This window comes from Octopus sinensis, linkage group LG8 (genome assembly GCF_006345805.1).
Source record: "Octopus sinensis linkage group LG8, ASM634580v1, whole genome shotgun sequence".
NCBI classification, from domain to species: domain Eukaryota; kingdom Metazoa; phylum Mollusca; class Cephalopoda; order Octopoda; family Octopodidae; genus Octopus; species Octopus sinensis.
The window spans coordinates 32,163,239-32,307,417 of NC_043004.1; the positions used below are offsets into that span (position 1 = coordinate 32,163,239).

At 37.1% G+C, this 144,179-nt stretch overlaps 3 protein-coding genes across 7 annotated transcripts in view; 1 reads left to right on the forward strand and 2 right to left on the reverse strand.

Moving 5' to 3' along the window:
* Positions 1–9,670: 9,670 nt before the first annotated feature.
* On the reverse strand, positions 9,671–47,394 carry LOC115215206 (oxidoreductase NAD-binding domain-containing protein 1). 4 transcript variants are annotated; one of them, XM_036505335.1, is made up of 9 exons: positions 47,183–47,201; positions 39,112–39,193; positions 38,438–38,610; positions 29,813–29,894; positions 18,296–18,405; positions 16,825–16,966; positions 13,807–14,055; positions 12,199–12,289; positions 9,671–9,961 (listed from the first exon to the last, which is right to left on the reverse strand). In XM_036505335.1, exons 4-9 carry the CDS (start codon positions 29,873–29,875, stop codon positions 9,795–9,797), a joined length of 822 nt encoding a protein of 273 aa, XP_036361228.1. In that variant the 5' UTR covers positions 29,876–29,894; positions 38,438–38,610; positions 39,112–39,193; positions 47,183–47,201; the 3' UTR covers positions 9,671–9,794. The 4 variants fall into 4 exon arrangements, with proteins under 4 accessions (XP_036361228.1, XP_029640273.1, XP_029640271.1 ...); XM_029784413.2 differs by lacking the exon at positions 47,183–47,201 and adding an exon at positions 46,438–46,774; XM_029784411.2 differs by lacking the exon at positions 38,438–38,610 and having other exon boundaries at positions 47,183–47,394.
* Positions 47,395–51,724: 4,330 nt separating this feature from the next.
* LOC115214940 (nuclear transcription factor Y subunit gamma) lies at positions 51,725–83,539 on the reverse strand. The gene is made up of 10 exons (XM_029784023.2): positions 83,386–83,539; positions 72,189–72,321; positions 69,690–69,761; positions 68,434–68,547; positions 66,207–66,302; positions 64,037–64,478; positions 62,184–62,245; positions 60,247–60,528; positions 57,378–57,521; positions 51,725–55,208 (listed from the first exon to the last, which is right to left on the reverse strand). The coding sequence occupies exons 2-10, from the start codon at positions 72,312–72,314 to the stop codon at positions 55,101–55,103; spliced, it is 1,446 nt and encodes a 481-aa protein (XP_029639883.1). The 5' UTR covers positions 72,315–72,321; positions 83,386–83,539; the 3' UTR covers positions 51,725–55,100.
* A 6,939-nt stretch (positions 83,540–90,478) lies between these two features.
* LOC115214939 (coiled-coil and C2 domain-containing protein 1-like) overlaps positions 90,479–144,179 on the forward strand; it is a 54,259-nt gene continuing 558 nt past the window's right edge. The window contains exons 1-28 of one of the 2 annotated variants that reach the window (XM_029784022.2): positions 90,541–91,023; positions 96,855–97,002; positions 98,896–98,996; positions 102,430–102,660; positions 103,537–103,693; positions 104,554–104,835; positions 106,061–106,176; positions 108,901–108,985; positions 110,291–110,422; positions 111,103–111,251; positions 111,769–111,841; positions 114,418–114,597; positions 115,273–115,415; positions 117,141–117,197; positions 117,688–117,822; positions 119,008–119,066; positions 120,038–120,154; positions 123,179–123,252; positions 123,941–123,996; positions 125,156–125,207; positions 126,245–126,344; positions 127,200–127,290; positions 128,696–128,824; positions 130,874–130,900; positions 133,739–133,761; positions 135,813–135,870; positions 138,763–138,892; positions 142,533–142,657. In XM_029784022.2, the coding sequence (XP_029639882.1) occupies positions 90,964–91,023; positions 96,855–97,002; positions 98,896–98,996; positions 102,430–102,660; positions 103,537–103,693; positions 104,554–104,835; positions 106,061–106,176; positions 108,901–108,985; positions 110,291–110,422; positions 111,103–111,251; positions 111,769–111,841; positions 114,418–114,597; positions 115,273–115,415; positions 117,141–117,197; positions 117,688–117,822; positions 119,008–119,066; positions 120,038–120,154; positions 123,179–123,252; positions 123,941–123,996; positions 125,156–125,207; positions 126,245–126,344; positions 127,200–127,290; positions 128,696–128,824; positions 130,874–130,900; positions 133,739–133,761; positions 135,813–135,870; positions 138,763–138,892; positions 142,533–142,657 (3,090 nt within the window). In that variant the 5' untranslated portion in view covers positions 90,541–90,963. Of the gene's footprint in view, positions 91,024–96,854; positions 97,003–98,895; positions 98,997–102,429; positions 102,661–103,536; positions 103,694–104,553; positions 104,836–106,060; positions 106,177–108,900; positions 108,986–110,290; positions 110,423–111,102; positions 111,252–111,768; positions 111,842–114,417; positions 114,598–115,272; positions 115,416–117,140; positions 117,198–117,687; positions 117,823–119,007; positions 119,067–120,037; positions 120,155–123,178; positions 123,253–123,940; positions 123,997–125,155; positions 125,208–126,244; positions 126,345–127,199; positions 127,291–128,695; positions 128,829–130,873; positions 130,901–133,738; positions 133,762–135,812; positions 135,871–138,762; positions 138,893–142,532; positions 142,658–144,179 lie in introns of those variants that run through there. The other variant, XM_036505333.1, reaches the window with a different exon arrangement.

A 144,179-nucleotide genomic window follows, 5' to 3' on the forward strand; every position in this document is an offset into this window, starting at 1 on the left:
AAAGCACCTTCTTCTCTGTGTTATTAACATAATAATAATAATAATCGTTTCTACTATAGGCACAAGGCCTGAAATTTGTGGGGAGGGAGTAAGTCTATAACCCTGAAAGGATGAAAGACATAGTCAACCTTGGTGGAATTTGAACTCAAAATATAAAGACAGGCAAAATACCGCTTAGCATTTTACCTGGTGTGCTAACAATTCTGCCTGCTCACCACCTTAATAATAATAATAATATACAATAATAATGATAATGATAATAATAATCCTTTCTACAATATGCATAAGGTCTGGATCTTCTAAGGAGAGGGACAGTTGATCACATCAACCCCAGTACTCAACTCCAAGAGGATGAAAGGCAAAGTTGAACTCAGAACATTGCAGCAGACAAAATACTGCTAAGCATTTCACCTGGCATGCTAATGATTCTGCCAGCTCACTGCCTTAATTAAAATGATAATAACAACGATGACGACGAGGGAAGAGGAGGAGGCCAGCAGTTTTGAGGTAGGAGGTTTGTTGATGTAATCAACTCAGGTACTTGATAGGTCTTTTATTTTGTTGATTTTGTAGGTAAAGTTGACTTTGGTATGATTTGAGCAAGGTATTTTGTCCAATGCTCTAATGATTCTGCCAGTAATAGTTTTTAACACGGCCCCATGGTTAAACATGTGTAGGCACATAAAAAAAAACACCATCCGAACGTGGCCGTTCGCCAGCCTCGTCTGGCACCTGTGTCGGTGGCACATAAAAAAAACACCATCCGAACGTGGCCGTTCGCCAGCCTCGTCTGGCACCTGTGTCGGTGGCACATAAAAAAAACACCATCCGAGCGTGGCCGTTCGCCAGCCTCGTCTGGCACCTGTGTCGGTGGCACATAAAAAAAACACCATCCGAACGTGGCCGTTCGCCAGCCTCGTCTGGCACCTGTGTCGGTGGCACATAAAAAAAACACCATCCGAGCATGGCCGTTCGCCAGCCTCGTCTGGCACCTGTGTCGGTGGCACATAAAAAAAACACCATCCGAACGTGGCCGTTCGCCACCTCGTCTGGCACCTGTGTCGGTGGCACATAAAAAGCACCCACTACACTCATGGAGTGGTTGGCGTTAGGAAGGGCATCCAGCTGTAGAAACACTCCCAGATCTGACTGGCCTGGTGCAGCCTTCAGGCTTCCCAGACCCCAGTTGAACCGTCCAACCCATGCTAGCATGGAAAGCGGACGTTAAACGATAATGATGATGATGATGATGATGATGATGATAGGGGGTTCAGTCAATGAATCAATTTCAACATATTACAGGTACTTTATCCAGAAACATGTAAGCCAAGTCAGCCATAGTGAGGTTTGAACACAGAACAGAAAGGAAAGTAACAAAATCCTGGATAGAATTAAGCCTGGCATGTCATAGGCACATGGTCTCAGATTTATAGTTGAGGCAGAGAATGTGAATATATAACAATTATGCCATTCCTAAAGATTATAGTAATGGAATCAAAGTAAAACAGCAACAACTAGGAATTGGATTTCAGTGTTTGAGAACTTTTTGACAATACTATAGCATTGGTTGCCAATTACAATAATGATGATGACGACGACAACAACGATGATGGAACTTCTAAAGTAGTTCATACTTAAAGAATAAGATGGAATGTGCAATATTGTTGCTACTGGATATTGTGATGATAGTGATGATGATGGTGGTGATGATGGTGAAGGTGATGAAGATGATGGTGGTGATGGTAACACTAGAGATGGTGGAGGTGATGATACGAATGATGGTGGTGATGATGAGGATGATGACAGGCAAAGCAGCTGAAACAAGACAGTCACATGAGCAATGAGAATAATTCTATTATAATAGAACAAAATTAGAAACATCCAATGAATTCAGTGTATGTGATTATGTATGTGTGAATAGATATGTATGTGGATGAGTGTGTGTGTGTATATATGAGGAGGTGTGTCTATGTGTGTGAAGAGGTATGCATGTGTATGTGTGGCCAGGTGTTGTATATGTATGTGTGCATGTGTGAGAGGAGGTTATGTATGTTTCAGTGAGAGATAGTCAAGAGAAAACTGGGTCTGTAAGTAGAAAATGTGTGTGTATGTATGTATGTATGTATGTATGTATGCACCCTTGTGTATGTGTGTGTAGGTATGTGCACGCGTGCGTTGTGTTGTGTGTGTGTGTATGTGGTGTATGTATATATGTGCCTATTTTTGAGTGTATATTCTTTATGTGCTATGTATATATGTGGGTTTTTTCTCCTCTATTGTGAATTAATTAATAATAATTTTCACAAAGTGTACATATACCGCTATATATATATATATATATATTATATATATATATAAAATAAAATACAAAATGGGACAAGAATACAAAACATCCAGACAACTAGGTGATACAAAAAGGGACAACAGAACATCTAGATAGACAATACAAAAAAAAAGAACGGGTCATTCAGCTGAAATTGCGAGGATGATCCAGTTCTTGACTGAAGATAAAAGGCTTCGAATGACCCATCCTTGTTTTTTTGCATCGTCTATCTGGATGTTTTGTTGTCCCTTTTTGTATCACCTAATTGTCCGGATGTTTTGCGTTCTTGTCCCATTTTGTATTTTATTTTATATATATATATAGCGGCATACATACACTTTGTCCTCTTATATATATATATATATATATATACACACGTTTTTTTTTTCGTTTTTCAATATTATTATGTATATGTGTAACTCTCTATGGCTTTTTTCTGCTAATGAAATCATTATGTTGTTCTTTACTAGGCACAGGTAGCCTTGTTTACATTGTATTTCGTCTCTACCTGTTACTATTTTTTAAACATATCTGTTAGATTCTTATGTTATAGATTTACTGAACAAATAGACTTACATACACATTGATATGTCTTTCTTTTTCTTTTTCATCTCTCTCACTATTATTATTATTGTGTTCTCTTATATCTTATTTAATTTTTATTTTATTTTATTCTATTTCATCTTATTAAACTTTCTCGATGTTCTTCAAGATATTCCTCACACTGATGAGAATGACAATGCATAAATTTAATAATAATTATTATGATTAAATTTTTTCTTACACATTTGCATTGTTTTTCGAAACGAGTGGCTGTGTGGTAAGTAGCTTGCTTACCAATCACATGGTTCCGGGTTCAGTCCTACTGTGTGGTACCTTGGGCAAGTGTCTTCTACTACAGCCTCGGGCCGACCAAAGCCTTGTGAGTGGATTTGGTAGACGGAAAATGAAAGAAGCCCGTCGTATATATGTATATATATGTGTGCGTGTGTGTTTGTGTGTCTGTGTTTGTCCCCCTAGCATTGCTTGACAACCGATGCTGGTGTGTTTATGTCCCCGTTACTTAGCGGTTCGGCAAAAGAGACCGATAGAATAAGTACTGGGCTTACAAAAAGAATAAGTCCCGGGGTCGACTTGCTCGATTAAAGGCGGTGCTCCAGCATGGCCGCAGTCAAATGACTGAAACAAGTAAAAGAGTAAAAGAGAGTAAGAGTACATATACATTGAATCCAGTTTTGTAATAAATCTCTTTCTGATTCTACCTTTTTCCTCCAATTTTTTAATACTTGTTTATGGTATATTTTTATACCTATAACGAAACTCCTCAAATATTATTTTCATATTCTTATTACTTGCTCTGGTTGATTTTTATGAATATGATGAATCTTTATTAGAAATCATTTTTTTCTCTCGTTTTGAATCCCCCCAAAATTTTGAATTGTTCTTTTTGAACTCATTTTTTCTCATATATATAAATATGTGTGTGTATATTTGTATGTTGGTGTGTGTACGTTCCCATAACTTAGCGGTTCAGCAAAAGGAACTGATAGAATAAATGCTAGGCTTACAAAGAATAAGTTCTGGGATTGATTTGTTCAGCTAAAGGTGGTACTCCAGTATGGCTGCAGTCAAATGACTGAAACAAGTAAAAGAATAAAAGAATATGAGTGCAATTTTTCATTACCTTTAAATGGGAAAATAACATCACAGATTATTGATGTAATAATAGTGTTGTAGCAGCACAAGTGGAGGCGCAATGGCCCAGTGGTTAGGGCAGCGGACTTGTGGTCATAGGATCGCGATTTCGATTCCCAGACCGGGCGTTGTGAGTGTTTATTGAGCGAAAACACCTAAAGCTCTACGAGGCTCCGGCAGGGATGGTGGTGATCCTTGCTGTACTCTTTCACCACAACTTTCTCTCACTCTTACTTCCTGTTTCTGTTGTACCTGTATTTCAAAGGGCCAGCCTTGTCACTCTCTGTGTCACGCTGAATATCCCCCAAGAACTACGTTAAGAGTACACGTGTCTGTGGAGTGCTCAGCCACTTACACGTTAATTTCACGAGCAGGCTGTTCCGTTGATCGGATCAACCGGAACCCTCGTCGTCGTAACTGACGGAGTGCTTAAGCAGCACAAGCAGTCAGCACCATATTGGATGAGATCTTGCAGCAGCCATTGCCATCTCTGAGACTGGAGTGAGACCTCACCTGCATCCATGCGCGAGATCACAAGGAGGCTTGCAATGGCAAACTGGATATAAGGGCCCAACAAAAACAGATTCATTCTCTTTTCACCACAAGCGCTTACTAAGCACACTTCACTGGCTGGGTCTCCAAGCTAGTCCTGTCTGCATGTTGTATCTCCAGAGGCAATGGGCCCACGTTAATGGAGAACGCAACCAACAAGATATGGTACAGAGTTGACAAAATGAACATGAGTCAAAATCAGTTCTTCATAATATATTTATTAATTTAGAAAAACATACAAGACACATTGGTCTGGTAGAGTAAAAAATGTAGGAAAATAGGGATTCTTTCACAATATCATATAAGTGTGTTTTTTTTTATTGAGATGAATTTCCCATGTGGTGATAAATGCGGATATATTAGTGTTAACATACATATTTTTCTGATAGTCAGATAGTCAAAACAGAATCAGCCAATATTATTTGCATGAAAGAAATTCTGTTAGTCTTTGGTGATTGTATTAGCTGGAGAAAAAATTTCATTTGTGGTCATGCTTCATTGCTCATGACTCTACCAGCTACTACTGTCTTCACTTGTCAACAGCATCTTGTCTTCCAGACTTCTTACTGATTACAGGAATCAGCTCAGGGCTCACTGACTGCGAATTAAATCCAATCTGTCTACCTTTACTTGAGTTTAGCCTGCTGTATATGACTAATTATTGGTTGCAAATTACAAATTTGATTGGACAGATTTGTGCTGATATCATCACATCTATGAGTTGTTTTGACCAGATTCCAAAAATTCCCACTTGTTTACAAAGAAAGCTATTGGTTAGATTTTTGGTGATTTTCTTTTTTATCTTTAGAAACCATAAGGTTCCAAGTTCAAATCACAATATAGATCTGCTACATTGGCAACTGAAAAGACATAGTCATGGTCAAAATACAAAACAATGCCAAGAATTTTCTAAAGATTTGTTTACTACTCATCTACAAGAATTTCATAGCAACAAATTCACATCTACCATTTCTGTAATCTAATTTTCTGGGCATATCACTATAACATTGTGTATATTGTAATTTCTGTTGTTAAAATGATTTTAAAAATACTAAAACTTAAGATCTCAATTTCTACAAATCATATAAATATCAGCTCCCCCACCCATCTTTTTTTTTGCTCCTATTCTTGATAAATTCAGCTCCTTTTGAAAGTTTTTATTTGAGAAACACTACTAACAACATGTCTGTAACAGGCTAAAACTTATACACACTTGATTCACAGCAGTAGGCAGTGGTTTGTAGCAGCTGCAAATGAAGCACAGTACTGAATGACCTTAATTTATTATTATTTAATTATGAAGAACCCTCACACACATACACCTCCAGCAACATGCACATGTTTGTGTGTAATACGACTAACAAAGCAGAAACTTCAAAGAGTAAAACATGCAACCACTTCCAACACCATATGCATTGTTCTTTCATTTTGCCCTGCTGTCGTGGTTTGGCAAATACACATTGAGTCATTGTGATACAGATGGATGCTCTTTCTGTCATTAACCCATGCCTGTTTTTTCAAGTAAGAGTTCTCTTATTTCACACATCTTTAAAGCCACAAAACCAGTTCTTTACTTTGTGTTGTTCCCATCCATTCAACAGAAATTGAGTACCAGCGGCACCCAGAGACTAAAACTACAATAGACTGGAATCCAGTTAGAGATCTTGTAATTTTAGCCTAAATGCCTTGGAAATCTGGCTTAGCTTTGATCTCAGAGCCCCATAGGCTGAACTACTAAGTTACAGGCTGCAAGCACAGCAAGATCGGTTGTCAAGCGATGGTGGAGGTACAAACACAGACTTGAAACCTTGATGTATAACTACATGCATGTATGTATGCAGAATAGCTGAAATGGTATGGTATTACTAAAACTGGATAGGCAGATGGATTTCCATCAGTTTCAACAACAAGGATTCAGTTGTTTGATCAGCTTGCTCATTGAATTCTTACTTCACAGTTCAGTGGTTAGTAGCAATAAAAATTATTGTTCCAACCTAAAACCTCTCAACCAAGTCCTCTTCCTCCTCTCTAATCTATTAATTAGCATGCAGTTAATTAACTGTTCAGTCTGTAGACCAGAACCACTAAATCTCTTGAATGCATTCAGTAGAAAACAAGTTTTCAAATAGAAACATATTTCACTAATGAACTCCTTTTCATTTAGTAATTCTGATTTCTCCAAGGACAAAAGATGTTTATTGAAGTGTTTAGCTTTGTGAGATGGGCGAGGATAAGTATCATTTATTATTTATATATTATATGAAGCTGGCCAACTGGTAAAATTGTTAACATGCTGGGTAAAATGTTTAGAGGTATTTCATCCCATCTTTACATTGAGTTCAAATTTCAGCAAGGTTGACTTCGCCTTTAATCCTTTTGGGGTTAATGAGATAAGTACAAGTTAAGCACCAGGATTGATGTAATCGACTAACCCCAGCCCCTAAAATTTCAGGCTTTGTGTCTATAGTAGAAATTTTTGTTGTGTCTTGCAACCTTTTCAATATTATTTATATATTATTGTTATTATTGCCTTTCATCTTTCCATGGTCAATAAAATAAGTATTAGGATCAACATAGTGCCCTCCTAAATACAGCAGTTATTTTGAATAGGTTGAAAGAGAGGACATACAGAGACTTGCTGAAGATAGGTGATAATGCCAACCTCCTCAAAATGTTACAAGAATAGCAGACTGGTAAGAATGAATATTATGACATGATGTGAGATATGAGAGACAGACAGACAGACAGAAATGGTAATGAAGGTACATGTGTTTCATGAATGAGAGTGAAAAAGAGAAAGATACCCTACTCTTCTGTGGCACACACATGCAGTGGTGGACTGGCCAGGTTGCCAGCTTGCCCAATGGCAAGTGGGCCCCTGCACCATTAGAATCCATATATGGGGGGGGGGTTAGTATCTAAGGGGCCCATCCCCTCAAGTTTGAGCGTTCTTTATTCACTCCTGGAAGAATGAATTAATTATTTCAGCCTGGTTGTGTTTGTAAACAGTTGAAAAGAATACTTTTAACAAAAAAAAAAAATTAAATGATAGCATTGTAGTTGTGGGTGGGTCTCCTTAGTCTCCTGGCAACCAATATTTTTAGATCAAGTCTGCCACTGCACACACACACACACACATTGCATTTCTATCTCCCGTTCAGAATCTTTGATATATCTTAATTAATTGCTATTTTGTTTTATTACTAACTACAGAGTATACTCTTTTACTTGTTTCAGTCATTTGACTGCGGCCATGCTGGAGCACCACCTTTAATCGAGCAACTCGACCCCGGGACTTATTCTTTTGTAAGCCCAGTACTTATTCAATCGGTCTCTTTTGCCGAACCGCTAAGTAACGGGGACATAAACACACCAGCATCGGTTGTCAAGCAATGCTAGGGGGACAAACACAGACACACAAACACACACATATATATATATATACATATATACGACAGGCTTCTTTCAGTTTCCGTCTACCAAATCCACTCACAAGGCTTTGGTCGGCCCAGGGCTATAGCAGAAGACACTTGCCCAAGGTACCACGTAGTGGGACTGAACCCGGAACCATGAGGTTGGTAAACAAGCTACTTACCACACAAGCCAACTCTGTATTTATTGGCAGACAATAAACACTTTATCTGTATATAAAATATTTTTGCAGATAGAAAAAGGTCAGCGACTAGCTGGGCAGTTTCAATCCATGTACTGGGATGTCAAAAATAACTGTGTACCCTTCTTAACCATTTACCAACACACTGGCTAGTTGGAGAGACTAATTTGCATTCTTGGCAGCTAGTTTCATTAACAAATTTTTGTTGATTTAGCAGTGTTTTGTTTCATTGCTAAATACCACCACCACCACCACAACTACCACATACAAATTTTCATACCATATCCTCCATCTTTTATTCAACCTCTTCTTTATCTCCTCTCACCACTCCTTTTCTTCCTGTCTTCTGTTTCTTTCTGTTTGTCCTCTCTCCTTTCTGATTTTATCTCCCCTTGTCTCCTCTTCACCCACCACCCCCCGCTGCCTATGTGTCCAGCCACAGGCCACTGTTCACACGTTAGTCTTCACTAGAACATCAATCTAAACGTTACCTCAATAGTCCACATGTTTGTCTATCATAAATTGAAGCCCAATATCCAGAGTTAAGAATATCTTTTTATGTCATCACATTGGATCATGGAGCTGCAAAAATGTGTGTGTATGTCATCGGCCTGTCTGTTTCACTCCCTCTGTTAAGACAGAGGGTGAAAAGAGAGCGTGAGACAGACGGATAGACTCTGTGTGTGTATGTGTGAGTGTGTGTGTGTGTGTGTGTGTGTGCATACATGAGAGAGAGAGTGTGGTAGGAGACAGTGTATGAATATGTATGTGAGTATGTAATCATAAATGAACATGCAAACATTGATCATATATGCACAAGCATGACTGTATAGTTAATAAGTTTGCTTCCAAATCACATGGTTCCCGGTTTTGTCCCACTGCATGATACCTTGGGCAAGTGCTTTCTGTTATAGCTCAAGGCCTACCAAAGCTTTTACCATGTAAGCATGGAAAAGTGGAAGTTAAAACAATTATGATGATGAAAGTGTAGTTGCTAGGATAAGAACAGGCTGGGCAAAATTTTGAGAGCTTCAACATTAGTTGGTAACTAAGGGTCTCTCCCTTGAAGTGAAAGGCAGACTGTATGATGCCTGTGTACATACAGCTATGTTTCATGGCAGTGAAACATAGGCTTTGACTACTGAGGACTTGCAAAAACTTGAAAGAAAGGAAGCTAGCATGCTCCACAGGATGGGTAATGTCAGTGTGCATGCACAACAAAGCATAAATGATTTAAGATGATGATACATTTATAATTGGTTTCCATACAGTTTCCACATACCAACTCCATACACGAGGCATTGGTTAGTCGAAGACTACAGTAGAAGATATTTTCTCAAGGTGAAATAGTGAGATAGAACTCAAGGCCATGTGGCAATAAAATGAACTTCTATCATTACACATCTACGGTTCTATAAAATGGAAGATTTTGCTAGGAAGAAAGGAACAATCTCAAATTGCATAAATCAAAAGCAAAATAAATCAAGGCAGGTATAAAAAATATCATTTTTGTCTATGATCACACAATATCTTTATATGAGCTACAAAAATATACAGTTTCAGGATTCATAGTAGGGGTATAAGAATCAATAAACTATGACAGCCACAGTTCTACCACCACCTTTCAATTTGAATATGATCTGAGTCAACCTCCAAATTAATCAGAATTTTCTCCATGTCATCAATAAAGCCGACAGGACCACAAATATATACTTGGCAGTTTTTCTTATCAATCAATTTGAATGCTTCTTCAATATCAGCAGTGGTCATTCGATGAGCTGTGAAAAACAATAAAGAAAAGAAGGAAATAACTCTGGAAATCTCTCTTTGTAAAATGTAAGCCAAGAAGAGGATATAAATTTTTGTTAAATATATGTAGATCTAAGAAAAACCAATGAAAAGATGAACAGAAGTAATAAGAAAAATTGGAAAAAATATTAGGAAGAAAATAGAAGAATCTAGAATATCTTCACACACATCACTCAGATGCCATTATTCTTCACACAATGCAGAGGGTTGCCTATCTTTCTTTTGTAGGTGGTAAACACATGCCATATAGTTTAACCCAATCACTTGACCCACAGATGTTTTTAGAAGACTTCACGGTGTAGCAAGCATTCAGAACAGTAAGGATTTACCATTCTATCAACATACTGTCACTGTTTACACTTCTATTTCTACAAGATACCAAAAAATCAAAACTAAACCAACTTGACAATTTTTCTTCCTCCAACAACCATGGACTTTTTCCAACAAAGATTCATGCAAACCTACATCATATTCTCTAAAGAGTTGGATTGTTGATAGGGATTAATAATTGTATGCCTTAGAGAGGGATATGATGTATATTTGCATAAATGTTGGTTGGACCAAAGTCCATGGATGTTAGAGGAAAGAAAACCATCCAGTCAATTTAGTTCTGATTTTTGACATCACCACCTCTGAAGAAAAAACACAAGCATTACTCACGTCAAGAAAAAATCCTCACACTGCATTCCCTTAATTGATGAACAGCATGCAACTTGAGCTCTCATGGTTGCTTCAAATATTAGGCCTCACTGCCACCAAAGATTTCTCTTGGTCAAAGCACATCCTAAAAAGAGGCCCATCTATTCAGAACTGGAAAATATTTCAGTCTCCAACAATTACTGACTTTCTCCAAAGTCAAGTGAAAGCCAGAATGGAATATTTCTCCATCTGAAACAGTTCTGCTATTGAACACAGATATCCCAAAGTTGCATTCAGAGAATCTTCTCTTGACTGATAGACATAAAATCACTCACAGACACATTTCCTCCTGAGGCCCAAAGACATGTTGTCTCATCTTTCTGTAATACTACAATGATCTCTCTAGCAATACTACAATGGCCTCTCCTTGTCAGAGCTGGCTGGGCTCATGTCACAACCACCCAGATATTTCTGATTCAATCTTTTCTCCTCCTCTCATCACCCTTGTTGTATCTAACAGTCCTTTATCAGTTCCACACTAACCACTACATCCAGTCCTTCCCCACAAGAACATGATTCCTCTGAAGCTCCATGTCTTCTGCCTTTCCTATAGATGTTGATTTGCAACAATTTGAGCAAACATTAACAGAATCCGTATCACCAGTCTTTGAAGGTTTATGAAGATCTTGAGTACTGCTCCTTCCACCAGACCCAGCAAATGAAAAATAAAAGAGAATTGTGAATTGATGGAATGTAAACCAGTGGCTTCAGTGTCTAGTGATAAAAAGACTAAAGTTATGATTATTGGTGAGGACAGCAGTAAGTCTGGTCAAAGGGACAAACTCTGGAGATCGTTGATTCATTCAAGCAGCAGGGCAGAAACATTGTTAAAGAAGGAAACTCAGAAAGTGATGTGAAGAAGCGATATGGTAAAGCTGCATCTATCTTCCAGTACCTGAAGGCTGTATGGTCCAACTACTCCATCAACCCAGGCACCAAACCCCACCTGTACACATTCATTGTTATGCCAGCAGTAATTTGTGCTTGTGAAACTTTGAAAAAGACCACCAAAATCAATAACATTACAGATGTCTTTCACAGACATTGTCTTAGGACCATACTAAGAATTTCTTGGTGTGATCACATCATGAATGAAGGAGTTATAAAGATGGACAGGTTGAGCAATTTACAGGTTAACATCACCATGAGATGGTGTGGAGGCTCAGCCAGATGTTATGCATACCTACAAAGAGACTGTGAGGCTCTCATGAGTAGAAACTAAAGAATTAATATAGGAAGGTGAGGTAGAACTGTGTAAACCTGGTTGAGGACAGCTGAGGAGGACCTGGCAGGTATGGGCCTGGTCAGGAAGCAGATTCATGCTAGGACTTGTGACCATACTAGGTGGAAATCTTTTGTTGCCCAAAGCTCCAATGGAGAGTGGGGGTGCGGACTAAGACTAAGGCTTCCGAGTCAATCCCTGAACTTGTAGCACCATTGTAATCATACAAAAAGAAATGTAGTAAAGCCATTAAAACAAAAAGAAAATATAAAAAAGCTGACTGACCAGCAATGTCATCAGTTTTAGATTCCTCTTGGGTCACAAAATAACGGCAGTGAATGTTGTCATGTTTCTTCTGTAGCAAATCTAAATCATCCTGGTAGAAAGTAAAGAACAGAACTGAAGAAAATGTAGGTGCAATATTCAATAGCAGAAGCTGCTACACTGATGTTTGTATGTTATTGGTAGTAAATTATGGATTAGACGGGGGACACAACATTTTCCAGTGATTATTTGCTATTGACCTTCAGAATGAAGGAACATCTATGAGCTCTAGTTTTCTCTATCCTATCTAACTTCAATAAATTATACTTGCCACATTACATAAGATCTTCCTTCACCAATCTCTACTTTAACAATTGGTAACCCAACATCATCTTTTGTTACTTTTAGATCCTTTGTTAACATATTTATATTGAAGTACACTACCTTTGTTTTAATTAATTTTGAAGATAATAAAGAATTTAGGAAGATAACCTTAGTAAAATGTCATAATTAATCTGGTGTTTAGAACTTTATTTAACGCAAAATTTTGAAGCAATGTTATAATTTAGATCAATTAAAAACAGGAAGCTTGTAACATAGAACAAATTATGGTCTAAGGCTGGGTGGTACCAAAACAGTTTAATTTCTCACATTATACATAAGTGAAAACAATGATTATTACCAAAGAAGATTTGGCTATGGGACATGTGTCTGCCAAGTTTGTGCCAAAACTGCTTTCAGTTGACCAAAAGGACACTCGGGTTTCAGTTGCACAAGATCTCCTTGATTGTGTCGAGACTGATGAAAACTTTTTGAAAACTTTGCAAAGGCCTATGAGCAGGTACTGCCAAGCTTTTGGCAAAATTTGATGCAGAATCTCTGCTCAACTTCCTCTGCGATGGTCAATGCAATGATCACATGCTACACACCTTCCTTCCAAGCACTGCTGTAAACAATGGAAGTGAGCTAGAACATTAAAACTTAGTGCACAAGCACAGCAGAGTTCAAGGTCAATCTGTGCTAAGCAGCTTTAACAGGCAAAATGCTTAGCAGCATTTAGTCTGCACTTATGTTCATATTCTGTCAAGATCAACTTTGTCCTTCATCCCTTCAGGGTCAGTAAAATAAGTATCAGTTGAGCACTGGGTTTGATGTAATTGATTTAACACTCTCCCCAAAACTGCTGGTTTTGGGCAAAAATTTGAAAGCAATATATAAGAATACACTATTATACAAAGACAAGCATTGCAAACTGTAACACTTTTTTGAAGATGCATAAATAGCAAAATGCTCTTTCTCCTTGAATAGTTCCAACAGTGTAAGGTTGTTGATGCTATGTGTGAAAATATTTTATATATCTAAAAGGGATTAGCAGAAGTTACAAAGAGATTGAGACATTAGCATTTAGCAAATATATCAAACTTCTGCTGATTATTAATAAAGAATATATATACTCATGTTTTGAGTTCTATTTTTCTCTTAGTATCACTAAATGTGAGTATGTGAGGATGTGTGCGTGTGCTTGTGTGTGTGTGTGTGTGAGAGAGAGAGAGAGAGAGAGAGAGAGAGAGAGATGCAAATAAAACCAAATTAATAAAAGCAAAAGCAAAGAAAATGTGTAAATGTTACCTTAAATAAAAGCTCTGATGCAGTACTTGAGGAATACAAAAGAAGAGTGTTTCCTGGTTGATAACCTGAAGAATTTTCAGTAGATTGCTTTGCTAAGTTGAAGTCTGCAACTCGATTCATGATACTACAAAGTGGATTGACTCCAATTCCTCCACCAATTAGAAGCAAATCTTGGCTTGAGTCTTCTGGTTTGGGGTCATAGAAAACCTCACCACCAAAGGAGATGGAAACTGTATTGCCAACAGCACACTGAAACATCCAAAGTGAGAGATGAATGTCTGGTGAAGCTATTACTGAAAATAATTGCTGAAAATACTGTTGGTGATAGAATAATACCTGGGATCAAATTATGACAATGATGACAACACTCTTCTTTTAGAGGCACCAGCACAAGTGAAATCAGATGACTATGCAGCTTGCAAGACTAAGAGTCCTTTTGACAGAGTGGGGCTACAGTAGAGGGGAAAGCAGGTTTATGCTATGTGATGAAAGGTTAAAGTATGAAGAAAGGGACCAAAGCATGTTTCTTGCTGTAGAGGAGATAAATAGCTATCTTGCATTATACAAAACCAGATGAAGTGAATTGCCCCATAGGTGGACAAGAATGACAAATATCAATGTTTCACTGTTATTTTAGCTCATCAGTACAGCATAGTTGAGTCACCCTTAAAACAAATTCAAGTCACTGGTTTGAGGTATACGCAAATAGTGTAGAATCTATCTGCTGATGTGTAATAACATTACTCAAGTAAAACAAGGTATACAGTGTATACAGCACTGATGAACTGAAATAACGGCAAAATATTAATATGTGCCATTCACATTCACCTACAGGTCAATTTATCTTACCTAGTTTTGAGGTATTCAGTGTTTTTAACATTCTACATCTTAACAGGACTTTCTGTGGACAAAAAATACTACTGTCTCAAAGTGATCAAACTAAACACATCCATTAAGTATGTGACATCAACGATGTTTTTACACACACACACACACATACATATACACACACTCACAGATATATATATATATATATATATGCATACACAATAAAAGCAATTAAGATTCAAGTCAATTCCAATGAATTTACTTGAATGCGGTACTTAACTTAGATGCACCAGAAAACTATATGGTGTTAACCATACAGTAATGTGGGGTGATTATAAACAAGAAAGAAGCAACAAGAATGGATTAGTTTTTAGTACAATTGTTTCATACAATTAATAAAATAAAATAAAATAAGTTACTAAGACTTCATAATTCTATTACAAAATTAAATAAGTAATGCTACTCCCTTGAAAGTAGTATGAGAAATTTCAATATAATAGGCAACTCCCTCACACCTTGTAAACTAACTTCTAAGTTTTGACCTGTAGTCTGTCAATGTATAGATAGTAACAAAAATTTAAGACAGTAACAGTAATAAATAAATAAATAAATTTAAATGACCTCTTGTTAGGATTGCACTTATTTTTTTCTCTTAATGTATTTCCTTTTGATGATAACCTTTGACCCCTCTATCCCTGACCTTGTTATCTCTTTAGATTCTCATATCTGCTTTCAGCTACGTCAGGTTGGCAATAAATAGCTGTTTACTGGTCAAAAATAATATTCTCCTTATAGTTCTTAGATTCCTGCAAATTCGAAGCCAGCCAGGCAGTCTACAAATTCTTCTGTGTAGTGGGTCACCTGCGACCCCTTTCCCTCTCAGTTGTCACAGTATACTCTATGTGGGCGTTTTTTCTTTTCTCCCTTCTTTCCCTTTTTCTTTTTTTCTTTTTCTTTTTTCTTTTCCTTTTTCTTTTTTCTTTTTCTCCTTTTCCTTGTCTCTTTTCTTCTCTTTCCTTTCTTTTCTTTTCTTTGCTCCACAAAAATTCCTTCAGCCTTTAGAAGTCATAACATAGCAGTCTTGTGAAGAGAACAGTAATGTGACAAATACCTTATCATATAGCATGAAATTATACCCACCTCATTGTGGATTAACCATGGATAAATTCATCGTCTGTGAGTATGAAATTCCTCCTCATATCTCTGGAAATTTACATCTACACTACGGATTAATTCACCTTCTCTGTGAAGCTAATAAGTTTTTTTAAAAACCTGTGATAAGACTGTGCATCATCATTAAAGAACTTCGGAAGTCTGTTTACAACCTAAATCTGCTTTTAATGAAATTATCTCCAATACTTCATGAGTATAGCCTCACCCACTAAGATGTTTGGAGAACTCATATGTGTTTTAGCTGATGAGTACGGGACACTTTTATCTGCTGCAATATTTGCAACTTTTAATAAAGCCTGTCTTTGTATGAAACAATTGTACTAAAAACTAATCCATTCTTGTTGCTTCTTTCTCATTTATATGCATACACATATATACTCTTTACTCTCTTTTACTCTTTTATTTGTTTCAGTCATTTGACTGCGGCCATGCTGGAGCACCGCCTTTAGTCGAGCAAATCGACCCCGGGACTTATTCTTAGTAAGCCTAGTACTTATTCTATCAGTCTCTTTTGCCGAACACTCAAACACAGACATACATATATATATATATATATATACATACATATACGACAGGCTTCTTTCAGTTTCCGTCTACCAAATCCACTCACAAGGCTTTGGTCAGCCCGAGGCTATAGTAGAAGGCACTTGCCCAAGGTGCCACGCAGTGGGACTGAACCTGGAACCATGTGGTTGGTAAGCAAGCTACTTACCACACAGCCATTCCTGCGCTGTATAATATATGTATACACACACATATATTCTCTCAGTTTCTGTCTACCAGTTCCACTCACAAAGCTTTGGTTGGGCCAGGCCTAAGTAGAAGACATTTGCCAACGATGCTACACAATAGAACTAAACCTGAAAGCATGTAGCTGGGAAGCAAATTTCTTCACCACACAGCTATACATACATACACACACACACACACACACACACACACATACATAGTGTCAACTATTTCAATGTATCATTAACATACAAATATTTAGTAGAGAAAAATGACCATAAAACATACTTGCTTGTGGACCCAATACGTGGGAGCATGGTCACTAAATTTAACAGCCAGCTGCAGAATTCCATCCTTCTCAAAACTGACTGGACTGCTGACCATAGAGTAGCCACCTATTCTACTGATGTTTGGGATCATCAGGTCAAGCCTATAAATCAAATGAGTAACTATCCATCAATGGGTTACGGTATGATGAGAACAGTGAAAAAGATGGCAATAATAGTTATAAATGGATACAGTGATAGAAATTGCCATGGAAGTGATAAATATAATCATCATCATCATCATCATCATAGTCATTTTAATGTTTATTTTTTTCCATTCTTGCATGGGTTAAACAGGATTTGTTGAGGTAGATTTTCTGTGTCACCAGCCCTCACATGTTCTCAAGGTAGGTCATATTTCCTCATGGCCAGGCATGTTTTTGTGGAAGATTGCAAATGAAGGACATCACTATATGATGGCTATGCTTATTTACAGCTATCACACAATGTCAAGACAAGGAAATACACGCACACACACTCACACACACACACACACACATACTGTTCCTCATAGCAGAAGTGTTAAGGCCACTACTCCTAGTAAAGAGGATTGACCTACAAAAGTCATGTGCCAGTGTCACGTAAAAAGCACTCATGCCAGCGCCACAGTTAAAGCTCTCCTGTGATGCCACGTTAAAGGTACCCAATGCATACTGTAAAGTAGTTGATATTAGGAAGGGCATCCAGCTGAAGAAACCAAGCCAAATCAGACTGGAACCTGGTGCTGCTCCACAGCTTGCCAGCTTTGGTCAAACCCTCCAACCCATGCCAGCATGGAAAATGATACACATCGCTAGTCACAATGCGTTCGCATTGTTTTAGCCTTCGAATGACACCACCCCGCTGGCTAAGCGAGCAGGCCAACAGAAGAAATAGTGAGAGAAAGATTGGTGAAAGAGTACAGCAGGGATCACCACCCCCTGCCGGAGCCTCGTGGAGCTTTTAGGTGTTTTCGCTCAGTAAACACTCACAACGCCTGGTCTGAGAATCGAAACCGCAATCCTAAGACCGCGAGTTCGCTGCCCTAACCACTGGGCCATTGCACCTCCACTATATATATATAGGCACACATACACATAAGAGAAAGAGTTTTTCCAAGTGCACAGCAGAAAATATTAATAATGATAGAGAAAATAGTCAGAAGACAGAAGTATCTTTCTTTTAATTCATATACACAGATACACCTGTATTTCCCTAAGGAAATGGTAGACACCAATAATCTTGCCTTTGTGTAAAACTCAAGAGTACTGAAGAATCTGAGAGTTCAGATTTATGCATTCACTCACTCAATTAATCAATCACTCAATGATCTATCCACTCAATCAGTTACTCAGCCACTTGGTTGCTCAATATTGTTCATTTGTTCACTACCTTCTCACTCATTCACTCAATCACAGTATCTATGAAACCTTATAGAAATTATATTAACTTACCACTGGCCAGCTTTGAAAGACATATTCTTATAATGGTTGACATACAGCTTAAGGGATTTTACAGTCGGGGACAGAGACCAAACTTTATCAACTGATGCCGGACTGATAACCTGTAGAAAGCATAGAGCAAAGAATTAATAAACTCAATAAATGTAAGAGGGATAATATTTCTGGAAAGATACATTTGATTAAATTTAAAAAAAACAAAAAAAACAGGAGAGTAGTGTCAATAAAACATACTAAACTGGCACTCTATCAGTTCTGACAACAAGGATTCTGGTTGAGCTGAGCAATGGAACAGCCTGCTCATGAAATTAACATGCAAGTGGCTTAGCACTCTACAGACATGCGTATCCCTAACGTAGTTCTCAGGGAGATTCAGTGTGACACAGAATCTGACAAGGTTAGTTCTTTGAAATACAAGTACTACTCATTTTTGCCAGCTAAGTGGACTGGAGCAATGTAAAGTAAAGTGTCTTGCCCAAGAACACAATGCACCACCAGGAATTGAACTCACAACCTTACAACTCTGAGCTGAATACCCTAACCACTAAGCCATACACCTTCACCAATAAAACATAAATTATAACGTGAATTACTTTTGTCTCACTTAAGAGGTTGTCAGAATATCAATAAAATTGTCAGTTAACAATCAGAATTTCCCCCCTCCCCTCAATTATTTTGAATTTCAATTAAGTGTGGAGGACATGTGTGTTAGTTCATCTCACAAAAGAATGTTTTCTTCTTTCAGACTCTGATAGGCACAGGTATGGCTATGTGGTAAGAAGTTTGTTTCCCAGCCACATGGTTCTGGGTTCAGCCCCACTGTGTGGTACCTTGGGCAAGTGCCTTTTTCCATAGCACTGGATTGATTAAAGCCTTGTGAATGGATTTGGTAGACAGAAACTGAAAGAAGCCCATCATATATATATTTATGTATGCCTTTGTGTTTGTCCCCTTCACTGCTTGACAACTGTTGTTGGTTTGTTTATGTCCCCAAACTTAGTGGTTCGACATAAGAAACCGATAGAATAAGTAACAGGCTTAAAAAGAAAGTACTGGGTTTGATTCATTCAACTAAAACCCCTCAAATTAGTGCCCCAGCATGACTACAGTCCAATGACTGAAAAAATAAAAGATGTGTGTATCAGGTTGGTGCAAATGTAATGGCCAATTTTAAGGTCTCTATTAAAAATGAAACAGCCTATGATTAAGACAATATTTATTCATTAACATAATTTCCATTGCTTTTTAGAACTTCATTCCATCTGTCAACAAGCTTATCAATGCCACACTTGTAAAATTGTTGAGATTTTGATGCAAAATATGAATCCAACTCATTTTCAACTTTTCTTGATGTCAACCTAAGACCATTCAAATGGTTCTATAGCCCCCAAAACAATAAAGCAATTAAAAGTATGAAGACAAGGAAAGCCCCTAGCCCATCAAGAATTACTGCAGAGATGCTCAAAATATCTGGCAGTGTCAGCTAAAGCCTAGTCACACATATAGTTAACCAGGTGATACACAAAGAAGTCATACCCAATGACTGGTGTAGCAGCATAATAGTCAACTGCTACAAAGGAAAAGGTGACGCTTTAGATATAAATAATTACAGAGGTATCAAGCTGTTGGATCAGGTAATGAAGATCATGGAGAGGGCCATAGCCCAACTAATTAGGGAGAGAGTCAGTATAGATGAGATGCAGTTTGGTTTCGTGCCAGAGAAAAGCATCACTGATGCTATATTTCTTGTAAGACAGCTGGAGGAAAAATACCTAGCCAAAGATAAGCCCCTGTACCTGGCTTTCGTTGACATGGAGAAAGCCTTCGACAGGGTCCCCCGATCCCTTATCTGGTGGTCAATGAGGAAACTAGGGAAAGATGAATGGTTAGTGAGAGCCGTGCAAGCTATGTACAGGGATGCTGTCAGTAAGTTGAGGGTTGGCAACGAGTACAGTGAAGAATTCAGAGTAGAAGTAGGGGTCCACCAAGGTTCAGTCCTCAGCCCCCTCCTATTTATCATAAATCTCCAGGCAATAACGGAGGAATTCAAGACAGGATGCCCCTGGGCGCTCCTCTATGCTGATGACCTTGTTTTAATTGCTGAGTCACTATCAGAACTAGAGGAGAAGTTTCAAGAATGGAAACAAGGATTAGAATCGAAGGGCCATAGAGTCAACCTAGCTAAAACCAAAGTCCTAATAAGTAGGAAGGCAGGCAAACCACAAACCCTTCAAGTAGATGGCCCTGCTCAATCTGTAGAAAACGCGTTGGTAGAAACTCTATAAGATGTACCCAGTTTAAGCTATGGACACATAAGAGGTCCAGCAATATCAAAGGAAGGCTAACTGAGAGGTTAGATTTTGTATGTGGCAGATGCTTGGGAGCAATAAATAACACTGAAAATGTGCAGAGAACAACTTCCACCACATTCCAGGTAGAAAAACTAGAAGTTGATAGCTTCCGTTACCTAGGTGACCAAGTCAGTAGTGGGGGAGGTTGCACTGAAAGTGTAGCGGCTAGAATAAGAATAGCATGGGCTAAGTTCAGAGAGCTCTTACCTCTGCTGGTGGCAAAGGGCCTCTCGCTCAGAGTAAAAGGTAGACAGTACGACGCATGTGTGCAAACAGCCATGCTATATGGCAGTGAAACATGGGCTGTAACTGCTGAGGACATGTGTAAGCTCGCAAGGAATGAAGCCAGCATGCTCCGATGGATGTGCAATGTCAGTTTGCATACTCGACAGAGTGTAAGTGCCCTGAGAGAAAAGCTGGACTTAAGAAGCATCAGATGTGGTGTGCAAGAGAGATGACTGTGCTGGTATGGTCATGTGGTGAGAATGGAAGTGGACAGCTGTGTGAAAAAGTGCCACACACAAGCAGTTGAGGGAACCTGTGGAAAAGGTAGACCTAGGAAGACTTGAGATGAGGTGGTGAAGCATGACCTTCAAACATTGGGCCTCACCGAGGCAATGACTAGTGACCAGGACCTCTGGAAATATGCTGTGCTTGAGAAGACTCAGAAAGTGCAAGTGAGACCATAACCTCGTGGCTTATGCCAGGGGTGTAACCAGTCCACTTATGCATACCTTTCCTTCATTGGACACTAAACTCTACTTGTGAAGACTTGTTGAGGCAAGTGAATCGAAATCAAAATCAAATTCAATGACTGGCACCCGTGCTAGTGGAGTGCTAAGAGTACCATATGAGTGAGATCGTTGCAACAAACTGGCCTCCGTGCCAATGGCACGTTAAAAAACACCATTTGAGCATGATCGTTACCTGCATTGCCTTACTAGCACCTGTGCTGGTGGCACATGAAAAAACCATTCAAGCAAGGTCGTTACCAGTGCTGCTGGACTGGCTCCTGTTCAGGTGGCACATAAAAAGCACCATCTGAACGTGGCTGTTGTCAGTACTGCCTGAGTGGCCCTCGTGCCAGTGGCATGTAAAAGCACCCACTACAATTGGTGTCGTGGGTGTGTGTTAGGAAGGGCATCCAGCTGTAGAAACTCTGCAGATCAGATTGGAGTCTGGTGCAACCATCTGGTTCGCCAGACTTCAGTCAAATCGTCCAACCCATGCTAGCATGGAAAGTGGATGTTAAACAATGATGATGATGATACATACATATATACATACATACATACATACATACATATATATATATATATATATACATATAACAACGAAAACTGGTATATTAATTAATTAATTATTTATTCTTATATGTATAAAATCCATAAAATATAGACATTGATAACTAATCAGCACATGTTTCAGCTGATTTACCAAGACTGTATCCATTTATAATTATATAATTAAATAATTAATCAATACAATCTATTTAACAAAATAGCTTCATCAGGTAGTTTAAGAGAAAGTTCTTATTTACATCATGACTTATTCATTAATGTCTATATGTTTTGATTTCATAGATGTAAGAATAAATAATCAATTAATATACCGGTTTCCATTGTTAACTTTGTTTTATATTCTCTAGACTTGCATACATCATGTATTAAGACAAAAGTGATTATTCGAAATACTATATGTTCTTCAGACCTCCTCTGAGACTTACTTTGTATCTACCTGGACTTATCTTCCAACTTTGATTAATTATATATATATATATATATATATATATATATATATATATATATATATACACACGTATACATATACATATATATATACACACACGTATACATATACATACATATATATATATACAATACATATACATACATATATATATATATATACAATACATATACATACATATATATATAATATATATATATATATATACATACATATATATATACATACAAATATATATATGTACACAAATATATATATACACACACAAACACATTATATATACACATATATATATATATATATATATAATATATATATATATATACACATATATATATATACATATATACCATCATCATCATCGTCACCGTCATTTAGTGTCTGCTTTCCATGCTGGCATGGGTTGGACAGTTTGACTGAGGGCTGGCGAGCCAGAAGGTTGCACCAGGCTCCAATCCGATCAGGCAATGTTTCTACAGCTGGATGGCCTTTCTAATGCCAACCACTCTGAGAGTATAGTGGGTGCTTTTTACATGCCACCAGCATAAGGGCCAGTCAGGTGGTACTGACATTGGCCACGCTTGGATGATACTTTTTACTTGCCACCGGACAGGAGCCAGTCAGGTGGCACTGGCAATGACCATGCTCAAATGGTGTTTTTTACTTGCCACCAGCATGAGACCAATCAGCCGGCATTGGCACTGACCACACTTAAATGGTACTTTCTACATGCCGCTGGCACAGGTGCTAATCAGGCAGTACTGTCATTGGCCACAACAACTTAACTTGCCTCAACAGGTCTTCGCAAGCACAGTTTATTGCCCAAATGATTGAAGGGTACTCTTAAATGGGCCAGTTATGCTGCACTGGCATAGGCCACGGTTATGGTCTCACTTGGCTTGCCAGGTCTTCTCAAGCGCAGCATATCTCCAAAGGTCTCAGTCACTTGTCATCACCTCGGTGAGGCCCCATCATTCAAAGGCCATGCTTCAACACTTCATTCCAGGTCTTCCTGGGTCTGCCTCTTCCACAGGTTCCCTCTACTTCTAGGGTGTGACTCTTTTTCACACAGCTGTCCTCATCCATATGCAACACATGACCATACCAGCACAGTCATCTCTCTTGCACACTACATCTGATGCTTCCTGTGTCCAACTTTTCTCTCAGGGCACTTACACTCTGTCATGTATGCACACTGAGATTACATATCCAGCGGAGTATACTAGCTTAATTCCTTGCAAGCTTATGCATATCCTCAGCAGTCATGGCCCATGTTTCACTGCCATGTAGCATGGCTGTTTGCACACAGACAACATACAATCTGCTTTTCACTCTGAGCGAGAGGCCCTTTGTCACCAGCAGAGGTAGGAGCTCTCTGAACTTTGCCTAGGCTATTCTTATTCTAGCAGCTACACTTTCAGAGCAACCAACCCCACTACTGACTTGAACACCTAGGTAATGGAAGCTATTAACTACTAGTAGTTTTCCCCGCTGGATGTAACGGAAGCTGTTTTCTGCCCATTTTCAGTGTTTATTGCTCCTGAGCATTTGCCACACACAAAAACCATTCTTTCAGTCAGTCTTCCTTTGATATTGCTGCACCTCTTATGTGTCCATAACTTACACAGGTACATCATATGGAGTTTCTACCTACGCCTTTTCTTCAAATCATGTAGGGCCATCTACCCGAAGGGATTTGTAGTTTATCTGCTTTCCTACTTATTAAGACTTTGGTTTTTGTTAGATTGACTCTAAGGCCCTTCAATTCTAGACCTTGCTTCCACACCTGAAACTTCTCCTCTAGTTCTGATAGTGGCTCAGCTATTAGATCAAGGTCATCAGCATTCTGACTTATAATTAATATACAGATAGCTGATTCTTGGCTTATAATTAATATATAGATAGCATGTTTATCTTTCCAGTATGCCATAAGTAAATGGTCTGAGCAGTCTTTACAGAAACCATCTAATAAGTAAATAATTAAGGAGATGAACGAATATTAAACTGATTCTATGTAATCTTTCCTTTTTAATGGTGAAAATTGATATATACACACATTTTACCTATTTTGATTATGATATCATTTTTGATAATCTTAAATTTTATTTTATTTTTATACAACATAACAATATTGTTTATAAACAATCAACCTATAGTACTCCATGATAAAATTTCTTCTGTATTAACATCATAGGTTTTGTTAGCATCTTGCCCCTTCAACTGGTAATTAACATCATGATTTAGGGTCTTCTCCTACTCTGCCTCCTTTTATAGACAGTTACTCTATACCCAATTTACTACTAATGTCTTGGCAATATTTATGATAATATCTAGTCGTGAGCTGTCAACTCACTCTTCCCTTCATTCCAAACAGACACAGTTCTCTAGTTTTAGATAGTCGTGATTCATATCGAGCCCTTCTGGGTATTAGCGCGCGTCTACGATGAGTCTATGATTTTACAAATAATTTACCATCATTTTTTCCATTTTAATGCATATTTTTAAATAAAGGAAGTAGTAACTCTCAAACTTCACACCAATATGCGTGCTCATATGCGACGTAATATCACATCAGCAGCATTTCCTCACACCCTCCTTGCACTTGGCGAAGGCAAAATACCAGGGGATGAAAATGGTAATATTGCCATCGATTCCATTTGTACCATTGTTAAGACGCCTTCTGATCTCAGAGATGCAGTGTTCCCAGATCTACAAGCTAATTATCAGAATATGGATTGGATTGGCAAAAAGGCTATACTGGCCCCGAGGAATAAAACTGTTCACACCATTTAATGATGAAATGCTAAAACTCATTCTTGGGGAAGTCTATGTATATCAGTCTATCGATACAACTCCTGACCCAGAGGACGTCATCAACTATCCAATAGAGGTACTCAATTCCTTTGAGCACCCCCGAACCACCACACTTTCTCAAACTTAAAGTTGGTGCCCCTATAATGCTCATCAGAAATTTGGTTTCCCCAAAACAATGCAATGGCACACGTTTTATCGTTAAGTCCTTATCTCCCACCGTAAACTTATATCAATATTTGCCTGAATAATCATCATAATTCAGTGCAATCATTAACAGTACTTTCAAGCAATTCAGCCCCGAGCAACGCCGGGCAATTCTGCTAGTATATATATAAATGTATGTATATATGTATATATTTATATATATTGGGTTGTCCAGAAAGTTCGTGCCGATTTATAGTAGCTTACCTTTTGACTTATTTTAGAACATGGTTGAGTCCATAAAATAGGATTTGACTACACCTCCATTTAGAGCATGGTTTAAGCTATCTTTTCGTGGAAGAAGGTTTATGTTCCTATAACCTGTGTTAATTCCATAACCCTTTAAACTGGAATATAAGAAAGTTCATTTTCAGCACTTGATGCTTTTATTTTTCCATAAAAAAAGGGAAAAATGCCTCACCAGCAACCAAAGAAATATGCGTGGTTTACGGTGATGTTTCTTCATCCGAAAGAACTGTATGGAAGTGGTTCACAAGGTTCCAAGCTGAAGATTGTAGCCTTATTGATAAATAGCGATCAGGCAGACCATCCACTACAGATGATGACCAAACCAAGTCATTAACTGAGAATAACCCACATTGCACAACCTGAGAATTGGCAGAAAGCCTCAACCTATCAAAATCTGTCATTCATGAGCACCTGGTAAAGCTTGGGTACACAAATCCCTATGATATTTGGGTACCACATGAGTTGAGTGAGAAGAACCTTTTGGATTGCATTTCCATCTGTAATTCACTTTATAAACAGAATGAAAATGTGCCTTTTTTATGTATATATATATATATATATATATATATGAATGTATGTATATATGTACGTATATATGCCAATATATATATACACATATAAAGGTTGGTTAGTGAGAGCTGTGCGAGCCATGTACAGAGACGCTGCTAGTAAGGTTGGCAACGAGTACAGTGAAGAATTCCGGGTAGAGGTTGGGGTCCACCAAGGTTCAGTCCTCAGTCCCCTCCTATTTATCATAGTCCTCCAGGCAATAACAAAGGAATTCAAGGCAGGATGCCCCTGGGAGCTCCTCTATGCTGATGAACTTGCTTTAATTGCTGAGTCACTATCAGAACTGGAGGAGAAGTTTCAGGTGTGGAAGCAAGGATTAGAATCGAAGGACCTTAGAATCAACCTAGCCAAAACCAAAGTCCTAATAAGTAGGAAGGTAGACCAATCACAAACGCCTTCAGGTAGATGGCCCTGCTCGATCTGTAGAAAAGGTGTAGGTAGAAACTCTATAAGATGCACCAAGTGTAAGCTATGGACACATAAGAGGTGCAGCAATGTCAAAGGAAGGCTAACTAGGAAAATAGTTTTTGTTTGTGGCAGATGCTCAGGAGCAATAAACACTGAAAATGTGCAGAGACCAACTTCTACCACATTCCAGGGAAAAAAACTAGAAGTAGTTGAAAGCTTCTGTTACCTAGGTGACCAAGTCAGTAGCGGGGGTGGGTGTGCTGAAAGTGTAACTGCTAGAGTAAGAATAGCCTGGGCAAAGTTCAGAGAGCTCTTACCCCTGCTGGTGACAAAAGGCCTCTCGCTCAGAGTAAAAGGCAGACTGTATGATGCCTGCGTACGAACAGCCATGCTACATGGTAGTGAAACATGGTCCGTGACTGCTGAGGATATGCATAAGCTCACAAGAAATGAAGCCAGTATGCTCTGATGGATGTGTAATGTCAGTGTTCATACTCGACAGACTGTAAGTACCTTGAGAGAAAATTTGGACCTAAGAAGCATCAGTTGTGGTGTGCAAGAGAGACGTTTGCGCTGGTATGGTCATGTGACGAGAATAGCAAAAGATAGTTGTGTGAAAAAGTGCCACACCCTAGCGGTTGAGGGCACCTGTGGAAGAGATAGACCCAGGAAAACCTGGGACGAGGTGGTGAAGCACGACCTTTGAACTTTAGGTCTCACCAAGGAAATGACTAGAGACCGAGACCTATGGAAGTATGCTGTGCGTGAGAAGACCTGACAGGACTAGTGAGACCATAACCCGTGGCCTCTACCTGGGATGTAGCTAGTCGACTTATGCATACCTTTCCTTCCTAGGACACAAAACTCCACTTGTGAAGACCCATTGAGGCAAGTGGAAATCAGAAATCAGAACCAAAATCGAAGTCGATCAACATCAATGGAAATTGCAGCTGTGATACCAGTGCCGGTGGCACGTAAGCGAACTATCTGATCGTGGCCGTTGCCAGTGCCGCCCCGACTGGCCTCCGTGCCGGTGGCACGTAAAAAGCACCATCCAATCATGGCCGTTGCCAGCCTCGCCTGGCCCCCGTGCCGGTGGCACGTAAAAAGCACCATCCGTTTGTGGCCGTTGCCAGCCTCACCTGGCCCCCATGCCGGTGGCACGTAAAAAGCACCATCCATCTGTGGCCGTTTGCCAGCCCCGTTTGGCACCTGTGTCGGTGGCACGTAAAAAGCACCCACTACACTCACAGAGTGGTTGGCGTTAGGAAGGGCATCCAGCCGTAGAAACATTGCCAGATCAGACTGGGACTAGTGCAGCCTTCTGGCTTCCCAGACCCCAGTTGAACCGTCCAACCCATGCTAGCATGGAAAGCGGACGCTAAATGATGATGATATATATATATACACACACACATATAAAGGTTATATATATATATATATATATATATATATATATATAAAGTATGCATGTGCAACTGTGTGTGTGTTTGTGAATCTTTGTCTTGGCATTGTGTGATAGCTGTAAATGAGTGGCGCTGTCGTATAAGCAGGGTCATTCTTCATTTCTAATATTCTATGAAAACATGTCAGGCTATGGGAAACTATTAACTTGCTTGGAAATAGGTGAGGGTTGGCGACAGGAAGGGCATCCAACCATAGAAAATCTGCCTCACGAAATTCTGCCCGAGCTATGCAAGCATGAAAGAATAGAAATTTTTAAAAAAGAAGAGTTATTCCCCTTGCTTTTGTTTAACTCAGTAAAACATTACTTAACGATGTTTACCTCACCCATACTTTCAATGAGATTAAGTCATCGTGTTTGCCAAAGAAAAGGTAGGCTGCCAGAATACATTTTTTACCAACTTCTGTATCAGAGTTCAAACCACACTGGAGATAAATTTGCTTTCATCCACTCCCATGGTCAATAAAAATAACTGCCAGTAAAAGAGACATTAATTTGTGATGCATTAAAGTTAACAAATTAATAACATTGAAGAAAACTGAACACTTTGACCGATTAACATTAACAATAACAAGTGTTTATCTGTGCTGCTTATGCATTATATCTCAGGATGACAGACTATACTGAGGTTCCAAGAAGGAGCAAAGGATAATGTTTTCTGCATAAGATTTATAGCAAGGTAATCAAACCTTTGAGAGGGATATGTTTTTGTCAGAAAGCAAAGTTAGTTTTGTTTAATAAATGAGCTGTAACTTTCCAGCTAATTGTAACCCTCTAGCTACTTGTAGTATTCCAGTTAGCAATGACTCTACTTACTTACTTGTACTTGTGGCGACATCCACCCTGGGCAGGTTGAGTTGGCTTCTTCTACTCATGGAAGAAGTTTCGTGGGAATATGTGGATTTCACAAGTGGTCCCCAACAATCCCGCATGTGGAGACATCCTGTTTGCCGCAGATTGTCCGCAGACACAGGGACAGAACGACCGAGGAGCCACCGGTTGCCGAAGCAGACACTCCGAAGATTTTCACCAGAGCCCCATCTGCCGGGTTGTGGCCCTAATACCACTTGGTGTCAGACCAATCCACCTTGGGTGGCCCTACCAGGAACCGAACTTCTCGACGGCATAGCTCTGACACTACCCGTTGCCAGCGTCCCCACCACAGTGAGGAGGGGATGGACTTTGGGAACGCAATGACTCTACAATTAGATATGATCTACCTACTAGTAGTGACCTACTAACTATGATCCACAAACTAGCAGTAATTCACTATGACTAACCAACTAACAGTGATATACCAAGTAGCTGGGACTTACACCTGGAAATAAGTCACTAACTATAACCTACAAACTAGCAGTAAGCTACAAGTTAATTAGTTATAATCGATCATCTAATAGTGACCCACAATTTACCTATAACCCAACAACTTGTAGTAACCTATGACCTACCAACTACCAGTAACTCACGAATTAACTTTGACTCACAGGCTAAAAGCAATCCATTATCTATGATCTACCAACGACTACCAACTATCTAACTATGGCCCATCAACTAGAAATAACCTACAACCTAACTATGACTCACCAACTGGCAGTCACTCACCAGCTACAATTACCAGTGACTCTCTACCACATAGCTATGACACTTCAGTTGCATCTCTGCTTGCTTTAGAAATGTGTGTGTATAGTTAATCCATGGACTCACCGGTGTTTTGTCTTTGTCTTTGGCTGTCAGATCCAGATGGCTCGAATTGTTTTCAACTGACATTCTTTTAAGTAGACAAGAGCTGAAAACCAACATTAGAAGATAATAATAAAGTGAAAAAAAAAATCTTTGAAACAATAAAACTTTCAAAATTACAAAAACAAAAGAGTTGGAATAGCTTCTCTGAGCAGACATGGCTGTGTCGTTATGAAGAGGGATACAAAACAGCCAACGGAAAGTTACATTGCAGAACAGTCATTTTAATGAGTTGTATTTATTTATCACCCGACGAGATACATCTGCACCACTGGATGCTCCTGAACCAGTTGTTGAGTGTCCCACCCAAGAGGAATCGATGCTAGATGTGTTGAAACAGTTGTCGTGATTAATAATAAATTCTCGTATATTCCATCTTCTGTCCTTCATTTGTTATATATATATGTGTGTGTGTGTGTGTGTGTGTGTGTGTGTGTGTATAAATGGAGTTAAACGCAGGTGTTATTCAAATTCTTTTACTTGACACATGTTTCAAAGATATCACTGGTAATATTCCAAAGGAATAAAATGGTGTAAAACAATGTAATCTTCTCTTCAGGGAAGTGAAGAAATGAAATTTGTCAATAAGACATTTTAACAGAAAATGATGGATATGTATAGTGATTAACTGAATGCTATTAAGTTTGTTTTAAAAAACGTTAGAGGATATAATGTCAAAGATAGCATATAGAAGGAGGAGGGGTAAAGGAAAGAAAAAAAAACAAATAAATGAGAAGCATATAACAATATGTAAATTAAATAAAACCCTATGGTCTTGGAAAAAGATATATCTAGTGAATGTGAAATGCAAGAAGAAAATTGATGTTTACAATAACCGTGTTTACAAGGGGATCTTTAGAAAAAAGAATAAAAAATAGTTCAGAATTACAGAGAAGACAATTCCTTGCCATTGTCATAAGGTATCGAGATTGAGAGAATCAACAAATTTAATGAAATTGTTTATTGTGGTCTTTACTAAACCCTGTACAGTTACATTTATTCCTATCCCTAAATGTAGAGTAATGATTAGAAATTCTTTTAGACAACTGAGAAGATGTGCTTCCTATATAAAAATATACTTCATTACCAGTAGTAATTTTACACTGGTATATAAAATTTTTAATTTTAGAGTTACTTGACATAAACTTGATTCTGTTGTAATTGACTTCAGATAAAATAACCTTGTTATTAACATTTCTAGTGGGGATGGATGGTATTAGCTAAATTAATGTTAGTATTAGTAAATGTATCAATATTTAACAGGTTAATATGATGTGAAGAGATAATTTGTAAGAGATTTTTTGTGTTGGAAAAACCAATCCTAACCGTGTGTGAGTTGATAATAGAGTAATACCTAGAATTCTTTGGAAAATTCCCGAAACTGCAAAGGAAGATTAGATTTAATTTGCTTCCCATATGGAATAATTAACCAAATGGTTTTACTATTAGTTATCTTATTTTTAGTGTAATTATTTTTGAAAGACACATTTACCTTTAGAATGAAAATAGGGGATTAAATAAGGGTTATCTCCCTTCATTTGCTTGGTTTTGGTGTATAAATTAAAATTGATGTCGTTTATATCCTTACAACTAGATTTCATATCTATTTATATACATACATCTATTTATACACACACACATATATATATATATAATATATATATATATATATATATATATATATATATAATATATATATATATAAGTATAACGTGTGATATGAGCATTTATAGAACATGTATCCTATATAAACTCAACAAACAATTAATGATGAAGAAGAGATGTTAAAAGTTTTATGAAATTTTTAATAAAATTTTTAGAAAACCTTTAACATCTCTTCTCCATCTTTAATTGTTTGTTGAGTTTATATAGGATACAAGTTCTATAAATCCTCATAACACACCTTATACTTGTAAATTTTCACATATTAAAAAATATTTGCAATAGTAAGCTACAAATTTAATATGAAGAATTTCTATTAGAAATCTGACTTTGGACCCCCACCTTCCCCAAAGTAAAACAGATGAAATTGAACTCAACCTTTCTCTCTCACACACACACACACACATATATATATATAGGACAAAGGACCAAGATGTCTAGTGGTTTGCTGTTCTTGAGATGACAGAGGACCGAGATGTCTGGTGCTGGTGCCATATCAAAAACACCCAGTCCACACTCTATAAAGTGGTTGGTATTAGGAAGGGCATCCAGCCATAGAAAGCATGCCAGAACAGACAACAGAGCCTGGTGCGGCTCTTGGCCTTTGCAACTCCTGTCAAACTGTCTAACCCATGCCAGCATGGAAAACAGATATTAAATGATGATGATGATATGATGATATGCATATATATGAGGCTGGTGTGTGTGTGTGTGTGTGTGTGCGCGCGCGCATGTGTGCGTGCGTGTGTGTCTGTCTGTATTTGTGTCTCCTTGTCTTGATATTGCATGATAGTTGTAAACAAGTGTTAACCATCATAAAGTAGCTTCATTTGTTTCCAATCTTCTATGTAAACAAGTCTAGTTAAGGGGAAGTATTAACTTGCTTGGAAACAAGTAAGGTTTGAAGACAGGGACAGCACCCAGCTAAAAAACACTTGTCACATGAATTCTGTCTGACTTATACAAGCATGAGAAATAGATTTCAAAATTACAATGGTTATTATTATATGCTTCTACTATACCACTACTTTATTAGTATTTTATTTTATAAACCCTGGAAAATGACAAAGCCTATCTTGGAGAAATTTGAAACCAGGACATAAAGAGACATATATATAAATGAAGCAAGGCATTTTGTCTGGCAACCTATTGATTCAGCCATCCAACCTTGATAATGATATTAACCCTTTCATTACCATATTTATTTTGAGATTCTCTGTGTTTCTTTCAATTAATTTTAAATATAACAAAGAATTTAGTAAAATAACTTAGTTATCAGTAAGGAACATAAAATGTGACTAAGGTTTGGTGGAAGATTTTAATTCAAAACTTAATAAAACAAGACATTTGTAGTACAGAGCCAGAGGCGGTTTCGGCCGGGTTGGTAATGAAAGGGTTAATGATAATAATATATTTATGATATTAATATATTAATATATTTATTTGCCACAGATACACGGAAATACATAAGAAATAAGACAAGTGGGATACAAAATAGAATGAAAGATAAAGAACAGGAAACTAAAAAATATGTTCAGATAAAAGAAAAAGAAACACAAACCCAAACTTGGGAAACCAAACTTCTTTCTGTAAGTCTGAGCATAAGAATAAAAATGGTCGATGTATTTTTAGAAAATAAGCAAAACAAATTAATGAAAACACCAGAATAGATCAATCTGTGAGTTGCATGATAGAAGTTAAGTATCAAAGTTCAATTTGATAAATGAACAAGATAGTCACTACATTGAGCACAAGGACAAAAGCTTTTCTTGTTTTGCTTTTGGGACGGGCAGCAGGCAAGGCCAGTGACCCCATGACAAATTCTAGTGTTTTTGAGAGAAAGAGGAAGAAGCCATGATACATAGTTGTTACTCTTACACTTGATCTGTGTGCAACAATAACAGAGGGAGGCTGTTATTTCTTTGTTTGTATAAGAATTCCCATTACATTGTTGAAAAAGACAGTTGAAACGACCATTCATCCAGTTATTTATTTATTTTTTCAGGCATAGTGTATCAAGGATAACATATCTTAATATATCTTTTTACATACAGACAATAGGATGTAATTTGAGGAAGATTTCACTGCTATATCTAGCAGATTGAAGTGATCACATAAAGGGTTCTTCAATAGCTCGTCAAGTCTTTACTTGTCCACTATCATATTCCTGTCAAACTAACTCTAGCATTGGACTAGCAACAGACTTCAAAGCAAAATGAAATAGATGTTCACCAATAGATGGAGAGACAGACTATTGTGGCTTTACAGAGCAATAAAATGTATTCAGAGACTGAACATCTACAGCCTTACAATAGGGCAAACACCGAAAAAGAGAATATTACATTCTGTACACCTGTGATCTACCACCACAGTACAGTTGTGTTTTCTTGGTCAGTATAATGAGGAGCATTGGAGCACAATCTGTCCTTGGATACAATAAATCCTGTCAAATCATGTAGCACATGCTAGAATGGAACATCAATGTGAAGACACAGGCTGGAAAGCGGAGCATTTTCCAATCAAAGTCGGATGTAGAGGGTTTTGTAGATACAGTGTGAAATGACTGTTGTTATTGTTAGGCCTAACTCATCATAAAGTAAATACCACCATGACCAATATCCAAACTACAGTGGAAAAGGCTAGCAACTGGATTTGGTTAAAAAGAGATGATGAACGATGGCTAGAAGAATATTGTGCTTTATTTGATAACCAGTTGATCTAGCAAGCAGGGCCTCATATCAGTGAGTGGGGGGTGCACATTGATGATGTCAAGAGGTAGCCCCCGAAACGGCACGCATTCTCTCCTGATAACCCCATACACTTGCTGGCTTCCAGTATGCAGAGTTCTCGACTGGTAGCACATGCATGTGCAAGTTGTTTGCAAAACATCTCTGATGAAATTATTCTCATAACATACTAATGCAAATTTAATGCATAAATTTGTAATCTAATTATTGAGTACTAATGGAAACAGCTGTAAGAAGTAAAGATTATCAATTTGTTAATCTATATATATAAAACTGTAGTTGTGTGAGTGTCTGTCCCCTTCGATTTAGATTCCTAACTACTCCCACATTTTGCGGTGCAGTTTAACCAAATTCGGGTATCTTATAGTCGTGATTCATATCGAGCCCGTCTGGCTATTAGCGCGCGTCTACGATGAGTCTACAATTTTAAAAATAATTTAACATCATTTTTTATTCCATTTTAATGCATAATTTTTCATGTGTCGATGGCGGCGGAGTTGGCGTCCACGCTCAAACACCTGCACCTGTGTTTGCTTCTCTCCCTTCTTCCCTCCCTCGTGAAGCTGTGGGGAAGGGAGTGTAATGAAATCAACGTCGTAATGCGTTGTCAAGGAGACCAGCATTCTTTTAGAACAACGACTTCATGGCTTGAAGACGCCAAAACAGAAATGGCTCAGAAAGCCCGAATTGGCATCTATAAGAGAAGTAACTCTCTAAAAATGCTTATATAGTTATTTCCCTTACAAACTCGAGCAACGCCAGGCGATACTGCTAGTAATAAATAAATATAAGCTTTCAACTCACCATTTTCTCTTCTTCATTTAACTGGATATGAACTATATGCTTAATATATACCAATTGTTTTAAGAGAATTTCATTCCCCAATAATACTAGATATTGAACCAGTACACCGTTGGCTGTTACCATCCTTTTATGAGGTTAATATATTCTCTAAATATATATATAGGCGCAGGAGTGGCTGTGTGGTAAGTTGCTTGCCTACCAACCACATGGTTCTGGGTTCAGTCCCACTGCGTGGCATCTTGGGCAAGTGTCTTCTACTATAGCCTCGGGCCGACCAATGCCTTGTGAGTGGATTTGGTAGACGGAAACTGAAAGAAGCCTGTCGTATATATGTATGTATATGTTTGTGTGTCTGTGTTTGTCCCTCTAGCATTGCTTGACAACCGATGCTGGTGTGTTTACGTCCCCGTCACTTAGCGGTTCGGCAAAAGAGACCGATAGAATAAGTACTGGGCTTACAAAGAATAAGTCCCGGGGTCGATTTGCTCGACTAAAGGCGGTGCTCCAGCATGGCCGCAGTCAAATGATTGAAACAAGTAAAAGAGTAAAGAGTAAAGAGTATATATATATATACACACACACACATACACATCTATATATCATACCTAATGTAAATACATCATAAAAGGTAATTGAATTGTGGTATTCATCCAAAAATAATAACTTTTAAGAATGTGATGCACTTAAAAACACAATAAATATTGGAAGGAGACGAAAATCATCCCAGCAGCAGCTGGTGAGAATACCAAATACCTTCTTGAGCATTGTCAATAGTATATACTCATAGCCAACAGCATGTTTACACAAAATGTATCTCCAAAACAGTGAATGGTGCTGTGAATAGTGGCCCAGCAGAATAAAAATGTGTTATATGCAACATAAGCAGAATTAGATTAAAATAACCATCCATGTATTATACTTAATGTTAATTGACAGTGAAAGGCAAATTTACTACAGCAATTATCTGACAATTACACACACACACACATTTATGTTTACTGGAGTAAGTGTGTGTGTGTGCATGTGCATGTGCATGTGTGTGTGTGTGTGTGTGTGTGTGTGTGTGGTGCTGAAGGCAAAGAGAAACATGCAAATAAATTATTTAACAGTGAATCTCACAGTTGATACAGCTAAAAATAGTCCCATGTAATATGCTGATAAAAAAACCTTGGCTAGTAAAAAGACCAAAGCATACTCGCAGTAATCAAACTGCACATCTTCTATACCCATAATAGATGTGCTAACTAATTGCAGCAGACTATATGTTAGTCTTTCATCAAGATGCTTTGTTCAAATTCCACAAGCTGTCTTTGCTTTATTTATTTATTTATTTTTTCCATCCAAGCAGGGTTTAACCCAATACATTTCTTTACTACCCACAAGGGGACAAACAAGCACAAACGGATTAAGTCGATTACATCGACCCCAGTGCGTAACTGGTACTTAATTTATCGACCCCGAAAGGATGAAAGGCAAAGTTGACCTCGGCAGAATTTGAACTCAGAACGTAACGGCAGACGAAATACAGCTACGCATTTCGTCCACCGTGCTAACGTTTCTGCCAGCCCCTAGTGGGGTTTAACCCAGTATATTACATGGGTAGATGTGCAAAAGATTGTTGCAATGAGACAATGGTCAGATGACCTGATAGATGCAGAAACAGTTACAGTTTGGCAGAGATTAGATTTAGACAAAGAACAAGGGTATTTGGAATGTCCGTATGTCGATTGAGGGTGCAAGTGGATGGAACAAATTGATACAGAGATGAGGATTGACATGCATGTCAAAGATGAATGACACAAAGAAAGTAAGATAGAAAGAGAGCAAGACAAAAAGAAAGCAAGGCAAACAGGGATAAATTTCTAGTGGTGAGTCAGTTGTGTAATGTTTAAAAAGATGAGAGTTTGTGGGATTATCTAATGACAGTCAAGAGGTTCTCACACACGACCAGATATTCCTACCTGACCACTATACTATCATGTACAGTACTAACATGCTAAGTATTAGTTCTGTATACACATTTAGGGATTTCATTGCATTTGTAACTGCTGTGGTTTCATTAGCTGGATGCTCTTATCACCAATTACTTCATAGCATTGGCTGAGTGCATTTTATAGTGCCACCAGCATCAGTGAAATTGTCTGTCAAGACTGAAATGCCTTCTATACACTGTGTCAGTTTTTTTTTTTTCCTTTAGAGTTACTGATCTCCTAGGTTACCTTCAGTATGGCTAATGCAATCGTGTTAAAAGAGCTCACAGTGTGAAAGCAGGAAAGAGGGGAATTATGGGCAGATAAATTTTTACAAATACAGTAATTCCTCACCATATTGCAGTTCACCTATTGTGCACTCAGTACATCGTAGATTTTTCTGGCTAATATATGTAAATTTATATCACGGACTCCTCAGTATATCTGGGTTTCTGTGCCCAATAGGTATTTATACCTCTTTAGATTTTAATTATTTATGTGGGAACTTAACATCCATGATAGTCAAGGGATTACAGTAGAGGGGAAAAGGAAGAACTCAAGTTTGACTGGTGGGTTGATAATTGGTTATACTTGTCATGATAGGGATGGATATGAAAGTATGGAGCCCCCACACCATAGAGTAATACGTGTACCAAACAGTGTTTAACAAAATGTAGATACTGCTGCAAGGGTATTATGAAATAAAATATGCCTAGATATTAAAAGAAGCTCATGATTTCAGTGATTGATAATAATAATAATGATAATAATAATCCTTTCTACTGGAAGCACAAGGCCTCAAATTTGGGGGAAGGGATTAAGTCGATTACATCGACCCCAGTGTGTAACTGGTACTTATTTAATTGACCTCGACTGGATGAAAGGCAAAGTTGACCTCAGCGAAATTTGAACTCAGAACGCGAAGATGGATGAAATACCACAAGCTCGCCGGTCTAATAATGATGATAATAATAATAATAATGATAATTTGCTTATTTGAATTTCCTTCCAAATTTTCAAATCCATGATACCTTCTTTCACTGTACCTTGTCACCAAAAACAGTCAAAACCCAACTCAGCACTCACATGCAATTCAAGAGACAGAACATGAATAAACATGAAACATGTCTTATGCATGCAGTATTATTCATTAATGAATGAATATTTGAGAGAGAGGGAGAAAAGAAGGTATCTAGTAGAGAGTTAGAAGAAAGGGTCAAATAAGGGAAGAAAGTGTCAGAGAATTATTAAATATGATACAATTACTATAAATGGAAAGCAGAAATTTGTGATTAGTGATGAATAATAATAATAAATAATAAACAACTGACTATCTTATTTCATGCTGTCGGTACTGATACCAAATGAATATAAGAATTGCCATGAGAGAGTGGGTCAGTACTTACACTGAAAGCTATTCAACCACTACAAAATAAAAACAGTCACCAACATGTATAAACACCAAGACCAACCAGAGCCAGTAATAGAAGTTAATATAACAGCATTCGGGATTTTCTTAGTCAACACACACCAGATTAATTCAAGTAAATAGACCAGGTACCATCAAAAACACAAAGACCTGCAAATTAAATGATACGAGTAATATTATCAAATAAAATATATCATTAAAAGGAGTTGAAAAACTGGCAAATTCAAAGAACTGGTGATAAAGATTGAAAAATGTAGCTCCTTAAAGCAAAAATAACTTCATTCAACATAGAGGCCTTAAGTATTTTTTAAAAAGTGTGTGAGAAAAAGAATACTTAAGGCCTCTATGTTAGCAACATCTCCGATGAACCATCTCCCCAAAAGAGCACATTATAATGAAGAACCCTCTCAATTATAATAATTTTCAAATTAAGGTGACACACTTTAAATGTTTGAATATAAGAATATAAATGAAATGCCACTGCAGTTATCAGTGATGATGACATCATATGCAGTGTAGTGAAATTAATATCTACATATACTCCTGAAAGGAATAGTTCTAAAGGGGAAAAGAAAGAAATAAAAACTAGAATAACGGCTCACCTAATGCATATACACATATGCAAACATGTGTGTGTGTGTGTGTACATACCTGACATGGGAATGCAATAGTGGCAAAGATCTAGTGAAATTACACCTCAATATCATCTCTGCCTGGGTGACGTTGACAGTTTCTAGAAAAGAAATTACAAATTTGGTTACAGTTAATCCATGATGATAATAACAACAACAACAAAAACAACATACAGAAAATAGCACTACTCTGCACCGCACACATCCTATGTAAAGCACTTTCAATACAGTGAAATAAGAGCCCCACAAAAAACCACAGCACATACTCAAGGCACACAGAGCTGTGCTCAGTAGTGCAGTGAAAGCACGTTATAAAAATAAAACCAGTGAATAACAATAATAATGATAATAATAATAATAATCTGAACAACTATGATGATTTGAAGTGGGAAATATGAAGGTTGTGGTCAATGAGGAGAGTAGACATGGTACAAATAGTAATTGGTTCACTTGGAAGTATCAGCACTCAACTACCAGCATTGGCTCAGAAAGATCAGTACAAATGTAAAGGTAGAACACCTACAAAAATCAGCATTGCTTGGAACTGCAAGAATTCTTCACAGGATTCTTGAAGCATAACCAGTAAACAAGTGTCACCTTAGTCTGCTGGCTGTAGACAGGTGACACTTTCCATCATGCCCAGAAAAATAAGTTCTGAGTTTTCATCAAATAATAATAATAATTTTTATTGGCTACATGAGCAGCAAAACGTTAAGGACAATACAAAGATAAAGGACTATGGAGATTTACACACAAACATGTAAACAATAAAACCACAAATAATTTGCAAAAAAAAATCTTAACAAAATTCCCAGTAGGGGAATAAAAACACCCAGAGGCAACTTGATGGGAAAGTAAACTGAATAATCATCACCATCGTTTAACATCCACTTTCCATGCTAGCATGGGTTGGACGATTTGACTGAGGACTGGCGAACCAGATGGCTGCACCAGGCTCCAATCTTGATATGGCAGAGTTTCAACAGCTGGATGTCCTTCCTAATGCCAACCACTCCGAGAGTGTAGTGGGTGCTTTTATGTGCCACTGGCACGAGGGCCAGTCAGGTGGTACTGGCAACGGCCACACCCAAATGATGTTTTTTTTTACGTTCCACCTGCACACCAGTACAAGTGCCAGTAAGGCGACGCTGATAACGATCACACTCGAATGGTGCTTTTTATGTGCCACCAGCGCGGAAGCCAGTTTGCCGCTCTGGCAACGATCACACTCGGATAGTGCTCTTAGTGCTCCACTAGCACGGATGCCAGTCATTGAATTTGATTTCGATTTCACTTGCCTCAACAGGTCTTCACAAGCAGTATCCAATGAAGGAAATATACGCATAAGTGGGCTAGTTACACCCCTGGCATAGGCCGCGAGGTTATGGTCTCATTTGACTTGCCGAGTCTTCTCAAGCACAGCATATTTCCAGAGGTCCTGGTCACTAGTCATTGCCTCAGTGAGGCTTAATGTTCGAAGGTCGTGCTTCACCACTTCATTCTAGGTCTTCCTGGGTCTACCTCTTCCACAGGTTCCCTCAACCGCTAGGGTATGGCACTTTTTCACACAGCTATCCTCATCCATTCTTGCCACATGTCCATACCAGCACAGTCATCTCTCTTGCACACCACATCTGATGCTTCTTAGGTCCAACTTTTCTCTCAAGGTACTTACACTCTGTCGAGTATGCACACTCACATTACACATCCATTGGATCATACCGGCTTCAAACTTATAATCATGTAATATAAACATTAAAAGATATACATGGAGTATGTGCAGCCAATAATGCTTACAACACTAGTGCTGCCTTTAATTCATAATTGAATTTAATCTTACGTATGCATCGTCGTGGTATACCAGGAAATGGTTCTTACACTATTTGATTATATAGTCATTGTCCAGTGATTCAGTTTGATTCAGGTTTGTGATGTTGATAAGCAACAAAGATGGCAAGATATTGATATTCATTACTCTCGAATGAGACTGGGGGCGAGTTGTCTTACTTGTTCTATGACTTTCGGGTATTTTAACAGCCAGTGCTATGAAGGAGTCATCGCCAAAGCAAACCAGCAAAACACATACATTGCATATAAGTGGTCGATAATGTTTATTGAAAGATATACATGTATGTGCATTTGTGCATGCATGCATGTGTGTGTAAGAGAGAGAGAGAGAGGAGAGAGAGAGAGAGAGAGAGAGAGAGAGAGTATTTTGGTTTCTGACATCAAACCTAAAAATGTACTGAAAACTAGGTACTACGATCATCATCATATGTCCACTTTTCCATGCAAGCATGGGTTAGACAGAGTTTTTGGCAGCCTTTCCTGTCACCAACCCTCACCTGTTCCCATACAAGGAACAATGGAAGGACATGTTTTAATGGAAGATTGGAGACAAAGGACTTATATGACAGCGAAACTTATTTACAGTTTTTGCATGAAATCAAGACAAAGAAACATGAACATACACAAACACACACATATATACATAAAGAGATACACACACACACACAGCAGGATTCTTTAAGTTCCTGTCTACAAAATCAACTCACAAAGCTTTGGTTGACTCAGGGCTATAACAGATATCTGCCTAAGCTGCCATGCAACAGAATGGATCCAAAACCACATGTTTGGGATGCAAACTTCTTGACCATACAACCATTTCTGATTAGAGCAGGGTTTTTCTTTCTTTTTTTTTTTTTTACATATCCTTACATCCTTTCTACAATAGGCACAAGGTATGAAATTTGGGGGGAAGGGGATTGTCGATTACATTGACCCCCAGTGCTACATCGGTATTTATTTTACCAACCTCAAAAGAACGAAAAGCAAAGATGACCTTGGTGGAATTTGAACTCAGACTATAAAGACAAACAAAATGCTGCTAAGCATTTTGCCCAGCAAGCTAGTGACTCTGCCAACTCGCCACCTTTTCATATCTTAATATCAAAATTAACAACTTAACTCTTTTGACCTTTCAGAGAACACCTCCAGTTTCATGATATGAAGATCCCATTTAAAATTTTTCATATTTGTGTTAAAGCTTCTTGTCATAATTTTCTGTAAAATCTTTATGTTCTAGACACCAGTTTAATGATGACAAAAATTTGTTACTTGTCATATAATTGACTATTTTTAAATATTAATTTAAATATAATGTGACAAGGTGGCAGAATCATTACCATGCCAAGCAAAATGCTTGGCAGTATTTCATCTGTTTTTACTTTCTGAGTTCAAATGCCACTGAGGTTGACTTTGCCTTTCATCCTATCAGCATCAATAAGATAAGTACCAGTTGAGCACTGGGGTCAATGTAATAGACTTACCCCACCCCTGAAATTGCTGACCTTGTGCCAAATTCTGAAACCCATATTACACGAAATATGAGCAGTTAAGCATGAAATATGGCCACTGCTTTGAGACAAATTCTAATGGAAAAAATATTTTTTGGCAATCATTTTAATCGTAATTGTGGGTTTCACTGTGACTTGAAACATTGTATGAGAGATAACCTTCCTTGAAATTTTAACAGGGAATGTTTAAGTTTGAAAGCCAAAATCCCTGCCGAACAACTTTATTGTATTTTGGTAGTAACATTCACTAATGATAATTGTCAATGTGAATAATTATACTATATATGATAATATAAGAAGGCTTGTGGTTTAGTGGTTAGGGTATTCAGTTCACGATTGTAAGGTTGTGTGTCTGATTCCCAGCAGTGCCTTGTGTCCTGGAACAAGACACTTTATTTCACATTGCACCATTCCACTCAGCTGTCAAAAAAATTAGTAGTCCCTGTATTTCAAAGGTCCATATTTGTCACATTTTGTGTCACACTGAATCTACCTGAGAACTATGTTAAGGGTACACATGTCTGTGGAGTACTCAGCCACTTGCATATTAATTTCATGAGCTGGCTCTTCTGTTGATCAGATCAATTGGGACCCTCAACCTCGTAACCAATGGAGTGTTAGTTTTATATGATAATATCCAGTCAAGCATCTGTGCTTGTAAGTTTATGGTAAAGTGGAGCTAGTAGTCTAAAGGAACAGTTTAGTTTTCATGTCTAAACATCCATGCAAGTACAAGTAGTAGGTCAATTTAATCAACAGTTCCCTTCCTCTAAATTTGTGATCTGACAGTTTGAAAAAAAATACTAGGCACTCATCTACTATTAGGGCAGTTAACCCCAGCACACTCAAAGAGTGTTGGGGCTAAATGCCGTCATATCATTTTTATCAAAATTGCTTAAATCAGATGAGAAATTTAGAAATTTCTCTTCAATCAAACTTTATGTAAATAAAAAATTCTTAATTGTTAGCTTGGAAAAATTCATAAAACATTGTTCATAAATGCAACTTAAAATATTCTTTATTTATTCAGTTCAAAATATACAAAATTGTGTAAATTCATACTACATAAATTGTGACTTGGTACAGTGGTTGTTTACACACCACAAATACATTCTTTCCTAATTAACAATTAGATCTATTTTATTTACATAAAATCTGCCTAAAGGACATTTATGTAATTCTGTTTTAATTTAGCTGCAATTAGCCTAATAGATGAATACTTAATACATAAAGACCCTAATATGTACCATCTAATGTTTGGGGACTCCTAATATTGGATGAGTACCTAATATTTGGGGAAATTAATGAAAGATGAGTACCTAATATTTAAGGGCTCTAAAACTAGATGAGTATTTGATGCCCTTAATACTACACGAGTAACTAATACTAGTTGAGTACCCGATACTAAAAATATCATGTACTAAATGAGTACATAATATTTAAGGGTCATAATACTAAATGAGTATCTAACATTTGAGAACTCTAATATTAGATAAGTACCTACGAGTAGAGGACCCTAATCCTAACGATGTATCTACTATTTGAAAACTCTAATACAAAATGAGTACCTAATATCTGAGGACCTAAATACCTAATATATTCTGAGTCTTCTAGAGTTACTAATATTACAGTAATGCAATATTAATGTTGGTTTCTAATACAAAGTATGCAAATTTGTTGTTATAGTCCTTTTTTAAATTAAGATCCCAAACAAGGTAAAAATGCCACTTGATGTAAAGGACTATGAAGAAGGAGAAATTTAGATGAAAGAGTTTGATTATAAGAAGAGGCAAAACAATGAGATGGAAGAGAATTCCAAAATCTGGCACGTTTGAGGAAAAAAGCTGTGACCATGGAAAGACTTCTTTATTTATGGAAGCATAACAGGATTTAAACAAAAACACTTTGAATTCCAAGTCAGGTGAGATAGCACAAAGTGATCTTTGGAGTACTTCCTAAAATTGATTCCACTACTATAATGATGTATTCTTATTATTCAAGTTAAATAGCAAAATTGTTGAATTTCTTTGAAGACCTGGGCATTATTGTCAGTAGCGATCTGCATTGGACAAACCACATCTCTAAAATTGTCAAGAAAGCCAAGGGTGTCTTAGCATCACTCAGTAAGACCTTTGTTAGCCACTCTCCTGCTATCTATTTAAAGCTGTATTTATGGTTATGGTGTGTCTACACTTTAGAGTTCGCATCACCAATGTGGGACCCCTATCTTGCTCAGCAAATCAATCTCAAGGAGACTGTCCAGAAATGTGCAACCAGACAAATACCCGCTGTCAAGGATCTACCATACTCTGAGTGTCTTGCTTCTCTTGGCATGGACACACTAAACCTCTGACACCTGATAACTAATCTGGTAGACAACCACAAGACTTTTTTAATTCTTTTATTCTTTTATGTGTTTCAGCCAGGTGGTTGTGGTCATGCTGGAGCACCACCATGAAAACTATTTTTCACTAAATGCCTCATTCACTGTTCATCTCCAGTGCATTATTCTATGTACTGTTCATGAACTATAGGCAACTTTTTCTAATGAATTGTAGTGCACCTGAACATTATATACTATGAGTTCATTATATGTCAATTTAAATTCTCTTGGCATAACTACAGTTTGGTGCCCCACCTCTGGTCTTGTTTCTTCATAACTTTCTGAAAAAGTATTTTTTAATAGATTTTACAGAGACATATTTTAGAGGGCGTGGATTATGATTTTTCTGAAAAATTTAGGGAAATAACAAGCTGGAGGAAATTAGGATCATTCTACACCTTCATTACTTTGTTACCATCAATTTCCGTAACTTTAGCATTTTTCTTTTTCAAGACTATATGTTTGAAACATCGATGTTTCGTAATCTACACTTACGAGAAAGCATTTCTGCAAAATTTCATTTAAAAAGAAAATTGTCATCGTTGATGTCTCACTTTACTAAAGTATCTGATGCTAGAGAGGACTCTTAGCTGTTCCAGTTTCTTGTAGAGATGCTTAAACTGCTCGTGTTTTGGGAGGTAAATACCAGTATTTCCAGTTGCAGTGTATAACGAAAGGAGTGGTTTTTATTTCTTGAAATGTATCCGGTACTTTCGTTACGTATACCGAAGTTACGCCGGGATTTTTTTGTTTTTGTTTTGAGCCGTGTTTTATTGTAGATTGTCCATTGACCTTTTTCAACAACAATTAAGTCACATCAACTAATGTCAGTTCTGTCCAACCAAAATAGTGTTATAAATCAAAATATATCCGTAAAAACGAATATAGAAATGACTGAAATAAAAGGCGTGCAACACTTAATTAAAAGCATGTGAATAGTTGTTTGCTAAATTATTAAACAAACCGTATATTATTTCAACTAGCAAATTTTTATTTTACGAAGAGTTAAAAGAACTGAACTTCAGTTTACGAAAATACAGTGCTCGTCGACGAACGTACATATCGTCCCTCAACAACCACAGACTCGCACATGCTAGTAGCAATATCTGGCCTTGTCTCCAGTATTAAGCGAAATATCTGGAAAAGTCACGTAACTTGTGACCTTCGTGAAAATACAACCCATACACAAAATTTCTATAAGCATGGTGCAAAACTGTGGTCCAGAACTTGGAGCATATAAACATATATTCATTATATCAGAGCTGACAATAATACTTTGATTGCTTCTGGGAAGAATTTTATGAACTCTAACGTTGGTGGTGGATACATAAAAACAAAAATTGAGAATAATTTGGAAAAGGGTAACTGAAAAGTTGAAGGGGAGAATGTTTGAGAAGTGGATCCATTCAGGGGTTACTTCAGCGTAACAAAAACAAAGCAGTGTATGTGTATACACCAAAATCAAGCTTTTTTTAAAAAAAATTACTGTGTATTTTTTCTAAAGGGTAATTATTAAAAATGTATTAAGATTGTTTAATAAATATCTGCACTCGAATAACTATATCTGAATTTAAGAAACCAGAGAAATAACGATGAGAAGGCTTACCACAACTACTTGTCACTTTTCGAGCGGTTGATATTGGTTTGATTTAGTCAGAGCTTTAACATTAACTATTGCCGATTGTGCACGAACGGTTTGGGTCAGGTTTATATTTTGCTTGACTGCTTATTTCGACATCATTGATGACATGTCATCGTCTCTAAATGAACTAGTGTCGGGGATGAAGTAATAATTCTAGGAACAACACGGGTTTTTCCAGTTAATTGTATAGTAAATGCATAATGTTTTTGTCTGAAGAATTTAAGAAAAGTTCGCCACTGAATTCCTGGAAATTGAGTTCTAGCGGGAAACATTTAGGCACATAAATTAACAAATCAAAGATAATTTTGGTTTCAAATCTTCGAAAGAGTAACTTAATTAGCTAATGATTAAAAACAAAGTAAAAAAAAAAAACTGTAACTTCGATTTTTTGAATTGAATTAAAAATTCTGGGAACAACAACTGACATGTTTGTTTAGAAGTATTAGGAATTAACGAAATTTTCTATTAACAATCTACACTTTTAATAATAGATTGGTCGCCTTTTCGTTTTGTGAACGAAAACTAATGATTACACAAGAAGTTAACTTTTATTGCCTTCACAGTGTAACGGTTGGAATTAATTAGTTGACAATATTATGAAATGTCGGTGGAGGCAGTGGTGTGACGATAGTAATTTGTTGTTATTATTGCATGTTGTAGGATGTGAAAGATGAACAATGCATGAAGTTTTAAGAAAGTATTTATTTACCGTTACGTTACAATACCTAGCCTCTACGGGCAGGTTGTGATAAATCCATAAGCATGCGAAGTAAAGCTTGTGTTTGGGTCCTCTTCATTGTTTAGTAGTAAACACAGAGAGATAGAATGATGTTGTAAGAGAACAGAATAAGGGCTAGAGAGAATTGTAGAGTGTTGTCTCACAGTTGCTGGTAGGAATTTTCATTTCTCTCGTTGACCATTATATTCTAGCAGTCCTTTCTTTAACCTAATTGAGTCGACACGAGCTGCCTCGTTCAGTTGTTGACAAGGTACTAACTCCGTTAAGTTGTCACGACTGTGACGAACTGATATTTGCTTGTCTGAGAAAACCCATTGTTCCACCGTGGGAACAGTTGTGTTGCAGTGTTAAATTAAATTTGGCTGTGGTGGATCGAATCCACTTCATGCATGCAAGATCCACTACAACAGTGTTTACCGTTTTACAAAATTAAATTAGAAAATTAGACGAAACAGAGAACACAATAGAAAAAAATCAAACAAAAAAAGAGGAAAAGTAAAATGATAAAAAAGAAAAAACAAAACAATTCACCACCTTGAATTGAAATGATGGGACGCTGGGAAACCTCTCTAAATGGCTATTGAAACATATTTGCAGCGTTGCCACAGGTGCTGGCAAGGATGATGCGCTGGAACAGCCAAACACGAGTCTCACCAGTTATCTCTGCAAGGCGAGTTACCAGTGAAGACAGTTATCTCACAGTTAGTGGTCCAACCCCACCAAATGTCTCAAATGCCACAGGATGGTAAATGTAGTTGGCCTACAGATTGCGGTATTTCAGGATTTTGTTTTGCTCGGCCGCAGAAGCTGTGGATCTCGTCCTGACCGCAGTGTCCAGGATGTGAGAAGAAGCAAAGGAGTCGCTAACTGTGACATCCCAGACAAGGTATCTGTCTTGTGACCAGGGGCACAAGGTGAGGCCGTCAGATCACTTCCCCTCACATCTGGACAGTCCAGAAGGTTCCAAGATGGAGAGGATGTTTGCCTGGGCCAAGCTCCTCTTGAGCATCAAGTTCAACTTTGTATGACGCACAAGGTGACAAGCATTCAAGCAGCAAGAAAGGCCATGGAGGCCTATGGAGTCAAGGAGCCTGCCACAATGACAGATCAAGCCTGTGCATACGTCAGCTCCCACTCTGAGGGCAATGGAGACATGAAGTTTGTCCAAGTTGAGCAGGCCACCAACATTAGCCACAGGGTGGCATCAATCCAGTCACTTGAGTATCTGGCACTAGTAGACATTAAGCGGCACCTTGAAAACTGGTCAGATGAAATTTTGTTATCTCAAGCTCTCTGGCACCGACAGTCCTCCACCTTTTCAGGAGTAGACAAGTCCAATTCTTTCTAGTATTGGAGAGTTTCATCCAACTCCTTGTTGGAACTGGTTCATGTTGCAGGTGTGGGTAGAGGAAAGGAAGCAGGGGAGAAAGAAGGATGAACACTTAAAAAGACCAAGACCTCCAAATCGCTTGAGCAATGCAGCCTGATCATGGAATGTTGGAGAGAGTCTGACATTGACTAAGCATTCGAGTCTCTCAAAGGTTAGGTTGTTAAAGTATTGGAGGCACGATGGGAATCGGTGAGATGAGCTGACTCTGAGTAAATATAGAAGCTTAGGGATTGAGACGTAATTCCTAAGTATGAAAAAAACCTTGATGGGGTTCAATAGCTTCAATATTTTTCAGCAATTGCTCAAAGGCAAGGTCAGTGATTGGGGCACCTAGAGAGCACCAAGATGATGAGGGAGGGACTGCAATGGAACGGAAGGACTCTGCAAAAAGGTCAATAGTTGGTTGATGTTGAGAAGCCGGGTGGTTGAAGATCCAGAGCTCACATTTGGAGCTGTTTACTTAGACTCCCTTAAATAAGCATTTCCCAGAAAATCACATACACAGAAAGATCTTTAATAGATACTCAATTAAATTGTCATATGGCCCCTGCCCCAATATGAAGAACATCATTATCTGTAAACACCACCAAAAGCCCACTTTCATTTGTAACTGTCAAGATCCTAGACCTTACCCACATGACCAGGTATGCATAATAAACTCCATCATATATGAAACAGAACAGTAACATTACTTGATAACCTAGCCAAAAAGAAGAATTACATTGGATTATGTGAAGGTGACTTCAAAAGATCACATATCCTTTTTAGATCTAAGAATTCCAGATAAGAAATTTTCAGCAAATGCAAGCATATGGACAAATTTCTTTTGGTGAATTGGAGGACACCACTCTCTCCAAATTTAGCAGTTCTATTGCAGACTTTAGACACCAACCGTTGAATCAAGCTTTATGGTCAAAAGGGACATAACTATAATCCTTTTTTTCCTTCACCCTTCCACTTTTTGCATCCCCCATCCCATGATTTCTCTTGTTCTATTGTCCTAGTTTGTAACTTGTACAGGCCATGTACTCAGGGCCTGAAAATTTCTTGGAGACACTAGGCGTGTTACTAAAACCTTCCAAGAAAACATCTCCCATGTATGAAGCTATTAGTAGCTCATAACTTTATACTGTGTACATTAAACAATATTTATATTTTACTGGATAGAGTACTTTTTTGTTGATCTTACTTTAATGGAAAGCTAAAGTGTGTTTATATATATATATTGTTTAGGCATTGTAAGACTAATAACCTAAGTGTAGAACTCAGTATACACATTCTTCAGAATGAAGTGTTAGTCAAGTACAGAGCAGTAATAAGAAAATGAGATGACAAAGGAATAAGTGATTAGCTTATGAACTTCATTAGCTTACAGCTGTTTCTGCTATAAGATGCAGTGGCACATAGTTGAGTGCCTGAGTAACACCTTACAACTTTGTTGGTGCCTTGAATATGAAGTGCAGAGAAATAAACTGCACTTCATATTTAAGGCTCCAACAAAGCTTCATAGGATAATCATTTATTCCTTTGTCATCACATTTTGTTTATATATAGAGCTGATAACTAGAATCATGAGAATTTGATTTTAAAATCTGTAATTGGCAACTCCAAATTATCTTTCACTACTAGTAAACCACTAGTATTTATATATATATATATATATATATAGTATTAATATTATTAATGTTGCAAAAAGCTATAATTGCACCTTGCTCAGAACACATAATTAACATGAAAATGTGCCTTGTATGTGTGTTCAATGTGTTTATGTAAACAATTTTCATGTTTACATATTTTGTGACTAGCAGTTTGTTTATAATTTTGTATATTGATGAATTTTTTTAAAATTACTGTTTACTATATTGTGATGTATGTTGTCAAAGATACATCTCAACAATTGTATCTGATAACTTTATTCAAATATGTGCTATATTGTGTAATGTTCTCATTTCCTTGAGATAAACCAAGGATATTCTTTGTTTGTTTCTAACTTGTTACACTTCAACTTCAATCAGTGTGTGAGTGTAGCTTTTCAATAGGTTTTCTTGAGTACAAAACTAAAAACAGCACTCATATAATATAATTCCATAACAGCCAATTGAAGTTGTTACTAAGCAGTTTCATACTACACAGGGAGAGACAAATTTAGCAATCATCAGACATAGTTAAATGGAAAAATATCCATTCAGACATGTCTGAATGGATACTTTTTCATTCAGCCATGTCATATGATTGCTAAATTTACCTCTTCATATTTGGCATGAAACCATTCAGTAACAACTTCAATTCTCATGTTTCTATAATATATAAAATAGGGCATCAGAGGAATCAAATGTAGTGTGTGTGTGCTGGTATGGGTGTGATGTATATGAATCAGAACAGCTGTATAAAGAAGAGCTAGTGATTGATAATCATTTGGACATCTGCCAAGTCAGCTGCTATGTAGATGTTGCAAGTTTGGTGTGAAGTAATAGGTTCAATATATACATGTATGACAATCAGGTAGTGGAAATTTGGAGCTTTAAAACTAACTTCTTTATTGCAACCATTTGTTTAATATTCCTTATCAATATGGAATGAACATGTATGCTTAATATGATAATATTTTAAATCACACTACAATGTATAAATTCAAATTTGTGTACCGTTCATTTGACAAAGCAAATAAAGCTGACAGTGATTTTAAATTTTGGTACTGTGAACAACAATGAAACTCGATGTTATATATAATGGCTGCTGCTATACTCTCGGGGAGCATTGATCATAATTACTAAATGCAGAATGAATAAGTTTACATAGTTGATATATCATTATATTTATTTTTCCTTTAATTGACAAAATTAATTTTCGTTGTAATTGTCACGCAAAGGGAGATAACTTCATTTTTACTAGTCCGTATCATCCTCAATTCACTTTCATGGCCTCTTTCGCTTGTTGTTTGTGTGTGTTTATGTATGTGGAGAGGGAATGTGTTTGTGAAACCATTAATCCAAACACAACTTTTACACTCTCTGTTTTCTTTACTTATTCCTTTCTGCTGATAAGCATTGGCTTGAAATGTCTAAGAGTTTTCCATTTATCCTGAGTGTCAAACTAATACACCTTGTTTGTTGTTCCCTTACCATTTCAACCATTCATTTTCAATACATGTTAATGTTTTTCTCTCACTCTCTCTTATAGTTTTTGTGTATCTACATTTGAGGAGAAGGAATATGCTTGCGTCAATCAGGTTCTTTTCAATACATGTCAATGCGTCTCTCCAACCCTATTCTCTCCCTCATGCACACTTTGTGAATACATATATTTTTCTTTGTGTAATATTTTAATGTTCAGTATGTATGTACGTATGTATGTGTGTGTATAAATCTGCATACACACTTTTGTCTGCCTTCAGCACCAAAACGTTAGTATCAAGCTAGCTGCTCCCATTCGCCCCATTCCACAGGTTTTGATGGTGTTTTCTGTCACCATTTCAATTTCCATACCTTATCGACTATCATTTCAATATCGCCTTTCTTTTTAAATCAGTTCTAGGTACCAACACATTTGATAAACATTTTCTATTGAGAGAACAGCTTTATGTGTTACGGTTGATCAAAATTAACAATAGACTGAAAAGAGAACATACATACATGCATGCATGAATATGAAAATAATATTGTCAAGATAGGCACTGATCTAGAAGAGAGACATGAAATAAAACCTGATACAAATTTTTCTCCCAGGAACAATGAAAGATTCTACTGAATGTTTGAACAAAAAACAAGGTGGTGGGAACCAATTCACTGAGAAGGATGTACTTCAGACAATAAACACAAACCATGGGAGGAATAACCCATACTAAAAACCAGACATGGAGTTTTAACCAGTTCATAACATTCCACCTGCAATTCAGAAACAAGTATCCACTGCACAAAGAGGAAGGATATTAGCTGACAATAAATGTAGGCTGTGCGAAATGAAGATTGAAGATGTTTAGCCATATTATTGCCAACTGTATAAGAATGTCTTCTCCTTGCTACCGCCCCATGAGACACGATGTGTTAGCTAGAACAATATGGAATGCACTGCAGAAGACAAAATTAAAATTAAATAGAAAGGAATATGATGAGACTGATGACTCAAAGGCATACAGACGGAACCTAAGAATATAAACTGATGCCAAATTAAAACACAACCAGCCGAATATTGTTGTTTGGGACCACACATTAAAAGCATGCTCAGTCATAGAAATCAGCTGCCTATTTGATGTGAATGTGATAAGAAAAATGCAAGAGAAGGAAAATAACTGCAGAACATTGATGAGAAGTTTGCAGATCCAATATCTAAGATACATGTTCAGCTTCTTAGCCATTATTTTTGGAGCTACACATTATATACCAAACTACCTGGGCCAAAATATAACTGAATTTGGATTTGTAGAGAAAGTACTTAGCCCCTTAATTCATAAGCTACAAGTGGCTGCAATATCTGAAACCTTTAAAATATGTAAAATGTTCTTATGATTCAAATGATAAACACTTACAAAAGAGACAATAGCAATTTCTTTTTCTTTACAATCTTGCCACCAGCAAGGTGGCCAGTCAAAAGTAAACTAAAAATTAAGAGAAAGAGTGTAAATACATATATATCTATACATATGCATGCACACACACATTCATTAATATATAAAAACATATATTTATTCATTTTTTAAACTAATGATCCACTCCATAACTACTCCGAGTTTCTTGCATGCTCGCATTTATGCAATCATTCAGGTGATAACAAATATGAACAGGTTGCATACAGCAATGGAATAGTCACTCTATCCTTCCTGGTTTTCATTGGTTGATAGTCATTGCTGAGGATGCTGGGAAGATTGAGACTTCTAGTCTATTTGTAGTTGAGTGAGGAGGGATGTCTCTATCAGAAATATCAAATTGCTGGATCTACTTTTTGTTTAGTCACAGATCAGCACTGATGGAGCAAACCTATGATCAAAGGCATTCCAACTATGACCATCCAGTTTCTCTTTTTCCTTCTGACATGGTGTGTCTGACCACACCATCCAAGGTATTCTTCTCTTTTAAGATGGCTGAATATGATATATTTGGCTGCTATTTCTAGTAGAGGATCCCATTTTAGTTAGAATTAAAATTACTAGTCCCCCGCAGAAATGTAATGGAAGCACACAATTAAAAGTTTACTATTACATTTACGTTGGCAGTTGCTTAGTTGTTTTCGGTGTCTTGTACGGATATACTGGAAGTCTTTGCTCTCATCTTTTACTTGTTCCAATCACAAGACTGCAGCCATGGTGGGACACTGTCTTAAATAATCTTTAGTTAAATGAATCGACCACAGTACTTATTTTCTTTTAATATGTGGTACTTGTTCAATCAGCCGCTAAGTTACAGGGACTTAAACACACCAACACCAGTTATCCAGTGGTGATGGGGGGCAAAGACACACACACACACACACACACACATATATACTCATAGGTATCTTTAGTCATAGACTAAGGTGTCTGGAAAACCAAAAAAGTACCCAACACGTCTGAAGGCAAAGTGTGTGATTTTTATATTTCAATGTTTACTTACAACTTGCAAGTTGTTTCATCTACAGAAAAGTAAAGTTGCTTTTAGAATCGTCAGAGTTTTGGATGAAACATCCTGTAAGTTATGAGCAATGACAGTCATTGAGACAGAACCACATGTTCACAGCTGTCCTCATGTCTCCAGAAAAACCAAAAAAAAAAAACCCCCCAAAAAACAGTCATTTTCTGAATGGCATGTTAATTCCGGAGAATTGTTAATCGCTTGACATTATCTCCCTTCCTTATTCAGTTGGTAGCAATTGTTAGATGCTTGTTTGACCGTTTTCTTGAAGGGAAGATAACTTTAACAAATGAAGAATTTATCTTGTACATGTTTCATTGTCCTTGTCCAAGTTCCTTCACCAAATCCCTCGAAGTCATTTTTCTTAGATCGTTTTTTTCAATGCTTTAACATACATACAAATGTGTGTGTATATATATATATGTATATATATATATGCATATACACACCAAAGCACGCACACACACACTTTTTTTTTACTTGACCCATACGGCTCAAGTACAATAGAAACCTTAATTCAGACATTATTATATGTAATGCACAAAGTGCACACATTTAAAAATACTGCTAGAGAAAGAGCTTAAATTCCAAATATATGCAAAAGTCTTGTAAGTGCAAGAAGAAAAGGGATATGGATAGAAAGCCCTTCTAAAATTAAGGAGCTTGTTTATATATATATATATATATATATATATATATATGCACACACACACACACACACACACAAACACACATACAAATGTATATACAAACATTCATTCGTATATATTTATAAATATATATGTGTGTGTACTTATATGAATGTAATATGTATGTATATGTGTAAATATTCTTATATATACATATAATCACACACACTCACACATACACACCTGCACACATATATTTTGAGACACTAAGAAGCTTCTGCTGCCTCTTGTTCTCCATCTGCTGACACATGGCCTTGCTGCTGTATGAAGATGTTTGATGGTGCCACCTGAACTTGCTGAATTTGATAAATTGGCTGCAAAAGACAAGAAACATACAATGTAGTAGCAGTAGCAGTAGTAGTAGTAGTAGTAACCAGAAATTTAGTGAAGAGAAAACAATTGATTATATCCAATCAGTATCTGCCCAAGACTTATTTTATTGAGTTTCTTGAATCATCAAAATTAAATTTGATCTTGGTAGGATTTGAATTCTGGATGTAAAGTGTGATAACTAGATACCCAAAGGTATTTTGTACAACCCTCTGACAATTCTCTAACATGTAAAATGACATAATTCTTCTGTGCCCAGTATTCACGATTTGAATATGAAACTGCCTGAAATAGACAAATCTACTGTAAAATAAATGCTTTTATACCTGACTAGATGAATTTGTCCTCCAAGGTAAAACCAACTCAAAGGGTTAGACATGGATTTATTTAACTTCAAAGAGCATATGACTTGATAACAAAACACATATGTGCTCAGCACAATAAATCATAATTAATCCTAGTGGGGTATTTTTCATCAAAAATGCTCAACAAATATTCAAGTAAATTATGAAATATTTGGGACTATCACACTAAGTCTACACACAGAAGAAACAGCCATAAAGAATTAATTTCTGATACATCATATAAAAGAAAATATTTTCTTTCACTGTACACACATTATCTATCTATCTATCTATCTCTCTGTCTATATTTATTTATCTGTATATCAATAACTATCTATATTTATTCATCTGTATAAGTGCAGCTGTTGCTGTGTGGTACAGTCTGGAAGACGCGTGTGAAAGGCATAGTGACAGGTACCTTTGTCTTTGGCCAGGGGTTGGTCAACTTCTTTAGTTACCACCTCAATAGTAAGATCAGGCTGGAGAAGAGGTGTCTGTCACAGGATATATTTGTTAAAAGATGGAAACCTGTGGAAAGCAAGTTGGGTGCAATTGGCACCAAGCAAGTGCATTCAAGATGAAAAGTAAAGGTTCTACCCAGGTGGCCGGATGCCTTTAGGGAATACATTGCAAATCGCAATGAACGTAAAATTTTAAAAAATTTTTAAACTATATATATTTTTTTCATTGTTTCATATATATTGTTTCATGATTCGCCTATCATCCGAGACTGTTTTTTAATTGATTAGCAGCTACTTCACCTTTTCATGTTTGTTTGTCTTTGTTCGTCCCCTCTTTGTAATGCCGTCATGGCAAATTTGATGAAATAAAGTAGCTTGTTCCCCAACCACATGGTTCCGGGTTCAGTCCCACTGCATGGCACCTTGTGCAAGTACCTTCTACTATAGCCTTGGGCCAACCAAAGTCTTATGAGTGGATCTGGTAGACGAAAACTGAAAGAAGCCCATTGTGTATATATATATATATATATATATATGTTTGTGTTTTTGTCTTCCCACCATCATTTGACAACTGATGTTGGTGTGTTTACATCCTTGTAACTTAGTGATTTGTCAAAAGAGACTGATAGAATAAGAACAAGGCTTACAAAAAATAAATCCTGGGGTCGATTTGTTCGACTAAAGGTGGTGCTTCAGCACAATCACAGTCTAATGACTGAAACAAGTAAAAGAATATATTTATTTACCTGTATATCAATATCTATCTATCTATATTTATTTGTATATCAGTATCTATCTATATATATTCATTTATCTGTATATCAATATCTTTCTATCTATCTATCTTCATTTATTTGTATATCAATGTCTGCCTGTCTGTTTAAATCTATCTATATATCTATATCTCTATCAATATATGATTGCATGTACGTATACGTAAGTATGTATATATTATATTATAGCGTTTTATAAGCTTAAAGCTTACAGTGATCACCGCGCAATGACTAAAGAACATAGTCTAATAATGGAATATATAAGACCTTGACAGAAAAAGCAGGTAGGTTTGCTAGTGTAATTGGTAGGACACTCGGTTGTGTAAACAGAGGGATGTGGGTTCACGTCCAACGCGTACGGGAAACCTACTTTTTCTGTCGAGGGCTTATATGTCCCATTATAAGACTATTTTCTTTAGTCATTGCACAGTGGTCACTATAAGTTTTAAGCTTATAAAATACTATTAGTATTATTTACAGAATTGTAAAAATCGGCACTGTTTGACAAAACCATTCGAAAAGTTATATATATACATGAACATATATCAATAAATGAATACATGCAGTGAAAGTACCTGGGATGCGGTAAATTGTTGTTGTGCAGCTCCAATGACTGTCTGCTCATTCTGCTGAGCTGCCTGGATTATGATTGGTTGATTTGGTTGTTTACCTTGCAACTGCATCTGAAAAGCCTGCAACTGTGCAGCAGTTAACTGGATCTGAAGGGAAATACATAGAGAACATCAACAAAATGGTCAGCTTTGAACCTTAAAATTCTCATATGGACAATATACCAGAATCCATATAGAAGAGAATCAGTATATAAGAGAATCAAGAAACAGCACTCATCACTTTCAGAAACATTTCTACATGCTCTGAACAGTTGAAGCATGGAATAAACGACTTATGTAAGATGTTAGCTGTCAGCATGCAGCTGCTTCATCATTGCCGTCGCTTAACATCCGCGTTCCATTCTGGCACGGGTTGGATGGTTTTGACAGGAGCCGGCCAGGTAGAAGATTACCCCAGGCTATTGCGTCGGTTTTGGCATGGTTTTTACAGCTGAATGGCCTTCCTAACACCAACCACTCCTTGAAAAAATGCCATGCTTCTCAAAATTTATCAACATTACTCCTGACATACCTTTCCATCATTTTCTCTTTGTAACTCTAATAATGTTCACTTTCCCATCTTTTCATGCTTTATTCTACTTACTGTGCTTGTACTTCTACTCTTCATTGTTGTCTTTCTTTACTCGACTGATATGTAAGCTTCCTGTCCCCTCTTTTAACTTTTCCAACGAGCTGTAGTGCATCTGAGCATTGTATACAATAAGCTCATTTCTTTTTTTTATCAGTACATAGCAGAACCAATGTATAACAGAATAATTGCACAGCTGAGTCCAGAATCAGTGTACAACATAAAAAGCGTATACCAGAATAAGTATATAGCTGGCTCCCAATGTATTTAGTTACATCCATTTTCATTCTATATTTGTTGCAAAAAGTGGTAAAATAGACCAGTTGCCAGTCAACAACAGAAGATCGAGAACGTCAGCAAGGTCGAAGGTATGTGTAAACTGTGTTGAGATAGTAATAATACTGTGATACTGAGTGGACATTATAATGATAGAACCTTCTGAAGATGGACATATTTACAAAGTAAGAAAACAGCACAGCTCCCATGACTTCAGGAAACATTTTTTCACGCTGAGAGTTGCTGAAGCATGGAACAAACTGCCGGCATCGGTTGTTAGTTGTCGGAGCACTGCATCCTTCAAAACTTCCATGCTTCCTGAGATTCGCCAACACTACACTTGATTTTCTCCCCTCCATACACACACAAGCATGTATCTGACTCATACACTGTTCACTTTCCAGACATTTCTACATTACTGCATATACTTTATACGCACTTACTGACAAGTTGTGGTTCACCTGAGCACTGTATACAATAATTTCATTATTATTATTATTATAATAATACTGTACAACTGGGAGTCATACAGTGCCAGATAGGACCATTCTATCAACGACTTCGGAATATAACAATATCTGTCAGAGCAACAGATACAACAGTGGCAAAAGACATCTTTACAACAGTGGCAATGAGGAAAAACAAATTTATGCAGAGTAAAAAAAAAAACATTCGCATGGAGAGTTTAAACTAATTTACGTGGAAAATTAAATACCCTGACGAAAAAGAAACAAAAACCTTGTTGAGCAAACTTACAAAAATCATAAAATATGGAAGACTTGATAGCTGGGATAGTTGAGTTGCAAAAACAGCAACAACAACTCAAGGAACAATGAGAACAACAAGGATTGCAGCAGCAAATGTTATACTTATTGAAGATGATAACCAGTCTGGAGAATACATTTTCACCTGACCATGTAGCAAATTCCACAAACGAATTCAAATATGACTCCAAAGAAGGAGTAACCTTCAAGGCTTACTTTCAAAACAATGTCAGGATTGGATGGACAAAATGAAATCAAGTCTAGTATTAGGAAAACTAGTGATAGCTGGGCATGAGAAGTATAGTAACTCCATATTGCCAAAAAAAAAACAAAAACATTCAACATAAGTTTCACCAACACAGTTGATATTTTGTGCAGATGAAGATGAAGAGTGAAGATGAAGACTTTACTACTTACACAGGCAGAGCCAACAAAGAATGTGAGAGATTTAGTCTAGATATGCTTACTCCAGATTCTTTCAAGTGTTTGATTTTTGCACAAAGATTGGCAGATAGAAGGGATGCAGAAATTCGAACGGATATTCAATCAAAACTGGAAATGAACCAGGATTTGACATTGCAGAAACTGTCGGAGGAGTGTGAGAGGATATTAAAATTAAGGCATGACACGGAAGAAATTCAATGGAAAGAGTGTTTCCACGTAGACCCAATGCAAAAATGTCAGAAGACAAATAAAGTGTCGCAGAAAAAACAGAAAAAATATCAGGACGTAGACCCATGAATGGCATGTGGTGGAAGGCACCTGAAAAATTGTCCGTATACAAGAGCAAAGTGTTTTTGCTGTGGGGTTACAGGACATATAAAATCGCACTGCAAAACTAGACTGATAGGAAAATGGAACAAACAAAAAAAAAAAAAACAAAATGTTTGTCAGCAGGAAAATTTGTGACTAAAACAAACAGAAAATTTGTGAATGTGAGAATTGAAAACACTAGTGTCAGAATGCAGTTAGACATGGGAAGTGATATCAAAATCCTAAACGAGAAAACATGGGAACAAATGGGTAAACCAAAATGATGTACTTCAAACAAAATCATCTATCTCTTTAAGCTGGTGAAAATAAAAAATGTAAATCTGCTAGAGTACGATAAAGACACTGGGAGTAAAAATTAATGCAAATTAAGTAAAACTAATGATGAATCACCATGAGCAAAATAAAAGATATTTTAGGTGTGAAGTCTTACCGGTAAACTCTGAATCTCGCCTGAAGGTGTAACGACCTGCTGTATCACCTGAGCTGTCTGTATTTGTTGTTGTTGCTGTTGAGCCTGTTGTGTCACCTCTTGCACTTGATGGGAAACAGCTTGTTGAGTGATGGCTTGTGTAACTGTGGTCTGTGTGGGGGTTGGTGTGGGTGGTGCAGGAGGAGGTTGGCTGACAACCGCTGTCTGTTGAACTGGTGATGTGGGAATTTGAATGATGCTGGAGTTGGGTAACGCTACAAATTCATACCCATGTGTGTTGTTCTAGAAAGAAGCAAAAGATATAAAAATTGAATTATCTATAATTATCTACAGATACTTCATCTATACCTATAGATGACATTCCAAATTGATATTTATTTCATTTGTTTTTACATCTGTTTTTCAATGCTAACATGGGTTACACAAATATATTATCGAGGTATTGTTTTATGGCTGAGTGCCCTTCCTGTCACTAAAACTACTACTGTCTGTTGTTTCTTCTCTAAGAGCAACGTACACATAAACTCTGCTTGCTATCGTTCTTTTGAATGCACAAATAACAGGCTTCACTCCATGCCTTGCTACTGTGAGTTTAATATTAGGAGAGACACAAAGTAGTAAGCTGGCAGAATTATTAGCATGCAAAGCAAAATGTTTAGCAGCATTTCATCTGTCGTGTTCTGAGTTCAAATTCCACCAAGGTTGAATTTGCCTTTCATCATTTCAGGGTCAATAAAATGAGTACCTGTTGAATACTGGGATTCATGTAAATAATTTACACCCTTCTCCGAAATTGCTGGCTTTGTGCCAAAATTTGAAACCAATATTTCGAAGAGACATCATCTGGATGTAAGAACCACTGCCCTACTCACACCAAACTGCCAAAACCTTCCTAGCAGTGGATAAATAGATGTAAACAGTAATAGTATTTTTGTTTAGTCCTAAGTCAGCCTTGACTGAACAAAAGCAAATATAGTCCAGCCATTACCATCTTGTCTTTTATTCAGATACAGTGTATCAAGGGTTACATTATCTGCATTTTTGTCTTTCACTTTTTAAGTTAGTAAGGTGGAATTTGGAGGGAGAATTTGTTGTTATTTCTGAAAGGTTTACCAACCACATACACAGGCCCTCTGGTTAATTTATGTTGGAGATGTGAGATGTCACAGTGATAAGGACATGAGATGTATATAAAAGTGATAAGTATTAACAGTGGAAGGTAACTGTGGCAAAAGTAGGACCAAGGATAACAGTGGAAAAAGAAGCAAGACTAGCTTTCAGGGTGTCAGTCCCCACAAATAACACACCAATATTATAGAGTACACTAGTTATCTCTATATAGTAGTAGCTGATAAAAATATTGGTTGGCTGGCTGATTTCTCCAGTTATGTTTTACACCATATAGAGAGAGGGAGAATAGAGCAAAAGAGAGTTAACATATTGGTTTGTTAGCAGGCAATAAGTAAGAGAATACCTCACGTCCATCCACACACACTGTGAGAGAGAAAGAATCATAGAAACTGAGGGGGAGAAAGAAATAACAGAGTAGTTATGGGAGGAAATCAAATTTTGCAGAGATATGTTTTTAATGGAGTAGACTGTAATTATATTGACTACATTTAGGAAATTAAGAGCATATTTTAAATATACAATTGAGAAATTTGTCTTATTTAATATTATTTTAAGGTAATAAATATTTTATTGTTGAAAATTAGTATTCCTATCATCATTTTGTATAAGCACCAAGAAATTTAATAAAAGTTAAATTATAAATATTGTATGTATGCCATATTTTTTTATGTTATTAATGATGGCAAAAGTGTATTTTCAAAATTACTCATCATTTGACAGGAAACATTCTAGTAATAATACCACACAATATCATAAATAAAAAGGATTTAAAAAAAAAACAGGGAAAACGAAAGTAGAGTACATACATTTCCAAGGTTACCTGACTGAGCAACTTGTATTTGGAAAGGAGGCTGAATGATATGTCCTCCTGTAAAAAAAATATTAATTGATATGATTAGACAAAGCTTCACTGGTTCAAATATCATTACTATTAAGTTGTGGCCCTGAAACAAACAATAAACCAGTGATTCCCAATGTGAGGCCTGGGAAAATTGTGGTGGAGTGTGGTGGCATAGTCGCCAGGCACAAGGTTCTCATTAAAGTGATTCACTTTTTTCTTAGTCAATAATGAACTTTTTTTGTGTACTCAGTACTTAATAAAAGAATTACTGGAAGACAGTAAATCAATGGAACCACTTGTATGATGGTAATTCTTGCTTCCAACTAATTATTTGATTCATCACCCAATGAGCACCCGAATGCAAAGACCTGACAAATAATGTGAGTTCATGGCTGTTTCCTGCACCAGTTTCGCATAGCCCCAGCCCATCCAAAGTACCTTGGATTGCAGAATGACCTGCTATGCTTACCTTGGATCGTAGGGTGACCTGCTGTGCTTGAGGAGACCTACTGAGTCAAGTACATCAACATCAAAATAAATATCAAATGGAAATTGTAGTTGTGATACCTGTGCTGGCGGTATGTAAAAAGCACCATCTGAGTGTGGCCGATGCCAGCGCCACTGTGACTGGCTTCCGTGCTGGTGGCACATAAAAAGCACCAACTGATTGTGGCCACTACCAGCCTCCTCTGGCACCTGTGCCGGTGGCATGTAAAGAGCACCCACTACACTCATGGAGTGGTTGGCATTAAGAAGGGCATCCAGCTGTAGAAACACTGCCAGATCAGACTGGAGCCTGGTGCAGCCTCCTGGCTTCCCAGACCCTGAGTGAACTGTCCAATCCGTGCTAGCACGTAAAACGGATGTTATACGATGATGATGATGATAATGATGATGTAGTAAAAAAGGCACAGCTGTCACTCACAAGCAAGTATGACTTGGTAGTGAGTACAAACCTTTCACTAACTGTTTTAGGTACCTTTGTAATTGCAAGCAGATACAGGCACCCTCTTGGCCCTCCCTCCCTTTGACCCAGGAGAACATTTACAATGTGATATCTGGAGTGAGAGAGTATTGAGAGAGGGGGCTGCACCAGTAGTTGGCTGGTAACTCACTTCAGCTGAGTAAAATTATTAATGCATTGAATAATTGTGATAAAATATTTAAAATAAAAATGATTTTTTTCTAACCACCAATGGGGCATACATTTTTCTGGAAAGTTGTAGTGGAGCCTGGGGAAAAATAAGTTGGGAAACACTGCACTAAACCAAGTCCCATTTGCTACTCCACAGTTGAGTGGTTAGTAGTGATAGAAGGCATTCATTCAAATGTAAATGTTACTGTTAACACCACCACCTGGTACCTTGGGTGTGGGTAACAGAGTCCATTTAGTTGCAAGCATTAACCTTTTTCACAAGGAAATCAGATATACCCACTCAAAATTTCATTAGTCCTAACAGTGGAAAGCAGTTTTACACAGCAATCTATCTTTTCAGTCAAGATATGTCAAGTTTATTGAGGACAACATGGCTTGCAGAAAATCCCAGTTCTATTTTTTTGATAGATATTTAACATTGTCACTGGAATCTTCTTTTATCTTTTACATGTTTTAGTTAAGGGCTTTTAGAGAAGGGGCTGCACCAGTAGTTGGCTGGTAACTCACTTCAGCTGGATAAGCTGTAGTGATATGAAATTAAGCATCTTGCTCAATGACGTGTTGCACTGCTTAGTCCTGAAATTGAACCCATGACCTTATGAAGCTGAGGTCAGCACCCTAATTCCGAGATCACATGCTTGTAATAGACATGGCTAAATTACCTTGACTAAGTACAACTGGGAAACCATCTCCTGAAAGCTGTATTTGGGCAGTCTGTTGAGCAGCCTGTTGTGCTTGAGCTACCTGCACTTGTGGAGCAGGTGTGGTAGCAGGTTGTGGTTGCAACTGCTGTGTTTGTTGCTGCACTTGCTGCTGTTGTTGCTGCTGCTGCTGCTGTTGCTGCTGTTGTTGTTGTTGCTGTTGCTGCTGTTGTTGTTGCTGCTGCTGCTGCTGTTGTTGCTGCTGCACTTGTTGTGACTGGGATTGTTGCTGCTGCACTTGTGGAGATTGCTGCTGTTGTTGGGTTGTTTGTTGTGGTTGTTGTTGCTGTTGTTGCTGCTGCTGCTGCTGCTGTTGTTGTTGCTGCTGGTTTTGTTGGGCCAGTTGGAAGTAATACTGAATTTGATCTGGTAACATCGAAGTACTCCTTGCTGCTTCATCTTCCTGTTAAAAGAAACATCAAAATATAAAGTGAGCAAGTAATACTCATATTTGACACCCAGATTTCATACTCTCTCCTAAATATCAATTATGTCTATATCCACACATTACCAGGTTGAATAAAGCTTTTTTTAGATTTTCACTAATAATTTATGGCATCTTGGATCTCAATGTTACATCATTGATTTGATACAATTTGTTGTCCAGTTGTTGTCGAATTATTTATTCTTTACTCTACAGCTTTGATAATGAGTGGCGAAAAAATTGCAATTAGAGCCACTTTACACTACCTATAGAAAAAAAGGACAAAGTTTAAGGACAGCAGCAAAAAGAAATTAATCATGTGGAAGGTCCAGGAACTGTCAATGAACATGTGACACAAAACTGGTTCAGATGTTTCAAGGAAGGTAACACCAGCCTCGATGATAAACCAAGGTTAAGGAAACATTCTGTTGTGGAAGATAAGGCCTTGCTTGAAATGAGTGACAACAGCCAAGTACAAACACTCGTACATTGTCAGCAGATTTTGGTCCTTCACAAAACACTATCAATCGGCACCTCCATAAGCTCAGACTTGTGAACAGACACTGTCAAGAAGCTCCTCGTGAATTGTCCAATGACTGACTCAACAATTATTTTCTTCTTTTTTTTGTTTCAGTCCTTTTGACTGTGGCCATGCTGGAGTACCACCTTGAAGGGTTTAGGTCAAACAAATTGACCCCAGGACTTACTATTTTAAGCCTAGTACTTATTCTACAGTCTCTTTTGCAGAACCACTAAGTTATGGGGATGTAAACACACCAACACCTTTGTAATTGCAAGCAGATACAGGCACCCTTTTGGCCCTCCCTCCCTTAGACCCAGGAGAACATTTACAATGTGATATCTGGAGTGAGAGAGTATGGAGAGAGGAGGCTGCACCAATAGTTGGCTGGTAACTCACTTCAGCTGAGTAAAATTATTAATGCAATGAATAATTGTGATAAAATATTTAAAATAAAAACGATTTTTTTCTAACTACCAGTGGGGCATACATTTTTCTGGAAAGTTATAGTGGAGCCTGGGGAAAAATAAGATGGGAAACACTGCACTAAACCAAGTCCCATTTGCTACTCCACAGTTGAGTGGTTAGTAGTAATAGAAGGCATTCATTCAAATGTAAATGTTACTGTTAACACCACCACCTGGTACCTTGGGTGTGGGTAACAGAGTCCATTTAGTTACAAGCATTAAGTGATGAGGGGGAACAAGACAATATAGAGATCACTGCAGCCCTCTGGTTTGTTACATCCTGTCAACCTGTCCAACCCACATTAGCATGGAAAACAGATGTTAAACAATGATGAAGGTGATGATAATGATGATGATGAGGAGGCATCAATATTATGATGCATGATGATGATGATGACGATACCCTTGCCTAGTGCTAACCACTCAACTACATTATCTATTGTATCCTTCTTAAGATGGTAATGTATGTTTTGAGAGAGATTTCATTTCCATGTGTTGCAGATCAAATGACCACAAAGAAGCTACTTTGTTGGCTTCTTATGTTGCTTGTTGTTTAGTCTTCACTGAGCAGACCTATCATCAAAGGCATTCCAGACATGATTCAGATATGGCATGTGTAAGACCTAAATGTTGATAACGACATAGAAGAAATTACATAAAGCAGCAGCAGCAGCAGTAGTAGTGAGACAAATGAAAGGAATCAGTAGTGGAAATGCTTACCTGCCGTTTTGGTGGTTTCAGTTCATCTCGGGGAACAATGTCAATCAGGAAATCAAACTGGTCAAATTTGGTAATAGCCATTGCAATATCATTTCGCTGTGGATGATAAATGAAAATCAAAAACTATGTGAATATACTACCCATATATGGGCATAGCTGTGTGGTTAAAAAGCTTGTTTCCCGACCATGCTATATTTGATTCCTCTTATGCCTAATTTTTCTCTAAATACATTTGCACTTTGCCATACATCCAACAGAGCAAACTACCTTCATTTCTCTTGTTTCAATTGCCATTAGATACTAGTGACACATCCTATAGATGTGGAGATAATTTTAATAAATCATGAATTTATGTTGTATAGCTTCTCTTTGCTGATGACTTTGCTCTTATAGCTGAGTCACTATCAGAACTAGAGAAGTTTCAGGTGTGGAAGCAAGGTCTAGAATTGAAGGACCTTACAGTCAAGCTAGCAAAAACCAAGGTTTTAATAAGTAGGAAGGCAGACAAACCACAAATCCTTTCAGGTAGATGGCCCTGCTTGATCTGTAGAAAAGGCGTAGGTAGAAACTCTATAAGATGTACCCAGTGTAAGCTATGGATACATATGAGGTGCAGCAATATCAAAGGAAGGCTAACTGGGAAGATAGTTTTTGTGTGTGGTAAATGCTCAGGAGCAATAAACACTGAAAATGTGTAGAAAACAGCTTCCATCACATTCCAGGGGAAAAAACTACAAGTAGTTGATAGCTTCCATTATCTAGGTGACCAAGTCAGTAGCGGGGGTGGATGCTCTGAAAGTGTAGCTGCTAGAATAAGAATAGCCTGGGCAAAGTTCAGAGAACTCCTACTTCTGCTGGTGGCAAAGGGCATCTCGCTCCGAGTAATGTTAGAGATGTGTGCATGTGTATACATATGTACATGAGTGTGTGTACACATATATATGTGTATGTATATATCTGTGTTTGTTGTCATATGTTTACATACTGATACTATTTGAGCAAAAATGGTGACATCTGTTTACATCTCATTTAACCCTTTCATTACCATACTTCTTTTGGAAGTATGGTGACAAGAACATTGCTCTTGTTTCAGTTTATTTTGAAAATAATGAAAAATTTAATAACTTACTTTTTTCCTTATTAAGCTGGTGTTTGAAGCATAAATTAACATGAAATTATGGTGGAAGGCTTTAATTTAGATCACTTTAAAACAGGCACCTTACATTATACAACTGGGGATGGCCATGGGCGGATTACTATCATAAGGGTTAAGCAATATGATTTGGCGGTTTTGCTATGTAAAGACTAGTAGAATAAAAATACCTTACTTGAAAGACAAGGATTGGTGACAGGAATGGCCATAGAATACTGGCAATAAGAATTGTCCTACCAAACAGCTGTATGGAGATCTCCAGCCTGTTTCCACCATTATAAAGGAAATGTGCTTGCATTTTGCATGACATTGCTGGTGAGCTAAACAAGAGCTGGTAGTTCCTAATTTAATTATTTTCAACAGTTGTTTCATTAGGAATAAACATCATTAATTCCATAATTATAATCATGCAATTATGGAGTTAATGATGTTTATTCTTAATGAAATAACAGTTGGAAGTAATTAAATTAGGAAGTATCTGTGAAACATGCTTTTCTGTCTTTAATTTTAAAAATACCTTAAGGAGTGTTTTAGCTGATTATGTATATACATGCAAGTTTTTTTTTCACATAGATTTACTGTAATGTTATAATGTGTTGGAGTTTAAGGACCTAACATTTAATCTCTAAATTACTGTGGATAAATGTTTTGATGTTTTATATATCAAGAGTTTATATATATATATATATATCTATCTATTTGACTAATATAAGCACAATGAGATACCTTTATCTACAGGCTGAAACAGCTGTAAGATCCATTTTATATGTAATATTTTTATGGTATTATCTTACTTATTGATGTATATTGTTTTATTCTGTTGGATTTGATGTTCCTATTTAATTAGTTAATAAATTATATGAATTGGTATTATCTGTAAGTTGATGATTGAAAAGAATCTGTTCCTCTATTTTCTTATTTGTATTATATATATATATATATATAATATATATATATATATATATATACACATATACATATATACACACGTACATATGCATATATGTGTATACACACACACAAATGCACATCCTCTATTGTAAATATGTGTGTGTGTGTGTGCTTGTAACTTACTTGTAATGTCCTCCGTTTGTTATCTTCTGTGTGTATCCATGCTCTCAAAGAAAGTTCACTGATGAATATTTCTGCAGCCTTAGCAAAGAGGACGGGTGCTTCAGCACTGATCATCTGAGAATAAAGCCAGCAGCATAAATAAGCAATGGAAACATAAATGGAAAAAAACAAAAAAGAAACAATAAAAACAAATGTAGTGATAAATATGTTCCTTCATTTCTTTAGTATTGACACAATTTTTAGCTAATAAAGATTTTTAAATTAGGTACATGACCTAAGATTTAGCTATATGGGCAAAGTTGACTTAATAAAAATCAGTAATTGATGTTTATTAAGTCAAATTTATTTTACTGAACCCCAAAAAGACAACAGGTAAAGCTGACTTTAGCAGGATTTAAACTCAGAACATAAAGAGATGTAAATGAATGCCACGAAATATTTTATCTGCTACCTATTACCTTTATTAATATAATATCAATAATGATTTCTATCCACAAGGCCACAAATTTTGGAAGAAAGTAAAAATCAATTTATTTTTGCATTTAAGGTCTTGACCCTCAATACTACAAATTGTTGCTCTCTCTCTCTCTCACTTACTATTGGGATGCTGATCCAAGTACAACTATTGACATTAAGGAAATAGGAATTTGATGCAGTGTACATAATGGAAACCATTAGTTCACAAGATTTGTAGTGGAAAGCTGACACAGAAGACTTTATATACTGCAGATACTCAAGAATAATTAGCAGGGAGAAAACAAAAAATAATTTGAATGCATGAAGAGTTTTCTTAAAAGTAACTGATAGCTTCTGTCATCTAGATGACATTATTAGCAGTTGGTTCTGCTAATAGGGTGTTCTGAAAGCATAGAAGACAGAATAAGAACTGAGTCAAAATGTCCAGGGAGTTATTACTTCTGCAACAAAGGAATTCTCAGTCCAAGTGAAGTGCAATATTTTATGGTGGCAAATCATGAATACTGGCTGTAGATGTGTAAAGACTAGAAAAACATGAAGCAAGCACACATACCACTGGCTATCTAATGTTCATACAACATTGATACTTTAGCTTATCAACCACAGAATGATAAAATACAAATATCACTCATCCAGATTTGAACTCATACCACCAGAAAATGTGTCTGATACTCTACAAATTTTTTCATTCACAGCCAAATAATAATAATTTTTTCTTGGAAAACAATAACTGTGACTATGACTGACAACAAAAAAGATTGTGATTATGTTGAACTAACTTTAACATCTTCATCAAGTTTCATTATTTTCTTTATCCTTGCCAGAGGAAGTTCTTGACTTTTGAATTCATTCTAGGAAAGAAAAACAAAATCATTAGAAAGAAAGATAGGGGTTAAAAGAAAATGCTTCAGTCCATAAAAAATGAATTTATATTCTAGCATTCAAACAAACTAAACTCTAGCATTGTTTAATCCCTTAAAGTTTTCCCTTAACTCTCTCATTCTCATATAAGATTTAAGTTGATTGACTTGCAGGTTGCCTTATTCACCTACAGCTAAATCCCAGAGACTCAACACACATGTCTGACCTGACAATAACTGAAAACAACCTTGTTGTGTTCCCATAGTAGGCCTTAGGCTACACAAGAACACCATCACTACCATCACCACTACAACTGCTGTATCTGAAATAGCAGCAAAATTTGCCTCAAATCTTAAGCACATTAAGTCTTCCACTCAAATATGTTGTTGTTGCTGTTAAGCTCTTGGCCAACTGTAATTAAATAGACCTATATAATTAAAGACATTCTAGCAGTGCCCATCCTATCTTTTTTCACTAGAGTGTGCATCAGTATGTGGTTTACTTCTTTAACCCTTGGAACCCAAGAATATGTTTTAACAGGCCCAATTTCATTTGACTACATCCTTAGAAGATGCAAAAGTGGGTGATCACATTGTTTTGTATTTACAGCTGAAAACAAAGATGCTTTTAGTAATTAGTGAGCCATAAACATAAACCCATGCTTTGCCTCTTCCAGTGGGTATAGTCAAATGAATTTATAACCATTAACCCTTTCGTTACCAACCCGGCTCTGGCTCTGTAGTACAAATGCTTTGTTTTCATAAGTTTTGAATTAAAATCTCCCACCAAACCTTAGTCACAATTTATGTTCTTAACACTAGCTTAATGATAACTAAGTTATTTTACTAAATTCTTTGTTATATTTAAAATAACTGAAAGAAACATAGAGCATCTCAAAATAAATATGGTAACAAAAGAGTTAAAGCATACTTGTGGTTTCACAGAGATAAGACAATGGAATATGATTTGAGGGAAACTTGATTGCTATTTCTGGAAGGTCAAACAATAACACATATATCTGTATATTTGGTTTGGTGCCGCATAGTACTGAGTGTAGATGTGCAGAGGCTAGAGATAACATCCTGACACAGTACAGAAGACCATATAACCCCTTTGTTATCATATTTCCATTGAAATACACTTTTGTGTCAGTTGATTTTGACAATAATGAAGAATTTGTCAAAATAACTGTTGTTATTAAACTATAGTTTGACAATTTTGATGGATGGTTTTAATCAATATCATTTCAAAACAGAACCAGAGGCAGTCTCAGGTAGATTGGTATCGAAAAGGTTAAAACTTGATGATGATGCACATGTACACAAAATTTTACCCAACTGTAATAGGATGTCACTGAAAAGAAGTGTGATATTCACACATGAGATCAAAAGTTTTGAAGGAGGGGGGTCTACTTGATATCATTGACCCCAGTATTTGACTAGTATTTTATTTTATTGAACACAGAGGGATGAAAGGTGGTGCTGAACTCAGAATGTGAAGAGTTGGAACAAATACTGCAAAGCATCTTCGCCAACACTCTTATGATTCTATTAATCTACCAGCATTAAAATATAAATTCTTTCTACTAGAGGCACTAGGCCAGTAGTTTTGGTGGAAAAATATTTAATTACATTGACCCCAGTGCTTGACTGGTACTTATTCAGCCAGCATGCTACCTTAATGGTTTCTCATTTAGGTATAAGACAAGAGTTTTAAGGGAGGTGGGTTGTCAATACCACTGACTCAAATAAGAGACTGGTACTTTTTTTTTATACCCACCAGAGAGATGAAAGTCCTAAATTGATCTTGGAAGGTTTTGGTCTAAGAACAAAACTAATCAGAACACATACACAAAGCATTTTGTCCAATGCTCTAAAGATTCAACTTATCTTCCTACTAAATTGATATAATAACACTTCCTTTCAACAATCTATTTCTATGTATGTAAACATAGGCAGAGAATGGCTATGCAGTTAAGAAGTTCACTTGGCAGCCATGTGATTCTGGGTTCAACTTTACATTTAATAAACACACACACATACACACGTGGGCATGCACAAGTTCACACATGCACACACAAGTTATCATAGCAAAATTCTGTTTCAGAATGACAGACAATTCCATCTATTTTTCCCACCTACTATTTCTAAGAGGGGTCATGGAGGTAGAATCCTCAGCACTTCCTCCATAGGGTCCTATCAGAAGCAACATCCTTCTGGTTGGATTCCCAAGCATGACCAACTGAGACCAAGGATATTATCTGACCATGACAGAGGATTAATGACCATAAAAGTTATCAACACTCACTAATTAATCAGTATTTATCACAATGTATCAGATACACAAATATATTTTCACAAATATAAGTTTAAGAAAAAGAAAAACTACAACAATGTCAAAAAACACATGCCCATCACCTGTGTCATCTTTTTGATCCCTTCTAAACTATGGGGCCAAAATGTCTGTAACATTGTAGTGGCTTCATTTGAAATTCCTGAAGTTGCACCTCCCGTAGGTTGGTAGACAGGATCATTTCCTGACATGATTTACCTGAATAATAATAATAATAATAATAATAATAATAATAAATAATAAATAAATATACAAAATCTGTGTCATTCATAATAAAATAATATTAATAACAACAACAATAATAATAGTTTCACATGTTGGTACACAGCTAGCAATTTTAGAGAAAGTAAGTCAAATTCATTGACCTGTATGTTACTAGTACTTATGTTATCAACCTTGAAAGAATGAAAGGAAAAGTTAATTTCAGTAATATTTGAACTCAGAACATTAAAGACAGAAGAAATGCCACCGAGTATTTTGTCTAGCACAGTAACAGTTCTGCCAACTTGCACTTTAATAATAATAATAATAGCAGCATTGAAGATGAATGAAGCCAGCTCAACCCACCCCGAGTGAATGCTGTCTCAAGTCAAGTCAATAATAGCAATAACAACGATAACTTCTAATTGAGGCACAAGGCCAGAAATTTTGAGGAAAGGGGTTAGTCAATACCATTGACCTCAATGATATTTCAACTCAAAATGTAGAGAGCTGAAGAAGTACAGAAGGCGTTTTATCCAAGACTCTAAAGATTCAGCCAAAGTGCAAGACCTCGTGCTGCTCTGCGGAAGCACATTTTTCTCTAAATACTAAGGGATAATAAAGTACAAACAGGAAACCAACTACACTGAAGAAAAAGATTTAGATAAGGATACAACAACTGAAAACTGAATAAACAAAATACAAAATTGGAGAAAAATCATTCCATGGCCAATACCATGCAACACTCAACAGAGAAGAGGTAAGTCAGAGTGAAAGCTAACAACGGCTCAAAAACTTTGGGCTAAAAGCAGAAAATTACGGTCAGATACTAGAAGCATGAGATTAATGGCTAGCCACAAACTACAAAAACCAGCAAAAAAAAAAAATGCTGACATCAAGTGTAGATAATGCCACTTGTACAACAAGACAGTTAAGACAGTTGACCACATCATGTCTAGCTGCTCAGCCCTTGCCAACACTATGTATATTCACAGACACACTTTAGTCAGCAGCTATATTCACTAGACAACAAGCAGACATTTCAATATGAAAATGGATAAGTGGTGTTGTAAATATGTAAATAACATGGTGAATGACAATGCTTTGGTCACAGTCATCTTGGAGACATCTGTCCACACTGACAAAGAAGTCAGGATAAACTCTCAAATATCAAGGACTGGAATGATAATACCTGCAAACTGGTAAATATTGCAATCCTTAGACCAAAACATTGTCTGAAAGGATTTGGAGAAACCATCAAATATTTTTTCTCTCTAGTTGAAACCACCACAATTCTAAGGGTTAGAAGAAAGGAGGGAGAAGCATTAATGCTCTCAAAATTATTTAGCAAATAAAAAGGCAACAATGAAACAATAACTAAAAAAATGATGAAATATGATGAGAAAGTAATAAAAGAACTGATAATAAATATTGCAATGAGATGACAATAAAGGAGCTAATAAAATGAAATAAAAGTTCATAAAAATATTAAAATAAAGTGCAGCGAACATCTAACAATGTACTTGCTAATTATGTAATTAAAATTATCAAGACCATCCAAGAAAACAATGGAGAGCGAGAGAGAGGGAGGAGAAGCAGCTGTGTTTTGTACACTGAACTTGCATCATCATCATCATCATCATTTAGCGTCCGTTTTCCATGCTAGCATGGGTTGGATGGTTCAACTGGGGTCTGTGAAGCCGGAAGGCTTCATCAGGCCCAGTCAGATCTGGCAGTGTTTCTACGGCTGGATGCCCTTCCTAACGCCAACCACTCTGTGAGTGTAGTGGGTGCTTTTTACGTGCCACCTGCACAGGTGCCAGACAGAGCTGGCAAACGGCCACGAACGGATGGTGCTTTTACGTGCCACCGGCATGGGGGCCAGGCGAGGCTGGCAACGGACACGAACGGATGGTGCTTTTACGTGCCACCGGCACAGAGGCCAGATGGGGCGGCGCCGACAACGATCGGATGGTTCGCTTAAACACAGCTGCAATTTCCACTGATGTTGATCGGCCTCAATTTTGGTTCTGCTTTCTGATATCTGATTTGATTTGGTTTGATTTTGATTTTGACTGTTCTCACTGGTCTTCTCACGCACAGCATACTTCCATAGGTCTCGGTCTCTAGTCATTTCCTTGGTGAGACCTAAAGTTCGAAGGTCGTGCTTCACCACCTCGTCCCAGGTTTTCCTGGGTCTACCTCTTCCACAGGTTCCCTCAACTGCTAGGGTGTGGAACTTTTGCACACAACTATCTTCACCCATTCTCGTCACATGCCCATACCAGCGCAGACGTCTCTCTTGCACACCACAACTGATGCTTCTTAAGTCCAACTTTTCTCTCAAGGTACTTACACTCTGTCGATTATGAACACTAACATTACACATCCATCGGAGCATACTGGCTTCATTTCTTGCGAGCTTACGCATATCCTCAGCAGTCACAGCCCGTGTTTCACTACCATGTAGCATGGCTGTACGTACACATGCATCATACAGTCTGCCTTTTACTCTGAGCGAGAGGCCTTTTGTCACCAGCAGGGGTAAGAGCTCTCTAAACTTTGCCCAGGCTATTCTTACTCTAGCAGTTACACTTTCAGCACACCCACCCCCGCTACTGACTTGGTCACCTAGGTAGCGGAAGCTATCAACTACTTCTAGTTTTTCTCCTTGGAACGTGGTAGAAGTTGGTATCTGCACATTTTCAGTGTTTATTGCTCCTGAGCATCTGCCACAGACAAAAACTATTTTCCTAGTTAGCCTTCCTTTGACATTGCTACACCTCTTATGTGTCCATAGCTTGCACTTGGTGCACCTTATAGAGTTTCTACCTACACCTTTTTTACAGATCGAGCAGGGCCATCTACCTGAAGGCGTTTGTGACTTGTCTACTTTCCTACTTATTAGGACTTTGGGTGCATGTCTGTAAAATATCCTGGTAGCATGCTCAATTTGACAAACTGAGTTCTGATGGAAAATTTGCAACATTTGTGTGCTTTCCATGAAAGTAACTGAAAAAAAATAGCCCTACTAGCCACAACCCTCTTCTTAGGCAAGACACTTTCTATTAACATCCTAGCTCAAACAGTACACTCTCTGTAAGCAAAGCATGCACCAAACAATCACAATACAATAAAATATCACAGCACATACTCCTACATGACCAATATCTGACACTATAACACCAACAACTCACACATTTTACACAGCTGCTACGCATTATGCAATTGACATATTCAGACTCCACACAATCACCATCTGCTACACCTGAACTATATAACACCGATCACACACCACAGACTGACTCTATAGAAGCACCACTCAACTAAATAACACAACTTGCATACCATGAAACAATTAAACCCAATCCTACAACAATGTAAAATTGATGTGGTATATAAAAAGATACTTCTATATTTCCATAGACAAATACTCCAGGGGAGTATATTCCATGAGTGCTAGGTGTGTGCTGCATAACCCATCGAAAATGGCAAATTCATTATAAATATTAGCCTTACTCATTGATATGATCAGAACAGGGCAGCCTCAGTGCTCTGCCGTTTGCCCTCCCATCCCACCCCCACCACCTATACTGGAAGTCTTTATCCTCTGACCTCTACTGGAAGTTTTCCCCCGAGAACCGCTAACGGTTTACGAAACGGAATGCTTCCCCTCTCCATCTCTACCAAGAGTCTATCTCCTGCTGAATGTAATTATGTAGCAAATCAAATAATGGTGTAGAGTATGCAGGTTGAAGGCAATTGTATGTTTATAAGATCTGCGAAATGCGAGCTTTCTTTTCCGATGCATAATGCTGCTGTCACCCTCCCAGGGTCTTGCTGGTCCACACCTTCCACACCCTCAGAGTTGGCACATTGAAAGGTAGGTCTGGTGAGATTGTTGAGATGCTTGAAGGGAGACGTGTAGATGATGCTGCTTCTAAGAAGGTGGAGAGGAAGTTCTGCTAGGTTCCTCACAAGCAAAGAATGCTGCACCCAGTGTAAACTAAGAACACGTAAGAGGTGCAGTGGAATCCCAGGTAGATTAATAAATAAAGTACTTCTTTTTTTTTTATATGGCAGATGTGCAGGAACAATAAGCACTAAGAGCACATGGGAATTAGATTTTCTCAAATTCCCAGGAGGCTCCCTTGAGGTTGTAGATAGTTTCTGTTACCAAGGTGACCAAATTAGCAATGGTGGAGAATGCTCTGAAAGTATTGTTTCTAGAATAAGAATTGGATGGAGGAAGGTCAGAGAGCTATTACCTCTGCTGGCAATGAAAGGAGTGAAAGGTAGACCATATGATGCTTCTGTGCGATCGGCTATATGCCATGGTAGTGAGACATGGGCTCTGAATGCAGAAGACGTGTGGACTGGAGAAAAATGAAGGTAGTATGCTCCATTGGATGTGCAACATCAGTGCACATGTATGGCAAAGTGCAAATGTATTTTGAGAAAAGTTGGGTATAAGAGGAATCAAATGTAGCATGCAAAAGAGATTACATTCCATCTACACGTAACAAAACTTTTTCTTCACCCTACCCCAAGAAACCAATCTACATCTCCACATCTCTTTCTCATATTTCCTCCTTCATAGACTATGCCTAGCTCTCATGCCCCAGTCCTGTCTTCATGGCCCTGTTGCTCTGTATCATTGCTATCTGGTAGTCCCTTCCAACTCTTCATATACTCAGGTCTTTCACCACACTTGCACTCTTTAATCATACTTCCTTCGCAATAACCTGCTACTTATATTATGGCATTTGACCAGGGTATACAGTTTTTCTGTCTTTTGCCACACTTGCACTTTTTAACCACACTTCCTTTGCAAAATCCTGCCACTTATATTATGGCATTCGAACCTCAAGGGTTATGCCCTGGCACTTGCCACCATCTATATCTCTCTCTTCCTTTACTCAACCACCCCATTTATATTCTGATTTGTCTCTTGTGAGTGTGCCCAGCATTTTGCCATCATTTCTATCCTGCTAAATCCCACTCTCTCTCTTCTTCTCCTGCACTTCCCTCAGGTTGGGTAACTATGTATTTCCTTTGCTGTAGCGCACCTGTTTCTGTCTTCATTCCTGATCGATCTCTCTCTCTAGTCGGGTAACTTTGTACTTCCTCTACAGCAAGCCACTTGTATCTGTCTTACTATAACCTTTTCATCATACAACACAAGATCACCTCCTCCAATGCCTCCTCACCACTTGAAAGTTATATAAATGGGATGGTTGAGTAAAGGAAGTAAAGGATATAGATGGTGATAAGTGCCAGGGCATAACCTTGAGATCCGAATGCCATAAGTGGCAGGATATGGCAAAGGAAGCAGGATTAAAGAGCGTGGAGCAGGGGGTGAGTGGCGAAAACCTGGGTATATATAGTCGGGGAAACTACTTGATAGCAATGATACAGAGAAACAGGGCCATGAGGGCAGAGTTGGGGAGTGAGAGCTAGGCTAGTGTATGGAGGAAAGGCGAGGAAGTTATGTAGATGGGTTTGTTGGGGTAGGGTGTGTGAAAAGTTTTCCTGTTATGTGTGTGTGGGACACATAGGTTGGGGGCTAGCAGATAGCAATGATAGAGTGAGACAGGGTGTGGATGGAACACAATGTGAGGCTGCATGGCCTTGTGGTTAGGGTGTCACACTCAGATTGCTTGTTGTGGTTTTGATTACCAAATTCCCAGACTGCACAGTGCATTGTGTTCTGGTGCAAAACACTTCATCTCATTGCTCTGCTGTCACTTCAACATTTGACTTGTGGCATATCGTTTTCCATGCTGGTATGGGTTGGATTATAGGCAGGGCCAGTTTGATGGAGGGGATGAGCTATGGTACAGCACAAACATTTGATCACTATAAACAAATCATCTGTGCAGGATGTTCAGCAAGAAATGGCAGAACATTCACCTGTCATCTACAATAAGAGATGACATGATTATTTGTATACACACACACACACACACACATATATCAGCATATCATTTAATATCTGCTTTCTATATTGGCATGAGTTGAATGGGTCATCACAAACCGAGTTAGTTCTTGTTTAGTGTTACTGTCCTCATGGGCAGTTTCATTCGATAAACTGGACCCACTGAATTATCATGTAAAGTGGTTGAGTATTCCACAGGCATATGTATAGCCTTAACAAAAATCTCAAGCAGAATTAGCATGAGAGTGTGACAAGGCTGGGCCTTTGAATTACAGCTACAATCCATCTGACAAGCTTCCAAACAGTTTCCATTGACCCAATTTCACTCACAAGGTTTGGGTTGATCCGATGCCATGATAAAAGACATTTGCTCAAGATGCCATACAGGGAGATCAACCCCACCTTGTAAAAATTCATGAATAACGTTGTCCACCAGCCATTGTTAGCAAAATTAGAGGGCTGCAAACTTTTTGGGTGACTGCGAATTGTTAGTAGCATTAAAGTGTCAGATGAAATATTTATTCCAGCTAACTGTATTCTGAGTTCAAATCCTGCTGAATTCAACTTTGCTTTACATCTCACAGGGGTCAATAAACTAAAGTCCCTACAACAATAGACAGAATCTTAAGATTGCCTTCCAATACTTATTCTGGCTTTTTGTCTTCTGAGTTCAGATGCTGCATGGCCTAAGAGCCTCCAGGAGAGATTGAGATACCATTATGAATACACCTGCAGTTAAAAACATGGATCTATCATCCACGGTGTTCAACCTGCTTAGAACAGTTAACGAGCAATTGTTTACTTGCTTAATGTTATAGGCTGGTTATTGATAATGAAAAGGCTTCGTCCCGAAGTGATCATACTTTGAGCGAGTGTACAAGTAAAACTAGAGGAGTTAATTGTATGCTATGGCTCCCTGGTTGTTGTTTTTTTTTTTTTTCAAGCCCTTGTTGTCTAAGGATGCTTCGAAAAAAAATAAAAACTAGAAAAAGCATCACACAACAACAACAACAACAACCATAGGCCGACCTGTTAGAAATTGGCATAGCCAATTTTTTTAAAAAACGGGGTAGTCACGATATGCCTTCAATCTAGGGGCTAAACATCAACACAACATACAAAGCACTTGATTAAATAAGTGCATGAAAATACGCAAAGGAGACACGAGAGAAAATAATTAAGGCAGAAAGCACCAAACTACTCCTCAGAAAACTTGTCTATAAGAATTGCGACTAAATAAAATACCTTAATGCCAAATGGACAAAAAGTATATAGAGATGGTCCCACAGAAATGTGAGATAATTGGAAACACAGTAAACACTACACGTCACATAAAATTTTGACGACTAAACGAAATGAACGTTATACACACACACATATATCAGCATATCATTTAATATCTGCTTTCCATATTGGCATGAGTTGAATGGGTCATCACAAACCGAGTTAGTTCTTGTTTAGTGTTACTGTCCTCATGGGCAGTTTTGTTCGATAAACTGGACCCACTGAATTATCATGTAAAGTGGTTGAGTATTCCACAGGCATATGTATAGCCTTAACAAAAATCTCAAGCAGAATTAGCATGAGAGTGTGACAAGGCTGGGCCTTTGAATTACAGCTACAATCCATCTGACAAGCTTCCAAACAGTTTCCATTGACCCAATTTCACTCACAAGGTTTGGGTTGATCCGATGCCATGATAAAAGACATTTGCTCAAGATGCCATACAGTGAGATCAACCCCACAATGTAGAAATTCATGAATAACGTTGTCCACCAGCCATTGTTAGCAAAATTAGAGGGCTGCAAACTTTTTGGGTGACTGCGAATTGTTAGTAGCATTAAAGTGTCAGATGAAATATTTAGCAATATTTATTCCAGCTTACTGTATTCTGAGTTCAAATCCTGCTGAATTCAACTTTGCTTTACATCCCACAGGGGTCAATAAACTAAAGTCCCTACAACAATAGACAGAATCTTAAGATTGCCTTCCAATACTTATTCTGGCTTTTTGTCTTCTGAGTTCAGATGCTGCATGGCCTAAGAGCCTCCAGGAGAGATTGAGATACCATTATGAATACACCTGCAGTTAAAAACATGGATCTATCATCCACGGTGTTCAACCTGCTTAGAACAGTTAACGAGAAATTGTTTACTTGCTTCATGTTATAGGCTGGTTTATTGATAATGAAAAGGCTTCGTCCCGAAGTGATCATACTTTGAGCGAGTGTACAAGTAAAACTAGAGGAGTTAAATGTAGACTATGGTTCCCTTGTTGTTGTTGTTTTTTTTCAAGCCCTTGTTATCTAAGGATGCTTCGAAAAAAAAAAATAAAAACTAGAAAAAAGCATCACACAACAACAACAACCATAGGCCGACCTGTTAGAAATTGGCATAGCCAATTTTTTAAAAAACGGGGTAGTCACGATATGCCTTCAATCTAGGGGCTAAACATCACACAACATACAAAGCACTGATTAAATAAGTGCATGAAAATACGCAAAGGAGACACGAGAGAAAATAATTAAGGCAGAAAGCACCAAACTACTCCTCAGAAAACTTGTCTATAAGAATTGCGACTAAATAAAATACCTTAATGCCAAATGGACAAAAAGTATATAGAGATGGTCCCACAGAAATGTGAGATAATTGGAAACACAGTAAACACTACACGTCACATAAAATTTTGACGACTAAACGAAATGAACGTTATACACACACACATATATCAGCATATCATTTAATATCTGCTTTCCATATTGGCATGAGTTGAATGGGTCATCACAAACCGAGTTAGTTCTTGTTTAGTGTTACTGTCCTCATGGGCAGTTTTGTTCGATAAACTGGACCCACTGAATTATCATGTAAAGTGGTTGAGTATTCCACAGGCATATGTATAGCCTTAACAAAAATCTCAAGCAGAATTAGCATGAGAGTGTGACAAGGCTGGGCCTTTGAATTACAGCTACAATCCATCTGACAAGCTTCCAACAGTTTCCATTGACCCAATTTCACTCACAAGGTTTGGGTTGATCCGATGCCATGATAAAAGACATTTGCTCAAGATGCCATACAGTGAGATCAACCCCACAATGTAGAAATTCATGAATAACGTTGTCCACCAGCCATTGTTAGCAAAATTAGAGGGCTGCAAACTTTTTGGGTGACTGCGAATTGTTAGTAGCATTAAAGTGTCAGATGAAATATTTAGCAATATTTATTCCAGCTTACTGTATTCTGAGTTCAAATCCTGCTGAATTCAACTTTGCTTTACATCCCACAGGGGTCAATAAACTAAAGTCCCTACAACAATAGACAGAATCTTAAGATTGCCTTCCAATACTTATTCTGGCTTTTTGTCTTCTGAGTTCAGATGCTGCATGGCCTAAGAGCCTCCAGGAGAGATTGAGATACCATTATGAATACACCTGCAGTTAAAAACATGGATCTATCATCCACGGTGTTCAACCTGCTTAGAACAGTTAACGAGAAATTGTTTACTTGCTTCATGTTATAGGCTGGTTTATTGATAATGAAAAGGCTTCGTCCCGAAGTGATCATACTTTGAGCGAGTGTACAAGTAAAACTAGAGGAGTTAAATGTAGACTATGGTTCCCTTGTTGTTGTTGTTTTTTTTCAAGCCCTTGTTATCTAAGGATGCTTCGAAAAAAAAAAATAAAAACTAGAAAAAAGCATCACACAACAACAACAACCATAGGCCGACCTGTTAGAAATTGGCATAGCCAATTTTTTAAAAAACGGGGTAGTCACGATATGCCTTCAATCTAGGGGCTAAACATCAACACAACATACAAAGCACTTGATTAAATGAGTTCGTGAAAATACACAAAGGAGACACGAGAGAAAATAATTAAGGCAGCAAGCACCAAACTACTCCTCAGAAAACTTGCCTATAAGAATTGCGACTAAATAAAATACCTTAATGCCAAATGGAAAAAAAGTATATAGAGATGGTCCCACAGAAATGTGAGATAATTGGAAACACAGTAAACACTACACGTCACATAAAATTTTGACGAATAAACGAAATGAACCTTACACACACACACACACGAGATGTATATATATATATACACGAGATGTATATAAAATAATTAGCAACGCACAAAACAACCAAACGACACAATTTCACAAAAACTTAACGAACTGAAAGTGTGAAAATATATACAGAAAAACCCGAGATAAGAGTAACACAAACACATCAGCTAGTGATAGCTTCTACGTGTACATTCGATCTGCTATAAATAATTGTCAAATCCACCTGAAATTATACGTAACGATCTTAGAAAAGGATAGGACACATTAGATAACGTAGTCTTAACATACACTAAAAAAACCCCAAAAAAACAGGATGGTCGTGGCTGGAATGTGTTTGACTACAGACAGGATCGATCCTGGTTAAGCAAGAACACATTATTACACGACACAAAAAAAATTCAGTTACATGAATTATAAAGATAAAAACACGTAAGAGATATAAACGACGATAAAAATTAATCACCAACATAATGGAAAATAATAGAGTACATAACAAAATACATAAGTTTTAAAAGACGTTTATTAAAAATTGATTAATAAAAATAAACAGAGAGAGAGAGAGAGAGACAAGAGAAAAGAATTCGCAACAACACAAAAAGAATTAGCAACAGAAAGATGTTGGCCAACGAAGGAAAAGAGAAGAGAGACAGGGAAATATAAAGTTGATGGCGACAAACTAATGAATCGAATGGATAAAGATAAGAGAAAGAGAAAGATTAATGAGATGAAAGTGTAATTAGCAGTAACAACATAATAAGAGCAGCATGCCAAGCATTGGCAAGTGAGCAAATGGTAAACTTTGGACCAATAAATTGGTCAGAAAAACCTGCACCCAATCAAACTCAACTGACCGACCCCACCAATGAAAACAAAGAAAACAAACGGCAACACGGAATCTAAATCTTTTATTCCATACTGTCTCTTCTACGTCGTCATTCTCTTTTCTCTCTCGTTTTAGACATTATTACTTCCAGAGCGAACCACTCTTGCAGAGTAATTTACAATGGAATCAGGCCTGTTGTCGGTTTTTATTCGGGAAAAATAAAATAAAAGTATGAATCTTACCTTTGTAGATACTATATAATAAATTGATTAGAGGAATGTCAACCCTTGCTAAGATGTTGAGATTTTGATTGGTTAAATTTACTGAATGTTTTCGTGATTGGTGGTGGAACAGACTTGAATAGAACGGGATATAAATATATTGCTGACAGATAACGATGGGAGACGATTTTAGCACTACGGTAGCACAAAATTGCTAAAATTCAGCAATAGCAAAACCGATATTCGCTATTCCCCGCTTGGTTTATTAATTTGCTCTTATCCTTTAGAATTATTGGATCTTTTCGGTTTGACCGGCAGTTTTTTAAAACAATTTCCACGTAACTAAACACTTTTAAACTTTGTATACTGGTAGAATGTGTTTATAAAACATCTTTTTCTCTTGGCTTTATTGACAAAATTCTATAGTTTGTAAGATATTTATTGTTGTTTTTTTTCTTCAGTTTCTGCAATTTCAACCAATCAATGACCGTCTATTGAGGTGAAAACATTCTGTGCCGTATGAATATGTCCCTCGTTTAAGAAACAGATTGGGTTTATTTACATTTGTGAAGAAAAAAGATACCTTTCCCCCCACCCCTAACCCTAAAACAGATTGAAATGCAATAGATCGATACTAGGGTCATAATTATGGGTGACAATTTCATATGACACTGCTGGATAAAACTGCCGTTCAAACCGAAAAGATCCGAATTATTGCTTTTTTTCCTCTCAGTGCCCCCCTCCGCGCTAAATTCAATCAGTAGATATTTCAGTTAAACAAACAATGGCTTGTGCTCTATTTTATGCTTTTATTTATGTCAGTTGTTGGACTGCAGCCATGCTGGAGCAATGCCTTGAAGGGTTTAGTCCAAATAATCGACCCAGTACGTATTTTAAGTCAGGTATATCGGGTATCGGTCTCTTTTGCCAAACTGCTAGGTTATGGGGATGTAATCAAACCAACACCGGTTGTTAAGTGTGAGAGTATGTATGTGGGAAACAGAAAGATATGCATACATTTATATCTATTTAATTATGTATGCACATGTATGTATATATATATATCTGCCAGAGGGAGTGTTTGTCCAGGATAGGACTACACAGCCACAGCAGGAAATGTATTAGGACATGAAATGTAAAAGCCGGACTAGACTATTTTATGCGCAACTCCATTGTCTCCCGAGACAAAAAGGATGCCAACCAATATATATATATATATATATATATATATATATATACACAACAGGTTTCCATCGACAAAATTTATGCACAGAGCATTGCTTGGCTAAGGACTATTGCAGAAGACACTTGCAGTGCAGTGGGACTGAACCTGAAACCATGTGTTTGGGAAGCAAATATCTTAAGCTCACAACTCACTTATCTTCCTTCTGAATATTTATTTGTGTATCAAGACATGATTGACACTCCTTTCTCCCATTCCACCTCTTCATCATCAGAGTTATCATCATCACCACAAACAACATCCTCACCATTTTTGCCATACCAAATTTACAATATTGTATACTTATTAAATTTCTCATTACTTTATGGAGACCTGCTGAAAGTTAGTGAGAGGATCGGGTAAAGACAGCTGTGACTATCCTGCACCACCCTGAATTGGAAGCATCCAAATTAGTCTTGTGAAAGCCACTTCATGGTGATGTAAGAAGAGGAAAATGTCATCACACTTACATCAACAACTTGATTGTAGACACTGGCCTGGAGTGTATCCAGGACCTCGAGACAGTGATAATGGACTAAAAAATATGGCAGGTGGACTTTGTTGCTGCAGCCTGGGTTGGAAACTGGCCATAATAATAATAAAAGCAATGTATTTCAACAGAAATACTATGACATAAAGGTTAAATCACATCCCACCATCTTAAAAAGGACACATTGGATAATGTAATGTGAGATAGACTACATCTAAAAGAAAAATTCTTTAAATCCCAAAAAACTGATCAACTTTGATCAAGACTGATCTGGAATTTAACAACCTGAGACATATGATATCCAAATGAAAGACAAGATGATTATAGGTGGATTGGCCATAGTCTAATATGTACTTGTTGAGAGCCAACTTGGTATGTCCACCATGGAAGACATCACAGTTATAGTGTGAACCCTAGGAAATAGAATCATCAAAAGGACTCCAGTTGCTTGTTGTGTTGAAGGGAAAGGGTGTATATGCAATGATAGATTCTTATACATGCAGTATTTACATTTTTTGCTTTTGAAGGCAACGTGATTGGCACAACCCCAGTGCAATGTGTTGTTGGATGCAAAACAAGCAGTAAAAGCAAGCGGTTTCTCCATCATGGGAGGATTGCTCACAGAACCATCATAATTGAGAAGTGGAAGGATGATTCCATTGAAGGAGATCCTTTTAGTAAGGGATCAGAAAGATTGGCCATATTTTGGGAGGTAATAGAACTTGAAGACTGTGCAATGCATGAAGACATATTTTGTAGTTTGGATAATGGTCTTGCAAGAATTATGGTACTGAGTTAAGAAAGCATATTTTCTGAGAGTGAGTAATATTTTTTCTAGGAATTGTAGGACTTGTTTGTTTGATTAAAAAAAAAGTTTTTAAGTGAATACTTGAGCTGCTGTAAGACAGCAATGAGTGAGCCAATCATGAGATGTGTGATTATGAATTTTTGTTTGTATACTGTTCATATTGGTACAGGTATGGGTGTGTGGTTAAGAAGTTTATTCATCAACCATGTGTTTTTAGGCTCAGTCCTACTGCATGGCACCTTATGTAAGTGTCTTTTACTGAAGTCCCAAGCTGATCAAAGCCTTGTGAGTAGATTTGGATGACGAAAAATAAAAGAAGCCCATCATGTGCATGTATATGTGTGTGTTTGGGTCTCCTTGTCTTGATACAGTGTAATAGTTATAAGCGAGTATCACCATCATTCATTTGTTTCCAGTTTCCTATGAAAATATGGCTGGCCAAAGAGAAATATTACCTTAGTTGGAACCAAGTGAGGGTTGGTGACAAGAAGGGCAGCTGGCCATAGGATATCTACCTCTGACTCATGCAAGATGCTCACATAAGGATGATGGGATGACATGGAAAGTAAGAGGGTGAATACTGCCACCTGCCCTTCTGTTTATGATAGATTAAGAGTGAAGCATATGTACTGTCAAGGAATAGAACTTACAGAACTCTAATCAGTTGACTAATTAGCATTCAAACTGACCATAATATTCTACCTGCTTTATGTTCAAACGGGTCAGATGTGGCCTTTCACACCAATCCTACAATATTATTTAAAAAATTAACTGTTATCTCATCAAAATCTCAAAGCTACAAGGTAATGTATAATTAATTCAAAACAATATGATTAAATAAGCAATACTTTTGACAGAATAATGTGAATTCTAAAGCACTAAAGTGCTATGGGGTCCAGTGGGGTTGGAGGAATGTATTGTGCAGTGTGTGGATGTATGTTGGGTAGTCACAATAAAGCAGAAATCTGATGATCCAATAGGTACAAAGTTTATGGTCTTGTAGAATACGACATGGTATTTTGTCAGACACTCTGACAGTCCACTATCCTCACAACATAAAATAATGGTTTCTAATATTGGCATAAGGGTAGCAATTTCAGAGCTGTGGGTAAGTTGATTACATAGACCCTATTACTCAACTGGTACTTGTTTTATTAACCCTGAAAGGATGAAAGGTAAAATTAACCTTGGCAGAATTTGAACTCAGAATGTAAAGATGGATGAAATGTTGCTAAACATTTTGTCCAGCTTGCTAACAATTCTGCCAGCTCAGGATACATAAACTTTGTTCATTTAACATCTGTAGAGGATGAATTTGGAGTAGAGAAAGAGATCAACAATGTTCAGAGTGTGTCTGTCAGTTCGGGATATGTGAAATGGATGAAACGAGTTGATGATGAAAGTTGAGGATAGTGAAAAGGTCAGTGGCATCAGTGTTGAATGAGAGCTAAAAAGTCATTGAGGATGATGAATTCATAAAGGGATGAAGTGAAATATATGTCCTCAATGCAGGACACATAGTCAAAGAGTTGTTGGTAATTTGAGGAATTTGGAGAATAGTAGAGGAAGCAACATTATTATCTTGTATTTTTTTTTCAATGATTTACATAAATTTTTATCTGGGTAGGTTGAATTTATTTGATTTTGAACTTAATGATATTACAGCTAATTGCCCATGGGAAAACTGCTTTTCCCAGTATAGGTTGTATGCCACACGGAGTCAAGAGTACATGTAATAAGAAACTCTTTCATCATTTAGACAAACAGGAACTCTAAATAAAAAGCAGATGGTCTGTATTTGCAATAATCCTTTTCTAAAATTCACAAATTGGATATGTTTGAATACTGTAGGAAGATAAGAAACTTGATATTTCAAGTAAAGTCAGTAAAATAAATACCTTAAAAGGTTAACAGTAGCATAGAAGATAAGCATAAAAAATGGCTTTGCTTAATGTACTCTTGTCTTTCCAAGATTGAACAAGCTTATCCAAATTTGTGAATCTTATCAAATGACTTTTATTAATACAGACCACTGTTTTCTTGAACTCTGGTTTTTACTTTACAGTTCCTGTTGACCTTACTGAACAAGATAGGTTCCACTATATGTTTACTATTGGTAGTCATTAGAGCATTGGACAATATATTTTTCAGTATTCATTCTGGCTGTTTATGCTCTGGGTTCAAATCCTGCTAAGGAAAACTTTGCCTTTCATTCTACTGGGCCTGATAAAATAAAGTACCAGTCAAGCATTGGGGTTGATCAGATTAAGTGCTCCTTCTTCCAAATTTCTGGCCTTGTGCCTATGTTAGCAATTATTGTTCTATATTATATTTAAGCAGATGTTATATGAACAAAGTTATTATATTTCATGTCACCGTGACCGACCAGGCTATCAGATGTTGCTACACATCGCTGGTCACGATGCGCTTCGCATTGTTTTAGCCTTCAAATGACGCCACCCCGCTGGCTAAACGAGCAGGCCGACAGAAGAAAGAGTGAGAGAAAGTTGTGGCGAAAGAGTACAGCAAGGATCGCCACCACCCCCTGCCGGAGCCTCATGGAGCTTTAGGTGTTTTCGCTCAATAAACACTCACAACGCCTGGTCTGGGAATCGAAGCCGCGATCCTACGACCGTGAGTCCGCTGCCCTAACCACTGGGCCATTGCGCCTCCACATATTTCATGTATGTTATTTATATCATTATTTTATGTTGTGAGGATAGCAGAGTGTCAGAGCGCTAGACAAAATACCTTGTAGTATTTAGTTACATAGTTTGTAACCAAATTTGCCTTCATCTTTATAAAGCCAGTAAAATAAATTCTAGTGAAGTATAAGGTCCTTCTTCACAACAGTCTCAGAGAGTCTGGAAAAGGAGTCACTTTCGTTTGACAAGGCCATTAATAACTTACTGGGATTGGTTAAGCAAACATAATCCTGATCCAGTTATGTGTAGTATTGAGTCAAAAATAAATCATTGTACATCATCATTCACTTTTCAATTCTTGTTTGAATTAGATGGAACTCATTGAAGCAAATTGTCTATGGTTGAATGCCCTTCCTGTCACCAACCCTTATAATAGGAAAGGGAAGACATATATAGTTACATATACATATATGACAGGCTTCATTCAGTTTTTATGTGCCCAATCCATTCACAAGGCGAGGCATCACACAGTGGGACTGTATCTGAAACCATGTTGTTGGGAAACAAATTTAGTCACAAAGCTATACCTGTACCTGCACAATTGCTTTCAAATTTATTGTTATTACAACTTCAATTGTAATATCAAATAATTATGGGTTGAATTGAAGTGAAATTATTACTATTAAAGGGTTACCTCTCTAAACATTTGTAACACTAATGGACAACAAAAAAGAAAAACATTACTTATTCATTTTCAACAGTTATGTCAGATATTAAGAGGTGACAAAGAAAAAAATATACATTTATGAAAATGGTTTAAAAAATAAGAAAACACACTGCCACAAAGTAAGATTGCAGTTCTTTGTCAAAGTGAACTAGTGATATGGATATACATCCAATGAACAGTATCAACTCTTTACTTTCTTACTAACTGTTATAAAAACAGAAAAATAGGAAAGGGAAGTGGTTGTTTAGCCCTGATTGAGTAGATGTATGGTCAAACATTCTCAAAAGTGTTCTCTCAGACTATATTATCCAACTGTGTTCCATTTTTTTCAAGACAGTGGGATGTAGTTTTAGAGAGATTTGGCTGCTATTCCTTGCAGATTCAGCAACCTCCTAGAAGTTCCTTCTTTAGCTTGAGGAGAGAAGAATTTAGATATATCAATCTAATTAAGTAATCTGATAAAAAGATTTTTACGTTTCACAATAATAAGATATCTAAAAAGGAGTTTAGATACTGTCCACATCTTCTGCATGAGTATCAAAAGGAAGTAATTCGTCTAATCTTGACAATTCCATTGTCTACACCTGATTCTTTCTAACCTATAAAATCATGAACAGCTACAACCTAAATCCTATTTTCTTTAGACATAAGGGATCAGTGACAATACAAAGACTTCCGATCCCTGAAAAAGAAAAAAAAAGCTATGTGGAGGTATGGTTCAAAGCTATACAAGGTAGAACCTTGTATAAAAGATGTAATTTTTCACGAGGGAATTCATCAAGCCGTAACGGAAAACTCCTAGTCAGGAAGAGGTGTAATAAAGGTGGTTACATCACCACCAACAACCACATTAACAGTAACGTCACGAAGAACAACCACAACCCCACCAATGAGCCAGCGAGAGAACTTCTATCTGGTCCTTTGATCTGCTAGAAATAGCAGCTAAATCGTCATCAAACTATACCCTACTGTTTAAAAACATGACTGGATACATTGAATAACTAGATAGAAAAGACGAGATCGTCATGGCTAGAAATATTTTAAACCATAAGTATATTCAATCGGGGTTAAGTTGTTTGGAGGCTGAATTAACACCAAAAAAGTCTCCAGGGTAAAGATTTTGACCGCTTTGGTCATCCATAGTAAAAGCTTTTGACCGTCTGTTCTCCCCCTTCCTACAGCTTTCCTATTATTTTCAAAATGGCTGCCTTATCTCTCGTTTCTCAAATCTCGTAATGTCTCGTTAAACGTCACGTTTACAGTAAAAAAAAAAAAACTCTGGCGAGATTTCGGATTTCCATTTTTTTCCTAAACTATTAATGTGTTAAAACAAATTAATAATATTTACATCGGTCCCGTGCAGGAGGCTTTTTTTTCTAAAGAAATTTTCTTATCCTCATCAGTACAACTGGTGTGTGTGTGTGTATATTGTTATATATATACATATAGTTTTATACATATATCTATATACATACACATACATTTGTATATAGAAATATACATGGATATATACACACACAAACACATACACATGTCATGTCTATGGTAAACAGGATTACATACCCGTATCTAATGGTTTTGTGTAGTACATCTTGCGGTCGAGTGTTCTTATAAAGGGACTGAGAAGTAAAAGCAAGAAGGAAGTACATATTTACATCTATATATAAATCATATTTTGGTTGCTAAGACTCCGATGTGACGGTAGAGATGCCGACCAAAAAGAAACAAACGGATGGTCCCCGTAAAGGGGCACACCTTATGGACCAGGTATTGTCATTGATTTTCTTTTTGTCTTTCGCTTCTCCGAAATACCATATAGACTTACTCAACAGTTACGACTCAGTAATAACTTTCCCAAATAATAAAGGTACTACAAATAATAATAATAATAATAACAATAAAAATAATGGCTAGGCTGAAAAAAAGGGTGAACGACGTAGTCTTCTCATACCCACACTTTGTAGACCAATATCGAAAGATCGTCATTAGTAATATTTTTTCAATGATGATGATTTAAATGATAATCAGTAAGAGATTATTGATTATGCAATATATCACCATTTAAACAATCAATAAATGACACAAATTTAGTTGCTTTGTAAACAACGTTAATGGAATAATTCCTTGATTATGTATATATGCGATGCGTATGCTGTAAACGCATACACTCATTATACATACATATATATATATAACACTCGTGCGCACACACACTGTGTGGTGTGAACAAGAAAAACAACAATTTATAGTTCAACATAAATAGGTGTGTCAGTATGTATGCATGTAAATGTATTTGTCTATGTGTAGGTGTATATATCATATATATCATATTCACACACACGCGTAAGCGCATATGTATATGTATGCATTAAGTTTACATCTAAATAAATGTGTGTGTTGATATATATATAAATAAATAAACATAAGCGTGTCTGTATATGAGTCTCTGTATACACACCCCTGCATATGTATGGGACTGCATCAAATTTATTTCTATCCGACTTGCTCTACGATCACCTTTTCTGTGTTGCTATTCGTAGCTCACTATCTCTTAAACCATTCATTTTTGACATTCATCACACACTCCTACCATTGACAATCTTTCCTACCCTTTCCCCTCCCTTAATCCCTGTCTTACTCCTGTGGAGGCGCAATGGCCCAGTGGTTAGGGCAGCGGACTCGCGGTCGTAGGGTCGTAGGGTCGCGGTTTCGATTCCCAGACCGGGCGTTGTGAGTGTTTATTGAGCGAAAACACCTAAAAAAGCTCCACGAGGCTCCGGCAGGGGATGGTGGTGATCACTGCTGTACTCTTTCACTACAACTTTCTCTCACTCTTACTTCCTGTTTCTGTTGTACCTGTATTTCAAGAGGCCGGCCTTGTCACTCTGTGTCACGCTGAATATCCCCGAGAACTGCGTTAAGGGTACGCGTGTCTGTGGAGTGCTCAGCCACTTACACGTTAATTTCACGAGCAGGCTGTTCCGTTGATTCGGATCAACCGGAACCCTCGTTGTCGTAACCGACGGAGTGCTTCCATGACTCCTGCAAACATATAACTTCCATTAGTGTCTCTCTTCAATTACTCCCGGGCATTACTGTCTTCCGTGATTCCACTCTTTACCTACACCAAATGCTCTGCCATCATAGCTTTACTACTCGCGTCTATTGATCCTCCCTCTTCTGTTCATTCCCTTCTGGTCGTGCTGTTTTGAATGAAAAGCAGCAACACCAAAAGGTCAAGAGAGCCTTAAGTGTGAAGAAAGGCACAACAACCTCTCTAGCGTTGGTTCCTTTATAAAATGTACCCAGTACACTGTATAGAGTGTACTGGATACTGGATGGTTTCCGTGTAGGAGCTTGTTCACAGGTCATTTTCCACTAGCACAATTAACTTGTCATGTATGATACTACACTTGGACAGTTGTAGCTAATAGTAACAGACAGGGTCAAATTTTGCAGGAAGCTCCCTCCAGTTTGCATCAAGCCTGTTCTTGAAGGCATTGACTGATGGAGCTGCGACCACACTGTTTGGCAGACTGTTCCAGGTGACGGTCACATGCTGTACGAAAAAGCAGCTTCTAATGTTGAGCCCTCAGTGTGATCTTTCCAATTTCAGGCTGTGTCCTCTTGTATTTCTGCCTTGGAAATAGTTGAATGGGGGTGCGGTTCGTGAGGTACAGGCCATGCGTATACTTATACATGTTGATCATATCTCCCCTGCGGCGGCAATGTTCGAGACTAGGCCGGTTTAGTGCAGCCAAGTGCTCTGGTTATGGCTTTTCTTTCAAGGATGCAATGAGTTTGGTGGCACACCTCTGAACATCCTCCAACTCACAACACATTGCCTTATGCCGGGGTTGCCAAATTGTGTGTCCATATCCAAGAATCGGGAAAACTAGAATCTTGTACAGCTGGACGAAGATAACAGGTGATGAAGTCAAATGATCGTTGGATGACTCCAAAGATTCGATTTGCTTTTGCTGTTGCTTGGTTTATGTGGTTCCTGAAGGTCAGCCCTTTGTCTATCAAGATTCTAAGATCCCCCTCCACCTCACTTTCTGCTACCTCTTATGTAGTATTTCCTGTCCTTCTTCGGTTTCGCCACTCTCAAGACAGAACACTTCTCAGGATGGAACAGCATTTGCCAGTTTGTTGACCACTCGTGAAGGCGATCCAGGTCATCTTGCAGCATTGCCATGGTCACATCAATGTCATTCCTTCCAAAGATCTTTGTGTCGACAGCAAATAACCTGACGTGGCTCTGGAAATACTGAGGCAGATTGTTTATATACTTGAGAAACAGTACTGGACCAATGACACTGCCTTGTGGGATGCCACTTGTCACCTCTCCCCTCTCTGACTTCATGCCTTTGACACAGACTTGTTGTAACCGGTGACTCAAGAAGCCCCGGATCCACTGAGGGACATATCCCTTGATATTGTGAGCTTCTACTGTGGCTACAAGACTACGATGTGGGACGCTGTTGAACGCTTTCATGTAATCCATGTAGATCGCATCAACTCCTCCCCCTGCATCCAAGGCCTCAGTCTAGATGTCAAGAACGTCAAGCAGTTGCGTCACACATGATCTCCCCTTTGTGAACCCATGCTGTTCTTGGTGGATGAGGTCATTTCGCCACAATTGTTCAGTGATATGCTCATGAACAAGCACCTCTATCACCTTGCACAGTACACAAGTCAAGCTTACTGGCCTGTAGTTGTTGACCGCAAAACGGCTCCCTTTTCTGAATATGAGGGTGACATTAGCAGTTCTCCACTCGTCTGGGATTTTGTTTGTCTCCATTGATTTTCTGTAGACAAATGTGATTGGCAGAGCAAGTACATCCGATAGCTTGGAAAGTATGTGTGGGCTGATTCCATCTGGTTATGGGGCCTTGGCAATCTTCAGGTTTGTCAGCTGCTTGTGAACTTTTACCGCAGAAATGTTTAAGTTGGTCAACTCTGTGTCATGCATGTACTCTGGCACGTCTGGTAGATCGCCTTCCTTCTCTACAGTGAAGACACTCTGAAAGAAAGTATTCAGCAGATCGGCTTTCTCTTTGTCTGTGGTTGTCTTAGAACCATCACTTCCTTTCAAGTCTGCAATACCAGTCTTTGATTTCATCTTTGACTTCATGTATGACCAAAATGACTTCGGGTTTGTCTTGGCTTGTGTTGCTACCATTTCCTCTAATTTCTTCTTTGCTTTACGGCATGCCTTTGTTGCTTTATTTCTGCTCCTGATGTAGGCCTGATAATCTTGCCCATTCTTGGTCTGCAACCTATGTCTGTACAGTTTGTGCTTCTGCTGCACTGTTCTAAGTGTATCTCTATCGAGCCACTTCTTTCTTCTTGCTCTTGAGCCTTCCATCTTTGGTACATATTTCTCTGTTACTCTGTCCAATTCCTTGCGCAGCTTTTCCCATGCCTCTCCAACTGATAGACATTTCAGCTCATCCACCCATCTGATATTTTCCAGGTCTTTCCTCATCTCTTCTATATTTGCCTTTGTAAAGTTGAAATATTCTTTCTTTCCTGTTTCTTGGTAAGCATAGGACAAGCTGGTGATCAATACTACATGGTCACTCTTCCCAAGGGATGGTGCTATAATGATACCATTGATCATGTCTTCCCTGTTTGTCATCACCAGGTCGTCTCATGTTGGACACCGTCCTTCCCTGATTCTTGTTGGTTCTCTCTGGTGCTGTATCAGGAATTCTTCCTTTGTTGCCTTGAAGAATTTGCTTGCTGCATGGTTCTCAACTTTCAGATGCCTGTCTTGTTCCCAATTTATATTGGGGTAGTTGAAGTCGCCGATTAGCAGTAAATATTGAGGTTTCTTGTCTGCCACATTTAATAGCAATCTGTTTAAACTCTCGTTATTTTCCTCTGAGCTTGTATTTGGGTTCCTGTAGAACAATCCAACTGTTATAGTTTCTTCTCATAATTTACAATCTATGAATACATACTCTTTGAAGTCCATTTCTAAATTACCATTCAAGGATGGTCTCATCTCACTCTTGACATATAAGCATATTCCTCGTCCTCTTTTCTCAAGGTTGTGAAATGCTTCATATCCCGGAATGGTGATTTCACTCTCTTGGATGCCAAATCTCAAGTGCTTTGGTTTAATCTCCACAACCCCCATCACTACAGACTTATGTATCTCTATCATAACCTCTAATTCAGTCGTTTTATTTAGAAGACTGTCAGCATTGTATATAGACAGGTAACTGAACTAGGGCTATTCAATGTATATACAACATCTTCCTGTCTTCTTTTCTCTTTATCTTCCATAGTTGGTTCATCCAGTCCAAATATGACCAAATTTTTGCTCGTTCGTGCTCTGTCTTCCAATTTCTGTCTTTGCTCCCTAGCTTTCTCCTCCATCAATTTCTCAATATCATTTTTACTCATTTCTGCTCTCGACGTTTGGTTTGCTGCAACTCCTACCGCTGACAATGTCTTCACTGCTTCTGCTATCTTTGGTGGGAATTCTCCTGCTTCAATCTTTTGAAGTCTGTTCTTCGTTTCCTTCATTTCACTCTCAAGAGAGTCCATTCTATCCTCCATCATGCCAAATCTAAGGAGGAACTTCTTGGCTAGCTTATTGCATGGTTTAGGACAATACCAATGGAGGCCAGATTCCTGTTCCCTTTGGTTTGCTTCTGCTCTGATTGCCTTGAACAGTGATTCGCCAAAACCCACACATTTTGCGTGGAACCGAGCATGGGACAGCTCACAGCCAACCGACCTCTGTTTATCCTCCACTTCTTCCTCACAAATTTTGCAAATGCTTGGTTGTTTTGTTTGGTCCCTTTCAGTTCCTTTAGCAGTAATCTGGGTCTCCAACTGCTTCCCTGCATCAGTTTTTTCTTTTGCTAGTACTAGTTTTACTACTGCTTTGGTTTCAAGCAAAACCTTTCCTAGTTCCAGCTGCTTTCTGTACACTCAATATTTTTGTCTCTGTTGGCTTTAGATCTAGATCAGTACGGGGCACACTCTATAAGTAATTAGTAATAAGAAGGATATCCAGCCATAGAAACTATGCTAAAATTGGGAAATAAAATTGAGATGTGGTCTGCTAACCCATCTAAGAAGGCAGTAACTCGGGCTAAGAACTGGCTCCAACATGACAACTCACTAGTGAATTAATCTCAGGCACAGGAGTCTTTAGTAACCTTTGGTCAGTCTGAAGATGTTTTTGACTCAGTTGAAATCACTGGTCATTGTCAGGATTTGAACTTTCCAGTTCCACACAATAATATATCCTTTCTCTACAATTGTATTGATTTTTCTGTTTTAAAGTTTACAGTATTAAGTACAACTTAACAACTGATAGACATTTGTGTGTATATGTGTGCTTTATATAGTGGCATTGATTTAATGCTTGTAGTATGGATGATCCAGGTGGTGAGATGAAAGGAAGTGTTAGTAAAAACTGGGAGTAGAAAAATAGATAGAACAATAGTGGTGTTGATGAAGGTGATGAACATCAACATAGAAAGATAGCTATGTTAAAAATGATTTGATGATGGTCGATGGTTGGTTAGCTGTTTAATGTTTTGTATATTTGTGTCATTATTTTGCTCTTATAGTTTGGACTTGGTGTAGACACAAAAGAATTTGAATCAATGTTGCAAGGTAACTTTGATGATGATGATGATGGCGATGATGCAGACATTCTTGCGGAGTTGGCAGCCTTGGATGGTGACGTATCTCCCCCAAAAGTTACTAGAAATAAAGGTAAGAAATGATTAAGTACTTGCTTTTATTATTTAACTGAGGTCAGAATGGCAAGCTGGCAGAATTGTTAGCATGCCAGAAAAAATGCTTAACAGCATTTTGTCCATCTTTACATTCTGAGTTCAGATTCCACCAAAGTAGACTTTGTTTTTCATCATTTCAAGTTTGATGAAATAAAGTACCAGTTGTGCACTGGTGTTGATGTAATTGACAACGTTCCAGACCTTGTGCCTATAGCAGAAAGGATTATTTCATCAATAGATTGATAGATTTAATAGCTGAGTAGACAAAGTAATTAGTATTTAATTACTGCTCTTATGTTTTGAGTTAATTTCCCACTAAAGTCACTATTGCTGGTCATCCTTGGGTGAGGTGGCAATAAAATATCTGATCATCAAGTTTTTCAGGCTGTAGCATAGGTTTTTAAGACTGGAAAGTTTTATATGTTGATGACCTAGTCCTCATTGCTAGATTTGTCAAATTAGAGAAGAAATTTTAAACATTGAAGCAAAGTATACAATTAAAGGGTCTTAAAATGCAATACTCTTTTCATAGCTAGGTTGCACAATTCATTGTGAATATATTGCAGAAATATGTAATGTGGTTGAATAGATCACTCTATTGGAAACATCAGCATTTGTCTTCTTTTTTCCACATCAACAGAAAATGTCAACACTACATGAAGAAAGATTGGATGTTTACTTTTTGACCTACAGATTTAATAAATAATTTTTTGTAACTAAACACTTTCAAACTTCAGACACTGGAAGAATGTGTCATATAAAACATGTTTTACTCTTTGCATTTTTGAGAAAAGCTTATATTTACGAAGTTATTTCATGTTAAAGTTGTTGTATTTTGGTAATTTCAACCACTCAATGACGTGTATTCAACTGAATAAAATTACTGCTGTTGTTTGTCAACAGCAACTATCGGCGGTGTATTTTTCGTTTGTCACTGTTATTTATGACATCGTTCGTGCGTTTGTACTGGTTTTAAGGTTTTAAGGTTGTCATAAATAAGTGACAAACGAAATATACACCGCCGGAAGTTCTTGTTGACAAACAACAGCAGTAATTTTATTCAGCTGAATATACGTCATTGATTGGTTGAAATTACCAAAATACGAGAACTTTAAGGTGAAATAACTTTGTAAATATAAGTTTTTTTTCAAAAATGCTAAGAGTAAAACATGTTTCATATGACACATTCTACCAGTGTCTGAAGTTTGAAAGCGTTTAGCTACAAAAAATTATTTTAATCTGTAAAAAGGTAAAGATCTGAAAGATTGACCTTTGAGTATGATATTTTGTCATTCTTTATTTTATATACACAACATTTATCAAACATAAAAAGGAAGTGTATTATAGATTAATTTAAGTCTGCTTGATCTAGAGCTAGAGTGCAGTTCCAAAATTTTAACAGGTGCTTGTGGATGTTGTGGCATCTTACAAAGAGCTCTGATCTTGTGCTTAGATAATAATTGAAATTGGAGTCAGTATGAAACTCTTTTAAGTGCCGGATGTAACTCTTCTCTCTATGTTTGAAGGATGATATGTGGGTGATGTTATGCTACTTAAACTTACTTTCCACTATACTAATGTAGTGGTTATGAGCTATGGTGTGGTTTGCATTTGTAGAACTAATTTTTGCTTTATATCACTCCTTTATTGCATAACTGGTTGAATGAGCATATTTTGGTGTTTCTATATGTGTATTGATAATTGTGTAAGTAACACATGAAATTTTGAGAAGTTTTGAGTCTCAAATGGCTATTCATTTTAATATCTGTGTGTATAAGTTGTTTCCAGTATATTTAGATGTTGACCTGTATACATATTTATATACGTATGTGTGTGTATGCATATATACATATATATATATTTTTTCTAGGTATTGTCACTCTATCAGACATCAACAAGATGGCAGCAGAAAGTATGCAAGACATCCCAAGTGATGAGGAAATGTCTGAAAATGAAGATCCTGAACTTTTGGTATTCTCTTATTCTTTTACTTGTTTCAGTCAGTTGACTGTGGCCATGCTGGAGCACCGTCTTAAAGGGTTTCTAGTCGAAGAAATCAACCCCAGGACTTATTTTTTGTGAGCCTAGTACTTATGCTATTGGTCTTTTTTACTGCTAAGTTACAGGGATGTAAACACACCAACATCGGTTGTCAGGCAATGGTGGGGGGTACATGGACACATAAATATACATACACACACACAAACACATATGACAGTCTTCTTTCTGTTTCTGGCTACCAAATCCATTCACAAAGCTTTGGCCAGCCCAGAGTTATAGCAAAAGACACTTGACCAAGATGCCATGCAGTGAAACTAAACTCAGGACCACATGGTTGAGAAGCAAGCTTCTTACCACACAGCCATGCTGTCAACTTTTCTTTTAGTCTTCTGTTATTGGTTTCAGTCTTTGGACTGTGGCCATGCTGTGGACAAAGTAAAACTCTGAGATTTTTTCTTGATTAAATTGATCTGGTACTTATTTTATCAATTTCCATTTATCTAATGGTTAAGTCTACTTTTCACAAATAGGAGCATATCTCAAATGCATATACTCACACACACGTGCACATGCTCTCTCACACACACAATATATATAATATATATATGATGGCCTTTTGCAGCTTCCATCTTGTAAATTTCATGCCCAAGACCTTGTTCAACTTCAGTGTATGGTAGAATTAATATTGGCCTAAGATTCCATACAGTGGGATTGAACGTGTAACCATGTATTTGTGAAGTAAATTTCTTAGCCATATACCTGAATTGAATAAATTTATCTTTTGTTTTGTTATGGTGGTTGGGTATTAGTGGTAGAAATAGATACTATTAGCATGCCAGGCGAAATGCTTAGCGGTATTTCGTCTGCCATTGCATTCTGAGTTCAAAATCCGCCTAGGTCAACTTTGCCTTTCATCCTTTTGTGGTTGATTAAATAAGTACCATTTACTACTGGGGTTGATGTAATCGACTTAATTCCTTTGTCTGTCCTTCTTTGTCCCCTCTGTGTTTAGCCCCCTGTAGGAAATAAATGAATAAATAGATATTCTTTTAATTCTGTAAACATTAAAATAAAATCTACAACATAGTGCTCCAGCATGGCTTTAAACTAACCAAACTAAAGTACATTGCTTCTGTACTGGTTCTGGTAGTAGTAGTATCACTTCCTTCTTATGCTTAAAACCCAGAGAAAAAATCCCGTCAAAGTCAAATGCAAGGCCTCACAATTTCTAAATGATCTTTTACTTAGACTTCAGTTATTTTATAAACATTTGCTAAACTGCATCACAATGACTAAATTTCTTGTTTTAGCCAGAAGATAATTTTGATTGGTTGCTGACCCTTTAACCCTTTTGATATCAACCCACCTGAGATAGCCCTTGGTTCATTATTCAAACTTCCTGTTTAAAGTGATCTAAATTGAAGCTTTCTATTAAAATTTTCATGTTAATTTACACTATGTGATCAAAAGTATCCAGAAACCCACTTGATAAGGAAGTACAAGTTCGGGCTACTCTCCATCAGGAACTCTGGCAGTCAATACAGTGTTGGCCCACCCTTAGCCTTGATGACAGCCTCCACTTTCATAAGCATACTTTCAATGAGGTGGCTGAAGGTTCCCTGGGGAATGGCAGCCCATTCTGCATAGACCCCTGCAGTATGGACAGGTGCTTAGTCATGTTGAAATACGCAAGGGCCATCCCCAAACTGGTCTTTGACAGTAGGCAACATGAAAGTGGTTAAAATGTCAGTGTAACTTGTGCCATGACAGTACCACATAAAGCAACACGGGGGCCAAGCTCCACTTCCGGTGAAACATGACCGCAACATGATCCCATCACTGTCAAATTTCACGGTTGGCACTATACAGGCTGGTGTATATCACTCCCCAGGCATTCACCATACCCATGCTCTACCATCAGATCACCACATTGTGTAATGTGGTTCATCACTCCATACAGCAGTTTTCCACTGTTCTGTAGTCCAGTTTCAATGCTCTTTACACCACGTGAGGTGGTGTTGAGATTGTCTGTGTGATGTGTGGCTTATGAGCAGCTGTTCTTCCATGGAAACCAATTTTCTGCATCTCGTGCTGAACAGTCATGGTGCTTGGAGTAGATCTTGCTGCAGGTTGGAATTCCTGAGTGATGGTGGTGAGGGGTGATAGACAATTATGTTGTACCATCCTCTTCAACACTTGATGGTCTCTAGGGGTTAACATGGGAGGTTGGCCCAAATGCGTTTGGGTTGTACACATCCCTTTACATTTCCACTTCACTATTACATTGGAAACAGTGGACCTAGATATGTTCAGGAGGGTAGAAATCTTGCGTAAAGGATTATTAGACAAATGACACCTGATCACCAGACCATGTTGAAACTATGTTAGTTGTGCAGAGTGTCACATTCTGCTGCCTAGCACTGTATGCTGGCTACTGAGATCACTGACCATGTGTTCCACATGGTGAATGGTAGTACTGAGTCATCTTCTATGATAAGCACACATTTTGCAGGGTGTCTGGATACTTTTGATCATATAATGTATGCCTCAAACACCATCTTAATAATGGCAAAATTATTTTATTAAATCTTTCATTACTTTCAAAATTAATTGAAGCAAAAGCAGGGTTTTAACAGAATTATGGTGACAAAAGGATTTAAAAAACATAAGACCTACATTGGTATACTGTTTATATATATTTGGTGTTACTGTTTTATAGATATCCTACACCACTTCCAAAAGAAGGGTTATTTGATTGATTGGCAAAGATTCATCTGAATGAATGCTACAACCACTGTAGCTCTATCTACAACAGTCTCTGTTCCACTGAATTAGTTAACTGTATAGCATTTTTCATTAGCAATGCAGTACTTCTCTTCCTTTTTCCACCCTTCCTTCCTTCCTCCAGTCAAAATCACCCCTAAACATTTTGTTCAGTCATATATTTCTCTCTCAAGATTTTATCCCTCTACAATTCTCTCCTCACCCACCTTTTTACAGTTTTATAGTATGTATGAATCCAACTGGTATCCAATCTAAACAACACTGATATCAACCTCATCACTCTGGAAGTTACTGCTGAGAACCAAGACCCTACTCCTTCTCCTCAATTAAGTATCTTCAATCCCCATCAAAATTCACATTTATTCTTTTCCTTTCTTTGAAATTGAATGAATCAGTCTTTTCTCTCTCACCAGAAGTGAGGCAGATTTTGTTTTTTGGTGGGTTATGCTGCTATTTTCATGTCAGATTTTAATTCTCGGTTACAAATTCATCATGTTTTCAGTCATCCAGCCCATCTCTCTCACCCCCTCACACACACACACACACACACACACACACACACACATCTTTACATCTCTGTGAACTGGTTCTTTTATATGTGCTACCATATCTATTTCAGAAAGAACTCAATGAGTTAATGAGTGATACGTCTATTCCAACTCTTGCTCCTTCAATACCAGTTTCTACCTCTGATCAACTCCCCGTTTCAAGACCAGCTGTCCACCAACAGACATCCAGTCCATCTCCAGACTCTGTTACCTTACTAAAAGATCGTATGTCCATGTACACCAGTGCCCTGTCCAATACAGATGAATCAAGTAAGAAAAGAAGGTTGACCAGAGGAATTAAAGTAAGGAGCAATACATTTGAGAAAGCACCTCCATTTATTGTTGTCATTGTTGCTTAACCCCTTGTTGTTTTCTTGTTCTAACAGGTTTATGATTCTCAGCATTCCTGCCTAGACCGTTCTATCTCATATATTAGAGACTACATTGGCCAGTATATGTATGTGTACTTACCTGTTGTATATATATATTATGTATGTATGTTTCTGTGTGTGTATGTATGTTTACATTGTTTTGGAACAGTGCCAAATACACCAAAAGAAACTGTTTCATTATACAGAGGTTGACTGATAAAGATGAGGGTACCAAGGAAAAGTAAATGTAAAAGAATTTGAGCTAACTCTGAGAACACTGCAACTTTTAGGGGTGTTCATCATCATCATCATCGTTTAACGTCCGTTCTCCATGCTAGCATGGGTTGGACGGTTCGACCGGGGATCTGGGAAGCCAGAAGGCTGCACCAGGCTCCAGTCTTATCTGGCAATGTTTCTACAGCTGGATGCCCTTCCTAACGCCAACCACTCCGTGAGTGTAGTGGGTGCTTTTTACGTGCCACCTGCACAGGTGCCAGGCGAGGCTGGCAACGGCCATGGTCGGATTGGTGTATTTTATGTGCCACCGGCACGGAAGCTAGTCGAGGTGGTGCTGGCATCGGCTACGAGTCGGATAGTGCTTTTTACGTACCACCAGACCAGGGATCCTGGCTGGTTCAATTCGATTTCGATTTATTGGCATAAAAGATTATAGTGGTGTAAAACTAAAAAGTTACTTCTGTAATGATCCTGTATTTTAAATTGTAAACCACATTCTATTATACAGTTTCCAATGATAGTATGAAACTGATGATTATGTTGATAATAAATGTTTGTTTTGTTTTATAGACTTTAGAGGAGTTACTGAAAGATGCAAAAGCAGGCCGTAAAATATCAGAGGATTCTATCCCACCTCCAGTTTCTGTTCGAAAAAAAGAACCGTCTTCAGTTAAGACTCAAGACCAACCAATTCCTGTACAAGTTCAGCCACCCTTACCTGAAAGAAGTGTGTTTTTATTTTTGTATTTTGGTCTTCTAATTGTTTTAAACGAAAAAATAATTGTTTATTATTTACTACTAAGTACTTGTTCTTGATGTCTATTTAAAGCCAGATTGACATTACATTCTCATTATGGACTGAATAGTTACATAGTACTTATATACTTGTATCATATGAGTGGAGACTTATTTGATGGTAACTTCTGCAGAAGCCCTCACATACAGACACACACAGACAAAAAGTTGAAAATATTCCGTTCAAGTTTTGAGATATCAACAACATAAAAAATTGGAAATGCACAACCCCTTTTGTATTGTAATTAATCAAATTATTCCAAAGTACAATATTACATACTTGTTTCTCTTCTGACAAGAGATAGTCATTGTAATTGTGGGCTAAAAGCCACCTTTACACATGTACATTATAATGATTATCTCCTATTAAAAGTGAAACTAGTATGTAATAATGTACTTTGGAATAATTTGATTAATTACAATATCAAGAGAATTTGATTTGATTTGATTGATTTTGATTTTTCCAGTTTCAGCTAATGAGCTGTGGCCATGCTGGGGCCATGCTGGGGCACCGCCATTTAAATTGTGCATTTTCTTTTCATCACATATGAGTGTGTGTTTTGTGCATTCATTTATGAGTGTCTGTGGTCTGTATATTCATTATGTATTGACATTTTGACAACTAGAGCTGAATGAGCTAAGTACCAGATTGAAATAAATATTGAGGTTGATATGACAAACTGAATCCTTGAAGGTAGTGCCCTGCATTGCTGTACTAAAATGACTGACCTTTGAAAGAATAAATGCATATATAATGGTATTTGTTAATTAATAATACTTTAAACTTTCCAGATAATGTACCAAGACAAGAAGAGTCTCCAATTAGATCTGCTGCTCCTGCCCTTCCACCAAGGAATGTAGTTGAGAAGCCTCCTGGTCAACCACCTATTGGAGCTGTCCCAGTACTTCCACCACTGCCTCCAAAGTCCTCCCATGATACTGCACGCAGTCCAGCACAATCCCCGTCCTCATCATCTTCTTCAATGCCCAGCACTCACAGACCCCAACCTCCACAGCAACCAAAACCTGTGAGAGTTGATCAGATGAAGCATCCAATACCAGAATCTTCTGGAGGTCTGTTTCTTTTCTTTGTTTTTTTTTTTTTTCGTCTGTTGTCATTTTGGTGGGCGTTTTAAAAATATGCATCATCAGTTCTTCATTTTTTTTTCTGTCTTTAATTTTTCACCAGTTACTTGTATGTAGGTTTAATGATGAGCTGTTGAAAGTCCGAATATACAAATAAGGCTATCCTCTAATGTGCTAACCTAATTTATTATTGCTTTATTTAACAACTAACCTATGTTCAATGATGGGAGAAGGAAGCTATGTCTTCTTTGAGGAGTAATTAACAAACCATGAGTCAATAAAATAAATACCAGTTGAGTACTGGGAGCAATGAAATCGACTTACTCCCTCCCCAAAAATTGCTGCCTTGTGTTAAAATTTGAAATTATCATCATTACTACTATTATTATTATTATTATTATTATTATTATTATTATTATTATTATTATTATTGAGTGAGAGAGCAGTTCATGCCATCAAAGTGACACTGGGGTAAAATATACGAAGCCCAATATACCCATCATGACTACCCGTCTGATAAAGGTACACCAGGCACATGCATCACAACCATATGTGCGCGACATGGTGATCTCATATCAAGATAACAGCACATGACCTTGCAGGTGGGGCCCAGTTTGAATTTTCTTCAGGTTGAGTAGCCCATCCCGCTCAAACGGTCCCCGAATAAGGGTTGTTTAAGGATGTTGAAAGAACCACCCATGTTTCCAGAGGTGAACTATTCAAACCCCAAAGCATCCCTCTCAACACATGGCTATGATGCTCCCCCACTACTTCTGCTCGTGATCAGAGATGCACATATCGTCAGCCACTAAGGGACATGCTCAACTGGTTAAGGTCAAACAACTGACAAGCAAATCTGTGGTATTGACCAGAATATTTGCTGTAGCCCATCTTTTATACCAAGACATATTATTATTATTATTATTATTATTATTATTATTATTATTATTATTATTATTAAGCTGGCAGAATCATTATCATGCTGGGCAAAATGCTTAGTGGCATTTTGTCTGTCCTTACATTCTAAGTTCAAATTGTACTGAGGTCAACTTTGCCTTTCATCCTTTCGGGGTCGATAAATTAAGTACCAGTAAAACACTGGGGTTGATGTAATCGACTAGTCCCTTCCTCCCAAATTCCAGGCCTTGTGCTTATAGCAGAAAGGATTATTATTATTACTATCATTATACCTGATGTTTATATTTAATTTCAGCAAATAGTACTCACAATATGCTGTGTGAGCGACGGGATCAATATAAATCTGCTGCTATGGTTGCCAAGAAGTCTGGTGATATATCAACTGCTACGAAATATGCGCATGTAGCGAAGGTAATTAAATTATTTCCGTGTGCATATGCATACACATACATACACAGTGAAGGTATGTAACCTGGTGATTCAGGTATTTGGCTTGATCATATGGTTATGTGTTCAATTCCCAGGTTAAGTGGCTCATTGTATACTGGAACAGCACTTCATTTCATGTCATGCCAGTCTTCTAACTGAAAACGAGGACCAGCTGGGTGCTAGTAAAGCCACACCCTCTCTCTCTCTGCAGCTGTTACATCTTGGATGTTCCTCTCACTCAAGGGTGAGGGTTTGTCTATGTCTACTCATGACTACACAAGCACCTAGATCAATTAGTAAAAGCATAGTACACGAGTGGCTGTGTGGTAAGTAGCTTGCTAACCAACCACATGGTTCCGGGTTCAGTCCCACTGTGTGACATCTTGGGCAAGTGTCTTCTGCTATAGCCCTGGGCCGACCAATGCCTTGTGAGTGGATTTGGTAGACGGAAACTGAAAGAAGCCTGTCGTATATATGTATATATATATATATATGTGTGTGTGTCTGTGTTTGTCCCCCTAGCATTGCTTGACAACCGATGCTGGTGTGTTTACGTCCCTGTCACTTAGCGGTTTGGCAAAAGAGACCGATAGAATAAGTACTGGGCTTACAAAGAATAATAAGTCCCGGGGTCGATTTGCTCGACTAAAGGCGGTGCTCCAGCATGGCCGCAGTCAAATGACTGAAACAAGTAAAAGAGAGAGTAAAGAGTATTACTAAGTCATACTTGTTTGTGTATGACAGCTGGCTGCTCTTTTCTTTTTTTTTTTTTTTTGCATACACACACACACATGTGGGCGCACACATAAAGATTAGAGTGTTGTACTTACTATTATGAAATCATGGTCCTGATTTTCAAACAGGCTAGTGAGTTGTGTTCTTGAGCAAAACACTTTATTTCATGATACTCTTTGATCACTTCAAAGCTTGGCGCATTGTGCACCTATACAGGCAGTATAGATTGGAGGGAATGAGGTCCTGTAAAGCACAAGCATTTGCTCACTATCAGCAAATCATCTGTGCAGGTTGTTCAGCAAGAAATTGCAGAATCACCTTTCTGGGACTCAAAAGACTACCAAGGTGTGTGTAAGAGGGAAAGAGAGAATGTGTATATATTGGGTTGTCTGGAAAGTTTGTGCCGGTTTATAGTAGCTTACCTTTTGACTTATTTTAGAACATGGTTGAGTCCATAAAATAAGATTTGACTACACCTCCATTTAGAGCACAGTTTAAGCTATCTTTTCGTGGAAGAAGGTTTATGTTCCTATAACCTGTGTTAATTCTGTAACCCTTTAAAATGGAAGATAAGAAAGTTCATTTTTGACCCTTGATGCTTTGGGAACCAGACAAAAATTGCTGCAGCTCGGCTGGGATGTGTTACCCCACCCACCATATTCACCAGATATTGCTCCTTCGGATTTCCACTTTTATTCAGGTCTCTGCAGAATAGTCTTAATGGTAAGAATTTCAATTCCTTGGATGACGTAAAAAGATACCTTGATGAATTCTATGCCATGAAACCACCTCATTTCTGGGAAGAGGGTATTTTCAAATGGTTCATATTTGGTTGATTAAAAATGTAATGGCAAGTATTTATTGACCATTTTCTTACCTTTAAAAATTGGCACAAACTTTCCGGACAACCCAATATTTGTGTCTCTTTGTCTTGATATCATGTGTAAGTTGTAAATGAGTGTCATTAACATACAGGTAGTGTCATTCATTTCCAATAGTCTGTGAGAACATGTCTGGCCATGGAGAGATATTACCTTCCTTGCTTGGAAGTAGATGAAGACTGGCAACAGGAAGTCAATCAGACCTTAGAAAATTTATCTCAATAAATTCTGTCCCACTCAAGCAAGCATGGGAAAGTAGACATTAAAACGATGATGATAATGATGAGATATGAGTTAAAAGTATATTCATGAGACACAATTTCTCAATGCAGATATATGTAATAAAGTCTTTGACAAGATACTACAATAGTGGTTTATGAACAAACATGAGAAAAGAAAATGATATCAGTGAAAATTTTAACCTCCTTTGTGTCTTTATTAATGTGAAGACAAAATACAGTTTAAATCTGTGTAATTCTTTTTTCACTATAGTTATAGACATGTTGAGCCAATTAGCATTTAAATTGGCCATATCTAGTCCAGATATTCCAGCTGTTTTATGTTCAAACCAGCCAGATCTGGCCTCTCACCCCTACCCTACAATATCATTCTAAAAATATAAAAATCACATCATGAAAATCTCAAAGGTACAAGATATTGCATAATTAATTCAAAACAATGTGAATAAATAAGCATTACATTTGGCAGAGGAATCTGAATGCTAAAGGGTTAAACAGTTTAAAACCACTTAATTTTATTAAATGTGACAATTTGCCCATTCCTTTTCAATACTCATAACCCCTCTCCAAGGAGTGTAGGGCCTGCTCTCTGTCAGGAGAAACACTACTATAGCATTAGCATAACTTCCAACTACATGCAAAAAATAGTTACGCAGGAAAATAGACATGAATAATGAGTTTTTCTGAAAGTATGCCAAGAGCTTCTGACCTATGTGCAGGTTTCTAGAAATGTGTCAAAGGAATCCTACATGTAAAGGAAACAAGGTAAGAGACTAATTCTACCGATTTCTATCGTATACAGATACACATATATATGCACTATGTATTAATTGTTTCTTCTTATATTCCAGCAATTTGAAAACGTTATCAAAGCCCTTGTGGAGAGCAAACCTATCGACCTCTCAAAAATGCCACCTCCTCCTCCAGGTTACAAAGGTTTGTAGGACATTTGTTCTCTCTCTCTCCCCTGCTCTGGTTTTTAGATCACTTGACACTTGGCTGTGAATAAGTACTGTGAGGAGGAGCAGGTTATCACTTCTGTAAATTGTTGTCATTGTACAGTCCATCTGGCAAGAAGTGGAGGTACAGTCACTTGTAATTATAAGTATGTTATGTACTATATGGATCCACAATGATGCCAATTTTAAATTTCATGCTGAGGCACAGGGAGCTAGTTGTAAATCAGGCAACACAAGGCTGTACTGTCCTCTAAACATGAGAGCACAACTTGCATGTAAGTTAGTGACTCACAAATATATATGTGTGTTTGTTTTCTTCGTGTTTTCTTCATTTTTGTTTCCTGTTCCAGAGAATGCTATCAGATCTGTTGTGTTTGTACCAGATTATATTGTTATAAGAATGTACCACTGGTATTCCTTATTGTTAAGGCTGTGAATACATTCCAGTGCTTTTTGTAGGACTATGAAAAGCTTTGTAAATAGTTTCGACAACAATATCATGTCTCATAGAAAGGTAGCACCTATGCAGATATTTTTGGATAGCTGATGATGATGTGGGTGACACACTGGTATGGCACATATTCTATCATACCATTTAGAGACATCCTTACCTCTCTTATTAATTGAAGGCATACTTTTCGAGGTGAGATGTGATATATCTGTCACATGTCCAAGGCAGGCTGCTACTCTTCTCAATATTGTTTGTATCCTCTAGCTTGCTAGTTAGCATAAATTTCTGCTGATCTGCTGAATGTTTTTCCAAGTTTGTATTTAAGTTAGTTAGTCCAGCTGCCTATTTCTGGACACTCACAATATCTGTTCATGAGTTTTTCACATAATCTCATCATGATAATATTTTCAGTGTTGAGTACACATGGTGTTCCTGTTCTACCCTTTACTGTTCAGTAGATGTTGTCTGACTAATACAACGCAGCACTCAAAAGCTTTTTGAATTGACATTGTAGCTCTCCCTGACAGTGTGACTATTAATGCAGCAATTGTATGCATGCATGTGTGTTTTTGTGTTGTATGTACATCTCTCTCTCTCTCTCTGCCTGCCTGCCCACCCATGTGCATGTGTAGATAAGAAATTTATGACCTTCCCAGTGAGAATCTTGTAATAGCATCATGTTGAAGTTCAGCTGTGAGTAAATAAATCAATACCTCCCCCCCTCTCACTGTTTTCTCTCTTTCTCACACCACCATGTATATATGATGAAATCTTACTTCAGTCTTGTTGTTTCTTAAAATGAGATATTTTGTGTTTTCATCTTGTTTTCAGGTTCGACACAATTCCAAACTCCCACTAATAATAACATCAGCTCCCAATCTGGCCATGTCAGTCAAGGTAGTTCTGTCAAAGAAGTTGATTCATCTTCAACAAAGGAAGAAATTCCAAATCTTTCACCAAGTGGTAAAAATCTGTTTGTTATTCATTACTGTTATTGTTATAATTATTATATCCCAGGATAGTTAATTAATGTTGTGGGACCTTAGGATGGGTAGTCTGCAGAAAATGAGGAAGACAAAAGTGAAGTATATGTGAGACAAAGAAGGAAGATTTGAAAGGAATTTTAGTCTTGCAGACTGCATGGTGATCTCACTAATGCTGGTTCTATAAAAAAGCACCCAATACACATTAAGGTGTTTGGTGTCTGAAAAAGTATCCAGCCATAGGAACCATGCCCAAGCAGACATTAGAGCATGATGCACACTTTGGAGCTATTGGTTCCTGTTGAACTGTTTAACCTATGCCAGCACGGAACATGGACACCAAATGATGAGGATGATCACAGAGCAATGCATCAAAATACCACAATGCAGATAGCTTGGTGCTGTGCCATTTCTCTCATCCTACTGCATTTTAAATAGTATTAACAATTCTATTTAGGAACAATCCAGAAATGTGGAGTTGGGATTTAATTTTATTTATCCACCTCTTTTCTTTTTCCTTAGTTTAGTTTTAAATTTCTAATTTATAAAACAGAAACTTTTCATTAAAATATAGAAATTCATATTTTTTTATTAAGTTTTTAATTTTGCCATGATTTAGCAATACAACAAATTACTTAAAATGATTTCATGTTATTTCAGCTTTAAAGAAGTTGTACAAGACTCCAGATGCTCCGTCTTCAGTGGAGGATGCTCTTCAACAGAGAATGAATAAATATAGAACAGTTGAAGAAGAAGCAAAAAAAAGTGGCAATGGTGGTAAAGCTCGGCGAATGGGGCGTATTGCAAAGGTATTGTTTTATATTACTCTCTCTCTTTCTTTCTCTTTTACTCTTTTACTTGTTTCAGTCATTTGACTGCGGCCATGCTGGAGCACCGCCTTTAATCGAGCAAACTCGATCCCGGGACTTATTCTTTTGTAAGCCCAGTACTTATTCTATCGGTCTCTTTTGCCGAACCGCTAAGTAACGGGGACATAAACACACCAGCATCGGTTGTCAAGCAATGCTAGGGGGACAAACAGGGACACACACACACTCATATATATATACATATATACGACGGGCTTCTTTCAGTTTCCGTCTACCAAATCCACTCACAAGGCTTTGGTCGGCCCGAGGCTATAGTAGAAGACACTTGCCCAAAGTGCCACGCAGTGGGACTGAACCCGGAACCATGTGGTTGGTAAACAAGCTACTTACCACACAGCCACTCCTGCGCCTGTATTGTATACCTGTTATATGTATTGTTAATGTATTGTTTGGCATGTATGTTTAATTCATGTTACTTTACTTCTCTTAATCACAGGAATATGAAAATGCTATCAAAATGTATAAAGCCGGGAAAACTGTTAATTTTGAGGAGTTACCAACACCTCCAGGTACTTCTTGTTTCACTTTATCAGAAATTCTTAATTAAAATTTCCAATTTTAATCTTTTTTTTTTCAATTAATAATTTTTCATAATTAAAAATGTTTTTTTATGATTAAGAATGAGATTCCTTAATACATAAATGACCTGTAACTATGGAAGGTCCTGTAATATCTTAATAGATTTTTAATGTGTATGTCATGCATTCAACACAGTACCACATGTTTTGACTCAAGGTGTATATGTATATTTAGATAAATGTACTCTATATAAAATTTGTCATACAATGCATTGAGCAGAGCAGAGTTTAGTATGTTAAATCTAAAATATGTGTTGGCACAAGGTATGTATGTATAATTAGATAAATGTAGTATATATCAAACTTGCTTTATCAACAGAGTATATACTATATTAGATGTGAAACCTGTTTATCCCATGTGTTGAACCATGTGGTACTCTGTTGAATGCATGACATAACAATAGACAATATCAAAATTATAAACATACACATTAAAAATCTATTAAGATATTACAGTTTCTATTCAGGACTTATTAGATGTTAATGTATTATTACATTAATGTGATGTATTTAAACTTGTTATATATCAACAGATATTTACTATGTTAGATCTAAAATGTTGACACAAGGTATGTGTGTGTGTATGTATGTGTGTGTATGTATGAATGTATATATATGTATATATATATATATATATATATATATATATATATATATATATATATATATATATACATACATGTATGTATTTATGTATATAATTAGATAAATGTAGTTTACATAAAACTTATATACCACGTAATAACAGAGTTTAATACTATGTTAGATCTGAAACTAAAATATGTTGACACAAAATATGTATATGTAATAAGATAAATGCAGTTTATGTAAAACTTGTTATATATCATGTACTCAACAAATTATATTATATATATACATCTATTGACAGTAATGTGTTAGTTTATAAAATTTTGATTTTTTTGGTTGAAACTTTTTGCTTAGGAAAATTTGTTTTGGAACAATTCCTCCTTTTAACCATTTTGTTCCCATATTTCTATAGAAATACACTGCCTTTGTTTCAATTAATTTTGAAAATAACGAAGAATTTAGAAAAAAATAACTGTTTCATTATTAAGCTAGTGTGTGACACACAAATTATCATGAAATTTTGGTAGACGGCTTTAATTTAGAATACTTTAAAAAAGCAAGGTTGTATCATTGAACCAAGGGCAGTCTCAGGTGGGTTGGTATCAAAAGGGTTAAATATAGCTTGATGAAGTATTTATGGGCACTTTTCAGTTTTCATCAACTTGAAATTTCAAAACTGGTAATTTAGAAGAAAGAAACTTAAATCTTTTACTTCATATTCATTAAGTATTTCACCTTACAAACTGTAAACTAGGGTAAATTAGTTTTGCATTATTATGCCTTCCTGATGTTTTCAGCATCAGATTAATTGATGGAATAACAAATACTCTTTCCTGCCACTAATCATTAAAAGGTGTATAAGATGGGATGTTTGTTGTTTGATTGACCCTGTTTCTATACACGGTGAAGTCAACTTCAATAGGACTTGAGCTTTATCCCTCTTTAGAGTGACAGAGCTAAATACTGTAAGCCTGTTGTGCTATCATTTCTGCTAACCCTCTACCCTAAACCTGTATCTTGGCAACTGACACAGCTATGTGGAGGCCAAATAGAAATGATATTAGTTTGATCTGTTGGCTGTCTAATGATATGTTGCATTAAAGATGAAGTCTAAGTGAGCTGTGAGTGTGGCTGGACAGCAAAGACCTCAGTTTGATAAATGCAGGAGATTATATATGTGAGTCTGGATGTGAAAAATACATTATGTGCTGTTGGTGGAAGTACCAGTAGAAAAGGTAGTCATGTTAAGAAATACTGAGGTCATATCCCAAGATCTTGGACCTTACAAAATATGATGAAGGTCTGGAATGTTTGATAATACAGATTTTGATACAGGTTCACCCAAATCATGTCAGCATGGAAAAATATACAAATGCACATTAATGTTGTTTACAATAATGATGATGACAATGATGAAATTTATAATAAATTAGAAAGGTGCAGATGTGGCTGTGTGGTTAAGAAGTTTGCTTCCCAACCACATGGTTTTGGGTTCACTCCCATTGCATGACAGCTCGGGTAAGTGTCCTCTACTATAGTGCTAGGCCAACCAAAGCCTTGTGAGTGGATTTAGTAGACAAACTGAAAGAAGCCTGTCATATATGTGTATGTATCTGTGAAAATGTGTGTGTGTGTGTACGTTTGTGTCTCCTTGTCTTCAAATTGCTTGATAGTTGTGTCACCGTCATACAAGCAGTGTCATTAATTTTCAATGTTCAGCATAAACATGTTTAGCCATGGGGAAATATCTTGCTTCTGAATACGGCAGGGTTGGCAACAGGAAGAGCATCTGGTTGTAGATAATCTCCTTTAAAAAACTCCATCTGACCCATGCAAGCATTGGAAAAGTAGACATTAAAATGATGATGATAGAATATGTTGTTTTCCTTTTTTTTAATGTAAATTTTCTTTTCCCATAGGCTTTCCACCAATTCCTGTGAATGATTCAAAACCACCATCGTCATCAACTAGTAGTTCGTCTGTCACCTCATCGAATATGAAGCAGGCTCCTATGAAACCACCTGCCCATCCTCCAGTGGCAAAACAACAGCCAGCATCCCAACAAGAGCTTTCTGAACAAGAAATTCGCAAACGAGCTTGTAAGTATGAAATCTTTATTTCAATAAAATGTAAATATCTGCAATAATCTGAAAATTTTCCATGAACAGTGTTTAGCTCCTCTGACTTTTCATCTTTCCTTGAATAAAACACTAGCCTACTGTAGAAAATTTTTCCCAGAGGTTCTGGTTTTTGCTTCTCAACACCTAAACTTAGAACAGCTATTCATTATAGACCAATCAATGAAGTATATTTGAACTCACAATCTATTAGTTGGAAATCCAGTAACTGTCCACATGGAATAAGTCTACTTTTACTAAAGATCTAAATCTTGAGTATAAAGTATGTAAACTCTGTTTTACTTCTGTTTCTGGAGTCTTATCCCCTGAAAGGATAGCAAAGGGATTGTAGATGACTACCTCAGAGGTTCTGATTCCTGCTGCTTTCAACAATAATGTAAACTGTAATGGAGAATAATATTTGTGTTCTTCCATGAAATAAAAAATCCAGATATGACCATGTGACGGAACCTGTGTGTAGTTACTCAATAAGAATAGCAGTTAAATCTCCTTTAAACTTCCTCCTATCATCTTAAACATAGATGAAGGTACTGGTAAAATAATATACAGAAAAGAAGACACCATAGTTACAAATAATCCTAAAGTTGATCGTTTAGTCAGTCTCTAGCTTTAAAAAAAAATCTCTTCTAATTTCAGTTGCTCGAAGAAGTATTTCTTCTAGACAAGAACAACATATTGCCTTTTTGAAGGAACGCATGGCTGAGTACCGCCAGGCAGCAATTCAAGCTCGAAAGAATCAAAATATGGAACTTGCTAAAGCTTATCTCCGTCAAGTGAAGGTAAATACTGTTTACAGAAGTAGGTGTGGTTATGAAGTTTACTTTGTAATCATATAGTGGAGGTGCATGGCTTAGTGGTTAGTAGCTATTCCTTACGCTGCTTCATACTGATGTACAGGCACCATTTTTCGTTGCCAGTAACAATTCGGTAAAGAAATCGTTGCTTGTGTCCATGAGTTGAGTGGTGATGAGCAAGGAAACCAGTGGAGATTGTGGCTCGTTGATTTTTGTTGTTGTCATTTAAAGCATGCGGAACCCGTGCTCCATACTTCTGAACCTTTCCCATCGAGTGAAGATGCTTCTCTATAGCAGTGTGGGAGCATTCCATTTTCTCTGCCTGTTCTCTTGTTATTTGATGAGAATTTTCGTGCAAAAGTTGGTTTAATCTCTCTTCATCGAACTCAACTGGACAGCCAGGACGAGGTGTGTGTTGGAGGTCAAAATTTCCATTTTTAACTTGGCACACCAATTAGGAGCGGTTCTTACAGCTATGGCACCCCCTCCATACACAGCACAAATGTCGTGAGCAGCTTCTGTGGCCTTAGAACCTTGATTAAAAGCAAAAAGAAGGAGGTGTCGAAAATGCTCGTTTTTCTTAACTTGACATTCCATTTTAATGATCTGAAAATAAACAAAAATTAACTAGAAAAGAAACAAAATAGATTTCAAAATGATTCAAAAATAGAATTCTCGAAAAAATAGATTCCAGAATTTAAAAACGCAATAAATTCCAAAATTAAAAAAAACAGCGGGAACTAAGTTGCCAACCCAATATATGCATATATATATATACATCTATATATCTATATATATGCATTGTTGAAGTTTTGTAGTATACTTATTCCAAGAAGTAGTTGAGAGCTTCCGTTACCTAAGTGACCAAGTCAGTAGCAGGGGAGGGTGCACTGAAAGTGTAGCTGCTAGAATAAGAATAGCCTGGGCTAAGTTCAGAGAGCTCTTACCTCTGCTGGTGACAAAGGGCCTCTTGCTCAGAGTAAAAGGTAGACTGTACGACACGTGTATGAACAGCCATGCTACATGGCAGTGAAACATGGGCCATGACTGCTGAGGACATGTGTAAGCTCGCAAGGAATGAAGCCAGCATGCTCCGATGGATGTGTAATATCAGTGTGCATACTCAACAGAGTGTTAGTGCCTTGACAGAAAGGTTGGACCCAAGAATAATCAGATGTGTAGTGCAAGAGAGACGATTGTGCTGGTATGGTCATGTGGCAAGAATGGATGTGAATAGCTGTGTGAAAAGAACACATACTTAAATTTTATGTATCTTCCATGAAAAGTGGATGTATTTGCACTTTCAAAAGGGCTCTGTCCCATGTTATAAACCCTATTAGCGGGGGGGGGGGGTTAAATAATATTGTAAGATGGTGAAATTTTGGAAATCGTCTTTATTTAGTACCTAGTAATTATGTTGTTATTTCCATTGAAATTGGAGGTATTTGAAATTTCAGAGTGGGTGTTTGCCCCCCTTCAACCTCCCTAATTGCAATGGAAAGTAAATTTTGTGTAGCTCATCATCTTTTTTGTAAAATTTTACATGAGAATATATACTTTGTTTTTATGTATCTTCTATTCCCTTTTGTCCTGTAGATGTAGAGACACTCAGATGTTGAGCTTTATTATATAGATTAATTAAAACATGAAATGTGTTTCATCATAAATACAGGCACAAGAAGATTAATTAAATTTTCAATTTTTCTTTAGGGATTTGAGCCAATGATCGAAGCTGCTGAAGGAGGGTTACCAGTTGACCTTTCAAAGGTAAGTGTTCCCATCTTACAATTGGACATCTCAAATATAAGGGTTAAAAAATATTAGTTTCTAATGTAAGGCAAGGGAGAGTGTAATTAATTCAAAGTACCCATGTACTTGTCTACTACATATTTTATTAAGCCTGCGATGATGAAAGATTAGGTTGACTGCAGAGACATAATTAAATGGTGTAACTTTTTTTTTTCTGTTCTCTGTTGTTTCTCATTAGAGTCTTGGGAAACTACCTTGCAGTATCTCTTTCAGTCCTTTACATTCTGAGTTCAAATCATATCAAAGTTGACTTTGTCTTTTATCCTTCTGATATTGATAAAATAAAATCACCTGTCAAGTTTTGGGGTTGGTGGCATCTACTAACCCTTTTCCTTCAAAAGGTTTGGCCTTGTGCCTAAATTAGAAACAATTATTGTTCTTGTAGTCATGATTATTATTGTTGATATTCAAATTTATGTGTGTAAATATATTGTATATTTTCTTGTAGGTACCACCTCCATTAATTTCAGATGAAGACAGGGAGCAAAAATTTGTGTTTGTAAATCCTGAAGATTGTACTTTGTCTGGAGATCGTGAGGAAGTTTTTAAGAAATTAAGAGATAGTCTTGTTTCTCAAATTCAAGTGAGTTTTTTTCTTTTCCCATTTCCCAGATTTTTTTTTTTTTTTAATTCCTGAAGTAGTTTCAGGACGACATTTAAGAAAATATATGCTCCTACCTCCAAGTCAGAACATTTGCTGATTCTTTATAAAGTAGAGGCCTTTTGTAGATTTTCTTGTGCCTATCTTCTCCACAGTAACATCATTTAATATACTGCTGTCCTTTAACCCTTTTGGTTCCAAACTGCCCATGACCACCCCTGGTTTGCTGATACAAACTTTCTGTTTTAAAATGATCTAAATCAAAATCTTCCTTCAAAATTTTATGCTAATTTTACGTTCCAAACAACAGCTTAATAATAACAAACTTCATCATCATCATTTTAACATCCACTTTTCCATGCTTGCATGGGTTGGATGGAGTTTATCGAGACAGTTTTTCCATGACTAGATGCCCTTCCTCTCACCAACCCTTACTTGTTTCTGAGCAAGTTGATATTTCATCATTGTCGGATTGGTTTTCACATAACATTGGAAATGAATGACAATCATTTTGCAACTCTCATGTGATGTCAAGACAAGGAGACACACACATACTGTGTGCATGTATGAACGATAGGCTTCTTTTTGATTCCATCTACTAAATCCATTTACAAGGCTTTTGGTTGGTCTGGAATTATATTAGAGGAACTTGCCCAAAGTGCCATGCAGTGAGACTGAACTCAGAACGATATTCATTTTACTAAAATCTATATCATTTTCAAAATTGATTAAAAAGAAAAGCAGTGTATTTCAACAGAGATCATGTACCAAAAGAGCTGCTGTAGTGTGACTGCATAAAGAGTTTTATAGTTCTTATACAAAAAAGACTCAACATAGGAGTTGCTATGTGGTAAGAAGTTTGCTTCTCAACCACACCTTGGGCAAGTATCTTCTACTATAGCCTTAGGTTGACAACTAAAATTCTTCAAGATGGTGCTCCAGCATGGTTGCAGTCGAATGACTGAAACAAGTAAAAATGATTGAGAAAAAAATGATATCTTGTTGATCTCAATGTGAGCCAGCCAACCTTAACCAGGTCTTAAAGTTTTATTTCAATAATTTGTGAACATTTTCTAAATCCCATTTCATTCAATCCATTGTTTAAGAATAAAAGAAATAAAGGAAATGTAGAATGAAAAGCTTATTGTTAAATTGTTATATTTTCAGATGTGTTCTACGAACAACAAACATTTCACAAAACTAGGAGATGTCTTGTCAGCATCAAGGTAAATTATTCGTTTGTTTCCCTTAAATGTTTTCAGTTCAACATCTACAGATTATTGACATCCAATTACCTTACAATCATCATCATCATTCAACACAATCTTTAATGTTGTTTTCCTTGCTTGCGTGGGTCAAATGGAATTTGTGAGGCAGATTTTCTATAGCTAGATGCCCTTCTTGTCACCAACCTTTATCTTCCATGCGAGGTTTTGTTTTCTCATATTCAAACATGTTTTTCACAGAAGACTGGAGACAAACTACATTGCTTGTATGAAGGTGATACTAATTTACAGCTAGCACATCATATCAAGACAAGGACACACACACACACACACAGCAAGCTTCTTTCAGTTTCCATCTTATAAATCACAAGGCTTTGGTTAGCCCTCAGCTGTTGTAGAAGACACTTGTCTAAAGTGTTGCACTGGGACTGAACTGTACATCACATGGTTGGGAAGCAAGCTTCTTAATCACAAACCATGCTAGTAATTGTAAGTTTAAATATTACCAAGGCTGACTTCGCCTTTTAACCTTTTGGGATTGGTAAAATAAAAACCAGTCAAAGTACAGGGCTCAGTATAATCAGTTTATGCTCTCTCTAAAATATTTGGTTTTCTGCTTATGTTAGGAATCATTAAAATTAATAATTAGCCCACACAGCTTAAGATCATCCCCAAGAAAATAAAAGAGAAGTCTCTATATTTGTTGATCTCATGGCTATAACCTTCAAAATGAGTTGTTATAAAGTTATTGGTATTTCATGCCTGGTTTTTATTTCTCTTCCTTCCATGGCCTATATTTTCCTATTCAAACATTCATGTACAATTTTTCATAGTGAATTGGTCAATGTATAATTTTTATTTTTTGTTAGATATGTTAGAAATGTTGATAATGATGATGCTGTTAAGGATGATGTCTCTTGCATTTATTGCATTGTTTATGATGATAATGATGATGAATTGTTTCTCTTTAGGTTTCAGACTTTAGAACAAAGTTGTATCAAAGATTTGGATTCTCTCAAAAATGCTTTACACCATGGTGACCCTGTCCCAAGGTTTCACTACGAAACTACAACTTTCAGCATGGTCAAGTATGTTTGTTCTTAATTCTCTCTCTCTATGTCTGTGAATATATGTCTGTTTTGACAACGTATGGGTGTGTATGTGTTGTCAGTGTTTGTGTGTATGTCTCTGTTGACTGTCTGTGTGTATATGTATCTATGTTGTTAATGTGTGTGTCTAAAACTGCAGTGTCTCACATCATCTGTTATACACCAGCTTAGCAATAAGAAGATGCTAATATACTCATGCTGTTTCTGAAGTATTTATAATTAATACTACACATATTCCAGTGTAAAGCACAGTACTAAATTCCTTACAATATACAATCACTATAGTTGTAGACTTAATTACCTCTTAATTTCAAAGCTTGCTGCTGTATTCAGTATGTTGTGCCCTGTATTGAGTGAGGTGTATAACTTGGCTCACTCCAGTTTGTTTGACTGAGTAAATCCCTCCTCTCTTCTGTGGCATCCTAGGAAACTGTGATAGTGTGCATTAACAATAAATAAGTAAAATATAATATATCTTTTATCTTTCACTTGTTTCAGTCATTAGACTGTGGCCATGCTGGGGCACCACATTGAAAAATTTTTAGTCAAATGAATCATCCTAAGTATTTATTTTTTGTAAAGCCTGGTATTTATTCTACCTGCGTCTTTTGCCAAATTGTTAATGTTATGGGGATGTAAACACACCAACACCAGTTGTCAAGTGGTGGTGGGGAACAAAGACACACACACATGTGTGTATGTATATATATATATATATATATATATATATATATATACAATAAAAATGGTAAATAATTTTCCTGTGGTTTTTCATGTAACCAACAATTATTACTGGTAAATTTCGGTATGTAAATACGACAAAATAATTGTCAAGACCTTTGTAAGGTTCAGTATATAGTAAAGAAAAATAAGTTGGCTAGCAGCAAGCTGTTTCGCCTCATACCGAAGGAATTAGAAATGGCAGTCAAAGACCGTTTTTTCCATTTCTATAAGTGGAGATTCCAAAAACGAAGGCCCTTGCGGCTCACATACACAAAACCGGAGTGCAAATATACGAATTCAGTCACTTACCGTTAATAGCGAACACGGTGTTTCTGGATCACAAACAGGGGAGTTTGAATTCCGTCATCAGCGCTATATTCGTTAGCTTTATCAAATGCCACCAGCCCTCACTTCTGACCCAGCGACATCAGATAGTGGGGGGAAGTGCACAGATGTTAAAACCAAGTAATGACTGGGAACGTAAATTTTCCCTCCAAAATTCTGCCATGCGCGCCTTCTGGGTAATCGTAATGGAATGAGGAATCCACATGGTAATACAATAAAAATGGTAAATAATTTTCCTGTGGTTTTTCATGTAACCAACAATTATTTACCGGTAAATTTCGGTATGTAAATACGACAAAATAATTGTCAAGACCTTTGTAAGGTTCAGTATATAGTAAAGAAAAATAAGTTGGCTAGCAGCAAGCTGTTTCGCCTCATACCGAAGGAATTAGAAATGGCAGTCAAAGACCGTTTTTTCCATTTCTATAAGTGGAGATTCCAAAAACGAAGGCCCTTGCGGCTCACATACACAAAACCGGAGTGGCAAATATACGAATTCAGTCACTTACCGTTAATAGCGAACACGGTGTTTCTGGATCACAAACAGGGGAGTTTGAATTCCGTCATCAGCGCTATATTCGTTAGCTTTATCAAATGCCACCAGCCCTCACTTCTGACCCAGCGACATCAGATAGTGGGGGGAAGTGCACAGATGTTAAAACCAAGTAATGACTGGGAACGTAAATTTTCCCTCCAAAATTCTGCCATGCGCGCCTTCTGGGTAATCGTAATGGAATGAGGAATCCACATGGTAATACAATAAAAATGGTAAATAATTTTCCTGTGGTTTTTCATGTAACCAACAATTATTTACCGGTAAATTTCGGTATGTAAATACGACAAAATAATTGTCAAGACCTTTGTAAGGTTCAGTATATAGTAAAGAAAAATAAGTTGGCTAGCAGCAAGCTGTTTCGCCTCATACCGAAGGAATTAGAAATGGCAGTCAAAGACCGTTTTTTTCATTTCTATAAGTGGAGATTCCAAAAACGAAGGCCCTTGCAGCTCACATACACAAAACCGGAGTGGCAAATATACGAATTCAGTCACTTACCGTTAATAGCGAACACGGTGTTTCTGGATCACAAACAGGGGAGTTTGAATTCCGTCATCAGCGCTATATTCGTTAGCTTTATCAAATGCCACCAGCCCTCACTTCTGACCCAGCGACATCAGATAGTGGGGGGAAGTGCGCAGATGTTAAAACCAAGTAATGACTGGGAACGTAAATTTTCCCTCCAAAATTCTGCCATGCGCGCCTTCTGGGTAATCGTAATGGAATGAGGAATCCACATGGTAATACAATAAAAATGGTAAATAATTTTCCTGTGGTTTTTCATGTAACCAACAATTATTTACCGGTAAATTTCGGTATGTAAATACGACAAAATAATTGTCAAGACCTTTGTAAGGTTCAGTATGAGGCGAAACAGCTTTTTCTTTACTATATATATATATATATATATATACATACAGACAGGTTCTGCCTACGAAGTCCACTCACAAGGTCTTGGTCACCTCAAGGCTATAGCAGAAAACACTTGCCCAAGGTGCCATGCAGTTGGGTTGAACCCAGAGCATGTGGTTAGGAAGCAAACTTCTTACCACAAAGTCATGCCTGTGTCTGTAGACAATAGATTTATAAAATAAGATGTCTGTGTGTCATTAGAAGAGACATATTCTGACATGTTAGGCAGGAACATTACTGGAAATGAAAAACATTAATCCCAATAATCCCATAGTGTTTTCAGTTGTGTTTAATGCAGTGAATCCTTAAATTTGATAGATTAAAATTTCAACTACACAGGGTAATGCAAAAATTCATATGTTATTTTTAAAATATTGCACAACATGGGTACTATGCTTATATAAAGCATCCTGTGTGATTAAAAAAGAAATATTTGAAATATTAATTTTTGTTTTTTGCTCTCTTAGGTGTAACACTGATCTTGGTGATAATGATTTTGAGCTGATAGTTGTTAGAGGGATCAATTACAATCCACCAAGCTGTAAGTAACTCTTAATGTTTTATAACAACATAGATTGATTAAAGCAGAGAGAAAGGTATAGACTGTGAGGGTGAGAGAGAGAGAGAGAGAACCTGTCAGTGATAGAGAGAGAGAGAGAGAGAGGGTAGAAAGATGAACTGATTGATGTAGAAAAGGAGAGAAATAGACTTGTAGTGAGAGAGGAAGAGAGACTGACAGTGAATTAGAGAGAAGGAGAGATAGAGACCTATAATGAAGAAGAGAGCAAGAGAAAGATAAATTGGCACTGAAGGAGAGTGTCTAAGAGGGAGAGATACAGGCAATGAAGTAGAGAGAGTAAGATAGACATGAAATGAGAGAGAGAGAGAGAGAACGAAAGAAGGAGGCTAACAATGGAGTTAAAAGAGAGAAAGACTGACAATGAAGTAGAGAGGAGCTAAAAGTGAAAGTGAGAGAGAGAGAGAATGATTGTCTGTGAAGTAGAAAAGACTGTAGTTGGGAATTAACGAGAAACACCCACGAGTTTATGCACACACAGTTTACATCTACCAAGTTCAATGCTCAAGATATCAATCAATCCAAATCTGTAGAATACACTTGTCCAAGGTGCCACACAGTAGAATAAAAACCTAGTAGAACATAGTTGTGAATTGAACTTTTTAACAATACACCCATATCATTTTTTCATAATTTTTCTTTTATCTTTCAGCATACTCTCCTAAGGATTTGGACACCTATGTAAAATTTGAATTTCCATTTCCAGCAGTAAGTAATATATCAGGAAATTCCTTTTCTTCTATACTGGTGGTTCTTGTTCCTCCTCATTCTCTTTTTTTTAGGAGATTCAACATCTCTTCCCACAAAACTGTGATCAACTATGATTCAAGGTGTTGTACCTTCACCTCAAGATTTCTTCTCTCTGTAAAATGTCTGTCAGTCAGACCAGACAGAATCTAGGTATTGATTTGTAATATTAGCACAAAGACACATATCTTGGGGAGAGAACAGTCTATACATCCACTCTGGTACATTATTGCTTCTTTTTAATTTTTCTAAATTAAAATTTGAAATTGAAACCCATGGGTATCACTCTGTATGTCATCTTATCCACAGGTACAGCATTTTGTATTCAGTGAGAAGATACAAAATGCCAACCACTTGGCTGCTTAACCCTCTTGCACTCAGTTTAATCCCTTTGTGTTTAAATTGGTCATTTCTTCCAGATGTTAACCAGATCTAGACTTTCACACCTACCCTTCAATGTCAGTCTAAAAATAAGCAATTACATCATCAACTTCTTGAAGGTACGAGCTAATGCATGATTTATTCAAAGCAATGTGAATAAATAAGCATTACGTTTAAAAGAGTAATCTGAAGGCTAAAGGGTTAACACCACCACCTGGTCTTTGGATTTCTTTTAGTGAAGTTCATTCTTTTTAAGCATTTGAATGAAATTCTCAGTTTCCTTCCTTTAGGAAGGAAATGAGAATCACCAGTTTAATACAAACTCAGTCCCTGAAAGCCTGTAGCAGTGTTCACTATGTTGCAAGTGTTCAGACCAGACTTTTCTACTTTTCTGTCTCTTGACAATGACCTGTGGATGTTCACATTCTGAATCAACCATATCAGTGTCACCAGTAAGGATGGATCTATAAATGTCATGTGCACTGGACTTCCACCTTTGAATTATTATGAAAAAAAAAGACAATCACCCTTCCTTTCTTTTACTGATAAAATATGAATGTAAAAGTATTCATGCAAAACAAGGTGGTGGAGAAGAGCTAGATTTGGGGTGGTGGTGGTGGTGGTGGAGGTACTGGTACTTTCATAGTCCCATCAGTGTGTATAATGGGGTTGATAGAGTGAGGAAGTTGTAGTAAGGGTCCTATGCAGTGACAATAATATTTATGTTGTTATTTTTAAGGATGATCCTCAAGTACACACCATTGAAACAGTCAAAAATACAGATTCTCCAGGTAAGTCTTTTATATTTATGCATGTTTACGTATAGACACTGGCATGGCTGAGTTGTTAAGGGGTTCATTTCCCAAACATGTGGTTTTTGGTTTAGTTCCACTGTCTGGCGCCTTGGACATGTGTTTTCTACTATAGCCCTGAGCCAACCAAAGCCGTAAGAGTGGATTTGGTAGACAGAAAGTGAAAAAAGTTCATATATGTGTGTGTATTTCTGTCTCTCTTTGTCTTGACACCATGTGAAAGTCGTGATACATCTTAATACAAGCAATATGTGTCATTTCCATTCTTCTTTGAAAACAAGTCAGAGCATGAAAAAATATAACCTTGCTTAGAAACAGGTGAGGGTTGGAGACAGGGAGAGCATCTGGTCATAGAAAATCTGCCTCAACAAATTTCATCTGACAAGTATAGAAAAATGGACACTAAAAATGATGAAAATGTTGAAAAGTGCTTGTGTGTGTGTAAGAGTGATAAGACCAGAGAAATAAGGCATTGGGCTGAAAATTTCAGTTTTGTGGGTAATAATCTGTTGCACCTGTTCATTATGTTTATATTGGCATATATATATATATATATATGCTTGTACATATGTGACATGTACACTCACACAGACACATACACACCTTTACAAGAAAAATGTTGATGGTGACGTCGAAGCTTTGGTTTGCTCACTTTTGTGAGACAGTCTGATGAAACTGAGCAACCTGAAACTTCAAAGTTTCTGTCAAACTTTTCCCTGTAAAAGTTAATGACATGTACTCCACTAAAAGTATTGATTAATCCTTCCTTTTAGTGTTAAATTATTTTTATATACAACTTGATGTAGATAAGCACACACATATATATACATGCATGCACACATACATACATACACATAGACTCAAAGGGGACAGAGAATCTGTATCAGAATCATTCCTTTTTGGGGTTCTATCTAATCTATTTATATCTAAATTTAGTTTTAAAAATTGCATTCTTTGTTCAATCCTAGATTTTTCCTCAAACAATTTAATTTTTTATTTTGTTTTTCTTTTCCCAGAATATAATGAATCTGTTAGACTACAAATCAACCGGAAATCGAGAGCCATGTTGCGAATTTTTGAGAAAAAGTCTTTGAAATTTGAAGTCTTTTATCGTAGGTGTGTTGGCAATTTTTATAGGATTTCATCACTGTCTTTTTGTCTCTGAGACTTTTGTTTCTTTACTATAGAAATTGCATAGAGATGTTGGAAAAATAAAATTGTTGATTACTTATTTTACTTATTTAAGTAATAATGCTTTCTCAATATATAGGTCTCTCAATCCTGATAAAATGTTGGGATTTTGATGAAATGCAATTCTAAAAACATAACCATCTGCTGATATGATATAGTGATCATAGATGTTCATTACAAATGTGGTTTATACTTGTTGATGCTGTGTACCTCCTGTTATGTCACTTTCACCTGCCAAGGTGGTTTGAATAAAGTTAATTAAATGTGTTTTCATGTATGTTTACAATATATTTATTCTTATACATCAGTTTCCTAATTAAATTATTAATAAATAGATAACAATAATTAAATTACTAACAGAGAGCATCACCAAATTCTTACTCTTTCTTTGGCACAGGCATAACTGTGTGGTTAAGAAGCTTCTTAACTATATGGTTTTGGGTTCAGTCCCACTGCATGGCTCCTTAGGCAAGTGCCTTCTGTTATAGCTCCTTGATGAATAAAACCTTGTCAATGGTTCAGGTAGCTGGTAACTAAAAGAAGCTCATAGTATATATGTGCTATTTTTTAATGATAAACATAAACTGAAAAAAATGTAACCAAAACCGAGATAAAGTGATTCCATGTTAACTGAGTACTCTGTAAATTGAGGGACAATTGGTGATGTGCAGAACTAATCAGAATATATATAAGGTGTATGTGTCTCAAAAGCCCTTAACTGCAATCAGTATGTCCCTTACAACCATTTCATGCTATTTATTTGTTTATTTTTTTATCCAGAGGTTTCCTTAAAAGTGATAAAGTGTTGGGTACAGTGAACATCAAACTGCAGTCTTTAGAAAGCAAATGCACAATCCATGATTCCTATGATGTAAGTTAACCACCTAAACCATTCACTCATATTCATACATACACATCCTATCCAATACTCACCTACCTACCTACCTACCATGTTACATGTTTTACAGAGTCACTCATTCTATACTCCCTACAGACTATAAAAAAAAGGCCATCCCGTGGATGAATCCTGAGGGTAGCATGTCTTAGAGAACACTTAGACTATGTATATCAATTAATTTTGTAATTATTACAGAATTTGAACAAGTTTAATAAGATAATTAACTTGTACATTATTATGCTGCTGTTTAATAACACAACAAAAGATTCTTCAATAAAATTATGATGAAAGGTTATATCTTAGATATGATTGCTTTAAAATGGGGCTGTATCATAAAACCAAGGGTATCTCACAAGTAGGTTGTTACCAAAAAGATTAACAAATCTTAGCATATTACAATTACTAACACCCAGATACTGCATCCTTTTTTTTTTCTTTCTATTTTATTATTACTACAACAGTATCTGCCCTTAATCAACATGCAGGCCACACCCAAATTTACTGCATTCACCCCTTTTTTCCTCTTCATGTCATCTTTACTATGTTTGACTCACCAGTACATCATCATCATCATCATTTAGTATCCATGTTCCATGCTGGCATGGGTGTCATCGTTTTAACATCTACTTTTAATTTTTGCATGGAGTCAATTGAGTGTATTGAGGCAGAGTCTTTCTACAGCCTGATGCCCCTCTTGTCACCACAACTCACTTGTTTCCAAGCGAGTTATATTTTCTCCCAGTCTGTTCAACAACTAACAACCTGGACATGTTTTATGTGAGGAGCAGGAAATGCAATAGCCTTTTTGTTTACAAAGATCATGTAACATGTCAAAGCATATCAGAAAGCCACTGTTTACAAACCAGTGAACACAAGGGTAGCACGCAGGTCCCAAATTTGTCACAGTGAGAGGTGTCAAGTGGAGACCCTTGCTGAGGAGTGAACATTCGGCAGCGGAAAGGGGAAGGTTGGGTGGTATAGTGGCTACAGCATGTGGGAGTGGGGTCGGGGAGGGCAATGCTGGTGGCACGTGAAAAGCATCTTTAGGGAGGCAATGATAAATGACCAAGACATTTGGCATTATGCTGTGCTTGAGAAGAAGGCCCATCAAGCCAAGTAAAATTGAAGTCGTGGCAGATACTGGTGTCATACAAATACACCTGTGACAGTGGCACGTAAGAGCACCCATTACACTCTGAGTAGTTGGCATTAGGAAGGGCATCCAACCTAGAAACCATGCCAAATCAGACTGGAGTCTGGTGCTGCCTTCCAGCTTACTAGCCCTGGTCAAACCTGTCCAACCCATGCCAGCATGGACAATGGATGTTGAATGATGATGATGATTAACAAAATCGTCCCTATTTCTCATATTATTCAGTTAATGGATGGCCGTAAGTCAGTTGGTGGTAAACTAGAAGTGAAACTGAGGCTACGTGACCCCTTAAAGAATAAACAGGTTGAAGAAATGAAGGAGAAAATATTGATTATTGACCAGTTCTTGAGAAAAGTAAGTACATTTATATTTTCATACCTTTATACAGGTCTTAGCTTTCACACCACATCCAGTTCTCCTGTCCTTTGCCCTTATGTCAAATGTAAGTGTAAAATATCTGGCTCTGGGAGATTTTTGAGAGCAATTTCATAATGTGAAGTACATGTGAGATAAATTTTTTTCTGCAGGAACAGAATAGCAACCTCTCATGTTAAAATTTCTTTTTGACTTGGTGCAGGTAGGTGATAAACTTGCTGTTTATTTAACCCTTTAGTATTTAAACCGGCCATATCCAGCCAAAATATTTAATCTGTTTTATGTTCAAACTGACCAGATCCAGGCTCTCACACCTACCCTACGCTGTTATTCTACATTAAGTAATTACACCATCAACATCTTGAAGATATGAGATAATGCATGATTAATTCAAATCAATGTGAATCAATAAGCATTGTTTGATAGAATAATCTGAACACTAAAGGGTTAAACTCAAAATTTATCTGAGAGATGAGAAATGCATCAACCAATATGTACAGGTGAAGCAGCTGTCCTGGAGTGGACTTTAGATGTGAATGGATGATAGGTACTGGATACAAAAGTGTCATGTGTACTGACACTGAAAGAAGATGATGTAGAGAATTAAAAGTAATGAAGTTGTCACTCAACAAATTGTTGGACCATATTGACAAAATGATGCAGGATTAAGGACTATATTCATGTAATGTGCCACCACATGTATGAGGTGCTGTGCTTAGGTGTTGTGACTAACCCAAGTGATATGCTATATCCCCATGAACCCATTCCAATAGGAAAAAAATAATTTCAAAACAATGACATTTTCAACAATGGTATTGTTGATCCTCATAAAGCTAACTTGGGATGTTGTTTTCAGATCAAAGACATGACTTGGATGTTTGCAACAAAATGGACTGAAGACATTGAAAGACCAGGAAGTGGTGGTGGTTGGACTGTTAAATCAGATATTAAGTAGATAAGTCCACCATCCAAGAACAAATATAGTCCATTAGATGGATTTCCACAGTTTCCTTCTTCATTTCACTGGTCAAAGTTTTGGGGTTGAAGATACTTGCTTAAGATGCCAGGCAGTGGGATCAAATCTGAGACCTTTTAATTGTGAAGCAAACTTCTGAACTGCACAGCATGCCTATATTGTGTATGCATATTAATTAATATGTGTGTGTTAAATAATGTACATGTATGTTAACTGATATGTGTGTACATTAACTTCTGTTGTCTATCTATTTAGTTGTTTGTTTATTGTTGTTATTACCGTGGAACCTTGGTTTACAAGCACCTCTTATCACAAACCATTTTTTGAACAGGAGACATTTCTAGTGACCTACAGTGTCTCCAGTAATAAACATGCAAGCCAGCAACAATGGTTAGCAACAAGCCGGGAGTATCAATGGGAGAGTGCCAGTTGCGGTTCAGTTTTTCCTCAGTGTCCATCCTTATTCAAATTTGTCGTGGGAAAAATAATTTTGGTTTATAAACACTTCAGGTGGTAAATGGCCTTCAGGAACAAATTAAATTTGTAAACTGGGGTTCCACTGTATTATTATTTGTTATTATTATTAAGGTAGCAAGAGGGCAGTGAGCTGGCAGAATTGTTAGCATGCCGGGTGAAATGCTTAGTGGTATTTTGTCTGTCTTCAGGTTCTGAGTTCAAATGCCACCGAGGTTGACTTTGCCTTTCATTCTTTTGGGGTCAATGAATTAAGTACCAGTGAAACTCTACCGTCAATTTAATCAACTAGTCCTTTCCCCCAAAAATTTCAGGCCTTGTGCCTTTAGTAGAAAAGTTTATTAAGGTAGCAAGCTGGTAGAATTTTTTGTCTTAGCAGCATTTCTTCTGGGTCTTTAAGTTCTGAGTTGAATTCTTGCTGAGGTCAACATTACTTTTCATTGTTTTGACAGCCGTAAAGTAAAGTACGAACGTAGTCCTGGAGTTGATATAATTAACTAATTTTCTCCCCTCAATATTGCTGACCTTGTATCAAAATTAGAAGTATTATTATTTTTTTTTTGTCTTGTTTTTTTCAGAAAACTGATGCGAATGTATCAGCAAATGTAAGTAACTTTATTCATTCACATTAACTAATTTTTTTGTGTTTTTAGGAAACAAGATAGCAGTATAAATATGTAAATTTTATATTAATCCTTTAGCATAAACCAGCCATATTTGGCCAAAATCTTCTACTTCTTTTATGACCTCTCATAATACCATTCTAAAAATATCACATTGAAATTTCAAGGCTACAAGTTAATGCAAGATAAATTCTAAATAATGTGAATAAATATGCATTACATTTGACAGAGTAATCTGAATGCTAAAGGGTTAAGATTGGCAGAATTAGTTGACTGTCAAATAAAATGCTTTGAGTGTGGTATTTAGTTTCTGGTTTCAAATCCTACTGAAGTCAAACTTAAGTTTTATCCTTTTGTCGTTAACAAAATAACTGGTCAATTACCAGTCGATTTCATTGAGCACCCGCTTCTTCTCTCAGATGTCTAGTTTTGCACTTAGACATCATCATCATCATTATTTTGATATCACATTAATTTAGAGGCCACACTTTGTGGCTTTTTATCTTTTGTGGTTAATAAGATTATTATTAATATTAAAGTGATCAAATAGATGGTGAGCTGGCAGGATTGTTAGCATGTCAAGCAAAATGCTTAAAGCAGCATTTTTATCTGTCTTTCCGTTCTGAGTTCAAATTCCTCAGGAGGCTTTCATCATTTCAGGGTTGATAAAATAAGTACCAGTTGAGCACTGGGGTCAATGTAATCAACTTACTTACCTCACTTGAAATTACTGTCCTTGTGCTAAAATTTGAAACTGATATTAAGGGGGTTGAAAGATGGCAAGCTGGCAGAATTGTTAGTACACCTTAAATCCTTAAAAATGTTTTAGCCCGAAGGCCATGGCCATGCTGGGGCACCACCGAGCAAAATGATTTGCTACATTTTGTCCATCTTTGCATTCAGAGTTCAAATGTTACTGAGGTTGACTTCACTTTCCATCCCTCTCAGGGCTGATAAAGTCAACCCCAGTTGAGTACTGGGGTCTATGTAATCGAATTACTCTTTCCACCAAAATTGCCAGCCATATGCCAAAATTTTATGCTGGCAGAATTGTTAAAATAGCTTGAAAAAATTCTGTTTGGTGTTTCTTCTGGCAATATATGTTCTGAGGTCATGCCCATTTTTGGCTTTCATCCTTCTGGAGTCAATAAAATAAAGTACTGCTTAAGTTTTGGGGTTGATGGTATTGACTAACCCGCCTCCCCTCAAAATTGCTGGCTTTTTGCTTAAATTAGAAATAATTATGTATCATTATTAGGGCAGTAGATTGGCAAAGCCATTAGTGCATTGATCAGTTGAGCATATACCTTGGTTGCTGATATGTGCATCTCTGATCATGAGCAGAAGTAGTGGGGGAGCATCATAGTCATGTGTTGGCAATATTTGTTCTGGCTTTTTACATTGGGTTGAATCCCACCAAGGTTAATGTTGTCTTTCATCCTCCTGGGGCTACTTAAATGTAGTAACCTCAGATTTGTGGCCTCATGTTGTTGTTAAGGTGGTGAGATAGCAGAATTTTTAGCATGTCAAAGTGCTTGGTGGCATTTTTTTCTGGCTCTTTATGTTTTGAGTTCAAATTTTGCCAGCTTTGACTTTGCCTTTCATCCTTTCAGGTCAATGAAATAAAGTGTTAGCCCCTGCCCCCTCTTTGTCACATTTTCACCATTTCTCCTCTCTCTCTTTCTCTCTCCATCTGAAGTAGCCATGTCTTTCTCTTCTAATGTAAGACACTTTTTCTGTCCCTCAATATTACCCCACCCCCACCCCCACCCCCTGGGTTGAGCAGTCTTGTCCTGCAAGTTACTTGGTGAACTCACTGGTGCTGGTTCCATGTAAGTAACCACCTAGTACACTCTGTAAAGTGTCTGGCATTAGGAAGGGCATCTATTCATAGAGACCATGCCAAAACAGACAGCAGAGTTTGGTGTAGTGTTTTGACTTGCCAGTTCCTGTCAAATCATCTTACTCATGCCAGCATAGAAAATGGACAATAAATGATGATGGTGGTGGTGACGACTATTTTGAATTGGTGGCCTTGTACCAAAATTTTAAACAATTATTATTATTATTATTATTATTATTAGGGCAGTTAGCTGGCAGAATCATTACTGTGCTTGTCAAAATGCTTAGCAGCATTTCTTCTGGATTTTTATATTCGACTAAGATTTTTATATTCAGACTAAGAAACTCAGCCCACTGAAAAGGTCCCTGAATAAGGGTTGTTTAAGGAGGCTGAACAAAACACTTATGTTCCCAGAGGTGAATTATTCAAACCCCAAAGAATTCCTCTCAACACATGACTATGATGCTCCCCCACTACTTCTGCTCATGATCAGAGATGCACATATCAGCAACCAAGGTATATGCTCAACTGATCAAGCATGCTCAACAAGGGTCATGTAACTGACAAGCAAATCTAGTTTTGAGCAGAATATTTGTTGTAGCTCATCTTTTACGCCAAGACAAGACATATACATGATAACACTTTCAATCAGTTAAGATCAGAAGCCATGAGAGCCAGTGCCTGGTATTGCATCAGGGCATTTATTATTATTATTATTGGTGGCATTAGTATTATTATTAACACTCTCACTTCACTCAAATGTGACTTAGGGATTTGTTCATGCCACATTCCATAACAGTCAATAATATTTGTTACATCTTCTTTGACTTCTGGAAAATTATAATTAGATTTTAGACATGACATTTTAGTTTCAAATCTTGTAGCTTCCTCCCTGCAGAGCATACCTAGCATACTAGAAACATCTGTCAAATCACAATTTAGTTTTCAATCAAAGTTTCTTTTTTATTTCATTCCAGGCAACTGCCACTGTGAATCAGAAGTAAGTCAGTTTCATTTTCCTTCTGTTTTTTTTTTTCCTTTCAGTATAAATTCCAACTGGAAGTACAGTTAATTATTACATTTGTTGTGCACCTGAGTACTGTATACAATAAACTCATTATTGATATACAGTGGGAAGTCAAAAATTATCTGCACTCTCATCATATCATATCTTTATTATTGTCACACTTCTTTCTGCACAGGTGTGCTTATAGTTGGTACTATTGTGGTCACATGATCAAAGTTTGAGCCTGATCATGTCATTTTCCTTTCTGGTTTTACAGTGTAAGCATGGCCACTCCACTAGCAATGTGCACCAAAGAAGAACAAAGAGTAGTGATCCGATTTCTGTGGTTGAAAGGTGTGTTGGGTGCTGAAATTCATTGGAGGCTTTTAGCACAATACAGGGATGTCTGTCAACCTCCACAAATGACAAGAAGATTCAGCAAGCTCAAGAGATGGTAATGGTGAACAGGCGAGTAATCATTGATGAGGTAGCTCGTTCTCTGCAGATTAGTCATGGTTCTGCCTATCAAATCATTCACAATGAACTCGGTTTCCATAAAGACTGTGCAAGATGGGTGCCAAGAGAGCTTACTGCAGAGTACAAGCACAAACATCTTGAGGCCTGCCAATGTTTACTTGATCGCTACAACAATGAGGGTGAGGAATTCTTGAACAGAATAGTCACAGGAGCTGAAACGTGGGTCCATCATTATGTGGCAGAATCCAAAAGACAGAATATGGAGTGGAAGCATCCTGGTTTGCCAGGACAGTAAAAACAATACAAAATAAAAACAGAAAAAGACAGGACAAGGAGAATAACAGTAACACAAACAATGAGAGCTGTTCAGCCAGAACGAATGAGAAAATATTATGAACACTTTTTGACGACGGCAAGAGAGAGACACAGGAAAGCCATCCACACCTGAAGGAAGCCAGGTCAGAAAGACAGTAGCAGACCTCTCGTCATGAGTCAACGACGGGAGGGAGGAGGAGGAGCAAGAGAAAGGGAGAGAAAAAAAGGGAATGGTTGTAGAGAAAACCAGAAAGAATGAAGAATGAGAGAGAGAGGGACAGCAAGGATGAAGAAAAGGAAGCCAGAAAGAATGAAGGATGAGAGAGGGAGGGGGACAGAAAGGTTAAGAGTGCGCATCATTATTAATATTTTCTCATTCGTTCTGGCTTAACAGCCCTTAATGTTCGTGTTACTGTTATTCTCCTTGTCCTGTCTTTTACTGTTTTTATTTTGTATTGTTTTTACTATCCTGCTTTTGTTACCATTTTTACACCTCTGCAAAAAAAATCTCAAATTTTATTTAATTTGCTTTTTGCGGGAAGGACTGTTTCAATGAAGTCATGTCTTGCCTTTACCTTCGAAACGTGGAGTAGATGAAACAGAGGCAGCTGAAGAAGGGGAATTTTCCTTGTGTTGTATGTCTTGTACTCTATTTTTTCGTTGTTCAAGAAAAATGTCCATTTCCTTGGTTTTGTGTTTATGTTTTCGTTGTGTTCGGCGTTTTTTTGGTGTCCTGTACTCATATATGCATGTATATATACATGTAGGTGTAGGTACATACATATATGTATGTATATATGCATATGTTTTATCTATTAATTTGTTATTATATGACGGAACCCACGCATTCATTTCTAAGTAAGTTTCATCTATCTACATATATATATATATATATATATATATATATATATATATATATAATTATTATTATTATTATTATTTAATAGAAGCAACAGAGTGACACAAGGGCTAATTAGTATAAAATATGCATATACTCTATATTGAGTTCTATTTTTCCTGTTTGCCTCACCACACACACACACACACACACACACACACTCACTCACTCACTCACTCACCCAGTTGTATTTGTTGGTGTTCACAGTAGTTATTAATAATGTTGTAAGGGTGGGTAAGGTAGGAGGAAGTGTCATAATTGTCATTGATGTCATTACTATTGTTGTTGTTGTTAAAGAAGATACTCTCCATTTGTTCTCATTTATCTCTTTTTCTTTTCTTCCATTATTTCCCAGAAGCGGTACAGTATCCATGGAGGTTCTTAGGTTTGAAAAGCAACAACTCGATAAACAGGTATGTTTCCCCAATGTTTTGCATTTTAAAAGTATATATTATATATCACATGTCAGTTGTGATACCTATGCTGGTGGCACGTAAAAAGCACCATCCATACATGGCCGATGCCAGTGCCGCCTTGACTGGCTTCCATACCGGTGGCACGTAAAAAGCACCAACTGATCATCGCCGTTGCCAGCCTCCCCTGGTACCTGTGCCGGTGGTACATAAAAAAGCACCCACTACACTCATGGAGTGGTTGGTGTTAGGAAGGGCATCCAGCTGTAGAAACACTGCCAGATCAGATTGGAGCCGGGTGCAGCCTCTTGGCTTCCCAGACCCCAGCCGAACCGTCCAACCCATGCTAGCATGGAAAACGGATGTTAAACAATGATGATATATATGTGTGTGTGTGTATATATATATATATCATCATCATCATCGTTTAACGTCCGTTCTCCATGCTAGCATGGGTTGGACGGTTCGACTGGGGATCTGGGAAGCCAGAAGGCTGCACCAGGCTCTGGTCTTATCTGGCAATGTTTCTACAGCTGGATGCCCTTCCTAACGCCATATATATATATATATGTATATGTGTGTATATATATGTATATATATATATATATATATATATGTATATATCTATATCCATATGTATGTGTATGTATATATATATGTATATATATATATATATATATATATATATATGTATATATGAATGTGTGTATATATGTATGTGTTTATATATATGTATGTGTGTGTATATATATGTATATATGTATATATATATATGTGTGTGTGTGTACATATATATTTGTATATATATGTCTGTATATATATATGTATATATGTGTGTGTATATATATATGTATATATATGTGTGTTTATAGATATGTATGTGTATCATGATCATCATCATCGTTTAACGTCCGCTTTCCATGCTGGCATGGGTTGGACAGTTTGACTGAGGACTGGCGAACCAGATGGCTGCATCAGGCTCCAATCTGATCTGGCAGAGTTTCTACAGCTGGATGCCCTTTCTAATGCCAACCACTCAGAGTGTGTAATGGGTGCTTTTATGTGCCACCGGTACGAGGGCCATTCAGGCAGTACTGGCAACGGCCAAACTCAAATGGTGTTATTTACATGCCACCTACACAGGAGCCAGTCCAGTGGCACTGGCAATGACCTCACTCGAATGTTGGTTTTCATGTGCCACCGGCATAAGTGCCAGTAAGGCGACGCTGGTAACAATCATGCTCGAATGGTGCTTTTAATGTGCCACTGACACGGTAGCCAGTCAGTGGCCCTGGCAATGATCACACTTGGATGGTGCTCTTAGCACTCCACTAGCATGGATGCCAGTCATGCGGTGCTGTCATCGAATTTTTTTTTGATTTCACTTGCCTCAACAGGTCTTTGCAAGCAGAGTTTAGTGTCCAATGAAGGAAAGGTACACATAAGTGGGCTGGTTACACCACTGGTAGAGGTCACGGGTTATGGTTTCACTTGGTTTGCCAGGTCTTCTCAAGCACAGCATATTTCCAAAGGTCTTGGTCACTAGTCATTGCCTTGGTTAGGCCTAATGTTCGAAGGTCGTGCTTCACCACCTCATCCCAGATCTTCCTGAGTCTACCTCTTCTACAGGTTCCCTCAACCACTTGGGTGTGACTCCTTTTCACACAGCTATCCTCATCCATTCTTACCACATGACCATACCAGCGCATTTGTCTCTCTTGCACACCACATCTGATGCTTCTTAGGTCCAACTCTTCTCTCAAGGCACTTACACTCTGTCGAGTATGCACACTGACATTACTCATCCAGCAGGGTGTACTGGGTTCATTCCTTGCAAGCTTATGCATGTCCTCATGAGTCACGGCCCATGTTTCACTGCCATGTAGCATGGCTCTATGTATGTCTGTGTGTGTGTTTTTGTTTGTCTCCCCCACCATTGCTTGACAACTGATGTTGTTGTGTTTATGCCCCATAACTTAGTGGTTCAACAAAAGAGATTGTTAGATTGAGTACTGGGCTTACAAAGAATAAGTTTTGGGGCGATTTCTTTGACTAAAACCCTTTAAGGCAGTGCTCCAGCATGGTCACAGTCATATGACTGAAACAAGTAAAGGGATAAATGAATAAAAAATCACAAAATCAAATTCAGTGTGAAAAGTTACATTAGTATACCAAATTTGCAGGAGTAGGAGGTAAGAAAAGTCTTTACATTTACGTATCAAATGGAAAACATTATAAATTGCACCAAATAATATAAAAATCCATTCTCATCAAGAAGCTTATTCATGGAACAAGACATAGAATTAACAAAAATTGAAATAAAGGTATTCTATAGCTACTCAGCTATAGTGTATGTGTGTGTGTGTATATATATATATATATATATATATATATATATATATATATTTATAACAATAATGGTTTTGCAACAAGTTGCTTGACCACATACCGAAAATTTTAGAAATAGCAGCCAAAGGGCTACTATTTCCTTTTTCTACAAAAATATGTCTCCACAGACAACAATATTTGTAACTCACATATGGTAAAAAAAAAGGAAGAAAAATAATGAAATCAAACAGTCTTCGGTTAATTATGGACTTACGTTTCTGGATTAGAATCATAAGATTCATTTCCTTCATCGACATAATATTCCAATAAATAAATCTAGAAATGCTAGGAAAACTTGCCTCTTATATTTCCGACCAAGCGTCATCGGAACATATAAAAGCTAATCAGCATATTCACATTTATATAGACAAGTGGATTCGTATTTCCCTCCAAAAATACTGAAATACTACTGGGTGAAATTTGTTGATTTTATTAATTAATTATCTTTCACCCTATATCTGTAATATATATATATATATATTCACCATGTTTATTTGTTTACAGATCTCTCATCTAAGAGATAATTTGAACCAGTCCCAGTTACTAGCCCTCACCAACAAAAGTAAACTGTTACAAGAGAAATTACTGAGAGAACAGGAAAATTTCAAAACTAAAGGAGCAGACTATTGGAAGGGTAACTCTTCATCTTCTTTCTAATGTATTTTCATTGTTGAATATTGTTTGTCATTTTTGTTGTTCTCATCATTCTCATTTTGGTTGTTATTGTTATGCTTTGTTGTTTGTTTTGTATACACACACACAAGTCCAGCTGTTCTGTATACATATACTTCTACCTTTAATGTGTGTCACTACCTTTTGGCTCTACATACAAACATAAAGTCTAACACTCCTCAAGAGAGTTACCTGGGCATCTGAGAGAGTTTAAGTCCTGCATGCTCTTAGTACTATGGTTCCTGCGCATTGCCACACACCAACGCGACCTTATCTGATAACCTACAGGCAATTCCACTGCATCTCTTATGCATCCACAGCTTACACTTGATGCAGCAAATGGAATTACGTCCCACTCCCTTCTATTTACCAGCCGAAATGAGAGTCTTTTCTCCTTTCTTGCTTAGTTTTAGCTAAGTTGACTTTCTTGCTAATTTAGTTTTAGCTAAGTTAACTTAAGGCCCTTTGATTCCAGGTTTTGCTTCCAAACCTGGAACTTCTCCAATTCTGCTTCAGATACTGCAATAAGAACAAGAACATCAGCATATAGCTGTTCCCATGGGCATCCAGTTTTGAATTCATCTGTTATGGTCTGGAGAACTATGATGAATAAGAGTGGACTAAGGACTGATCCCTGGTGTACTCCAACTTGTATGTTAAATTCAACACTGTAAACAAGGCCAATTCTTATCTCACTGACAGCACTGTTGTACATAGCTTGAACAGCTCTAACAAGCTACTCCTATATTCCTTACAGACTACCAAGTAAGAGAGTGGGGAACCCTGTCGAAAGCTTTCTCCAGGTCAACAAAGGCTAAATACAATGGCTTACTTCTTGCCAAATACTTTTCTTGCAACTGTCTCACTATGAAAATGGCATCTGTGGTACTTCTCCCTGGAACAAAACCAAACTGCATCTCATCTAGTTTAATGCTGCTGGACTGGCCTGTGTAGGTGGCACATAAAAAACACCATTTGAGCGTGGCTGTTGCCAGTACCGCTTGACTGGCCCTCGGGCCGGTGGCACATAAAAGCACCCACTAACTCTCAGAGTGATTCGTGTTAGGAAGGCATCCAACCCATGCTAGCATGAAAAGTGGACGTTAAGCAATGATGATGATGATATATATATATATATATACTCTCACACACACACATATCTATTATATAAAATCCGTTCTGTCTGTCTGTGTGTGTGTCTTCGAGGATCTCGGCATCCTCCATCCGATTGCGCTCGAATTTGATTTGTAGATATCGATGGTATCAGGACATGTATAAGTCTTGAAAAAATTACAAAAATCGATTCTAGGTGAGAATGCAATCGATAAAGCCATGGGAGCATGCATTTGTATGCGCAAGTACATCAGCTGTTGTGATAAGTAGTATATATTTGTATATTTATATATAAATAATATATATTTATATATATATATAAGTATTATATATTTATATATATAAATAACTAATATATATGTGTGTGTGTGTGTATAAAATTAAGATTCGGTAGAATTAGATACTTAAATTGAGTCACCTTGCTAGTTCCGTATAATCTGCACACCCCAAGAATATTATTTATATATTGAATATCAAGACAATGTGTAGGGATATTTGTACCCAATATTCCTGTCATGTATGTTGACAATGCAACCCAGCTAAGTCAAGATATCTGCTCTTGGTAATTCAGATGTACTTTTTTTAAAGATGCTTTCTATAGTATTTCCAAAGTGCAGATTCCAAGTTAGGTGAGCAGAATATAAATAAGTAACAAATATTTGCAGGTGTCAATTCATTACGGCCATTTCAAGCGGATCCATTTAATTGATTAATGAAAACATTACATCATTTGAAAGAAACCGTTCTTGTCAGATGACTGCATAGACTTCAAACATAATGGATAAACCATTTTTTAACAAATTTACATCAGTAATGGAAACAAAAATATTTACATTGTTTCCTTTTGTTATATGTATGGCAGACAAAGTTTAGAAAATAATGCATACCTTGTTAAGCCTATTATAATTTAGAGAGTAACAGAGGAAATAGTGGGGAAGGGGGCACGATAGAAGGAATGGTGACAAGTTATATATATTTAGAAGACTTTTTGTAGCATATACTATAAATCTTTGAGTATAATCTGCATTTTTTCCCCAAATTTAAAGGTCAAAATCCCTAGTGCGTACTAAATACAAGGTTTAAAATGAAAAATATTTTCTAAGCAATGTCCGAGTCTCTATTTGCTGTCCGGCAATGTTTATTCGGACACATTTTGTGATGTCGGGCACGAAAATACCTTAAACTAAGCCTGAAAGCAATGAAGTCATAAAAGAATCATTCATAACTTGCAGTAAGCAACGTTTATTAAAAGAAAAGTATTCAGAACACAGAATAACATGTAACAAAAACAATTTGCAAACATATTTACATTCCCATATAATAGTTAAGAACGAGCTTGCTTCCTAGCTACATGGTTTTGGGTTCAGTCCCACTGCGTGGCACTTTGGGTAGGTGTCTTCCACTATAGCCCCGAGCCGACCAGAGCTTTGTGATTGAATTCGGTAGGTGGAAGTTACTGCCGTGTGTGTATGTGTGCGTATAGCTGCTCAGTGCCTCTCCAAAAGAGGGAGAGAGAGGGATCACCATTATTGTATTTAGTGTTTGTTCAACTAGGTACTGCTGGCTTAATTACACACGACTCAAGTTAGAGAAGGGATGCATATTATACACAAGGTTTAGGTTTTTCAGAGGTACAGCCCCTAAAAATCCCCTGCGTATTATACTCAAGGATTTACAGTAGTCTTCAACCATTTAGAATTAAATCCATTGTGAGTTGTCAACTGTATTCTAGTTAATGGTGATAACTCAATGTCAGACAATCTACTAGTCTCCCTAGGTATGCATTAATTTCTAAACTCACTCTACCACAGATATAATAAAAGGAAACAATGTAAATATTTTGGTTTCCATTATTGATGTAAATTTGTTAAAAAATGGTTTATCCTTTATGTTTGAAGTCTATGCAGTCACCTGACAAGCATGGTTTCTTTCAAATTGATGTAATGTTTACATTAATCAATTAAATAGAACCACTTGAAACAGCTGTAATGAATTGACACTTCTACATCTTTGTTATATATATATATATATATATACATACATACACACACACACATAGATAAATGTATGTGTATTTTTTTTTGTTTACAAATAACACAGAAAAATAAACAAACAGTTACCAGGGTAGCAAAAATTCACATAAATACCAAGGATGTAACAGCCTATGTATAAAGGTAGAAATTCCAGTGTTTAGCAAAATGTTTTTGTGTAACATAGATAAATAAATGGAGTTAAATGCCAGTGTTATTCAAATCCTTATACTTCTGTTGATGCATTTTGTCTCTCTTTTTTTTCCTGATGAGAAGATTGATTGCATTGTTTGTTTTACATCTTATTCCTTCTGGAATAATACCAATGTTTTCTTTGAAACATGTTGGAGGTATAAAGATTTGAATAACACCTGTGTTTAGCTCCATATATATATATATATATATATATATATATATTTAACATATACTCACATAAATCTATATTGTGTTATGTTACAGCCTATATTGCACACATAGAGAATGACATGAAATCTTATGCTGTCGAAGCTCAAGTTTTAGCCAAGAGAGGAGACATACAGAAGGCACATGTTATGATGACAAAGAAGAAACTTGTTGAGAAAGAGGTAAGTTTAGATATGTTTTTAACTGTGAATTATATTTATTTTTACACCAGCTACAGAACACGTCCGGGTGGTTTGTGTGTACTCTTATGATTTTCATTCCACCACCACTTACCACTGGAAATTCTCTCTTCTTAGGACTGTCACTATCAATGTTGTTGTGATGAAAAGTAGACCTGATGAGATCATAGAGGTTTAGAATAAAGGCAAGCAGATATATGCAAGGGATAGGATGGAAAGGAGCCCCAAGTAGACTCCTCATGGTCAAAGAACTCAGCTGCAAATTCTTTTGAGTGAGTAACAGCTGGGGTGCAGGGAGTAGACATTTTGTTAGTAGAGAAATGGAGAGATAAATTAATGAGGTTGTCAGAGTATGTGACAGTATAATTAAGCTTAGACTAGTCATAGGCAGCATAGCAACATTAATTGCCTCTGTATATGAACAACAATCATGACTAACTGAGAAGCGAATGGACCATTTCTGTAAGAACCTAACTTGGTAACAGATGACAGTGACCTTGTGATTATGGTTGATGACTTTAATAGGTATGTAAGCTAACACTATAATGACTACTTCATTATACAGGGTGGCTTATGGATATGGTGCGTGGAATGTGGAGATATCAAAGTCTTTGGAGTTCTGTGATGCAAACATTTGTAACACAAATTGCAGTAAATTGGTTTGCCATCGAGTTGCCTACAAATCAGGTGAACACATAAAGTAGATAGACTAAATGTTCCTTGACCCCAGGTTATGAGTTCAAATCCTATTGATGTTGAATTACTATTTTGTTTTTATTGTGAGCTAATAAAATCAACACCAGTAATATAATAGGGCCATTTAAAATTACTATATTGCAGTTAGGCTGCTGTGGAATTTGATCTTGCATCTAAATAAAAAAAAAATAGCAAAAGATAATGATAGTAATTTCTAACTTTAGAAGAATGCTATGGATTTTGGTTGGGAAGTGTAGTTGATTGAATTGACCACTCATCACACTTGACTGGAATTAATTTTTTTCAACTCCAGAAAGATGAAAGTTAAAGTTAACTCCAACATGATTTGAACTCTAAACATTAAGGAATATAATTAAACAGTAGTGCAAAATATTTTGCTCTTAATTCTCTTATCCACCACCTTAAACCTGTGCCAAGCAAGGTACATGACAGTGATCAGGCCACAATTGTCTTAGATATGCCTGTTCAAATTGACAAAGAAATCAAAGCTAATTTCCCAGACATAATAATCAAGGATTGTAAAAATAAACATCTGCTTACTAATAGATATTGACAGTTTATCCACTTCTTTTTGGGCAGTATTTTGGTCAGAAGGGGCTGCAAAATACAAAGATCTTGAAATTGAAGTATTCAAGATGTGGGCTATGAAGGTAAAAACAATACCGTAATAAGTAAATAATACTGTAAAACAGTAATAAGTGGAGTTGTGTGTATGATGAAAAAAAAATGTAAGAACAAAAATGTAGAAGCTATACCTGGACCCTCAATACTACACACTGTCCAAAAA

Coding starts and splice junctions, on each gene's coding strand:
- LOC115215206 (XM_029784411.2), bottom strand. CDS start 39,167: ATGATATTGAGGTGTAATTTCACTAGATCTTTGCCACTATTGCATTCC. Junction 16,967..18,295: donor TCTTTCAAAGCTGGCCAGTG/GTAAGTTAATAT, acceptor TTTGATTTATAG/GCTTGACCTGATGATCCCAA. Junction 12,290..13,806: donor CATCAGAGCTTTTATTTAAG/GTAACATTTACA, acceptor ACTTTCTACCAG/GATGATTTAGATTTGCTACA.
- LOC115214940 (XM_029784023.2), bottom strand. CDS start 72,314: ATGTCAGGAAATGATCCTGTCTACCAACCTACGGGAGGTGCAACTTCA. Junction 60,529..62,183: donor AGTCAGGTAACCTTGGAAAT/GTATGTACTCTA, acceptor GCTTCTTTCTAG/AACAACACACATGGGTATGA. Junction 57,522..60,246: donor GCGAGATTCAGAGTTTACCG/GTAAGACTTCAC, acceptor ATTTCCCTTCAG/ATCCAGTTAACTGCTGCACA.